At 37.9% G+C, this 144,179-nt stretch overlaps 1 protein-coding gene and 1 non-coding gene across 2 annotated transcripts; both read right to left on the bottom strand.

Moving 5' to 3' along the window:
- Window positions 1–16,335: 16,335 nt before the first annotated feature.
- LOC123646785 lies at window positions 16,336–16,465 on the bottom strand. The gene has a single exon (XR_006738035.1). It is a non-coding gene; the product is annotated as a small nucleolar RNA SNORA31 (small nucleolar RNA).
- Window positions 16,466–48,547: 32,082 nt separating this feature from the next.
- Window positions 48,548–107,792, bottom strand: CAAP1 (caspase activity and apoptosis inhibitor 1). The gene is made up of 6 exons (XM_045562775.1): window positions 107,422–107,792; window positions 101,807–102,007; window positions 100,928–101,012; window positions 99,626–99,701; window positions 72,768–72,841; window positions 48,548–49,968 (listed from the first exon to the last, which is right to left on the bottom strand). The coding sequence occupies exons 1-6, from the start codon at window positions 107,695–107,697 to the stop codon at window positions 49,622–49,624; spliced, it is 1,059 nt and encodes a 352-aa protein (XP_045418731.1). The 5' UTR covers window positions 107,698–107,792; the 3' UTR covers window positions 48,548–49,621.
- Window positions 107,793–144,179: the final 36,387 nt, after the last annotated feature.

The raw sequence follows: 144,179 nt of genomic DNA, 5'->3' as shown, positions 1-144,179 counted from the left end.
ATTAATTCATGCAGTCCCAGATACACTCAAATAATGGATTAGTCTGTATAGCACATTTGATTCATGTCTGATAGTAAAGTTTTTTTATTTCAACTTCATCCATATACACAGAAACTTACTCCTTGTTTGCTTAAAAGCCAGAGCAGCTGATGCCATAGAAGAAAGTAAATATGGACTAAGCACTGCCAGGTAGCACCCCCCAGTGACTCAGCTTACCAACTGTATACATTCACAGGGAAAGACTAGGATACAGCAAATTAACATGACAAGACAAAAAGAAAATGGTGTCCATGGGCTACACAAGTTTCTTTCCAAAGGTAGAACAACAGGACAAGGTAAGAGTTCCATAAGTGGAAGACACTGAAAGGAAAAGACAAAATCCAGATAAGCACACAGAAAAAGAGTGGAAGGGACACTTTCCCTTTTTTTTTCCCCTTTCCCTCAAGTCAAAAACTGAGTCTCGGCCGGGCGCGGTGGCTCATGCCTGTAATCCTAGCACTCTGGGAGGCCAAGGCAGGTGGATGGCTCAAGGTCAGGAGTTCGAGACCAGCCTGAGCAAGAGTGAGACTCCCGTCTCTACTAAAAATAGAAAGAAATTATCTGGACAACTAAAAATATATATAGAAAAAATTAGCCGGGCATGGTGGTGCATGCCTATAGTCCCAGCTACTCGGGAGGCTGAAGCAGTAGGATCGCTTAAGCCCAGGAGTTTGAGGTTGCTGTGAGCTAGGCTGACGCCACGGCACTCACTCTAGCCCAGGCAATAGAGCGAGACTCTGTCTCAAAAACAAACGAACAAACAAACAAAAAAACTGAGTCTCAATTTTAGGGGCCAACTTATTTGTATTCTGAGGGGCAAAATGTTTGTGGTTGATCTTGGAAATAATTTATCAACATTCTTCATTTACTATTTGAATCATTTTTGTCTTCCCTGCATTGGTGAATATATACACACATACACACACACACACACATATATATATTAGATACTTATGAAAACTCAGGTAAAACAACATAATGGAGCTAGTCACTTTTTGCTGCATATTTCACAATAGATAGCAAAAGGATTCATAGTCTGGCATTGTACTGTAGGGCCCTAATGTGTCAATTTTTTAGTATTTACCCAAATAATTGCATTAAGTGACAATGTTTAAGATCAAACTAAGACTTATTACATAATGAGAAATAATCCATGATACAAAGATTTAAAAAATGTAAAAGAAAATTAGTTTATTAATAGTTCCTAATGTAAATGTTTATCATTCCTACTCAATGTTGACTAAATGTAACAAAGTATAGAGACTGGGGGAAAAACTTTACTAGTCTCAGCAACCAAATAGCCATTTGATCTAGAAAAACTCAGGAGCTTCAGTTTAGTCATGTACAAGGTAAGAGTATTAAACAGTATGATTTCTTAGGTCCTTTTTTAGCCCTAAATTACTATCATTGACTCCAAGAGCCAAAATATTGTTGCCTTCCATTGAATATAGATCCTTATATTAGTTTCAGCCTTTTAAGTATGCTTACCTGACAAATTACTAGCTAGTCTAATAAAACAGTACATTTTCTAGCCTATGTCTTGCTACCCCTAAGTTCTGAACAAGAACTTTTAGAGGGATCTTTACAACTAGTCCTTTGTATAAACTCAAGCCTAAAACAACATTCTCCCTTAAATATCACTTTTTCCCCCCTTATATGACTTGTTCAAAACCAAGAGAAATAGTATGTGTTCTCTCCCCTCATTTGTGATAGTTCATCAATGCTCTATTGCACTCAGATCACCCATTGTACTCACATTACTCCTTGCACACACATACCTATACTCACTCCACACACTAGAGAACTATCAAAAACATAACAAGAATCATATGGCCAAAAATAAATGCTGCAAATAGAATAGTTTACAAGAGTTTCAATTGAAAAATCTATAAGTATTTTAAGGGTTTAATAGGAAAGAGAAAGACTTGCTCACTATGTCCAAAGAGGCATAGCTGGGGACAATTAGGAAAACACAGAAGAGTATCAAGAACTCTTAGTAATAGTTAATAAAAGGCAGACCCATTTCATAAGAGAAATAAAGAAGAAAAATAGTTAATAGTTAAGCTTAAACTTGGCAAAGATCAAGTTGCCAAAAATAATTTTAAACAAGAATTTATAGGATTAGATGACCTTTTTTCCATTTTCAGATTCTGTTTCTGTGGCTGACCTTCCAGTAGTGTTGCCTATACCATACAATAGTAATGAATAAAACAAGTAACCATAAGTTAAAAGAATGAGGAAAGTTTCTGTATTCTTACAGCTCAGAGTCAAAATTCAAAGTCTTCATTCCATAGCCTATCTCATAAGATAAAAGGGAAAAATTCAGATACATGAATTTAGTCTCAAAAAAAAAAAAAAAAGGCCACACTGTTAAATAAAGCACTTCCTATCCCTCTTCTCTCTGAAGCTATTGTTATGAGCCGTCTCTATGTTCCTATTAACACAATATCGTAACTGCCTCTGGCATACATTTGAAAAATGGAATAGCACCTTGACCTGCCCTTCTAGTTTCAGGGATGATAGAGAAGGCTGCAGTGGGACCTGTGTCTTCTTACCAGTAGGGTGTGAAGATGCAGTGTGTTGGAATGGTCAAACGAGAATGTGGAAGATCTAACTTTGTTCAATGACCTAAAGAGAAAAAGCCAGACGTGTTTTTTCAATTTCCTGGAGCCAGAGAGAAAAGAGATGAATTTCTCTGTCTCTCCTAATTCCTGGACAATTCTGAGAGTCTCACATCATACACATTTCTTTTCTCTGTTTGTTGGGACTCTTGGCATTATGTGGCCCTGAAGAGATGCCTCCAACACCACATCTAAAATACAAGGAGGAATGTATTATAGAGAGATAGGAAAGTCCTCTATTCTCTTGCTGCAGCCAGGGCTCCCTCATTGTGCCCAGAAAATCATTATGATGTACCAGACTCATTAATGCTTTACTGTTTTATGATGCCTTTCCACATTAACATTCCAAAAAGAGATACCTCACTTAAACTACCCTGAGATCAAAGAGTAAAGAGGCAGAAGACAAGTATTAAAATATAAGTCTCAGCCCTTCACTGACCTATAAAGGCAATACATGTTCATATCTGATCCACTTGAATTTCAGTGTCTGAGGTTGAGACATCCTTCCTCAATTCTCAATCATTCCTCTTTCAAATCCAGATTTTTCTTGGACCTCCAACAGCTTTCAAAAATAGTTCAGGCAATTCCTAGTTTTCCCCCAAGGTTAAAAGGACTAGAAGGAAATTGGTCAATGTTAACAGTGGGTCCAGTACCCAAGAGCAGAAGCAGCTGACATCAGCTGGGATCCAGTTACATGCATGTAACAAAAACGGGCTTTTAGTTCAAAGAAACTGCCTATGTGAGGCTTTCTAACAAAACAAGAAACAAAGGAAGCTTATGATCTGGTAAAATGTTCTGAGAAGAATGCTAAATTTGATCCCAAACTGAAAAGTATCCACTTACAAAGTATTCTTTCTTAAAAATTGAGCCACAGTCCTATTAAGCCTTTTATATCTGCTATAGTTTGAATATGGTTTGTTTGTCCCCACCAAATCTTATGCTGAAATTTGATCCCCCGTGTTGGAGGAGGGGTCTAATGGGAGGTGTCTGGGTTCGGGGATGGATCCCTCATGAACAGATTAATGCCCTTCCCGGGGTGGGGTGGCGAGTAAGGTCTCACTCTATCAGTTCTCACAAGAGCTCCTCATTAAAAAGAAGCTGGCACCTCCTCCCTCTTGCTCCCTTTCTTCCTCCTTCACCATGTGATCACTACACAGGCCTACTCTTTTTCACCTTCTGCCACCAATGGAAGCAACAGCCTGAGGCCCTCACCAGAAGCCCAGTCTTGAAACTCCCAGCCAGCAAAACTATGAGCTAAATAAATAATTTTTGTTATAAATTACCCAACCTCGGGTATTCCTTTAAAGCGACACAGAACAGACTAAGACAACATCTAGCTACCAATTAAAACAAATACAGTAGACAGAGAAACGAGTTTAAACAATACCTTGAGGAAACATATTTCTATAGGACTTATGATCTGGTTTCTCCAGGTCATATTGATGGCATTAAAAGTATGTGTGTGTACTCTTTAGAATGAATGAAGCTTTAATGACATTACAGCTAACTGCAATGTGTAGACCATATTTCAATCCTAATTTGTACAAACCAAATGTGAAAAGTCACTCTTGTGATAATCAGACAAATTTGAACATAGACCTTATAGGGAAGTCATAGAGTATTAGATGACCTCAGGCAAAAGTCCTTATCCATTACAAGTCTATCCTGAATATTTGTAAGTGCAATGGTAAGATACTTGAAATTTTCTCTAATATTCTCAAGAAAAAAGTAAGGAATTAGATGAAACAAGGTGGGCAAAATGTTGATTATTGTTGAAACTGAGCTATAGATATATGTGGAATCCTTCTAGTGTCTTGTGAATATTTCAATGTTTCCACAATTAAAATTTTTTAAAAGCACGTAAATATCATTATTATAACAATTTATCTCAGCACAAAATGGAAATAATCTAAATGTTCTATAGTGGCAAAATTTTCTTTAAACTCTGACAAATCAATCTGTTGAAAATTATGCAGCCATTAAAATGACAATAAAGAGTACAACAAAGAAAATGCTTATAGAATTATCATTTTAGAACAAGAACTAAATCCACATTAGGATCATGCTCTTTAAAATATATATGAATATAAACAAAGAGTAGAAGACTGTAAGAAAAAATAAAATAACAAGTTGATATGTCTTAAAGTGTAGTAGACTGTTTTTCTTATTGGTGATACAGTATTATTTTTGAAACAAAAAGCTGACATAGACAAAACAACAATAAAGAATTGAGCTGGATCTACACATGGAAAAATGTAGCATGAGACAGTGGAGATAGCATTGGCTTTGGAGTTGGACCCTTTGGGCAAGCCATTTAAACAATCTGAGAATCAGTTTCTTCATCTCTAAAATTAATACATCGGCAGAGGGAGAGAAAGATGGTGGAGTGGTGGTGACCTTCTGGATTCATGCTCCCGGAGAGGAAGGCATGGATCTCAGTCTGCCACAACGCTAGAAGATTGCTCCCCCACAAGAACAGTGGTGTGAATCCACGGAGAATCAGCGTGGGACACAGAGAGCAAGAAAAGACTGAGGTGAACGGGAAATCAGATCGTGAAAATCTGGAGAGTGCGGGAGGGACAACAGAAAGGGGAGCGTGGGACAGCTATACCCGCCTCACCAGCGAGGGAGAGGGGTTCAGCCCCACAGGAAAGCGGCCTGTTTCCCCACTGACCTCCACACCCACTCAATTAGGGATCTGCCTGAAGCCGGGGCAGAATCACCGTGGGAGACTTGGGGCTCTGTGGAGAGGAGACAATAGCAGGAGGCATTTTGAACCCCGGAGCTCTATGGGCGGACTGCAACCGGCGGGAGAGGGTTTGCGCTAGGCTGCAGCAAAAGATACCTGGGGGACACCGAACTGTCTCCTTTACGCAGGCGGCTGGGCTCCCTCAATCCCCGGCTCCTCCGGCCCCTGCGAGACCCTGAACATTCGCCCCCAGTGCCAGCGACTGGCGGACGGGCAGCCACCATTGTCGGGGTCCACAGCCTGGCCGCTGCAGAGCGATTGAGAACCAGGCGACTCCATCCCCTAGTCTGTGGACCCCCACTAGGACCTCTGCCTTTACGTGAACACTGAGTGCTTCCCCAGTCGCAAGGGAGTGGAGCGTGGACCTTGCGGACATTGGGGCGGCGGAACATCGCCCCCGGGAGCTGCAGCAGCCGGGGCGCTGGGCTAACAAGGGCACCGCCCCCTCCCCCTACCCACTGTCTTTCACGCAGAGAGAGGCAGAAACCACCTTGGGAGAGGAAGAGGCAAGGAAAAAGTCGCTTTCTGTCTGCAATTAGAACAGCCCAGTGATGGGACTCTCAAACCGGTTTTGGGTCAAATGAATTCTCTGGGGCTGGACCCAACAGGAGCTGCATGCCAGCTGAGGTAGCAAAATCCTGAACAACACATGAAGGGCTCCCCCTAGTGACAGAGGAGGCAGCTTACCTGGGCTGCTGTACAGCCCAAGATCACTGCACACGGCTTGCCTATATTCAGGCTAAAGCGAAAAGAAGGGACCTAAGGATTGATCCAGATGGGAAGGGCTCAGCGAAAGATCTCTGGGAGTATAAAGAATCAAGCTGAAACCTTGCCTTCAAAGAGGATTACTAGTTCTCCACCAATTGACACAAACCAGACTCAAAATGGCAATATGTCACAGGAAGAATTTCAAACATGGATCATAAATAAGCTGAATATTATGCAAGAAAAAGTGGATAACCAACACAAAGAAACCACAAAAAAGATCCAGAACATGGAAGAAAAATTCACTAAAGAAATTGAAATATTGAAGAAAAATCAAACTGAACTCCTGGAAATGAAGAATTTATTCAGGGAGCTACAAAACACAGTGGAAAGTCTCAAGAGCAGGGTAGATCAAACAGAAGAAAGAATTTCAGAGATCGAAGCTAATACTTTCCAATTAAATAAGTCAGTCCCAGAGATGGAGCAAAGAAATAAGAGAAAAGACTAGAGTCTACAAGAAATGTGGGATCATGTGAAGAAGCCTAATGTGAGAGTTATCGGCATTCCTGAGGGTGAAGAAGACAATAAGCAAGGGTTGGATAAGCTATTTGAAGACGTAATTGAGGAAAATTTCCCAGGTCTTGCCAAAACTCTAGATATACAGGTTCAAGAAGCTCAAAGAACCCCTGGGAGATTCATACCAAACAGGAAGACACCACGTCATGCAGTTATCAGACTGACCAAAATTTCCACTAAAGAGGCCCTCCTTCAAGCTGTAAGGAGAAAGAAACAAGTAACACACAAAGGAAAATCCATCCAAATTATGCCAGATTTCTCAACTGAAACCTTACAAGCAAGAAGAGACTGGGGCCCCATTCTCACTCTTCTGAAACAGAATAATGCCCAGCCTAGAATCTTATATCCAGCTAAGCTCAGCTTTATATATGAAGGTGAAATTAAGACAGTCTCAGATAAACAAAAACTCAGAGAATTCCCCAAGACAAGACCAGCTCTCCAGGAAGTACTCAAAACAGAGCTATACACAGACCAGCACAAGAAAGACCCACGAATATAAAACTACTCAAGAGAAGATAAAAACCCAGTTATCACAATGGCTCAAGTGAGAAAACAGAATAATGAAATTCAACCCAACATGAGGAACAGAAATCAGTCTCACTTATCAATTCTCTCATTAAATGTGAATGGATTGAATTCACTCTAGAGACATAGACTGGCCCAATGGTTAAAAAAATACAAGCCAAGTATCTGCTATCTTCAGGAAACTCATCTAACCTGCAAGGATGCATTTAGACTGAAAATAAAAGGGTGGAAATCGATATTTCAAGCAAATGGAAGCCAAAAGAAAGCTGGCATGGCAGTTTTAATCTCTGATAACTTAGTTTTTAAAACGATAAAAGTAATGAAAGACAAAGATGGTTACTATATACTGATGAAGGGTACAATTGAACAAGAACACATAACTATACTTAATATATATGCACACAACTTAGGTGCACCCAGATTCATAAAGCAAACCCTACTTGATTTGAACAAAATGATAGATAACAGCACGTTAATAGTTGGAGACTTTAACACGCCGCTGACAGTACAGGACAGATCCTCCAAACAAAAAATAAACAAAGAAATAATGGACTTAAATAGAATGCTAGAACAAATGGGCCTGACTGACATCTACAGGACATTCTACCCAAAATCCACTGAATATACTTTCTTCTCATCAGCTCATGGGATATTCTCCAAGATTGACCGTATCCTAGGACATAAAGCATGTCTTAAAAAATTTAAAAAATAGAAATTATACCATGCATCTTCTCAGATCACAGAAGAATAAAAGTAATAATGAACCCTAACAGAAATTCTCATTCCTACTCAAAGTCATGGAAGCTAAACAACCTTCTCCTGAACAATTATTTTATAAATGAAGAAATCAAGATGGAAATCAAAAGATTCTTTGAATTAAATGACAAACGAGACACAACTTATCAAAATCTTTGGGACACAGCTAAAGTAGTCCCGAGAGGAAAATTTATTTCCATAAATGCCTATATCAAAAAGACAGAAAACTTACAAATAGACAATATAATGAATAGACTCAAAGCGCTGGAGAAGGAAGAACAGACCAACCCCAAACCCAGCAGAAGGAGAGAAATTATTAAGATCAAATCAGAACTGAATGAAAAGGACAACAAACAAACCATAAGGGAAATTAATAAAACAAAAAGTTGGTTCTTTGAAAGAATAAACAAGATTGACACACCTCTGGCTAGGCTAACCAAGAGCAGAAAAGAAAAAACTCTAATAACCTCCATCAGGAACATGAAAGGAGAAATCACGACCGATGCCACAGAGATACATGACATCATCTATGAATTTTACAAAAATCTGTATGCACACAAATTGGAAAATGAGGAGGAAATGGACGAATTTTTAGAAACATACAGCCTTCCCAGACTCAACCAGAAAGAAATAGAATTCCTGAATAGACCAATATCCAGATCTGAAATCGAAACAGCAATAAAAAACCATCCCAAAAAGAAAAGCCCTGGACCACATGGGTTCACACCTGAATTTTACCATACCTACAAAGAAGAACTGGTGCCCATCCTACATAAACTATTCTCCAATATCGAGAAGGATCGAATTCTCCCCAACACCTTTTACCAAGCCAACATAATTTTAATACCAAAACCAGGAAAGGATGCAACAAAAAAAGAAAACTACAGACCAATATCCCTTATGAATATAGATGCAAAAATTCTCAATAAAATCCTAGCAAATCAAATCCAAGTGCTTATCAAAAAAATAATCCATCACGACCAAGTGGGCTTCATCCCAGAGATGCAGAGATGGTTTAACATATGCAAATCTATAAATGTAATTCACCACATAAATAGAAGCAAAAATAAAGATCATATGATCCTCTCAATAGATGCAGAAAAAGCATTTGACAAAATTCAACACCCTTTTATGATAAGAACACTTAACAAAATAGGCATAGATGGGGCCTATCTAAAAATGATACAAGCCATATATGACAAACCCACAGCCACCATCATACTGAATGGGGAAAAACTGAAAGCATTCCCACTTCAAACTGGAACCAGACAAGGCTGCCCACTGTCCCCATTACTTTTCAACATAGTATTGAAAGTCCTTGCGAGAGCTATCAGGCAAGAGAGCAGAATCAAGGGAGTCCAAATAGGGAAAGAAGAGATCAAACTGTCACTCTTTGCTGATGATATGATGTTATATCTAGAAAACCCCAAGGATTCAACCAAGAGACTCCTGGAATTGATCAATGAATTCAGTAAAGTCTCGGGATACAAAATCAATACACACAAATCAGAGGCATTCATATATGCCAATAACAGTCAAACGGAGAACCAAATTAAGGACTCAATACCCTTCAAAATAGCAACAAAGAAAATAAAATACCTAGGAATATATTTAACTAAGGAGGTAAAGACCTCTATAGGGAGAACTACGAAACACTGAGGAAGGAAATCGCAGAACATGTAAATAGGTGGAAAACCATACCATGCTCGTGGATCGGAAGAATCAACATTGTTAAAATGTCTATACTGCCCAAAGTTATCTACAGATTCAATGCAATCCCTATTAAATTACCAACATCATTTTTCACAGATATAGAAAGAATAATTTTACGCTTTGTACGGAACCAGAGAAGACCCTGTTTCGCAAAAGCAATTTGGGAGGTATTAATTTGCCAGACTTCAAACTACACTACAAAGCTGTGATTATTAAAACTGCTTGGTACTGGCACAAGTGCAGGGACACAGACCGGTGGAACAGAACAGAAAATCCAAATATAAAACTATCCTCACATAGCCATCTAATCTTTGACAAAGCAGACAAAAACATACTCTGGGGAAAAGATTCCTTATTTAACAAACGGTGCTGGGAAAACTGGATAGCCACATGTAGAAGACTAAAACAGGACCCACAGCTTTCACCTCTCACAAAAATCAAATCACAGTGGATAACAGACTTAAACATTAGGTGGGAAACTATTAGAATCCTAGAAGAAAATGTAGGAAAGAGTCTTACAGACATTGGCCTAGGCAAAGAATTTATGAAGAAGACCCCTAAGGCAATCACAGCAACAACAAAAATAAATAAATGGGACCTGATTAAATTAAAAAGCTTCTACACAGCCAAAGAAAGTCATGAGAGTAAACAGACAACCTACAGAATGGGAAAAAATTTTCGCATGCTACACATCAGACAAAGGACTGATAACAAGAATATATTTAGAACTCAGGAAAATCAGTAAGAAAAAATCAAACAACCCTATCAAAATGTGGGCAAAGGACATGAATAGAAATTTTTCAAAAGAAGATATAAAAATGGCTAACAAACATATGAAAAAATGTTCAACATCTCTAATCATCAGGGAAATGCAAATCAAAACCACAATGAGATACCACTTAACCCCAGTGAGAATGGCCTTTATCAAAAAGTCCCAAAACAATACATGTTGGCTTGGATGCGGAGAGACAGGAACACTCATACACTGCTGGTGAGACTGTAAACTAGTGCAACCCCTATGGAAAACAATATGGAGATACCTTAAACAGATTCAAGTAGACCTACCATTCGATCCAGCAATCCCATTATTGGGCATCTACCCAGAAGAACAAAAGTCATTCTATAAAAAAGACACCTGCACCTGAATGTTTATAGCAGCACAATTCACAATTGCAAAGATGTGGAAACAACCCAAATGCCCATCAATTCACGAATGGATTAGTAAATTGTGGTATATGTATACCATGGAGTATTACTCAGCTATAAGAAATAACAGTGATACGACATCTCTTTGGTTCTCCTGGAGTCCTGGAGAGAGTTGGAACCCATTATATTAAGTGAAGTATCCCAAGAATGGAAAAACAAGCATCACATGTACTCACCAGAAAATTGGTTTCCCTGATCGTCACCTAAATGCACATTGGGGAATGATAACAAATGGATATCAGAGGTGGGGGGTGGGGGGTGGGGATGGGTGTATGCCTACATGATGAGTGTGTTGCGCACCAACTGGGGAATGGCCACGTTTGAAGGTGCTGACTTGGGAAGGTGGGGGTGGGGGGAGGGGATGGAGGTATGACTACATGTTGAGTACCAGGCGCACTGTCTGGGGAATGGACACGCTTGAGGCTCTGACTCAGGGGGATGGGCGGGACATGGGCAATATATATAACCTGAGCTTTTGTACCCCCATAATAAGCTGAAATAAAAATAAAAAATAAAAAAAAATAAAATTAATACATCTACCCTTCAAGAATGATGCAAAGATTAGAAGTGTAAGTGATCAGAGATGTAATTTACTTGGTGATGGTATACTCATCTTGGCATCACAACACTTGCCACATAGTAAACATTCAATAAATAGTACTTAATACTATTATCATATTAAAGGAGTTCTGAGAAAATAGAAAAAAGGAAGATGGTGAAATTGCCACAGACTTATGGCAATATAGCTTTCACACAAAAAAATGAAGATAGTGTAAAATACAATGAGGCCTTCAAATCTTCTATGGTGCCTGCCTGAATATTTGGATTTGGACTCTGTTTAATCTTATTAAACTAATAGTCCTGAGATTAAAAGAATAGTACTGCATTGAATAAATGATACTTTGAAAGAAAAAAACAGTCTCATATGGTGGTTTGAGCCCAGGAGTTTGAGGCTGCAGTGAGCTATGATTTCACTATGGTACTCCAGCCTGGGTGACAGAGCAAGAATTTGTCTCTTAAAAAAAAAAATCTTATCAAGTTGAAGGGATGGGTTGGCTAGAGAGCAGCTGAAACTTGTATGAGAGGTGTGCAATGAACAAAGGCAGGCAGTGGAGAGATAAATAAGGCCACCTCATAAGAACTGGAGAGCCATATAATACCATGGTGTATTCAGACTACTCTTCAGCTTCAAGGCAAAACCTACAGGACTAGAGGAAAGGAGAGAAGACCATGAAAGGAGGAAACTTCTATAGAGTACAATGAATGTTCAAGTACCGTTATATGGTGCTAAACTGATGGGGCATTTTTGCAGTGACAGAAAATCCGTAACTAGGATTGTTATGGTAGATAATAGAGCTTCAGAGCTTGAATGACCTGAAATTCATGTAAGATTATCTCGTCCTGTTTCTCCATGCTAAAAGATGAGAAAATTAAGTCCAGAAAGGGTAAGGCCCTAGGTACCATGGCAAAGTTCTATGGCAAAGCAATGCCTGGAACTCTGGCTTACCCTGAGGCCAGTGTTCTTGCACCTCATTGGGCCACCTCCAAGATGAGTGTCCCATTACCAAGTATCACCAAGTCAATTATTTTTAACCACATTTATTAAACATAAGTAGCTTTCCATGTCTTAAAGCTTACAACAAAATATAAGTACTTATTCTTTTCACTAATATAGTTCACGTCAAAAGCTCCTTACTGATTTCAAATTATTTTATTGCATGTGACAAAAGGGAAAGAATGCATTGAACATTTGTCAGCAAATGTTTCATTGGTGCCTACTATGTGTCAAGCACATAAAAAAATGTCATCAAGGAGCCTACAACACAATGAAGAAGACAAGTATGCCTACAAATAAGCATAATCCTACAAATACACATTATAATGTTCGATGTGCCATGGAATTAATGAGAATTGAGCTCATCGGACTTGAGAAGGGAGAGAAGGGAAAACTTCATGGAGAGGGAATGTTGGAGCAGACCCTGAGGAAGAGTAGCTGACCAGCAGGCAGGGACAAGAATGTGACCAATTGCAATAATATGAGCCTAGTACAATAGCTTAGTGAACACTAGTGAGGATCAAAACTGTGAATTTTGACAGAAACTACAGGAAGCAGATTAGGGTGGGAGTTGGGTGGAGTTTTTGGAGTGAAAAATCCTAGACAGGCAAACTGTAAGCAGAGTCAAAAATAAAGTAAAAACTAACCTCTTTTAAGTTGTAAGGAAATATTTGTAAAAAGAAAGAGAAGAAATTTATTTCTTGTCTGCGAGTTCTACCTATAATCAAATGATTAAACATGAGTCATCACTGGCTGAAGTATAAGAAGCCTCCAAGAACAAAGCAAATTCTGGTCTTGTGTAAATTCTGGCAGCTGCTACACAACCTACATTCAAGGGTGTTAGTCCTGGGGTGACCACACAGATTCTGGCTTCTTGGCAAAAATTCCGTTTTCCCTTTTTTTCTGGAATCATGTCTCTTTTCCACTCGCTTTCCCTTTCCTATTGTTCTAGAGATCAGTTATAGTATTTAGATTGAAAATTCCAACTGAAAAATATTTGGTCTCTATGGTGTGATCTCTCTGGGCCTGTGTGGCCTCCAACAAATGATCCTTCAAAACCACCCAACAGATTAATAGCCCCCAAGAAGCAGATCCTCCTTCTCTAAAGAACAACCTCTACTGGCATTATATAGACATATTACTACAAGATAGAATTATCAATATACCTTCAACTCCAATGTCTGCTGTGAGGAAAATTTTATGAGAGCAGCAAAATACCTTGCCTGCCACACAGGAAGGTCAGGCCAAGTTCCCTGAGGAAATGGGCCTCTCAGAAGCAAAAAAGAGCAGGAAATTAACACCGTTGAGGGCCTACTTTTTGCTGGGCACCATCCTCAGTAATTCACATGTATAGTGAACGTTTTTCTTTCCTTCTCTCACTTCAATCAGTTTTATTCTTTCAAGTATCTCATAATAGTCTACACACATTAGATACATATTCTTTGTAAAATTTCCTATTTTCCAGACAGCAGAACATTTAAAGATACATGCTGATATGAACATTAGTATTTCTTAAAATATATAGTGGGCATAAAGAATCCTAAATACCCTGTGAGTTTTGCCTTGTACTAACATACTCTTTTGTTCCAAATTAGTAAACTTTCTGTACATGGGTGCTGGGGTGAAAATGAACCCAGGAAGAGGTTAAGAAAGCGTTAGGAAGACTTAGCTCTCCCACCTGGCAAACTCTCCTGACAGGGCCCCACAGCCCTGACCATGATTTACGTTCTTCTCTGCTGCATGCTTGCTTGTGTCTATTAGACTATTAAAATATTAATAGGGTCTTGGTATCTGTCATTATTAATTTTGGCAAGGAACAAGGACATGCCAAGCCACAGTATTGATAGATTTATAGAATATGTTAATCGTAGCTCTCATTATTCAGCCAAGTTAATATTTTTTCAGATTGTTTTTCTCTACTCATCATTTTTGATATTTAAGAATTTTTCATCTCCAACTAAACACACTTGTTCCTTAGAAATCTACTTCTACTTATGTATTTTATAATGTTTTTATAGCAATAATTTATTGAACAATTGTGCCCCATCACATAATGACAAAGTTTTCTGATAAATATCTAGAGAGTTTAGCTAAGAAATGAGTAGATTGTTAAAGCTGGTATAAACATTTTCCTGCTTTTACTTTTTAAATTATTTAAAATTTATCTTATTTTGTGTGTGTGTGTGTGTGTGTGTCCCAAGGCCAACTTCTCAGGCCACTAGCCTCTGGGTTGGTGATACCTGTCATTTCTAAGCAGCATTCTTTTAAGTTTTCTATGAGTTGCTTATTCTTTAGTCATAAAATAGGTAATATTTAGCAATTAATTTTTTATCAATTGATATATTCATAGGAATTATCTCCTGTAGTCTATGAATGAAGTAAAGTTGGTAGATTTTCTGATTCTACATTGTTGGAATGAAATCCACCTTATCATGATGCATTTTTAAAGAAAGCACACTATTGGATTCAGTTAGCTAATATTTTATTTAGGGTTTTAAGAAAATCTATTTATAACTGCAAGGGGCCTAAATTTTCTTTTCTTGTAATTATCCTTATCTGATTTTGGAAACAGTTGGGAATTTTCACTCTTTTTCTATTTTCTGAACAATGGGTAATACACACACACACAAACACACACACACATTTTTAGTTTGGCTGAAATGACCCTCAGGCCTTTTTTGTTTTTGTTTTTTGGCATCGAAGAAGTCTTTAAGTATCATTTCAATTTCTTTAAGACTTATTAGCCTATGTCTTCTTGACTTCAATATTGGCAGTTTATTTATATTTTCCCAACAAGAATGGCTACAAGGGCTGAGCACTGTAGCTCACAACTGTGATTCTAGCACTTTGAGAAGCTGAAGTGAGAGGATTGCTTGAGGCCAGGAGTTTGAGACCAGAATGGGCAATATAGCAAGACCTTGTCTCTACCAAAAAATAGAAAAATTAGCCAGGCATCGTGGTGCACGCCTGTAGTTCCAGCTACTCATGAGGCTGAGGCAGGAGCATTACTTGATCCCATAAGTTAGAGGTTGCAGTGAGCTACGATGATGCCACTGCACTCCAGCCTGGGCAATAGAGTGGGACCCCTATCTCAAAAAACAAACAAAAAGAATGGCTAATAGACTGACAATATCAAGTGTTCGTGAGGATGTAGAGCAACAGAACTTTCAAACATTGCTGGTAGGAATTAAATTATTATGACCACTCAGGAACATTGTTTGACACCATCTACTAAAGTTAAAATCCATATACCTGATGTCACAGCAATTCTACTTCTGGGTATATTCCCAGAAGTTAAGTGCTTATGTCTACCAAAATACATATGTAAAAATAGTCATAACAGTATAATTTATAACAGTCCCAACTGGAAACCATTCAAAAGTTTCTCAAAAGTATAAATAAATTGTGGTGTATTCATACAATAGAATATTACAAGCAATGAGAAAGAATAAACTCCTGCTACATGCAACAATATGAATGAATCTTGCTGACATAACATTGTATGAAAGAAGGCACAAATACATATTGTATGATATCATTTACATGGAGGTTAAAACAGGCAAAATTAATCTATCATGATAGAAGTCAGCACAGTGGGGGTGCTTCATGAGGGATGAGGTGTGAGGGAGCCTGTTAGAGTGCTGGGAATGTTCTACACCTCATGTGGGTGGTGGTATATGGCTACACACACACATATGTAAACCTTCATTGAGCTGGTACATTTAAGAATGTATACTTCATTGTATGAAAGTTATACCTGAATTTAAAAAGAAAGCAAGTATTAACCATATAGGAAATAATTGATGAACTTGACTACATAAAGGTGGATCACAACCCAAGAATTAACAAAAGTTAAATCTTAGGCTTTGGTGTTGTTTATTTGTCCCCCATGCTGTATTCCTCTGTTCAATCTTGGCTGCCACAATCAGACAGACAGAAAGCACTAGGACATTGTTTTCTTGCACCTGCAGTGGAAACCTTAACAGCAGACTGTATCGGCTCCAGGTCTGTCAAATGCATGCCTTGTTTCTCTCTCTCTTTTTTTTTTTACTGCAATTGACTTTTTCCTTTTGTTTTTAGTTGCCATGTAATAATTATACATATTTACAATACACAGAGTGATATTTTGATACATGTATACAATGTGTAATGATCAAATCGGGGTTATTAGCATATTCATCAACTCAAAGTCATCATTTCTTTGTGGTGAGAACATTGAAAATCCTCTCTTCTAGGCTTTTAAAAATATACAATAAATTATTGTTAATGATAGTCACCCTACAGTGCTACAGAGCACTAGAATTTATTCCTCCTATCTAGCTGAAATTTTGTTACCCAACATCCCTCTATCCATACTCCCGCCACCCTTCTCAGCTTCTAATAACTACAATTCTACTCTCTACTTCTATGAGCTCAACATTTGTTAGCTCCTACATATCAGAACATGCAGTATTTACCTTTCTGTGCCTGGCTTATTTCACTTAACATAATGTCCTCCCGGATCATCCAGTTTGCCGCAAATGACAGGGTTTCATTCATTTTTATGGCTGCAAACTTCAGAAGGGTTTCCCTCCTAGCCCCACGTGTGGGCTGTTGGTGCCAGCAGCCTCACTCCAAGGCTTTTGCAAGCCAGGAATAGAGCAACGTTGTGGTGTCAATGACCATTAGAAACCCTGATTTGGATATTATGGAGAGATCAGACAGAACTAAACTATTTTTAAATGCAAAAATCAAGAAACACACTCTGACACGGGATGGTCCTGCTTCTAAAATGAGAAAGCTGAAACAAAAAGTTAAATGACTTCTTAAGAAGCGGCAGTAAGAACTGACACACATGAAGATCTAATCTTTTCTAATTCCAGAAGCTTGAAGTTTAGATTTGGGGGTGTGCATTTAATAAAGGGAAACTCAGGTATTTCCCTTAATCAAAGTATTGGATTCAAATACAATTGAAAAGGTAACTAAGAAGTATCTTCTGGGCTGGGCGCGGTGGCTCAGGCCTATAATTCTAGCACTCTGGGAGGCCGAGGCTGGTGGATTGCTCGAGGTCAGGAGTTCGAGACCAGCCTCAGCAAGAGCGAGACCCCGTCTCTACTAAAAATAGAAAGAAATTATCTGGACAACTAAAAAATATATATAGAAAAAATTAGCCGGGCATAGTGGCACATGCCTGTAGTCCCAGCTACTCAGGAGGCTGAGGCAGTAGGATTGCTTAAGCCCAGGAGTTTGAGGTTGCTGTGAGCTAGGCTGATGCCACGGCACTCACTCTAGCCCGGGCAACAGAGCGAGACTCCGTCTCAAAAAAAAAAAAAAAAAAAAAGAAGTATCTTCTTTTTTTTTTTGTCACCTGAAATCTTCAACAAATCATATACGGAGGGACAGAACAATACAGAGTCATTAAGAAATAATCATAAACTCTCTCTTTAAGGGTGAGGGCCATCATACCCACGCACCTTCCCAATCTTTTTATTCTCCTCAATCTATTTCCCATTATCATTTCCTAAGACATCAGTACTTTATCTGCCTAAAATAGGATGGTGGTGGTAAAATGTATAAGCCACAGTCTTAAGTTAGAAAGGCTTATGCTTCACAACCAAGTACAAGTAGCACAATCTGTATCTAAATAGTCTGGATGAATCAATGCTAAGACTCTACTTCAGATGGCTGTAAGTACAGTAAGCAGTACTTGCTGTAGTAGCCTCGCTCTCCAAGAAGTGAGCTCTGATGAAGGGTGAGGAATGCAGATGGAACCAGAAAATAATTCGGCTGATTGCATTTTCACCATCACTATTTATGAAATACCTCTTAACATGGCTTCAAGCTAAAGCAGAAATGTTTTCAATTTGGAAATTGAAGTAGCCTCGATCGTGCTTTATCTAAGCTGCCTACCACAAATCAGATAGTGATATATCTCTCTTTTAGCATGGCCAGCATTGCTCCTTATGGCTCAAAATGACAAGCTAAAATAATAACAACAGGCTTCTTTGATTGTTCCTGTTAGGCTACAACTAAAATACAAAAACAAAATGAAACAAAAAGCTGTTTAGGGAGAAGTTTTCAATTTTCAATATTGTACAATTCATGTCTAAATTGATAATTCAGATCCTATCTCAAAACCTTGTAGAAGTTCACAGTTTTTCAGCTGTAAAATGTAAATCTCATCATCTCAGCCTATCCCCCTCCCAAAACCATTCAATGATGACTTATGTGAAAGAAAACATTATGTAAGATGGAATGCTCCAGAAATGGGGTGTTATAATTAACTCATGATTCTCCACAAATTCTTTCTTGCTTTCTACTCCTGCCATTAGAAACTTTCTGAAAATCAGTCCTTTTTCCAACCTTAGTATTTAGAATGTAACTGAAAATTTCTTGTGTGAATGAAGCTCCCTTATAGGTTAATTCATCATTCTGTAATCAGTCATCACTCCAGGTTACTTGTAAGGGTAGAAAGCATAACAGAAGCCGGGCGCAGTGGCTCACGCCTGTAATCCTAGCACTCTGGGAGGCCGAGGCGGGCGGATCATTTGAGCTCAGGAATTCAAGACCAGCCTGAGCAAGAGCGAGACTCCGTCTCTACTAAACATAGAAAGAAATTATACAGACAGCTAAAAATATATATAGAAAAATTAGCTGGGCATGGTGGCGCCATGTCTGTATTCCCACCTACTCGGGAGGCTAAGGCAGGAGGATTGCCTGAGCCCAGGAGTCTGAGGTTGCTGTGAGCAAGGCTGACGCCACGACACTCTAGCCCGGGCAACAGAGTAAGACTCTGTCTCAAAAAAAAAGAAAGAAAGCATAACAGAAAGTACAAGAAACTGTTGACTCCATAAACATCTTGAAGGTTGTCATTTTCCCACTTAATTCCTCACACAAACACTTTGTCTTGTAATTGACCTCTTTCTCTGAAAGCCGAAAGCAGGTGTGGCAGGGATGTGTGAGTGCAGGTGTGGATGTGTTTCAGGAGAAGGAATGAAGGTTATGGTTATCAAGACTTCCAGGCAATTGACATTTGCTCTACTATGGACTGAACTACTAATAGTCTTCATATCAACCTTTTTGAATAGACAGTTGCTCCCTTTGTCTCAGCCTTACTAACTTTGCCACAATAATACAATTGGGTGGTTCTATGAACTCAGTTGTGTCCCCCTGAAATACATTTGTTGAAGTCCCATCCCCCAATGTGATGGTATTTAGAGATGAGGACTTTGGGAAGTGATGAGATTTAGAGGAGGTCATGAGGGTGGGACCCTCATGGCAGAACTAGTGTCATTATAAAAAGAGCTTGCTTGCTTTCTCCGTCTGCCCCTGCACAGCTCACCGGAACCCAACTATGCTGGCACCCTGATCTCAAAACTACTAGCCTCTAGAACTGTGAGAAAATAAATTTCTGTTATTTAAGCCACCCAGTCTCCCAGTCTATGGTATTTTAACAACACAAGCTAAGACAGGTGGAAAGAGATATTTTGAGAAGAGTCATTTCCACAAAAACAGAGTTGTTCTAAATACAATGAATAGTTATTTCATCTCATTCATACTCATATTTACAAAAGTTTCATTTAACACTGCATGGCCAGTGCTGCCACTCTTAGAACAGCAAACAAAAGCATGCAATTTGAGGAACAAGAGAGTGAACATAGCCCTTCTCAGAAGATGGAGCTGCCCACCATCAAATTGGTACTAATTGATCAACATTTACGTGTACATAGGGAAGTAACATTCACCGGGTGTCGGGCAGGTGGGGGGAAGGGGAGGGGTATGGGTATATTCACACGTAATGGGTGCAATGCATATTTTCTGGGGGATAGGCACATTTGTAGCTCTGACTTGGACGGTGCAAACACAATATATGTAACTGTAACCTAAACCTTTGTACCCCTGTAATATTCTGAAATTTTTAAAACATGAAGAAAAAAATTAAAGGAGTCAAAAAAAAAATGGAGCTGTCAAGTCAATTTTCTGCACATGAAGTTCTACTCCAATTGCAGCAGATAAGAGCAAAGACACTTCCTGATCCCTTCATGAAGGAGCTGGAGCCCTGCTGCTGGAAAGGCCAACACTGGGGCAAACTGTGGGCTAGACATTCGTCTGCTACAGGCCTTCTGCACCTGGGCCCTCCTCAGCCCTTGCACCTTCCACTGCCTGTGCTTCTGCAGCATCTGGTAAGCTGAAGTGAGGTAATGAAGAGATCACTGGCCTCCAACAAAGAGCAACTTAAAAAGAAATCTGCTAAATTCCACTCTACAAAGCTGGTTTGTTCAGTACTAACTTTTGCAAATTTGAAGCTTTCTACTTGGCTCCATATGATTCTGTTACATTAGGGCCCATGCAAGGCTAAGATATCCAGCTAGGTTTACCAGCTGCCGATGGTCAGAAGTGAAGGAGCTCTCAGAGAGAAATCAGTTTTTAATAACCTAACAGTTTTCTCCAGATATTTAAAAAAAAATTTTTTTGAATAAAGTGTCAACGCCATGCAAGCAAGTGCAGAGATGGAAATGACATCTCTGCCTAGTACTGCAAGAGTTATTTGTTTTTTAACAAAATTGATTGGGATCAATTTGAGATACCTGCTAGGAGATGCAAGGTTTTGATTTAGATACGTCATTTGTTTTTGCTTCCCATCTGGGCTCAAAAGGAACATTGACTGTGTTTTTCCAGTGACACAATGCAGTTCTAGAAGAGTTAAAATAAGAAACCCTACCTGCTTAATCTGCCAGAAAACACATGAGAAAAGCAATCAGCTCTGGGAAGAGTTGCTCTGAATGAGGGATGCCTGGCTGCTTTAGGCCATGTTGTTGTCAGTCTTTCAAAATTCAAGTCATTACCAGATGCTGATCTACTATAATATTGTGATATTTTATCTGATTACACTTACCTGATTGTACCTTATCTGCTATTTGCCTTCCTATTCTTCCATGTATATTAAATGCAGGTGCTTTTATTATTCTGAGAGCTAGAAAGTGTTGACTGTTCTGAATATAAATGGGGATATTATATCATTAACTTGCTCCGAAACCAGGGCCATTCACTGTGTAAATCACATGCAAGGTACCTAGTGGAGACACAATAAACCATAATGTCTTGAGAAAGAAAGCAATGAGGAATGGATAAGTAGATAAAAATTTAAGGCATTGTTAAAGAAGGGTAATCTTTAAAATCCTATTTGGTTCTTTCAAACTAGCATTTGTTGATAATATAACCTTCATATTGGAAACTTTTTTAAGTTGATAAAAAAATCTTTTGAGGGAGGCATCACAACATGGAATAGGATTGCATGAAAACACTATCGCTAATACCCTATGGCTTGTCTAAGTTAGAAGGACATTTTGAATGTACTAGTCTAATCTTTTAGGAGCAGTATACCTTGCTTTGGTAAACACATTCTTACCCTCCCTGGGTGTACTGCTGAAATAAGGTGCACAAATGGCCAAATGCTTTATGCATTTTCCAGACATTAAAAGGTGAATAATTTAGAATCTGGTTACAAATTTCAAGGGAAGTAATATGCAGCAAATTAAGGCAGAACCGTGACAATGTGCGGCTGCCCAATAGTATGGGGTTACACGCTCTGCTTAGCTTCCACTATGTTGGCCTCACTAAAAGTTAATCCACAGTTACTTAAGTGGAAATTTCAGAAAATCCATTTCAGAGAAAATATTATGTGAGAGTTTAAATGAGCCATTGCCGTCTGTTGGATAGAATATCAGGTGGCCTGTGCATTTATCAGTGGGTCAGATTCCTCTCCGATGTACCAGCTGTGTAAAGGAACACAGGTTACAATCTTTGCTTGAGGACTGTGGCCAGAGTTATCTTCTGACTCTCAGATCTGAACGTGTGAGACCAAACAGAACAAGTATGAGGACAGCTGGGAACCTGAGTAGTAAAGAAACCAAGGAAAATGCGGTTTTTACTCTCACTTTCCTTCCAAATTCTCTGTTCAAGGAGACCGAAGCACAGGACTAGGTAATTCTCATCTCTCCCCACCACTCACTGTTACATATAAATGCATAGAACAGTCCATGTTCTTTCACCTGAACGAATGTATATTTAAAACACCTCTTTAAGTCAAGGTTGTTCTTCAGTCAGAGAATCCTTTATTATTCTTAAACTATAAGCTTGAAAACAAAACATGAGTATGGAAGATGGTGTGATCTTTTCAATAATTTCATATTTGAACATATTTTCACAAGAAAGACATAATAACAAAATTCTCATAACCTAATTAAACTTCTTTTTCTATATATATATATATATATATATATATATATACACATTAAGGAATTTTAACTGGGTATTGTTTTAAGCTACTTAGATCTATTCTCAAAAACTTATAAAAATTAGTGAAAAAGGAAAATAAGTATTTTAAACATAAAAGCTAAAATGATAGGACTTTTAGAGGAGAGAATAGGAGAATATGTTCATGACTTATGGGTAGCCAACATTTCCTAGGTCACAAAAAGCAGTAACCCAAAGAGGGGTATAAAGATAAACTATACTTCATCAAAATTAAAAACTTCTGGCTGGGTACAGTGGCTCACACCTGTAATCCTAGCACTCTACGAGGCCAGGGCAGGAGGACTGCTTGAGCGCAGAAGTTCAAGACCAGCCTGAGCAAGAGTGAGACCCGTCTCTACTAAAAATAGAAAAATTAGCCGGGTGTCTCTGTATGGGCCTATAGTGCCAGCTACTCAGGAGGCTGAGGCAGAAGGACCACTTGAACCCAGGAGTTTGAGGTTGCTGTGAGCTATGATGACACCACTGTACTCTACCCAGGGCAACAAAGAGAGACTTTGTCTCAAAGAAAAAAAAAAAATTAAAAACTTCTACTCAGGAAAAGACATCATCAGGAAAAATGAAGAGGCAAGCCATAGACTTGAAGGAAACATTATCAAAACATACATCTTACAAAGGACTGGTACCTAGGATATACAAAGAACTGTGATAACAACAAAAACACAGACAATCCAATTAAACATGAGTCAAAGATTTAAAGAATATGTATACACAAATGGTCAATAAGCACATGAAAAAGTCCTCAACATCATGACACATCACCAAGAAAATGCAAATTAAAACCACCAAGAGACAACAAACATAACAAACCACACCCCCCACCATGGCTATAAAGAGACTGACACCACCACATGTGGGGGGCACAGTGATGGGGGGAAATGGGGCACCTGAAGCCACACTGTTGGTGGAAAGGTAAAATGACACAACCACACTGGGAATAGGTCCGGCAGTTTCTTCTCAAAGGAAACATACCTACCCCACAACCAGCAGTTCCACATGTAGCTATTTACCCTATATAATGGAAAAATACATTTACAAATGGACTTGTGCAAGAATGTTTATAGCCATTCCCTCCCTTCATCTAGCCCCTCTCCCCACCCAGAGGCAATAAAAACATATATAAATTTTTTTTAAAAAAGAATGTTCATAGCTGCTTCTACCATGTAGCCAAAAACTAGAAACACTTTGTGTCCATCAATAAGAGAACAGATAAATTGTAGTAAGCAATGAAATGGACAACACCAAAGAACAAGTTACTGATATATAAGACAATATGGATAAATCTCACAAACATTATACAGAGTGAAAGAGGCTTACAAAAGTATATACCTGTATATTATTAGTTCATGTACATGAGTCAAAGACTCATGCAAAACTAATCTAGAGTGAAAAAAATTCAGAACAGGGGTTGCCTGTGGGGTTGTGGGGAGGGATTCACTGATATACAAAATATTCCATATCTTGATAGGTTATACATGGGTAGACATTCATCAAAACACAGTAAATATATTCAAGATGGTACATTCTAATGTAAATTTTACATCAAAAGAAAAATGTAAACAAATATTAAACTCTAATAATATGTATTTATTATTATATGTATCCAAAATATTTAGGGGAAGAGTGCTAGTATCTTCATTTTGACATATATCATAAATAATAAGAGAGAATAATGAATAGATAGATATATAGGGTGTCCCAAAAGTCTCCATACAAAGGAAAAATTTTGTAAAATTTTGTAATGAATATTTTGTAAATAAAGGTACATTTAGTGATAATTTCCAATTTTCCCTATATATGGTGACTTTTGGGACACTATGTATAATATATAATAAAATGTTAATCATAGAATTTAGGTGCCAGAATATAGGTACTGATTATAAAACTTACAACTTTGCTATATGATTGAAAATTTTCATGATAAAATATTAGAAGAAATAAATATTAAGTATAATACACAGGGTAGTAAACTTCCTGTTTGGTCATTTATTAAGTTTCAAATTATAATTGCAGCACGGACTTGTTCCATTCTTAGAAACATTCCAACAAGCTTAAATTTATTAAGTTCCACAAAAGTGGGGATTTTTATTGTTTTAACTGGTGAGAAGCACCTAGTACTGTATCTGGCATATAATAGGCAGCATATAGTAGGTGCTATTAACAAATAACTATTTGTGGAAGGAACTTTATCACCTATAATTCTTTTTTATTTTTTAAGAGATGGAGATCTTTCTATGTTGCCCAGGCTGTACTCAAACTCCTGGGCTCAAGTGATCCTCCCACCTCAGCAGCCAAGACTACAAGGTGCGCACCACAGCGCACCACAACACTCAGCCACGTACAATTTTTTTTTTTTTTTTTGAGACAGAGTCTCGCTCTGTCACCCTGGCCAGAGTGCCGTGGCGTCAGCCTAGCTCACAGCAACCTCAAACTCCTGGGCTCAAGCAATCCTTCTGCCTCAGCCTCCCGAGTAGCTGGGACTACAGGCATGTGCCACCATGCCCGGCTAATTTTTTTTTTCTATATATATTTTTAGATGTCCATATAACTTCTTTCTATTTTTTTTTTTAGTAGAGACGGGGTCTCGCTCTTGCTCAGTCTGGTCTTGAACTCCTGACCTCGAGCGATCCACCCGCCTCGGCCTCCCAGAGTGCTAGGATTACAGGCATGAGCCACCGCGCCTGGCCAATATACAATTCTTAATCAGGCTATTTCAATGTTTTTAGAAAATGAGATGTGATCAAGGCAATGCAAATAACTTCTATAACCCAGCCCATAACTAAAAAATGGCCCTAAAGTATAGATGATTCTAACATTGATTAATATTATCTAACAAAATTGATTTTAAAATGATGATGGCAGATAAAAAAATAGAATTCCAAGGACCCATGTAGCTTATTGATCTAAAACTTAGGCATCAGAATTATCTTGAGAGTTTTTTTTTTTTAAATACAGGTTTCTAGGCTATAATTTGGAGATTCTGACTGAGCAGTTTTATAATCTTCAAAAGGTCCTCACATAATTTCAGTGCATAACTAGGTTTGGCAATCGATGATTTCGTTCATTTCCTTTCAACTGCTTCCAATATATCTTCCAAAAAGATGTCAAGGGAAGTAACTGTTATTTAGCATCTACATACTAGGTACTGTTCATGTTATCCTATTTAGATCACACAACCATCTTTACAGGTAAGTATTATTAATCCTACTTTAGAGTTTGTAAAATTGACACTAGGTTATTCTAAGTAATTTTGTCTAAATTCATTTAGCTAGCAGTGGAGGAATCAAGACTGAAATCCCGATGGGTCTACAAATCTAACACACACAAACCTTTTCAAAAAAAGCGAAAAAGTTGCTGGCAAAGTTTCTCATCTGGCATTACAGACAGGAGTAACTTTGATACCATGCAGAAAGTTCTTAATTTCTTACTTAAATGCCTGCTGGTATAATCTCAGCCTTTATCTTGTTCCAGTAACAATGGAAAAGTGCAGCTGATCTGACATTTTAAACACAGCTTCAGGAAAAGTTTCAGAGTGCACAAGAGAAAGCAACAGAAGAGGAAAAGAGACCAACTTCTACTCTTCTATCCTCAACACTTTCTGCACCTGGATTGCTCTACTTCAGTTCCTCAGAGTTCTCCAAGTGAATGTCCCAAACTGAATATTGCTTTTTCTTCTCATAAAAAATAATAGTCTATAGCACATCTTAGGCAAACTGTCATTTGCCTAGTTGCTAGAATAAAGAATTTTTGGTCAAGATCAACATAAATTGCTACCTCCTTCCTGCATTGCTAAAGTGACCATATGGGCTTTAGTTCTTTCATGCCATTTTCAGGTTTGAAGACTATGCTCATTGTAGACAATACAGCTTGACATACACACCAAATTTTTTATTAAGATTTCCGTGTTCCATATTGTTGAACATAGGGTCTTCTGTTAGCGATATTTGATGTTAGAAACCAAGTGTTCAGAACAAAAAATCCCTATCTTTCCTTATGCGCTTTCACACGAGGGACTTGAAACACTTCGAGTATTCTGTATTTTCAATGCTCCCCTCTTTGCAGAGTCGCATATCTCTTTCAGAAGAGGTCCATGTCTCTTAGCCATGCATTCTATTTACTACCTAAAAGATCAAATCTTCCTGTCCCTAATCTCTTTTTAGTGCCCGACTTTCCTTTTTATTCTATATATCTCTGCCTCAAGAGGCATCACTGTGCACATGACTTAATATGACACATTAAAGAAGGATAAGCCCTAATCTGCTATAACAGCCTGTATGTTTTTTTCATTAGCAAATATGAGAAACGCTCAAGTAATAAAAATGAATGTTTTTTCAACCATCCTAAGCTTCAGATTCCTCAACTGTATAAAATAAGAATACACACTGGAGCCCAGGAGTTTGAGGTTGCTGTGAGCTAGGCTGATGCCACAGCACTCTAGCCCGGGCAACAGAGTGAGACTCTGTCTCAAAAAAAAAAAAAAAAGAATATAAATTCCATGACCTCTATGATCCCTTCCAGTTATAAAATTCTGAGACTAGACCAATATAGGATGGAGTGGTTTATGAAAGGGTTCTAACTCACTTAGTTCTTGGGAGAAAAGGTGATACCAGGTGAAAGTCAAGTACTTTAATAGCCAGGCACCATGGCTCATGACTGTAATTCCAGCACTTTGGGAGGCCAAAGCGGGAGGATCACTTGAAGCCAGGAGTTCAAGACCAGCCTGGGCAACATAGTGAGATCCTGTTTCTACAAAAAATTAGCCAAAACTGGTGGTGTGTGCCTGTAATCCTACCTACTTAGGAGGCTGAGGTGGGAGGTTTGCTTGAGCCCAGAAGATTGAGGTTACAACAAGCTATGATTGGGCGACTGTACTCCAGCCTGGGAAAAAGAGTAAGATCCCCCATCTCAAAAAAAAAACAAAAGAAGTACTTAAAGTACTTTCAGTAAATACTAACTTGAATCAGACAGAAGGTTAGGCCAAAGTGGTTACACAAAACCCAGAATGTGGCTATACATAAAAGGTACTGAAAGCTATTGTTATTTATCAAAACTAACATTTATCAAACACTTCCATAACGTGCTAGAGCACTATTCTAAGAACTTGACATGTATTAATTTATTTAAACAACCTTTGATGTAAATACTATTATTATTCCTCATTTTGTATATGAGGAAACTGAAGCAAAAAGAAACTTGAAGCCAAATGTCACCAAAGTGGCAGAGCCAGAATTAGAACCCAAGCAGTCTGACACCAGAGCAGAACCGGTATTTGGATATATTCTAAGAAAACTACTTGGTACCTGAGGATCTTTCTGGAATGTTTTTTAAAGACCTAACAGGATGTCACAAACTCTAGCCCTTCCTACACCTTGGGCAGGCATCATTAACAGATCATGGTGCTCTGGCTGAGGTGTCAGGATTCTTTTTAACATAGTGCTCAGAGCAGGCCTTACCATCATCTGGAGATGACATATGAGAAACCTCCTATCCCTCACATAAAATAGAGAACTGACAAAAAAGAGACTCATATACAGCCGCCCAGTCCCTGCCCTCCTTGCTTTACTTCCCAATTAAATGAGAATATCCACATAGAATATTCTCATGGGAAATATACAATTGGTGTCTACTCTGCTACTGGAACACAGCTGGAAAATGTAGTACCTCCATCAGTGATTTATCATGCATTTACCTCTCCTCACAAGTACTCAAGTGAGGAGATGCTGGTCCCGTGTCATTCACAGAAGGGCGTCACTAATGGCATTCAGGTACAAACAGAGGCAAAGTGGTCAAAGGTCCATGGCTCCTGCACTTTCCCAGGATGTTATTCCAATGACAAGAGGACTCTCCCATCACCTCAAGGTTTTTTTTTTTTTTTTTTTTTGGGTCTTCTATTATTGATTCATAGCTCTTTCACACATTTTAATGTATTCTTGGCTTCAGACTCAGGTACAGAATGAACTTTGCCTCTCCATGATTTGAAGAAGTTAAGAAGAGTCCCTACCTATTGTGTCCTATTGTGATGCTCAAAATTCTAGTATCAGCCATTCATAGCACAAAGGACTTTGGTAAGAGACAGATGAACGTTGGCTCTGCTATTTTCCTGTGTTATTGTGGGCCTTGCATCTATGAAATGGGAATAACAATCACTTCTCATAAGGCTGCTTTAATGAGTGAAGATACTGTATATACTAAAAGTACTCAGCACAGTGCCTGACACACAGTAGGTAGCTTATTATCATTATTACATTTATTGCTAAGCATTGCCATTTCCCTTGGTTCTTCTCTTAAAATGCCACTGTTCTTCATATGAGTAACACATTAAGTTCCTACCATGTCTGTGTAAATGAAGGTTTCTTTCCTCTCTGGGGCCAGGGAAGTATTGATAGCACAAGCCCCTTTGCAGGAAGGACACTTCAAAGGAGGTAGTGAATTGCCAGAGAGGCACTTGGCTTATTTCACAATTTTGTCTAAGGCTATGTATCCTAAAGTAGTTAACATTCCCCATACAGTATTGTCCCTGCTAACTGATATACTGAAACAAAAATCCTTTTTAAAACTACCTTAGTTTGTCCACATGTAAAAAAGCTATGAAAAGTACTGCAATGAGGCAAATGTTATATGAAGACTATTAAAAATGTGACATAATTTTTTTTAACTGTTTTCAAACTTCTAACCACACAGCCTCCCTATACCTGCCAAAAAGCTGATGGCACCTCATAAACCATCTCAGGGCATCTCCTGCCACCTTATTCCTTGTCTGCAGAGACAGATAGGGATTGTTTGGTTTCATATCTCACGTGAAAGTTCAAGTCATATTCACTTGCTTTTAGATCATCTCCTTGTTCATTTATAGAGTTGGGAATGTTGGAAGTTTCCAAAGATGGAACAGGAAGTATGAAGCAATATACCTATTAAACAGCTACATGTTTGTAGTCCCTGTGGCACATTTACTAGAGATATGTGGCAAGGGATGAAAATGTCTTTGGCTACCAAAGTTATGCTTTTATACAAGTTAATTGACAAATACATATAGCAAAGACACCACAGAACACAGCCTCATGAATATGCCACAAATAAAACAACTAGGCCACACAAATATTTTATTGGCAAGGTTTCACAGATCACTGATAAAACTTACACTCCTTTCTTTATCCCATGATATCAGGGTTAAATTCTACCCACTAAACAGTCATGGTAAATTTTCATGATATCCAGTTAAGGAGTAGAGTTTCTAAAAGTGGCATGGGGGGATCTCACCCTATTTCTCACTAAAAACACAATGTATATCAATGCTCAGGTGTTGACCTGTTAATCTTTGTTAGTCTGTAAAACATTCTTGATCTCTAGGGTCTGGATTAGAAAACACAGAGAGTATTCTTAAAAGTCAAAAGAAGTTGAGTAGCTATTTGCTTATAAACTAACTCATCCATCTAGAGATTGATCTCTGCCAAATTCTCTGTGATTCGGTTACTCTGTTATTTATGAGGAGCTGTGGCATCGTGTTTCAGAAATCACCAACCAGTCAGCACTGATGGGTATGTATTTTTCTTGTTCACTTGGTGGCAAGGAACATATATAATAAATTCTTAGGAACTTTATCTCTTTCAGTTAGAGTCAAAATAACTGCTGACTCAGTGATTTGCCACAAAATTTATTCCTAAGTAAAGGGAGGCCCACCCTCTACAGAAAAGAAGTATTTCTACACTTCAGCATTTCCAACAAGAACAGGGAGTTACCGATGAGAAGCAAAACAAGAAACTATGTTCCATGGCTTAGAAATTGTTTCTAAATATTTTTATACTATTTTAAATTTGTTCCCAATGGAAAGATAGCAAGAGATTAATTGCTTACATGTCCATTTTATTTTTAAAAAAATTTAAGTAAACTTAATTTTATGGTTGTAAACAGGAGTTATTAACCATCTGCTTTTGTATTATTTAAAAAACATTATACAAATAAATATTATTTTACAACCAGAGAACAGTTATTCATAGAATTATATATTTATTCCCCAATAATTCTTTGCTGTTTAATAAGGGCCTAAAGCTACCATCATTTCTATTCTTTTTAAAATTCACTACCTACAATTCTAAGAAAAACAGATGATAATACAGTATTTCATTCCAAATGAAGAAGGCTTTAAAGAGATTTTTTTGTTTTTGTTTTTTTAGTTTACTAGAAGCATCAATTATCTCCTTTTGAGGAAGTAGTTAAGAAGAAAAAGTGACAACCTAAATCATAACTCACACTGTTAAAAGAAATGAGGCTGGCACATACAACTACCAGTTGACAGCTCCACTAACTAATGCTCTTGCATAGGCAAGTACCCCCTTGCATAAGAACAGAATATGGATAAATGAAGTAATACTTTACTTCTCTACTTCTTTGAAACACAGAAATGAGTATACTTCTGGAATCAGACAATATGCCATATAAAATAAATGGAAAGACAGTTTTTTGCTATGTAGGGCAGGGAATAGAGTAAAAAATAAACAGGTAGAGAGACAAGACTTAAGATCTCCTGAAGAGAGTATGTTTTCACACTAATTTATTAAAATTAGAGAAGTACCCTGAATAACAGAATTCAGAATAAACCAGTGAAAGGAAAGTCTTCATTGAAAACAAATTCTGATCTGCACTCTAAACTGAAGTTGTACATATTATCATCTTGGCTTCTTACAGGAAAGACCAGTGAGATAGGAGCTTCTAAGATGGCTCCCAGTGACCTCCACCTCTCAATATTCACGTCCTCATGTAATCCCCTCCTTTGAGTATTGGCTGGACCTAGTAACTGACTTCTAACATACAGAATACAACAAAAATGACAGATGTCACAAAAATACTCTGGCTCCCATCTTGCTAACCCTTTCTTGCTCTCACTTGCTTGCTCTAATGGAAGGCACCATGTTGTAAACTGTGCTATGGAGAGGCCTATATTCGAGGACTGAGGAAGGTTTTCAACTATTGGCCTACAAGAAATTGAGGTCTTCTGCCTAATAACCCATAATGAACTGAATCCTGACAAAAATTAGGTGAGTGAGCTTGAAAGTGGATCCTCCCTCAAGTCTAGCCATCAGATGACACAGTAGCCCCAACTGACGCATCAATTGCATCTTTGTGAGAATCCTGAGTCAGAGAATCCAGTAAAGCTATACCCAAATACCTGATTCACAGAAATTGTGGATTAAGAAATGTTTGTTGTTTTATTTTTGGACAATTAGATACACAGAGAGAGATAATTAATAGAGCCTGTTTCTTGAAGTCATTGAATCAAAGTTTTTGCATGATGAGGGTCAAATGTCCCCCCAAATCTTGTATAGCAATTCCACTTCCAAATTCTCCACTGGCCTTAAAAAGCATTATTCCTTTTTAAAAAATGGATCATTAATACCATGACAATTCTCAACCTCCTTCTGCAAAGACTTGAAACTATCTGTATATAAAAGATTCTGGAATACTCTTTAGCAACACACAAATAATACCTTAAAATAATTTGGACATGGAAATTGAATTCAGCAGAGATATACAGTGTCTCTAAGACAGTTATAAAATGTACCCATGGCATCTAAATTTAGCATGCAAAGATTCTAATCATAAGAAATTTTATATCTCCCTAAACGTAAAGAGATAGGGAAAATAAATGTCCTTTGATTTGCTGAGAATGTAGCTAAATAGCTAGATGTTGCTAAAGGAGTAAGACAAACACCAGTAGGGAGGGCTTTTCTTGTTTTCCAGCAATAAGTTAACTAGTCATTAAAGCATAATACAGATAAATCCATAAATCATAATATCCAATGGATTTTTGTCAAGAAAATATAGCAGTGTAACCATCATGAAGATAAACAGAACATTATGAGCACCTAGAAGTCTTCCTCATGCCCCCTTCCATATCTGGCTTCTTTCACTCAACATTACATTTATGAGAGTCTTCCATATTGCATGTAGCAGTAGTTTGTTCATATTCATTGCTATATACCATTTCATTATATAAATACAATACAAATTAATCGTTCATTCTACTACTGATGGACATTTGGGTTGTTTCCAAATTTTGGCTTTAAAAATACTTTTACTATAAACATTTTTATGTCTCTTCTTGTGTAATGTAAACACATTTCTAACAGGTACATTATAGGAATGAAATTGTTAGGGCATGGGCCATTTGTTTGTTTAGCTTTAGAAGATACTGCTAAAGTTTCCCAAATAGTTGTACTCATTCCAGCAGTATATGAGAGCTTGAGTTGTTCATGTTTTAAATTTTAGCCATTCTGATGACAGTTCAGTAGCACTTCATTGTGATTTTAATTTACAAAGCCCTAATAGTCAACTAATAAGGTCAAACACCTTAGTATTTCTTCCTTCTTTCAAGAATGATTCATCAGTTATCTCCATTATCCCATAAACATAATCAAAGTTCTCCTATTCTTAGAAAACAAACCAAATAAAACAAAGAAACAAAAACCAAAAAACTCCCAGTTTCCAGAGCGCTGAAAATATTCTTTTTCTTAATTGAGATAACAGTTATATATGTTCCATTGACATCATTTCTTTAATCTGTTTATAATTTTATGTACTATTATTATGTATGTGTGTTAGTTATTTTTAGATTTTTTAAAAATTTTTTCATGGATATATAATAGTTGCACATATTCACAGGGTACATGTACTATTTTGATACAAGCATACAATGCGTAATGCTCAAAGCAGGGTAACTGAAATATTCATCACCTTAAACATATGTCATTTCTTTGTCCTAGGAACATTACAATTCCACTCTTCTAGTTATTTTGAAATATACAATAAATTATTGTTAACTATAGTTGCCCTATTGTGTTACCGAACACTAGAATTATTCCTTCTAACTAACTGTATTTTTGTACCCATGAATCAACCCCTTTTTATCCCTTCTTCCCACTGCCCTTCTTAACCTCTGGTAACCATCATTCTACTCTCTATCTCCATGAGATAAATTGTTTTTAGCTCCCACATATGAATGAAAATGTGAGATATTCATCTTTTAGTACCTGGCTTAATTTCATTTAACATAATTTCCTCCAGTTCCACCCATGTTGCTGCAAATGACAGAATGTCATTCTTTTTATGCCTGAATAATATTCCACTGTGTATATGTACCACCTTTTCATTATCCATCCATCCATTAATGAACACTTAGATTGATTCTATTCTTGGCAATTGAATAGTCCTGCAAAGATTTTTTTATTAAAGAAAACTTTTTAAAAAATTTGGCTGGTCTGCTGGTAGTGGGTCATCACAACTTATTGACATTAGTGTCACTAAAATTGGTGTACAACCCCCCACTGCTAAATTTGACTGGTTAAAAGAAAAAACAACAGCAAAAAAAATAGGGAGTTCTACCTCTGGTATGGTGGAGTAACCTAACAGACTGATCCTCTCCTGCATAAAACATATATATAAACTCTGGATAAAATACAAGAAACAAGTATCTGAAGGCTCTGGAGAGTAAGCCAAGGCAGGCATATTTTGGACCAGAGTTAAAAACTGGAAAGACATAGGTCATTGGGTTAAATACACAGAGAAGTGTTTTATCAGTAGTGGAGAATAATTAGCTCTAGAATGAGCATGAAGCAATCCTGCCTAACAAATCTTAAAAGCAAGAATGGAAAGAATCAGACTACTTACAAGCAACTTAACTGTGTCTCAGTAAAAAGGCACATGACTATTTATATGAATAAAACTATCCAGCATTCAACAAAGTAAAATTCACACTGTGTAGCACTTAATAAAAAATTACCAGACCTGTAAAGAAACTGGAAAATATGACCCATTATGAAGAGAAAGACTAAACAACAAACCAACCCAGAACTGACATAGCTGCTAGAATAAGAAGATAAAGCCTTTAAAAACCATTATTATAACTGTTTTCTACATGCTCAAAAAGTTAATACATGGAAGATGTTTAAAAATGTATCTTAAACTTTTTAAAACGAAAACTATAAGGTATGAGAAATGTCTTGGATGGGATTAATGTCAGGTTAGAAATTGCCGAATAAAAGATTGATGAATTTAAAAGAGAGAATAGGTAATTTTAAAAAATGAATAGAGCATCAGTGAGCTATGGCTAAAATTTTAAGTACATTTTAAATGTGTAATTGGAGTCCCCAAAAGAACAAGGTAATAAAAAATATTTGGAGAAATTATGGCCAAAAACATTCCAAATTTGTTAAAAATAATAACCTCACAAATCCAAGAATTCCAATGAACCTCAACCACAAGAAACATGAAGACAACTACACTAAGCCTCATTGCAGTTAAGTTGCTTGAAACTAGTGATAAAGAAAAATACTACAAGAAGTCATGTTATAAAGAGAGGAACAATGATGACACACAAGGTATCTTAATGGAAACATAGTGGAGCAACATCTTTAAAGCACTAAATGAAAAAAGGCAGACAATAACAAGTGTTGACAAAGAAACTGGAACACTGATACATTACTGGTGGAAATGCCAAATGATGCAGTCATTTAGACAGCAGTTTGCCAGTTCCTCAAAAAGTTAAACATAGAGTTCCACTCCTAAGTAAATACCAAAGAGAAATGAAAACATGCATCTGCATAAAAACTTATACATGAATAGTCATAGTAGCATTATTGATAATAGCCAAAAAGTGAAAACAAGTCAACAACTGATGAATGCATAAACAAAATGTAAGATATCTATACAATGGAACATTACTTGGCCACAAAAAGGAATGAAGTACTGATACATGTGACAATGTGAATGAAGCTTAAAATAAAGAAACCAGACACAAAAGGCCACCTATCATATGATTCCATTTATATGAAATGTCCAGAATAAGCAAACTCAACAGACAAAAAATATATTAGTGGTTGCCAGAGGCTGGGGAGAGGTGGGCATGGAAAGTGACTACTAATGGGTATGAAAATGTTCTGGAATTAGTGTCGATGGGTGCATAACTCTGTAAAAACCGCTGAACTGTACACTTTTAAAGGGTGAACTTTACGGTATGTGAATGATATATCAACAAAGCTGTCAAAATAAATGACAGAAATACATTGTGGAAGATATCTAAAAAGTGAGAGATAGTGCTACAAATGTTATACTATGTACAAATACTATGATTAAAAAACCCATAAATAAGTTTTTGAAAATGTAAATGGTCAAAATAACCTAACTAAGAGGCAGAGAGTATAATATTAGATAAAACAGGAAGACCCAAGGCCAGGCATGGTGGCTCACGCCTGTAATTCTAGCACTCTGGGAGGCCGAGGCGGGTGGATTGTTTGAGCTCAGAAGTTTGAGACCGGCCTGAGCAAGAGTGAGACCCCTGTCTCTACTAAAAATAGAAAGAAATTATATGGACAGCTAAAAATACATATATATATAAAATAGCCGGGCATGGTGGCGCATGCCTGTAGTCCCAGCTACTTGGGAGGCTGAGACAGGAGGATCGCTTAAGCCCAGGAGTTTGAGGTTGCTGTGAGCTAGGCTGACGCCACAGCACTCTAGCCAGGGCAACAGAGTGAGACTGTGTCGAAAAAAAAAAAAAAAAAGAAGAAGATCCAACCATATGCTGCCAACAAGAAATTTAATTTACATACAGATGATCTTTATTATGGGTTATGTCCTGATAAACCCATCCTAAATTGAAAATATCATAAGTCAAAAATGTATTTAATACACTTAACCCATTTAATGTCATAGCTTAGTTTAGACTACCTTAAATGTGCTCAAAACACATTAGCCTACAATTGGGAAAATAATCTAACACAAAGCCTATTTTATAATGAAGAGTTGAATATCTCATGTAATTTAGTCCATAGTGTACATTATGTCACAGTTGTGATGGTTTCACACCATAGCAAAGTCAAAGTATCATAAGTCGCATCATTGTAAATTGGGGACCATCTGTATAAATACACAAATAGAGTTAAAATAAAAGCTTGGAAAAGATACACCATGCTAACACTAATCAAAAGAAAGCAGAAATGGCTACATTAGTATCATAAAAAAATAGATTTCAGAGCAAAGTGCATTTTTAGAAATAAGAATGTTATTTTATAATGATAAAGGGATGAATTTTTCCAGAGGTTATAATAATCTTAAACATTTATGCAACTAATAACATAGCTTCAAAATACTTGAATCAAAAATTGATAGAATTGCAGGGAGAAAAAACCAAATCCATAATTATTGTTGGAGATTTTAATACCCCCTTGTGGTTGGTAGGATCCTAAGAGTATCCCCTAAATTCCCACTCCCATTATACAGGTCCTGTATAATCCCTGGTTGGGACTTGTGAATATCATGGGATTTCACTCTCATGACTGTTATATTATATGGCAAAAGTGAATTAAGGTCACTTATCAATTGACTTTAATTTAATTAAAAGAGATTATCCTAAGTGGGTCTGACCTAATCAGGTAGATCCTTTTAAAGTTTGGTCTATAAGTCAGGGATGGAAGTCAAGTCTCTCTGTTCTTCTGGGCCTTGAAAAAACCCAGCTAACATGAGTTTTATAGATAGAAAGAAGTAAATTTTGCCAACAGCCTCATGAGCTTAGAAGAGGCCCCCAAGCCTCAAATGAGACTACAGCCTAAGCTGACACCCTGATAGCAGTTTTCTGACACCCTGAGCAGAGGACCTAGCTAAGCCATCCTCAGATTCCTGACTGATGGAAACTATGATGACATAATAAATGTATGCTTAAAACAGCCCAATTTGTGGTCAATAATTACAGAAGGTATATACAGAAAACAAGAAAAGATTTGAACACCACCATCAACCAACTTGACATAACTGACATTTATGTAACACTCCACCTGAGAACAGTAGAATACATATTCTTTTTAAGTGTGCATGGAACACTTACCAATATAGACCATCATTTAGGCCATAATACAAAACTCAAATTTAAAAAGATTCAAGTCAAATAAAATATTTCCTACGACTACAATATAATTAAATTAAAAATTAGTAACTGAAAGCTCTTTAGAAAATCCCCAACTATTAGGAAACAAAGTAACATACTTCTAAATAACCCATGAGTCAAAGAAAAAATTAAGAGGAAAATGACTCTACCAAAATATTATAAAACACCACAAAGACTGAGCATGTATAACTTCACAAAGTTTTAAGTATATGAACAACCATACATGTAATTATTATATTTAAATAATTTTAAATGCAACTACTATAGAAGGTAATAGAACTTCTACTGTAAGAATAGAAACAAGATTGTTACACTATCAAATATTTTTCCTATAAGCTGACAAAAAGAAGCTGTCTCTTAGCCTGATGGCAATGAAAGAAGATGAATCATTGCTTGTGGAAACCAATTTATTTAGTCACTCTGAATAGCTGTTATTTATTACTTGTCAGCACACGCTGCTAGTTCAATTAAATAGAAAAATCTGAAATTCTCTTTTCCCCCCAACCCTATCCTTTAAAAAAAAGAGGAATGACTCAAATTCAAAACATTAGAAGAACAATTTTAAGTTTATTATGTTTCTATTATTTTACTGAGGTGTTGTTTATTAAACATTCTGCAATAAAAGAAAGATTCATTGCTTTGACTAGTTAAATTTAAATGTCTATAGGGATCATTGTAAAAATCTAATTCGGGACTTCTCTTTTCAGGATAACACAAACTGAAAATTTAAAAGAAGGCATTCAGAGAAAGTGTTCATTGCAATATTGCACTGAATTGTGAGGAAGCCTGAGACAGCAAACTCATGGCTAATAAAAAGTTTGATTTCTTAACTGTAGTGTAATTGAACTCTTTCAAATAAGTTACAGTACCCATACTTGTTATGCACATTGTATATGATATTTCACTTTGATAATACCACAGTTTTCATCATTCAACTGCAATCAACCAAAAAAAAATCTTGTTCATATTAAGTCACAGACATATTAGTAGTACATATTGCCATGAAAAAAAGTAGTATTTGGAGAATCTGTCAAGAGAGTAATATTAAACAATGTATGTTAACAAAATGTGACACCTACCTCTGCCAAGCATAAAAGCCTATTGTCACTAATTATGTTCCTCATTGAGTTTATGCCCTTAAAGTGTCAAATACAGCCCATTAATTCTTGGGCTAATTTCAGCTTTCAGTAATAAACATATCTTATGCTTCGAATGACATTAACTGGCCATCTACCACAGAGTACACAAGTCCATTTTCTTTATTCCATCATTTCAGTCAACAGAAATTACATCATGTCCAACATTTCCAGCAAACTTAGAGTTTGACTGAAATCAGAACTCAAAGCAAATGTAAGTGGATATAACAGTGTGTTTTCAAATAGTTGCCTAAAGATAATGCCTCATTAATCCAGTGAATCAAGAAAAGTATAATCTTCCATGTAATCTTCTTATACCAAAATATCTTTTTTACGTTTTTTACAGCAAAACTTATTTGCACACAATTGCACATGAACGCCCTTTCTTGCAGACTGATTGATCATCAGAAACATCAATTATCATATCGTTATGTGCAAACAAAAACTGTGTGTTACTATTTGTCCCTGCACTAAATAATCTCCAAGAACCACATAACCACAGCTCTGCCACTACTTTCATTGTCCAATGTCATTTCTCCCTGTTGAATGTGATTCTGCTGCATATCTCCCAGCACCCTCTCCCACACCTCCAACATTCTCTGAGCTTAAAGAAACAGAGCCCATACTCCTTTCACCTGCTATATGCTCCAAGCATACTTACTGCCTGTATACAGCTAGTCTTGCTATCAAATTGTTCAATTAAATCACCATAGTGTTCAGTCAGTCTAGGAATAGAAGGTTTATAGATGTCAGTAGGCATGGGGTAACAGAACACTATTTCAAAAGGAGTTAAACCATGTCACCTAATTGAAGCATTCTGGATTTTTATAAGGGACAATGGTAATACATCTGGTTATTTGAGTCCAGTGTCTTGACGGACTTTTCTCAAAGTCCTTTTTATTTCTAGATTTTTATGTCCCACTTGCTCTGAGGATTGGGGATGATATGCGGTATGAAATTTTAATAAGTATCACAAAGCCTTCGCAGCAAGTGGTTTAAACTGAGTCCCTTTATCTGACTCAATCCATAAAGGAATACCAAAACAAGGAATAATCTCAGTTACCAATTTGTTTACCACTGTTGTAGCATCAGCTGGCCTGTTTGGATAGCATTCAATCTATCTGCTAATCACATAAACAATAACCGAACAGTGAGAAAAGCTTAAAGCTGAAGGTAAATATATAAAATCAATTTGGAGTAACAAAAAGGGACAGTCCAGGCCTTTGGGGGCCAGTTTCCTCCAGAGATTTGGTGAGATTTACAAACAGTGCACTGGGAAATAATTTGGTAAAAGATGTGGAAGAATTTGAGAGAATATTGAAGGAGACTCACAGTATCTCTGAGGTATTCAGGTCCACTGTTAATTATCTCCCCCTGAACATCAATGTAAAGAGAAATTGTGAATCAGAGTGTAACAGAATAGAAAAGAAAGTTGAGTGGAGGTCAATTACTGTATTCTTAAAGTCACATGAATTAAAACCATTTGAGTTAATTTTTATCTTCTTGATAAAATATTTGACTTAGGCATTTATTATTTTAAGCTAATTAATTAGAGCTCTTTTTACATAATTTGGTAGTAAAATATCACATACAAATGACATATATGGACACATAGACATATAGACAGAAGCCAGTTCTAATAGCTCTTAAGAATTTATTTGCTGGCTCTTAAATATTTTTTATTCAGACTATCAATCTTATAATTACCTATTTTATTGTTTTAAGCAGTTACTCACTATGCAACAATTTGCCTTTAGTAAGATGTTGCCATTTCTGTGTTTGCCACTTTCAGGGCCCAATACTTATACATGTATAGGTAGGCATAGTCAGAAAGTGTACTCAGTTCTTCAGAAATTAAGGATCCTATTTTCACCTTGTGTCTTGGTTTTGGCTCTTAGATCTCCATGATCACCTTAGGCAATGATTTTCCTTACCCAAGAGCACAAGAAAAAGGAACAAAGGGATAGAATACAGAAATCTCCACGAATTCCTGAAAGCTGAAGTTTGCACCCACTGTCATATTGCCACTTACTGTTAGTTTTTGCCTGGCCCAGTCAGACATTTGAGGCCTCTAACTGGAATCTAAGCTAATTAATTAAGATCAAATCTGATCCTAGACCTAGTTCAGATTCCGTCTCAACTTCTGAACTCAGCTCAAACAAACTCAGAAAGCTAAAAACACAAATCTGTGGCACTTTGGAATCTGAGACAGAACTTACCCACAAGCCTCAGGTGCAATGAGAGAGCAAAGGACAACAGGTCCAGAGGGTACCACACTTGGACTCTCAATGCTCCTGGGGGTCTCTGGGAACTCTATCTCGAAACCCACTTTTGATAAAAATTAAATTTTACAAAGTTTAATTGAGCAAAGAGCAATTCACACATTGGGCAGCTGAACTAGAACAGGTTCAGAGACTAATGCTGTAGCGTTGTTGAAGAAGATTCATGGACAGAAAAGAGAAAGTGATGTACAGAAAATGGAAGTTAGGCATAGAAATAGCTGGATTGGTTACAGCTCAGCATTTGTCTTACTTAAATATAGTTTGAACAGTGGCCACCTTTGATTGACCAAAACTCCACGATTGGAAGAGAAGGAATAGAAATGAGTGAAGATGAATGGAGCAAACTTTAGCTGGGACAAACGGCTGACAATTTTGCTTTTCAACTTTTAAACTAAAGTATCCTTTTAAGTGAAACCAATAAGCCTTAACCAAGGTTACAACTTAATCAAGAAAGCAAGAGTTTCTAAAGAGATGGAGAACAGTTTGTACAGGATCCAGAAAAGCCACAAAACCAACTCAAAGAAAGAAAAGTCTCGCTAGTCATAAACAAGATGTAACCCCTATTTTTTGTCCAGACATATTTTCTAAGGTCCCAGCTTTTCAGCTGACCATTCATAAATATTTAAAAGCCCTGTACTCCTCTGGAGAATACAGGAAAGCAAAAGCTGTGCACCGAAGGGAAGAAAATCAATGAATGGAGCAAGTTACACAAATATCAGACTGGAACAGGTGCATTCCCTGTCCAGGAATCAAACCTAGGCTGCTGAGGTAAAAGCACAGAACTGTAACCATTAGGCTACAATGCAAATTGGCCCGTATTTTTATTCCCACAGGGGTAGTATTTAAAGGCTTTTTATCTTGTTTTAGATCAGCTATTTGCTCTTCAATTTTGTCAAGAGAATTTTTAAGTCTAGCCACATTGTGTCTTTCTTTTAAAATAATTTCTTCTATTAATACAAATAAGTAACTGTTTTGAATGTGAGAGCTCTAAAATTTACTTTAAAAATTTAGAAGTCTTTTAATTTAAAGGATCCATCTTTTGGCCATTGATCTCAATGGTATATTTATTCCAAAAGTGACTCAATCCAATGCCTCTTCCTAGAAAACTCAGGTGGTAATTTTCCAGGTTGAACCTGGCGAAGGCACAGAGAAGGCAATTCCAAGATTCCCAAAAATTCATTCTCAGAAATACAAAGTCCCTTTAAGACAAAGACTCACACTCCCAGAGCTTGACACACTTGTACGAAGAGGGTGCAGCTTAGAACCGTACGTGTCTCAGACTCGCAATCTTCTTCAGACTGGCCGCCCGACGTGTTCCCGAGAAAACACGCCTCTGCCCTAACACGGCGGGGATGAGGAGAGAATTCCCACTCAGTCACAAGACAAGCTCAGGGACATAAAACAGGATGAGAGGGAAACTTCATATGGTTTTTGTTCGGGGGGACCTGCAGCAAAGTTCGCCCTAACAGACGCCGGTCTAATCAGAACCGTCCGCAGGGCCGGCTCCAGCGCCAGGCTTACTGAGGCGCCGCCTGCGTCCTAACCGGTGGTAACCCTCTTTATGACAAAACCAACACAGAAAGACAACGACACAAGAAAGAACAACAAAAAAGGCTATTTCTGAGAGGAGAGGGAATCAAACAATATGTATATGCACACCACAAAGTACCAAAAAATATACCAATACCAGAGTGGCTCACAAGACTAGTCACTCACAAAAACTTTTCTCTCGTTAATCTTAAATTTGGAAAGAACAATAATCTTCTACTGTCTGTTCAACCGGAGCCCACACAAGAAAAACTGGGAATCTAACTGGTAAGATAATCTCACCATGTTGCCGGCTGGTCCGAGTTCCAATTTTTCTCACAGGCTTTCAGGAGCGCAGAGCAGCTTCGAGAACCTGCTGTTGTTAGGCGGGGGTCAAATCTGCCCCTGGTCAGTGTAGGCCAGGAGGGTGGCTCCTAGGGGTGGAGAAGGCGGGAACCAATCAGGGGGAGGGACTGCGGGAAGATGCAGAACACCTGATAATCATTGGCTATAGCCCACACCTCCTGTAAGCCCTCCCCCCTGACCAGGCCAATCAAAGAAAACCACCTGGGAGTCTTCGACATCTTTCTCCACTTGTGGAGACTGGCCTGTTCCTCTCTGGAACGCATTTTCACTTTGGGTAACTTTCTTTTTTTACTTTGACTTTGTATAGCTTCTTTTCCGTAATAAACTGTGTGGAATTGCTTTGTATTTGTGATCCCTCCGTCACTGGCCCAAGTCGGTACCAGTACTCACTGTTGACACTCACTGAGGACCAAAGAATATCGAGATAGACCTAACACCAGCTATGCCAGACTGTAGGGGTGAGAGGAAACTTACCCTTTTCCCGAAAGTTCACTGAAAGATCAACTCACAATTAAGGAAGATTAGTAAGAGGAAGGATTAGTTACCACACGCATGGGGAGAATCAGATAGTGATTACCCAATATCCCAATAAAGTTCAGACATTTTTATACGTGCCTTTTAGAGGGGAGACGGGAAAATGAGGAGTATAGGTATAAGGGGTTGGTTGCTAGAGAGGATGACTGGGTGGGGAAACAGATTGACTTCTAAATTAACCTGAGAGACAGGAATTATGTTTTAAATGATTTCGGCCCAGTCTGGTTGCATTCTTGATGTTCTTTCCTGCAAAATATTGATATTATAGGGAGAGGAAGGGAAGTCAATTGCCCCCTTTGATCTTTTTGATCAGGTTGGTCCAGTTTATGCAGATAGAGGGGAAGTCTCTTCCAAGGGCCTGCTAATCTCTAAGAGTCTTTAATTCAAAATAGTCTTTATAGCAAGGAGTCACATTTTAGGGTGAAAGCTCCAGAGTTCCTTCATGGTTAACAACCATTCATTTCATTCACCAACTCCACAGAAGACTCTGGCGAAGCTGAAGCTTGAGATTCTAAACTCAGGTGTACCAGGCAGAATTAAGGGTTAGCCTATTGAAAACAGTGGGATAAAGTAAAAGACTTCATTGTGAACTGTGGATATCTTAAGCCCGCCCAAGAGAAAAGAGAATTCCAGCAATTAATGAGCCTCATCCATAAACACAGAACTTCCAATCAGCTTTTTAGTGTCTTACTTTCATAAAAGTAGCCAAACATCACCAAAGATTTAAGGAAATTTGAGAAAACATCAGATGGAGAGCAAAATAAATAAGAAAACATTAACTTGAAGGAAACAGAAACACAAAACTTGAAAACAACCATTAAAATTAACATCCTCAGAAAAGTAAGCATCATACCCATGAAATCCTTAAGCACAAGGCCAAGGTAAGGGCCAAGCAAATCCTGACAGATTTAGCCAGAAAAGGAACAGTAAGTTCTTTTTAGATTTAGATAGCTTATTACTTACATAGACAGTGAAAAAAACAGTAGTCAAAGGTACCAAGTCCCCATGGTCCTTGTGCAGGGTAATACCAACACAAAAGGGATGATAGTACAAGAGTGATGGGACACCCTGTTGCTGTGGCGCTAACACTACGCTGCAGCTAAACAATTTTATAGCCCACAGCTGTGCCCCAAGGGGGAAAAGGTAGAAAGTCCCACCTTTCAAAGGAACCAGGGAGACAATGAGAAAACTGCCTCAAGACACCCTTGTGCAAGACAGGGAACCTCCATGAAGAAAGAAAAAGCAAATAAGAAAATGATTATGTAATGGCTCCTCACTAAACTGCCTATCTTGCTATGCTCCAGAGAGAATCACAAGGTCAGTGTGATGTTTGAGCTCTGCCTACATGATCTACCAGAGTATGTGCAAGGTCACCAGGATACCACGCCAGAGCCATTGCCCTACAGATACAAGATTGTAGAGCTATTTTAAAAAGAGACTATCCAGAGAATAAAAAATAAAAGGATCTTTTGGATATTAAAAATATGATAGAAGTTTTTAAAAATCACTGGAAGAACTACAAAACTGACAAACTATACACAGAATAGAAAAGATGGAAATTGGAAACAAAAAAATCAAGCCTAAATATCAATACTTTAACAGAATGAATTTTAGAAATAGAGATTAGAAAAAGAAGGAATTTATCCAAGAAGTAGTATTTTAAAACATCGCAGAATTGAATGACATGAAGTTTTCCACTGAAAGAGGCCACCAATGATTAACTCAATGGATGAAAAAAGATCCATACCCTGACACATCAAGAAATTTCACAACACTGGGGATACAGATAAGATCCTGACAGCTTTCAAAGAGAAAGAAATAGGACACATGTTAAGTATCAAGAAATCAGAATGACAAATGAATTCTCAACAGCTTTAATGGAAGTTAGAAAAAGGCAATACTGTAAAATTCAGAACAATGATTTCCAGCCTAGACATCAAGACTCACATGAAGTTTCGATCACTGTATGGGTAGAACTGAGCCACGCTGAGTCATACCAGTGAATCAGAACAATTTATTGTTCATGCAGCCTTTCACAGGAAGCTGTTGGAAGAGGTATGCCTCCAAAATAAGAGAATAAACCAAAAGAGGAGGAAGAGAATTCACGATTTGGGGGATCCAACATGACAGAGGTGAAGAGCAACCAATCCAGATTAGTATAGAAGAGAGAGCTCCAAGAGGAATGTCCTAAAAAAAAAAAAAAAAAAAAAGATTATATGATGTGTTTGAACCCACCAAGAAGAGATTCATACTTCTAGATGACAGCCTGAGTATAAATTAATGTCTGATACATAGAACACTGAGTAATTGAAGTAACAAGACAATTATATTAATCCTAAAAAACTTAAAAATTGGGCCAAAAAAGGAAATGTAATTAGACAGTAATATAACAGTAATATAATAACAGTAATATGATTACCACACAGTTGTGAACAGTATTTAGAGTCAAAACAGTATAAACAATGAATGGTAACTTAACCAGAAAGTGTGATTAACCTCACTGTTTTGAGATGAGGGAGGAAGGTATGTATTTAGAGGAGAGGTGGAGGCACTAGAGTTTAATCTTTGTATTCCAAACAGATCAATAAAATCTAAAACTCAAATATCAAGAAATGGCATAATAATCATGTTATTTTGAAATAGAGATAAATACTGCAAGAAACAGCTAAAAGATTTGAAAATGGTTATCTCAGTAGCAACAGCTGAGTGTAAAAAAGGGAAGGAAAGTGCTATTTTTCACTATAAGCTTTGGAAAAAAATCTTTTTTGATTTAAAATTATTTAAATATTATTGTGAAATGAGTGAAACAATAAGTTAAAGATAACATAAGTTTATGGACCAAAGTCAGTATTCTAGGCAGTATACTTACCAAGCAATCCTGACACTGAATAATGTAACAGGTAAAAAAAAAAAAAAAATTTTTTTAAACTAGATTGTTGTTCATATCCAGTAACAGTGTGGGACAAATAGAAACTAAATACATTGATTCATTTTGAATTGAGTAAGGAGGGGAAGGAAGGAGATTAATACTTGAATTTAAGAGAGTTCTGTAAGTTTTATAAATTTTACAGTATTTTGCATTGGAATCACAACCTAGTAACACTGAAGGAAATCTTATGTATTGGCTATTTATTTCCTTCATTTTCCAGTTACTTGTCCAAGGTTACACAGCTCGTTAGAGGAGAATCAGAACCCTCTACTCTTAACTCTCACAATTTTTCGCTGCATCACAATCATTTTAAAATAATTATTAAATATCAAAAGAATATATTTGACTTCCTTCTGATATACTCATTAGCCCTTCTTTGAAAAAGGAAGTATACTTGAATATAAAGAAAACATAAACATAAAAATGAAGTTTTAAGCTAAGATATATCGGCTTTACTTTTTAAGAATTAAATGCAATAAAGGAAAAATATCTATAACTGAACTCTTTTCCTATTTTTTATGATGGACTAGAATTGAGAATTTTTAAAACTTTAAGGCTGCCCAAATATTTGGCCCAAACTGCAGTTTCACCCCTGCTTTATCTACCTTGAAAATGGCATTGGAAAACACATATTTTATTGCAATTTATATTACTGTTCAAATGATTCACAACACTTTTACTCAGATTATGCCCTGGGATCTAACATTTTGCTGAAAATAGGTTTTGGCAAAAAGATTTACAAGGAAAGATATAATGCCTAATAGACTTAAGGAACTGATGATGTTCAACAGAAAGACTTGGGGGATTGGGGTGATTTTTCATCATTGGAATATTATAAATTGGTAACCTGGTGATAGGTTTTTAGGATATATCTGAGTGTGTGGATTAGTAGAAACATCTAAAAGTGAACCAAGGCTTGGTGCTTGGAGCAATGGCTTACTACAGAGGACCTATTACCAGTTGCTACCCAGCATTCAAGATTTGAATCAAGTCCCTAGTCAAATATCTGGATTGCTTGACATTAAATGGAAAATTCGGCTGCCAATTTTTTCACTGTTTTAATTTAATTACTAATTAAATATTGCCTAAACATTTTCCTTACCTTAGCCAAAGGAAGGAATTAGGCATCAAAATAAGCAGCACCCATGTCTTTATCAATCAGCCTATTCCATGCTAAAATCTATACTGCAACATCTCTAGGTTTAAGATTTGAACAAGACGGAGCACCTTCAATGCATTCTACAAATACATCTGAGCTGATGATTTAAATGGCAGCATCATATCAATACACAGTATTTTGCCATTACATAGACATTTCTAAAACAAACTTATTCCTATTCTTTAAAGCCATTTATTTTCTAAAAGCTCTCAAGCCTTTCAACATTAAAAAAATGAATAAATAAGAGAAAAAGCAAATTTTCCAAGGTAGGAATCTAAGTAGCCTCTAATTTGTTCAGCTCATTCTACCTCACACATATCCACTCCAGTCAAATGTCCTCTAAACCATTCTGCACACTGAATAGATCTGACACACAATGCTTCATGAAAGTAGTGACTTTAATCAGCTACAAAGCACTAAGACCTTTTCCTACTCTTACATGTTTAATAACACAAATGCCATCTACTGTATTTTATAATTAGTAAGCAGCAATACAATTTATTCTGTACTGGTTTATATTTTAACATGAAGTTTAAGTTGAAATAGAAAAAGCATTTTACCATAATCAGTGCTTCTTCATCTTGAAATAATGATAATGAGAACTCACAACTTAAATCATATTCACAGTTACCGGCCTAAGAGAAGTATTTCAAATGATATAGGGTTATGTGCATCATTAGAAAGACTCAGGGAATGGGGGGAAAATGGCATGTTCTGGAACAACAGAAAAATGAATCTGTAACTGCAACTCCAATGTTTCATAAATGTCCTCTATTTCCATTTAAAAACTCTAATATATAATTAAGCCTGCTAATAAAACACAATCCCTGAAAGTTGTGTATATAAGCAAAATCCTTATACAACAAGAGTAGAGCATGGCTTATAAATACACTATATTTGTTATCAAATATAAAAACAACAGTTCCAGATTTATGTTTTAGGAAAAAAAATTAGTTTATTTTAAGTTAAGGGTCTCTACTTAAATTTATTTTGATATCAAACAACTGCAATTAGTGATGGAGAAAAAATGCATCTGTAATTGTGGCAGGATGTTAATTTACAAAAACTATACAAAATTAGATTAATTATAACAACTTAGCAAAGGTTCCTAAAATTAATTTTGCTTTTGGAAAAATATCAAAAGTCTTTCAGATCCAGAATGATAGACTTTTATTATTTTTGATTCATGGAATTATAGCATATCAGATCTTCAAGCAACAACACCAGATGAAATCATGTATGATAAAATATTCTCCTTTTCCTGATAGCTTGGAATGTAAATGAAAACTTGTTCCTTTTTTTAGTGAGGAAAAAAAACTTAAATGAAGTGTCCAATAGTATCAAATACCTGTTAGAATGGCTCATCTGCTATAATTAAACATGGGCAATTAGCTCTACATTGTTAAAAATTGCCTTAAATCCTTTCTTTCTTTTATAAAAAAAGTTTTTCTAAGCCATTTCAAATCTCTAAGCCTGATAACAAAAATTATTATTCAGTTTTAATTAAGAAATCCACACCCATATAAGAAATCTTCAAAATAGTACATATTTTAAAAGTGTATATAAGCAAAACTAAATTTCTTAAATTGTTAACAAATCTAGGAGCAATAATTTAATAGTCTATTGCAAAATATAGGTAGCCTTAAGAGAAACATGCTTGGTCAATCTTTCTTAAGTTTTTAGGTTTGGTGCCCAAACATTTAAAAATAAACAAAAAAAGAATAACATGACTCTTTGCTAATGGCTTTTAAGATAATTTGCAGACATAGCTAAATACTCATCTAACAAAGTATCAAGTCTATCCAACTATATTTGTCATGAATTCGTAAGACAATAACACACATTTCTAATATAAAATAAAACAAAAAAATACAACCACATTTTATGCCTAAAATGAATTTACCTAATAAGGGTTACATGAGAAGTACCACGTAAGACCCCAAAATAAATTTCAGATACAAAATTACATGATGTGGCTTCATTCAAACACATCTAAAATTCAAACTCAAGTTAAACAATTAGGCTGGCTTTTTTATATCACCAGCTTTCATTAGGGCCTTAATCGCTCTTGCTCTCATCTCAAGTTCTAGCAGCTCTAGCTGCTGTGCAGAAGGTTGAACATCTTCTGGTGGAGGAACAGTCAGGGTGGCTGCTTTGGGTTCCTTTGGGCTAGACTCTGCCAGTCCCAGAATCTCATTCACACTTTTCTCAATGTCTTTCTCCAGGTCATCTATCTGACCAGCTTCACTTTGCACTGTACTTTCTGGGACCTCAGGAGCAGCAGCTTCCTCATTGCATGGGCCTTCTATGTCACTGTCATAAGCATCTGCATTTATACTGAGTACATCACTATCTTCCCCTTTGCCTGTAACAAACAAAAAAGGGAAAAGAATCATGTAACTTAAATGCCCTGGGTAAAAATTTCCTTACTACTTATGATTAAATGGTTGTTTTGACCCCACCTCCCACCATGGAGTCCCAAGCACATTTCATAATCATCATCCCAACCCTTTTTCTCCTGACTCTTCAACTTTCAAAACTGACCTAATTTAATGCAAATTTTAATATATATTTCATTCCAATTTAGTAGAACATGGAAGCATTAAAAAATTTATTCCATAATATAGAGTTTCCATGATCTATTTTCCTAATTAAAATGTCCTAACATTTTACATCATAGTGAAGTTTTTGCATTACAAAATGAACGCTGAAGTTGGAAACCCTGTGGATAGAATATTACTTATTATTGAAGAAGTAAAATTGCATTCTAGAAGGTGTTTAAAATGCTTTATAAACTACAAAAAAGAAAAAAAATGTCATCAGCAAGCTGGAGACCATGAGGATTGCAATTTTCCCAAATCTTTTCATATGCTTTTTCAAACACTTTGTTCTAAATCAATAAATTCAAGGAAAGTGCCTAAGGCCATTTTCTAGGATAAAACATGGTTTCATAAAGAGGATTTTAATTAATAAAGTTAGTACACCATAATTTTTTAAAAAATATTTTTCCCATCTAGTGAAGCCCGAAGCACACCATAATTTTTAAAACTGTATTTGTTATAAAACTTCTAAAACTAATGTTAAGAATTAGAATATAAATGCAGGTTATGGCTCTCAACCACCTTGGTCTTGGCATTGAATATTACTCAACTCCAGGCATCATTTACAACTTTGAGTACTTAGTTATACCTCCAATTTATTTATCTTTCAAATCCCTATGTTAGGAAAAAAAAAAAGTAATGCTCCTTAAAATGTTAGCTTTGATAGCTTTCTTATAGTAGGGAAAACTTATTTATAAAACATAGATTGACAGATGGAAAATTCTGATAATAGAATGTACTGGAAGGACATAAACAATTCTACTTCATTGGTTTTATAATAGACAACTTACTGACCTTGACCAATCTTCCTACATTCTTTTTTTTTTTTTTTTAAGCCTGGTCAAGTGGAGCAGTGGGAGTGGAGAATCTACATTCTTACAATTCAAAAATCGCTCCCTATTCTAAAACTAAAGTGGAAAATGACAGTAAATTATTTTTGTGTCTACAAATAGAATTTGTAAAAAAAAAAAAAATCGTTGTAGTTTTAATTATTTGATGCCAAAGAACATTTTATATATCACCCCAAAGCAACTAGTACTTTCAAACAGCAAAAGAAAAATTACAGAAAAATGAATTATAGCCTTTTGTCTTAAGAAATAATGTTTTATGTAAGTAAAGGTGGTCCCTGGATTATGGACAAGATACATTCCTGAGAACGTCTTTAGGTCAAACTTGTTGATTCAGGAATATGGAGGGGTGGAGGAGGGAAATAAAATAAAAAAGACAAAAAAATAAAAAAGTGCATATAGGTAATAATAATACTATGATGACTCATATGTGATAATACAGTGTAATACTGTAATAACAATACCCTTGTACTGTAGTAAGTTACAGAAACTATTGTGTTCTTTCATTCAAACAAACAGAACATAAAAACATATATAGTTTATACAAAAGTTTAGATAGGAGAAATTTTTAAAAAGAATATTAAAGATTAACACTCACTTGATGCTGCATCAATGCTAGGCTACTAGGAATGTTATACTTATTTTGCTCTTCTAACCAAATCAATAATAACCTTTCTATTTCAATAATTAATCCACTACACTGTTTAGTAATAACTGATGCTTTCATGGGAGAACTGCCTTTCACACATTCCATTATTCTCACTTTATCCTTTACAATTGTTGCAATAGTCAAGTGACTGAAGCCTCAAGGTTTCCCAATGAATATGGCATCCGGCCTTTCTCCAAACGCTTAATTATTTTACTTTCACTCCCATTATAATCACCTTTGTCTTTGCTGCAGATTCACCTGGACTTGAAGGGGACTTTCATTTTGGAGGAATGGTCAAAAGGGTAAACAAGACTCACAAAATTGAATTAAATTGGATGAAAGTGATGTTGTGCATAAGTTATTATATAAACAATGAGACTAACCACTAGCAAAAAGATGCCCCCCCCCCCCAGGAAGTGCGTATGCCATGTTGGTTTGTTTACACTCGTGGAAGAAACTAGTTCTTGTATTATGAATTTAATTAAAAATTATCCTTATGGGGAGCTTTGGAGCCTGTTCAAAAGTATGGAATGGCATAAGATGGGTCATCCATAACCTGGGGACTGCCTGTATTTTAATTTGAGACAAAACAAATTTAAGAAAAGAAGTTCTAAGTTGTTTATAGCCTCAAAAAGTTAATGTTTTTTCTTTTTCTTTTTTTTAAAGAGATAGCACCTCGCTCTGTTGCCCACACTGCAGTGCAGTGGCATAATCATAGTTACTGTGACCTCAAACTCCTGGGCTCAAGCAATACTCCTGCCCTAGCTTCCCAAGTAGTGAGGACTGTAAGCATACACCACCATACCTGGCTAATTTTTAAATTTTTTGTAGAGACAGAGTCTCACCATGTTGCCCAGGCTGGTCTTGAAGTCCCAGCTTCAAGCAATCCTCCCCTATCAGCCTCCCAAAGTGCTGGGATTACAGAAGTGAATGACCACCCTGCCTGGCCTAAAAATTAATTTTCATATTTTAGGCATTAAATCTATAGGCTATTTAAAAGACTTAACAAATCAATTTTTGAAAAATGTGATTTGTTTTTTAGACTAGAGGCTATTGCTAGATAATGATCAAAGAGCAGAAGTGGGTGGGGGCAGGAGGAGAGTCTGAAAGTGGGGATACCTGAATCCTAATCCTTAACTCTGCAGTGAAGTGTGTGATTTGGGGCAAATCCCTTACCCTTGAAGAATTTCTCTCCTATAAAAATGAAGGGAAATTGTCCTAGAAAATCTCTAAAGTTCAAGGTCTAACATTACAGTAAGTGAAGTCTACATAAAAAATATATAAAGTGGCAATACTTTAAGTTATTCTCTTCCACCTTCCCAAGATAAGGTTACCACTCATCTTTTTACCACTCATCTTTTACTTAATTCATCACCTCGATAATAATTTCAAAAGCATTTCCTATTGGCAGCAGTAGCCAATGAAAGATAAATCACAAGTGAGCAAATCAAGTTCTACTAAATGTTTTTCACCAATCTTTTTGGCAACAGAATTTTTTAGAAAAAGAATTATATTTAAAACATCCATACATTACAACTGAAGTTCATTTATTACCTTGGGTCCAGGGATCAGTGTCTAATGACACAACTATGTAATCCCCCTTGCAAGCTAAATCACAAAATTCAAAGCAGCATATTTCCATGAAATTGATTTGTTTTGGATCTGTACGCAAGTAAATTTTATGACAGCAAAACTTCGAGGTATGTGCATTAATTGAGAAATCTACACTAGTAGATCCTATAGACATAGGTGGCAAATATTCTAGCTGAATGTCACTGTCATGCACCACCAGCCTGCATTTCCCACCAAAAGACTTTAGGGATATATATGAATGTGTGTAGATATTTTAAAAAATGAGAACGTAAGTTATGTTTATTTTATTTTTTCTGGGGGGGGGTCCTACAGTTTTCAAACACTTCAAATGTCTAAGAAACATCAAGCTATATTTTTTCACTTAATTCGGATCATTTTTAAAGCCTATTTACATAAGCGTATTTAAGAAGTAACCATAGTTAAAGAGCCACTCTACTCTGAGTTTAACATAATAAAATCTCTATCTTATAAAGTTATCAGCACCAGAGATTTGGGATCAAAATGTTTATACACACAGTCCCAATATTTCAAAGGGGAAAAATCTGGACATTTTTTTCACTTATATTTTTGTGTTTCCGACTTTAGGTGGCAGAAGGTGGGCTTTGTTTTATTTCTTTGTTTTTATATCAGAAACAGTATACATATTCTATCACTGAAGAAACAGTGCTGTCCAAAATTGGTATTCTCTGTTTATGCTGAAAATCACCCAAAATCCAAATGACCAAGTTCTCAATAACACAGTACTGCTGAATGTATTCATAGGTTCCATCTGTCCATTATAACTACACCATAGATGCCAAAGCTTTTTATACATCTGAAATAATTTAGCATAAGCATTTTATCTCACACATGCAAAAACAAGTTAAATGACTTGGACAATAGGATACAACAAATTATCTGAAGATCTTAGAATCACACTTCAAGTCTTTTCACTATTTCTAAATTTTCGTCATTCCAATGAAATCAGAGTACATAATTTGCTTTATAAAGCATCATTTGCAAATATAAGAATACATTTCCAAAGATAATTTACTCTCATTGTTGGTATTAAAATAATGTAGGTTTTTTCCTAACAATTACGATCTTCAAAGTAGAAGAGGTAAAATTTATATATTCTTTTTAAAAAAGTAATTTCATCCCCAAATGCCTCATTCGAAGCCCTTAAAATTTCAGTGTGGTCATGTTTTGTCCCTCCAAACTCCCACTGTGCACCCTGTGTATGTGTTTTCAGGTAGAAGTGAGTGTTATATAAGCATTCCACAAACAAAGAAGCATCTTCAAGTTTTCACACAGGCTTAAGGGTCTTGTTTTCTCAAGAAAGACAAATCAATATAAAATGTAAATCATTTCTACCCCTTTAAATAAAATCTAATCAGTAGTAAGAGATATAACAAGTAATAGGATATCTATTTTAATAAAGTTTAGAATCACTTTTCACAAAGTTATGTTCAAAAACTGTTTTAAGTAACAATTAGGAGTAATCATATACTATGATTAATGGTAAAAAAATTATCAAAAACCAGTTTGTGAACTAATGTGTTTGGGCTTTACAAAGGCACTAATACTTAAGCCCACTTAAATTTTTAATCTTTTTTAAAGATCTAAAGGAAAAGATATAAAAACAGTTTTGATGTATGCATCATGTTAAACTAAGGTTATCAAAATCCAACAAGAAAAATAAAAGACAGTTGGGTCGGGGGTGAAATGTTAAAAATGCTACTAAAAATAATAAGAATAAAAATTTATACTATTAACTACAAAAGATATAATAATCAAAAGTGGCACAGAGAAAACAGCAAGGAAAATCTTAGACCCAAGTTACTGATGTCATAGAGCAGCAAAAGAACTCAAGTATCTTTAAGCAATACACAAAGAAACAAGAGGATATGATATATTCCTTACATTAATTCTACTCCTCAAATAAGATGGATACCCCCTAAAACACTACATACCATTTAAAGTACTTCAGAAAAAAGCAATGCAAATGAAGAAATGGAGCAAATAACTTACAGGAAAGGATTAAGGGAGTTTAAGGGCTTAGTTAGCTAGGCAACAGTTATAAGAAAACAATGTAAGAGTTAAAAGATTTTTCAAGGAAAAAGTAATAAAGAGTTCACAGATTTAGTAAGCATTCATCTATGTTTGATCCTCTGGTCAACTACTCAGCAATGTATATTCATTCTATTACATTGTCCTCTGGTCTATATACTTTGACTATTTCTCTTTTCTTTCATTTTCCTGCTATCTTCTGTCTTACCAACTTGATTCATATCCCAGTCAAACTCTGTACCCAAGTACTAAATATTTTTTAAATAACAAACTAATCCATCTAGACTCAGTACCTAGACAGCAAAATGAATCAATCACTACTCATATTTATCACTGACATAGATGAATAAATGGAATAATTTATCAGAGGAATATTTGTTTGTATGATTCAATGAGCATAGTTATGAACATGGAATAAAACCATAAACACAAAACTAAAACACCCAACACTCTTTGAACATTTTATTGGCAAGGAGAAAAAATAAACTACATAAGACCCATCATTTTAATAGTAATGTACTTCCAGTATAAATAAAATGGAATGTACTGCAAAACAGGAAAAACTAAAATGCAATACCTGTATTTTTATTATCATCTATAACAAATCTCAATGCTTGCGAGCTGCAGGAAATCCCTAAGCTATAATATAAAGGAAAAATATTCTATGGCACAGGTTTGCTTTTTGTTAAAATAAATGTTTTAAATAGAATAGCCAGTGAAAGTAAACAAACATACAAGAATTATTAATCACATCACAAACACTTTTAATTATGAAAATAAAAAGGACTTTTAAGTCATGCTAGCATCTTTAAACCTTCATAGAACTTATAAATATGCTAGTTGATAATTCAACTTATCAGAAACAGTTCTTATGCATAAAATGAAAGCATAGCTAATGTTATGAGTGACTGCATACTTGTGAAACCTCTTGATAGTGAATTATTAAATTAAGCCAAGGGACAAACCCTAGAACATGGAGTATTTAAATACCTGTTTGAATTCCTGCTAAAGATGGCAAATTGAGCATACATATCTATTTCCCTCCCCTACGAAGAACCCATTGCAGTGACAGAAGAGTGATACTTAAAAATTGTAAATTAACTGATGACAAAACTAATTAATAAACATCAATCCTTCCTAAGGCACAAAATAGAGAATCCACAAAGGAAATAAAATTCAATAGATTTAGCTATACAAAAATGGTAAGACTTCTGAGAAAGAAAATACACCATAAATAAAATTATAAGACAAGGGCAGACTACAAGGAATATTAGTAAAATACCTTTTTTAAAAAGGACCATTATAACCATATACAAAATGTCCAGGTATCACTAAGAAACAACCAAAAACATGGATAAACAGTAGAAACAAGTCAGACATTTCATAAAACAGGAAACACAAAGAGCCAATAAATACATGGAAAAAAAAAGCTTGACCTAATTTCTAATTAGGGAAATGCAAATTAAAACAAGAAATTACTTTTTACTCATTAGTAAAAATCAGAATTTTTTCTGTGGGAATAATGCTAGTACACTGGTAAAAGGAAAAAAGACCAAGAAATATTGCTAAGTCAGAAAAGTACGCTAATGAGTGATAATTTTTGCTAAAAATAACCAGTACACTAAATTATTAATAGTGATTACTTCTGGGGAGGGAAATAAAAGTAGAGGGGGAAAAAAGAAAAATAAATTTTCCAATTTTGCTCTATGAACACATGTATTTCAACTTTTTACAAGAATATAACCTTGCAAAAATTTAAAAAGAAAAAGTGAATTCAAAGTATTACATAACAAGATATCTAAAGATAATTATGCAGGATTTTTAAAAAATGAAAGTAGACAGGTTCACATTGACAGAAAAATAAAAGCAAAGCCAAGCCACAGCCAAAGACACCAGTAATTCTTTCTTAGAGAGTCTTAGAAGCAAAGAAGAGTTGGCTGTGGAACAAACAATATGATAATTAAAATTAAATTCATTTGGAATAGTTGAGCCAATTGAACTCCTCCTTCTTTCCCTCCCTTTCCCTGCCTCATGTCCAAGCACTCAGCACTCTGTGGAGAGGCCTACCCCATCATCCATTTTACATCCAAGAGATCTGTTAGAGAAACATATCTAAACAGCTGCTGAAAAAACCCAAACCAGCTACTAGAAAAACCCAGCTGAAACAAATGAAGGACCAAGACAAACTAAGGAAGAAATCAAGAAAATTCAAGAATCAGAAGATAATTTGTTGGGGGAAGGGGAGGAAGGAAGTCTACTTAGTATCTTTATTAGAGAGACTGAAGTGGACACTGCAGCCATAAAACAAGTACCGGGCGCAATGACAAAAAGCCAGAGAACAAGAATTGTTAAAATTTAATACACTTATCAAAAGCAAACATGCAATGGTTGCTAAGAGAAAATGTTAAAGAAATCTCTCAAAATGTAGAAAAAAATATTTTAAAAATATGCAATAAAAGTGAAAAGATGAGGACGAACTCATAAAATCCAACATCAACCTAATATAATTAATTCAACAAATATTACTGAGCACCTACTATGTACAAGACACTGTTTTAAGCGCTGAGGAAACAGCAGTGAACAGAAGTCCCTGCCTTACATTTAAGTCACAGGAGAGAGACTAAAAATACGTAAAAATGTCAAATGCAATGAAGAAAAATAAAGCAGAATAAGAAAATAGTAGCAGGAATATGCTTTCACTGAGAGTTATCGCTGTGATCTGATAAGGTGACATTTGAGCAGGGACTTTATGAATAAAGTGACAGAATAAGCTAGAAAGCAAGAAGAGAAGCAGAGAAGAAGGAAAATAAAGATATAAGAAAATTGATCTAGATGAAAACTGATACGAGGTGAAGAAGGTCTTCAGCCCGAAAGAGCTTGTCAAGTGCAAGAGCATCACACCTGAGACACATCCTGTGAAACAGAATTCAAGGGTAAAAAAAAAAAAATTTTTTTTCTGAAAGTCTCCACAGAAAAGAACTAGATTACCACCAGCAAAGACATTACAATAACTAGTTTCAGGGCATCTAGAGTATTCTCATCAGCCACTGTGGACAATACACAATCCCAATGGCTACTAACTTAATCACAAAAAGAGAAGCAATGATATGTTATGTGCTTCGTCATGGAAGTACATAACATTGTTTCTAAAGATTCTTGCCAAAAACTTGAACCCAAATCTGATCAAGCCTCTAAATCTACTACCAATTCATGGAAAATACAGGAGACAAAAAATGTTAAATTAAACACTGGCATGAAATCAGCAAAATTGAAACTGAAAACTTTTACAGGACAAACAACCTAGTTTCTTCAAGAAATAAACTGCAAAGAGAAGGAGGGAGGGAATAAGAAGAAGAACATATAGATTAAAGAGATAATTAGTACAAACCAACTGCAATGTAGAGACCTTATCTGGATCCTGATTCATACAAACATAGTTTAAAAAATATAAGACAATATATAAGATAATTTATAAGACAATCAGGAAAAACTGAACACTAGTTATCTGAGGATTAAAAAAATGTAACACTATTCTGCAACCCCTAATGACATAACGGATCTAGATAATAATCAATAGCTACCAAAACCATCATGTGTAAGGCTGACAACACCTGAACCGGTAAATCTTAATATCAAAATACCATCTCTGACTACAACTAGATTAAATCTGAACACGTTCTAAGTACCTCATATTTAGAAACTATTGTTACTTTTAAAGGTATTATATTTTAAAAGAGATCTCTTGGCCAGGTGAGGTGGCTCACACCTATAATCCCCAAACTTTGGGAAGCTACAGTAGGAGGATAGCTTGAGGCCAAGAATTCAAGACCAGCCTGGGCAACAAGTGAGACTCATCACTACAAAAAATTTAAATACTGACTGGGTGTGGTAGCATGCACCTGTAGTCCCAGCTACTCAAGAGGCTGAAGCACGAGGATCGCTCGAGCCTGGGAGTATTTGAGGCTGCAGTGAGCTATGATGATGCCACTGCACTTTAGCCTGGGCAACAGAGTGAGATCTTGTCTCTAAAACAGACCAAAAAAAAAGAATAAAAAGAGATCCCTTATATTTAATAGATACATACTACTGAAATATTTATGGATGAAGATGTTTAGGAATTACTTTGATGTAGTGGTGTAGAGAAGGCAGAAGTATAGATGAAAAAAGATTAGCTATATGTAGATGATTGTGGAAAATGGAAATGACTACATGAGAGTTAATGTTCCTACTTTCTTTCTATATACACACACACATCCTGTAGAACAGGCAAAAACCAAAATCAAACATTCCTATCAGGCAATCATAAAGCTGGTTATTAAAAGGGTTAAACTACTTTACTTTTTTTAAATTAGTTTTTCCTACCTGATTTTAAGTTATTCACAATCAGTGCTTATGCCATCTAGAATGACACATTTCACCATCCTTCCCTCTCAATTCTGAGTCTAAACTCTCCAAGGCCGCCAGTGTTAGTGATCTGCTAGAATCTCTCATTAGTAACAAAGTCCATGATATACTGAACAACAATGCTATGCCTCCACAGATTTCTTTTTGTAAACACCAGATAATTTTGGTTTTACTAAATTTTAAGTTATAAAGAGTATACTTCTAATGTATTCTAACTGTAGAAAGTCGACTTTATAACTTTTAATGGTTTCAGTGAGTTCCCACCTTTCCAAGGAACCAATACTTTATTTTCTGAAAAGGAAACAATTAAGGTGTAAAAATAATCTTTTCTGCAGAGGCCTTCAATCTTCCTCTCAGCAAAACTAACAGAACTTGGCTTTTTTCCCCCATGTAGCATATTAAACTATGGATTTAGATTTAAGTGCATCAGGTTGACCATTTTAAAAATTTAATCATGGCAAAACCGATTGCCACTGGTAAAGAAGGATATGCAAATGATTCAGTAGAGAAAACGTGTCTAGTATTCTACTCAACCACCACCAAAAATTTCCAAATAACATAAATACAAGCTTGTAATCCTAACTTTTAAAAACCACTAATCTATTAGCTATCCCTTTCAGAGATTACTCCAAGAATCAATAAATATTCACTCTGTATCTATTACATATGCCACAATGGTACTTACACAAAGGCCACAGTTTACAAACTGCCGTAAGTAGGGCGATAAAATATTTGTGGCATGATTAAGACACAGGTTTTGCCTTCATGGTCTTATGGTATTTTTTTTTTTGAAACAGAGTCTTGCTCTTTTGCCCTGGCTAGAGTGCCGTGGCATCAGCTTAGCTCACAGCAACCTCACACTCCTGGGCTCAAGCGATCCTACTGCCTCAGCCTCCCGAGTAGCTGGGACTACAGGCATGCGCCACCATGCACGGCTAATTTTTTTCTATACACTTGTAGTTGTCCAGATAATTTCTTTCTATTTTTTAGTAGAGACAGGGTCTCGCTCTTGCTCAGGCTGGTCTCGAACTCCTGACCTCGAGCAATCCTCCCGCCTCGGCCTCCCAGAGTGCTAGGATTACAGGCGTGAGCCACCGCGCCCGGCTCTTATGGTATTCTTAAAGTATGGACATAATACTTTAAAGTGACAAATCATGCAATATTAAGTATAATAGAATTTCAGAGTGTGCAAGGCAACAAGGAAAAGTCAAAGAGATCTTCATAGATATGTGATATGAGATAGGTCTTTAAGAATGGGTAAAATCTAATAGGTGATATTAACAGAGGAGGAAACTTTAAGTGTGAGGGACAGAATGAACAAAGGCAAAGTGCCAGACCTAAGCTCAATACACAAGTAAGTGAGCCTAACAATAAAATGCAAAGGTGAGAATACATAAAATAAAAGAGCAGTATCCAAAACTGTCTGTAAAGATATCACCATTCTAAGATAAAAAGCACAATAGGAGCCAGGAGCTGTGGCTCATGGCTGTAACCTGTAATCCCAGCACTTTGGGAGGCTGAAGCAAGAGGATCACTGAAGCCACTTCAAGGCTACAAGGAGCTATGACTGCACCACTGCACTCCAAGCCTGGGTGACAAAGCAAGACCCAGACCCAGTCTCTTAAAAAAAAAAAGCAAATAAGGACCCCCTGCCAATTTTTTACCAAGGAATCAGATAAATCAGTATTTTTAGCCTCATATCGGGGCACACAAGAACAGCCTGACATACGAGATTCCTAACTATAATCATTCCTCTAGTAAACTGAAAGTAAACAGAAAATCTTTCATTTTTTTTTCCACCCCTTCCCCAGCCCCAAGAAAATCTTTCAAAATATCATTTATCATTTTTCCTACCATTTGATTAAACAGGCTTCTAATACAAAGTTTGATAGCAAAATCTAGGAAGAAATATGAAGACACCAAAAGCAGGGGAAAATGAAGGCAGAATAGCTGTCTCAGTACTTCTATTTCCAAGCACTGGAGTTTAGAATCAAGCAATGTTTTACCCCAAAGATCTTCTGGAACTTACTAATTCAAAACAGCAGGACACTCAAATTTTCTGCTAATAACATCTCAGTGCTCCACAGTCTACCCATTCAAGGAAGGTGTGCTCAAACTTATTGTCTACTTCACAAACTGTCATGTTTCCTGTGGCATTTCTTTTGCTTATTTAAAGATAAATATAAGCTGAGAAAGAGATACTAAAAACTTGATTCTGGCTGGGCGTGGTGGCTCACGCCTGTAATCCTAGCACTCTGGGAGGCCGAGGCGGGCGGATCGCTCGAGGTCAGGAGTTCGAGACCAGCCTGAGCAAGAGCGAGACCCCGTCTCTACTAAAAATAGAAAGAAATTATCTGGCCAACTAAAATATATATAGAAAAAATTAGCCGGGCATGGTGGTGCATGCCTGTAGTCCTAGCTACTCGGGAGGCTGAGGCAGTAGGATCGCTTAAGCCCAGGAGTTTGAGGTTGCTGTGAGCTAGGCTGACGCCATGGCACTCACTCTAGCCAGGGCAACAAAGCGACACACTGTCTCAAAAAAAAAAAAAAAAAAACAACTTGATTCTAATTTTAGATAATGTAAATGTAACTTTTATATACTCATGTAGTAAGCAACCAGTCATCATCAGAATGCAAAAAAAGTGGCAGTATATTTCTTTAAACATATAGAAATCCTGCCCTAAAACTAGAAATATTTTGATTGAAGAAGTAGAACATATGTGAAAAGGAAGCAATGGGACCTTTAGGACAAAATAACTATATCAACTTAGAGTTTATGACAGTAAAAAGTAGAAATCACAGCAAAAAGTACTCTGTACGTTTTCAGAATGATCAGAGAAAAGGTGTAATATTTCATAGGGAAGGATAATTCAAGAGTATAGAAAGAAGCTCAAATATAAAACTCTATCCAAACATTTATTAACCAAATGAGGAAATAACAAAAGAAATATAAGCCAAAGAAGAATCGCTATTTAAAAAGAGCAAATAATCATTAACATAAAACCTTTGTATGAATCGACACAGTAATAAAAACAAAGCTAAAGACTAAGGGAAACAAAAAACAAATGAAATGACTCAGTTTTATTAAGACCAGATCACTAGAAAGAAAAACAAACTTGGGAGCAATATGTTCTTTGGGGTAGGCATTAGAATAATATTAATAATAGGTGAAAGAAACTAATACTCTCTTTTGCTTCCACTTTCTCTATTAAAAATAATGTACATACTGGACAGGGTCAACAAGAGGAAAGAATTCTTTCATTCATTCATCCATCTCCTTATTCATTCAAAATAATTTACTGATTACTATGGACTAGCACCGAAGACTGAAAGGAACCTAAGACATAATTCTTTGCGCTAAAGAAGCTCTCACATGTAAACAAATAGAAATATCACAGAATGGGATGATATATAGGGGTAGGGGCCATATCAAATTAATATTTAGGCACTCCTGAATGTTTGCTAATTGAAAACAATTATTAATAAACACAAGTAAATAAACAAGCAACAGTGGTATGTCCTAGGCGATAATCAACTCCATAGAAAGAGTACTGAGAGACGAGGAGAGGTGAGCAGAAGTAGGTTAGGGCAGGCTTCATAGATTTGGAGATGTTTGCTCTCAAAATAAAAAGCAATTTGACCTAAGTAAGAGTACACTACTGGTATAAACAAGTTTAAATCTCAGATTTGAACATATTGGATCACAGGTATTAAAACTTGCAGTCACAACTGACAAACTTCAATTTATATTCTGAGATAGGCTGTGAACTAGACACATGATAGAGCGACATAGTTCTAGTTTTCAAACAGTGACTTTTATAAGACTACAGTACAGTAAACTTGACATCAATTCCCAATAAAATTCTAGGTTTATTAGGAGATTTATGAGCTCTGGGGAGAAAAACAAAGTAGTGCTAACTAGTTTAGACAAATCAGGTAACATATGATCAGGGATCTAAATGATGTGTGGAAGACCCATATGGTTACCTGGGGAAGGAGCAGGCAGGAAGAAGAAACAGCAAAAGCAAAGCCCAACACAAGAGTGCTTGCTTGGAGTGTTAGAGGAAAGCAAGGAGGCATGAGCAGAGTGAGCAAGGAGAGTGACAGGTCACATCAGATTAAGAATACAGAGGAAGGAAGGACTTCAGATTTTGTTTGGAGATGGGAAGCTATTAGAAAGCTTTGATAAAAACAATGACATGACCATTCTTACAACTTAAAATAATCATTCGGACTGCTGTGTGGAAACGATATGGCTAGGAAGAGGTGTGAAGTAATTGGACTCTAAATATTTTGAAGGCAGAGCTAATAGGATTTGCTGATGGAAATGAAGAAAAGGACTCCAAAATGATTCCAAGGTTCTTGGCCTGGACACTCAGAAGAATGTAACTGCTATTTATTAAGATGGGGAAGACCGTAGGAGCAAGGTTTTGTTTTGCTTTTGTTGTTGTTTATTGCTTCTTTTTGAAGGGGAGTCAGGGAAGGATCTAGACTTTATTCTGGGACATGTTAGCTTTAAGATGCTTACTGGACATGTATTAAGTAAACTGAATATACAAATGTTAGAAAGAAGTCTGAACTGTAGAAATAAATTAGTAGTTGCCAATCTTTGAATGACATAGGATCACCATCTAGGTAGTGTAGAAAAAAGTCCAAAGAATAATTCCTGGGGCACTTGCCCTTTAGAAGTCAGGAAGAGCCAGGGAAGACAATGTCAAGAAAGGGGGAATAATCAATGCTGTAAAATGCGGCTGGCAGGGGAACATTGATTAGGTAGAGATGAAACAGGTGCAGGTACCAAAAGATCAGTATACAGAGGGGCTGGTCTTCGCAGCATGGAAAGTTCATCCCTTTTAACAGGGATAAGGGGAATATATAGGTTCAGATACAAGTGGATATGAAAAATTTATTTATACATCTATTTTCCTTTATTATACAAGTTCTTTATCTTCCTATCCCTAGTGCCTAGTACTAAACAATAAGTTTGCTGGATGAAGAGATCAACTTCAAGATTTGAAGAGACATCATTTAGAAGAGGTATTAAACTCATTTTCCATAATCCAAAGGGCACAGAAGGACCAATGAGTACAAGTTACATAAAGGCAGACTATGATTCAATACAGAGACCCTTTTACCAATTAGAAACAGCCAGGATGATATTGAGGTGATGAGGCAGAAAACAATAATGACAACAATAATGATGATAACAGAAATAATTATAACAAGAGCTAATAGTTATTATGCTTCTTTAAAGCAATTTGCATGTATTGACTCATTCAATCCTTATACCAACATAATGAACCAGGCGTTCATATTTATTATCCCCATTTTATAAGCGTGGAAGCTGAGGAATAGAAAGTAACTTGCCCTAGTTCACACAGCTAAAGTGGCAGAACCAGAATTCAAACCCAAGGAAATTTCTAAAATCTATATGCTTACACATTCTGTATAATTTCCCAGAACTTAAAAGATCCAGAATGACCACAGAAGCTTCACAGATTAGGATGCTGGTTCAAGCTGAATATATCTTCTTCTTGTAGGTCACTTAAATAATTTATTGAGACCTTACAGGTCTCACCTGAATAAATGTAATATGTAGGAAGCATAGTCCTAGAAGTATATATTAAATATGAGTAAATCTTAAGAGAATAAAAAGACAAGCCACAAATTGGGAGAAAATACTTGCAAAACATATCTGATAAAGGACTGGTATCCAAAATACATAAAGAACTCTTAAAACTTAACAATACAAAAACCTAATTAAAAAATGGACAAAAGATCTGAAAAGATAACTCACCAAAGACATACAAATGGCAAATAAGTATATGAAAAGATGTTCAACATTATATGTAATTGGGGAATTGCAAAGGAAGCCAAAAAGAGACCAATTACACACCTATTAAAATGGCCAAAATCCAAAATACTGATGCCACCAAATGCTGGTAAGGATGTGGAACAAAAGGAACTCTCATTCATTGATGGTGGGAACACAAAATGGTACAGATTCTTTGGAATACAGTTCAGCAGTTTCTTACAAAACTAAACTTGGTATTTACCCAAAAGAGTTGTAAACTTATGTCCACACAAAGAACTGCACACTAAGCTTTTATTCATAATTGCCCAAACGTGGAAGCAACCAAAACGTCCTTCAATAGGTAAATGAATAATAAACAAACTGCTATATACCCATACAATATTCAGCAATAAAAAGAAATGAGCTATCAAGCCACAAAAAGACACGGAGGAACTTCCAGTGCAAGTGAAAGATAATCTGAAAAAGCTAATATTGTATGATTCTAGCTATATGAGATTCCAGGAAAGCCAAAACTAGAGACAGTAAAAAGATTAGTGTTTGCTAGAGGTTTCGGGGAGTGGGGGGGGGTGGTGAACAGGTTTGGGATACAGAGTATTTTTTAAGGCAGTGAAACTATATCTGTATATCTTTATGATATCATAATACTTGATATATATTATACAGTTATCAAAACCCATAGGATGTATAACACAAAGGGTAACCCCTAATGTAAACTGTGGAGTTTAGTTAAGAACATTACATTAATTGATTCACTAGAAGAGAGGTGGTGAGCAAGTGTATGAGAACTCTGTGTACTTCTTTCTCAATTTTTCTGTAAACCTCAAGATGCTCCCTAAAAATGCTTTTCATTAAAAAAATAATGTTTTAGTTATATGTAAACTCAATATGTATCAACTATATGATGTAGCAGCAAAACTGCTAATTAAGTCATATACTATGATGTGGTGTGTAGCAGGAGTTCAGAAATTGATAGCAAAATCTGAATTTAAGTGTACTATTACCATGCTATTTTTCCTTTGGTAGGAGCACTTTGGTAGAGAGGTCCTTTCCCTAAGGAACTGGACAACAATGTAAGCACCGAAAAGGACCCAGTGTCCCAAAGGAGATTCAAACATCTGTTGAAGGTTTAGACTATGTAATCTCCGAAGTAGCTGCCCTAAGAGTATGTCTAGGAGCCTATGAAATACATTACAGGATACAATGTTTAAAATGGGTATTATTTAAAGGAACATAGAAATAAATATTTCTCTCAAAATAGTGAATCAAATCCTCCATAATTTCAATCAAAAAGACACAGCACTATGCATCCAAAAAACCTTGCCAATTTACTTTTTATTTTTTTAATCCAGAAAAATCTTACATTTAAAAGTAACAGAAAGGCCTTCAAAAGGTACAGAAACAGTATGGGCTAATTTGCCATACAAAGTTTAATTTTCACCCTTTCATTCAACTACCACCCATAGAAAGAGACAAATTAAAAAGTGAAGAGGATCCTGTTTGGTGTCATTGCTGGTAATAACTTGTGAAAATGCTCAAAGGAATGAAAAAAGAAATGTAAATTCTTAAATCTCACTGACAGCTACACCACAATCTCTCTTCTCCAACTGTTGAACTGGACATCAGTTACCCAGAACAAGTTTTTTAAAATCCTTTAAAGAAGTTAAGCTTGTGTTCAGAAGCTGCATTCTGTGAATACTTATTTGTTAAAGCCAGTCAAGGAGATAATCAAGGGTTAGGAAGAAAGGAATTAGACATAAACTTTTTTTTTTGAGACAGAGTCTCACTCTGTTGCCCGGGCTAGAGTGCCGTGGCATTGGCCTAGCTCACAGCAAACTCAAACTCCTGGGCTCAACCCATCCTTCTGCCTCAGCCTCCCGAGTAGCTGGGACTAGAGGCATGCGCATGCCCGGCTAACTTTTTCTATATTTTTAGTTGCCCAGATAATTTCTTTCTATTTTTTTAGTAGAGATGGGGTCTCGCTCTTGCTCAGGCTAGTCTCGAACTCCTGAGCTCAAATGATCTGCCCGCCTTGGCCTCCCGGAGTGCTAGGATTACAGGCATGAGCCACCGCGCCCGACCTAGACATAAACTTTTAAAACAAATCAGTGGTACCTATGCTTCTCTGCTTCCAATTCCAGACAGCGCTGTAAATACTTTCTTTTCAGGCTCCCCACAGCTCTCCAACATTCACATCTACAATTTAGGTCTTCAAAGGAAGAGGCAACACAGAGTTCATTCGCCAATCCAGAGATTTCTACAGCAATACATACGTGGTAGACACGTAAAATTATTGGCTTACAAATCCTGCTTAATTAGCTGAAGATCATTCTCTTCCCTCACAAAGCAATAAGATTCTGATGGCATTGTTCTCAATATCTCTGTAATTTTTCATAACTGTATTTATTCCTTCAGTTACGGTTGTGGAATTCTGTTCAGCAAAACTCAACTCCTTTTTAACTGCAAATTCATTTCTTTATTTTTTTGATTCTAGTATCTATTTACCAATATTTGCTTTTCCCAGGGCAATAATAACAGCAACAATAGCAAAAAGAACAAAACTTAGTTGGATTTTTCTATTTATTCCACACTCAAATAGTCTCATATAGTTTTATACTTAATACCTTTGCTAAAGGATGGCAAAATCTCTTATGTGATATTGAAGATTTTAGAAATAATAAATCCTATGGCCATCATCAATTCTTTATTTTTCTCTAGCTTTATTGAGCTATAATTGACAAAACTGTATGTATTTGTGATATACAACAGTGATATTTTGATTTGTCTAAGGCAAGATGATTCAAGCAAGCTAATTAACATATCCCTTCACCTCGCATACTTGTTTTTTGTGGTGAGAACAATAAAGATCTACACTCTTAGCAATTTTCAAGTATACAACACATGATTATTATTGTAAAGTCACCATGCTATACAATAGATCTACAGAATTTATTCTAAGACTCTAACTGAAACTGTCTAACTGAACCTTTGTCCCCTTTGTCCAACATGTCACATTCTCTACCCCTTACAATTCTGATAGTCTTCATCATCTATGTAAACCTATCAGTGAAAACATTTTAAGAACTTGCTCTAGTATTTTTAATTTACTTATAAATAAATATGTACTTTTACAATATATATATAATCACAAATTTTAAGAGGGAGAGACAAATATATGTTAATATACATTAGAAATTATAGTGTTTCCTTCCTACGTCACCTAGGAGTGTGATAATCACATTTTGATGACCGCTGGTCATCTCAAAGAAGCCCATAGAAAATATCCGTTCTAAGCTTTTATCCCATAGTTTAACTAAGACAATTAAACATTTTTCCCCTATTTAGAGTCTGCCTTTCAACTTCTTGAAGCTCTTGTTAACAAAATAATTCTTAAAGCTGTCCAATATTCACTAACTCATTAACTAGAAGCCCAAAATATAATCGCAGGAAGCAACTAATTTTTTTTTGAGTACGCTTAAGATTTGAGCCTAACCAAAGCAAAAGTTTGTGTGTATATTTTGTGTGTGTTTGCATGTCTTTAATGAAAAGGAAGAATAATTTTCACATGAAAAAGCTCACGTATAAGAATCAAAGTTAAGATGTATAAATATCTTATTGATTTTGATCATTTTATATACTATATGGTTACATTATTTATTTTAATGACTGTATTCAAATGAACATATTTTAAGCAATGATTAAACAGCCTAAAGACTCAACCAAGCATCTTTTCTTTTCTTCCAACAGAATAAAAAATGTAGAGATAACAGAAGTAACTGTGTATATTTCACTCTGCTTCCATTAAATAATTTAAGAAAACAGTTATTAAGCACACTTCCCAACTACAAACAATGCACTAGGCAATGGTCTAGTGCAAAATCTGACAACTAGAAAAATCTGACAGCTAGAAAGGACCTTCAAAGCCAAACATCCAACCATTGCTTAAATCTGCTCTACAATAGCACCACCAAGTGGCAGGTTATGCAGCCTATGTTTGAACACCTTCAGCAATAGGAATATATCTTAGAAGACAGTCTACTGCATTTTTCTGACAATTCTGATTATCTGAAATAAATAAGATTTTGTCTAGTGATAACTTTACTGGCCCTATTTTCTTTCTTGGATGCCATATAGAACAAACTTAATCACTCTGCCATTTGATAATCCGCCAAATATTCTAAAATTACAATAAACCTCAACTTTTAACCTAACGTAACTCAGCTGTTTCTCACGTGCAGTTTTAAATTTTTTCTCATGACAACTTCCAAGTTAAGCACTTAATTCTTGAAGTTACAAAGAAAAATAATTTGCAAAACTACATATATTCCCAACTGTAAACTTTAAAGCAACAATTTAAATATAGACCAATATTTTATTATTGTTGAGTGTCTTGAGCAAACTTATTTATAAACAAATCTATAGGGAGATAACTCATTAACATTAGCAGGGATTTGTTTGATATTTTTAAAATATTTTCTATGTATTAAATACCTTCAACAAATAATTTTCATTTTTTAAATTATAGCACAAATGACCAACTTAGAAAATGTATATGAACCATTATTATTTGAAAAGCAGCAATCCCTGAAATGCTCCAGGAAATTAACATAAGATCTGAAGCTTGCACATGTGAGATTGCAGTGATACATGAGCATGGACATGTGTAACTACATACACACTGCTGTTCTAAAGAGTAAAACTGTAAATGATGTTTCTTATACAACTGCCCTTTGACTGAAATGACTGACTTAAGAAACTATTTCTAACTGAAGAGTTTCTATTTTACTACAGTACCAATCATTCAACTGATTATATTTACATATAAATAACATTTTCACAGCAAAGGTAGTACCTTTTATTAGTTCATTATTAAAGTATGGTGGAAGTTAGTATACAATCTGATACTTATCTTAGCACTCCCAGTTTCATAAATGATATTTCTCCCATCCAAATATTAACCAGGCCCAATCTTGCTTGGCTTCCAAGATCAGACGAGACTGGGCTTGTTCAGGGTGGTATGGCCATAGACCATAAATGATATGTCTTGTCAACAAGGTGAATGTTAATACTAGACAATGAAATGTCAATTTCAATTTAATTCGGTTAATACTTGAGTATTATTCAAGTAATACTTGAGTATTTTAGAAGCTGAGAAAAAACTGAAAATCTAATTTAAATAACTTGTATCATATACCAATAATAGGTCATAGGATAAGATTTATTTTATACTGAAAGAGCAAAAAGAAAATTCAGTGCTGCTTTATATTTTGGTCTACTTAATAAAGGGTTCCTTTAGTACTTAATAAGCTTCAATGAATTTTCTTAGATGGTCAAGCCATAAAAATGACAATGCATTCACAAGGAGTATTATATTCTGTTTTTATTGAGCTCACTATGAGCAAGAATAGCTAGCTAGCTATGCAAGATAAGTTAGAGGTATTAGATCTTGAAAGTTATGCATGTTTCAAAGAGACACTATTAGTTCATTTAGAAAAAAGGGAAAAATCTTTATTGAGCCTACCAGGATTTCTATTTCTTGATATACCTCAGCTTCTTCTTCAGTAACTCCAAGCAAGCTCCTTACTATCTGGTTCAGACTTCAGCTATACTCATACTTAGCCAGAAGATGTTCTACATAAATGAATCTTCTAGATAACTCATCTTTATCCCATTATGCAACAAAACATTTTATAGATATTTTCTAAAAGACTTTACTTATTTCCCTGCTTTAAAAAAACGTTAACCATTTCCTACAGATTTAGTCAAAACATGAGCATGAATTTTATTGTACAGTGGTACTGCTACAGTTTGATCTTATGTTTTCTCGCCTCTGCTTGATGCCACTAGTGCGTTCTTGATGTTTCTGATGCCTAGATAAGAATCTGAGAATAATATATACGCTCCTAAGCATAAAAGGCCTGGAGACGTTTGACATTTGACTAATCTGAGGTCTTTTTCTCTTCTTCTTTGCACCTCTCCAAGGCTGCTTTTCAAATGATTGAAGTGAGTATAAGAAAATCACAGAAAATAGGCTGCTGACACTAACAAGGGAGTTCTAAAGAACTCTGGGAGGTGTAAAAGGGTTATGTGACTATGATTACACTATACGAAAGCAATGTGTGTTTTGCCTGTATTTGTATATGATAAATGAATGTCAGTCAAACTATGAATCTGAGTTTACATCTATAGGGGTGCTCAGAAGTAGTCAGAGTACAAAGATACAACTTTTGCTATTTATGTGGCTAACACAACAGGACTTCTGAAAAGCAGAGAATTCTCAAAACCATCAGAAATATTCATAAATCCCACAGTACATATTTTAGAATTACAGAAAATCCAGATTCTGCTCTCTCCACATATAAGTTGAACACATCACAAAATTACCCAACTTTTTTTCACTTTGTTGATTGAGCATTAGTAACAGACTACTTTTTAAAAAATTCTGCCTAAATAAACTAATGACTTGCTTTTCTCTACCAAATAAGTTCGTATCACTCAAGTTTTAGAGAAATTATTCTAAGCCATCAAAGATTAGGTGCTTACATAATAGAGAACTCAGTCTTCTTGGCTGCAACAGATTCTTACTGCTCTGAATTAATTTTATCAGGGAAAAAATGTGAGGTGGCATCTGAGTAACTAATAAAAAGCTATTTTACTTTTAACTTTTCCTACTACAGATGAGAATAAAAAAGACATTTAAAAGATTACCCCTATTAATCTACTTGGCTTGAATAAATTAAAATTACCAGTTCATTTCTGCTAGCTGGTAATGTCAAGAACTATTGATTTAAATAAAGCAATAAATAAGAAAATAAACAAGGACAAAATATCTCAGGAAAAAAACTTATCCTGTGAAACTTATCTTTTTTCCCCCACACACAAATCAAAGCTACCCAGTTAACATATCTACAGTATCTTGCAGCTGAGGATATATAACAGAAATTACTGAAATAAAACTATTCAAGATAACAAAAATTATCTGGTGGCATCTGTAACTAACTATACATCATAAGGTATATATATAACCACTCTAATAAAGGAGTCATGAAACAAAATCTTCTTCACTCTTTTGATCTTAGACAAAATAAATCACTCTGTTCCCCTATCTGTAAAATGAGGTGAGTTGGAACACTGTGAAAATTTATTATTGGTAAAATGATTCTATTCTTCAGGTAAATTTGATATAAAAATTAAGTACTTGATTCATACCTTGTTTTAATTCCAAACCTTCAGGTTGCTTGTTCTCTCTCAAGGATGAAGTAGAATCTACACAGGTATCTTGCCTGAAGAAGAAAATACATAAAATCAATTTTTAAAACTATATTCAATTATATAACATTTACTGCCCAGGTTCCTAGAATTAAGTTAGGCATATGGGAAGACACACTAAATTCTTCTACACCCCCAAGGTACCATTTTTGCACACTCTGGAAACTCAGAAACATATATAAAAGTGGCAGAAACAGCATATACAAACGATTATAAATTTAAGCAGTATACTTCTTTGTAAAACGAAGGGGCAAATCTGAAAGGAACACGGAAATAACTTTTTCTCCCTTCCAATACTCAGCAGGGTAGCTGATGGGAGAAATCACAACTCACAGCAGTATCCAATACTTTTTCAAATTCAACTGTTAAATTTAATGGGCATTTTTGCATTCAAATTACTTTATATTCATATAATTTCATACCTCAAATGCTTTGATGCCTACAGTATGTAGAAAATACATATTTTTATGTAATATACATATGTAATCAAAGTAAATGGATTAAATGTAAGATCATGCAAAAAAGTTTCAATTCACTATGTTCTGCAATAGAGCTGAAAACTAGTAGTCTTTCTTAAACAGCATTATACCATCTTAATATTGGTATTACAAACACTTTTTAGAAGGAAAAAGTCAAGCAATTAATTATACCCACAACCAGCATCACACTGAATGGGAAAAAGTTGAAAGCATTCCCACTAAGAACTGGAACAAGACAAGGATGCCCACTGTTGGCACTTTTATTCAACATAGTTCTGGAAGTCCTAGCTAGAACAATCAGGCAAGAGAATGAAATTAAGAGTATCCAAATTGGGAAAGAGGAAGTCAAACTATCGATTTTTGCTGACAATACGATCTTATACCTAGAAAATCCCAAAGATTCCACCAAGAGACTCCTGAAATTAATAAATAAATTCAGCAAAGTCTCAGGTTACAAAATCAATGCACACAAATCAGTAGCATTCCTATACACATTCCTATAACAGTCAAGCTGAGAGTCAAATCAAAGACTCAATACCATTCACAATAGCTACAAAAAAAAAAATACTAGGAATATACTTAACCAAGGAGGTGAAAGATCTCTACAAGGAGAAGTACGAAACACTGAGGAAATAAAATTGCTGATGATACAAACAAATGGAAAAACATATCATACTCATGGATAGGTAGAATCAACATTGTTAAAATGTCCATACTTCCCAAAGTGATTTATAGATTCAATGAAATCCCCATCAAAATACCAAAGTTGTATTTCACAGATCTAAAAAAAATAAACCTATGCTTCATTTGGAACCAACATAGAGCCCAAGTAGCCAAAGCAATCTTAAGCAAAAGGAACAAATCTGGAGGTATCACATTACCAAACTTCAAACTATATTACAAGGCCATAGTAACCAAAACAGCATGGTACTGGCACAAAAATAAAGACATAGACCAATGGAAAAGAACAGAAAACCCAGACATAAAACCATCCACATTCAGCCAACTGATCTTTGACAAAGCAGATAACAACACACACTGAGAAAAGAAGCTCTATTCAATAAATGGTGCTGGGACAACTGGATGGACACATGTAGAAGAATGAAACAGGTTCCATCTCTCTCACCACTCACAAAAATTAATTCAAGATGGATAAAAGAGTTAAATGTAAGGCATGAAACCATAAGAATTCTAGAAGAAAATGCTGGGAAAACTCTTCTAGATAACAGCCTAGCAAAGAATTTATGAAGAAGACCCCAGTGGCAATCACAGCAACGACAAAAACAAATATATGGGAATTGATTAAATTATAAGGTTTCTTCCGCACAGCCAAGGAAATAATCAACAGAGCAAATAGACAACCTACAGAATGGGAGAAAATATTCACAAGCTATACATCCTATAAAGGACTAATAACCAAAATCTACAAAGTACTCAAGCAAATCAGCAACAAAAAAAATCAAACAACCCCATTAAAAAGTGGGCAGAAGATACGAACAGAAGGTTTTCAAAAGAAGATAGATAAATGGGCAATAAACAGATGAAAAAATGCTCAACATTAATGATGATCAGAGAAATGTAAATTAAAACCACAATGAGACATCACCTTACCCCATTTAGAATGGCTTTTATTAAAAAGTTCAAAAACAATAGATGCTACTGTGGATGCAGAGAGAAAGGAACGTTCATACACTGTTGGTGGGACTGCAAATTAGTACAACCTCTATGGAAAACAGTATGGAGATTCCTCAAAGAACTAAAAGACCTACCATTCGATCCAGCAACCCCACTACCGGGTATTTACCCAAAGGAAAGGAAGTCATTTCATTAAGAAGACACAGGCACTCAAATGTTTATTGCAGCTCAATTCACAATTGCAAAGATGTGAAATCAACCTAAGTGCCCTTCAATTCATGAATGCATTAACAAAATGTGTTATGTATACACCATGGAGTACTACTTAGCCATGAAGAAGGATGACTTAATGCCTTTTGCAACAATCTGGTTGTAATTGGAGATCATTCTCCTAAGTGAAGTATCTAAAGAATGGAAAAACAAACACCACGTGTACTCGCTATTAAATTGGATGTAACTGATGAACACACATGTGCATAGAGAGAACCATAACTCAACTGAAATCAATCAGGAGGTAGAAGGATGGTGGGGATAGGCAAAAACCTACCTAACAGGTACAATGAACACTATTCTTGGTGATGAGCACACTTATAACCCTGACTCAAGCATTACAAAGGAAATCCTTATAACCTGAAACACTTGTACCCCCATAATGCTTTGAAATAAAATTAACTAATTAATTAAATTTAAATAATGCTTCTCACTCCCTGTTAGTCAAGCCCACTGTCCCCTACTGCTACCCACATCTGAAAGAGAAGTTCCAGCTTAATAAACTCAAGTTTTCCTTGGAAGAGAACTTCCTATGAAAATACATTACAGAAAACACATGTTATTTTTCAGGTTCATGATTAGTCTATTTTAAGGCATGTGGGTAGGTGTTCATCTGATTTGTCAGAGTATCTTGAAAAATAAAGGATAAAGCTTCAGTAAATTAAATAAATCAGCTGGAAATAACAGTACTATTTTAACTGTGATTAATTAAAATTATTGTTAATCATTTAATAACCTAAATTACATTGATGTTGGCAGAACAGGTAACCCTGATTCAGGCTAAGAAATCTAGAATGCACCCAGGTTGGGGTTTTATTTTTATTTTGTGTTTTAATTCTTTTGTGAAATGGGGATTGATTGCTAGTTAATTACTATTTTAGTAGGGAAAAAGAGACATAAAAATAAAGAAAACAAAGAAACACACACACAGAAAACAAATTAATTGTAAATATTCAAATGAGATATGTGACCATTTACTTCAAAATAGGTTATCTATTACCTTTTGAGAATTTTTTTTTTTTTCTTTTTTTGGGAGACAGGGTCTCACTCTACTGCCCAGGCTGGAGTGCAGTGGCGCAATCATAGCTGACTGCAATCTCCAACTCCTGGGCTCAAGCAATCCTCCTGCCTCAACCTCCAAAGTAGCCAGGACTACAGGCACACTCAGTTAATTTTTAAAAAATATTTTTTAGAGATTAGGTCTCACTATGATGCCCAGGATGGTCTTGAACTCTTGGCCTCAAGTGATCTTCCTGCCTCAGCCTCCCAAAGTGCTGGAAATGCAGGCATGAGCCACCATGCCTGGGCTTCTGAGAATTTTTACATACATCTTAAGGCTAACACACTAGAAATATTTAGGAAATTTTTCTGCTCACAAAATGACGCCTATCCAGTGAACAGCAACACGTCCCTCAAGTAACGAAAGGATTTTAAAAAAAAGACTTGTGGTCATTTCTTTGAGAAGTTTACAATATTCTTTCCAGTCAGCATATTCGGCAGTTATGTTTGTTTTGTATTAAAACTTCACTAATACAAGCACAAAGTCAGAGATTACAAAATTGTTTAACTTTGGTATTAATTATGACATCTGCGAGATTATAATTAAAATAGATAACAGCGTTTTATACTTCTAATGTCACCTACTCAGATTTTATTCTTTCACCAGAATGACTGGCAGATCCCAAGGAGGATATCAACAATTCTCCTTGGCAATCCAGGGACAGATTAAATGCCAATCTACCAAATTAAGAGCCATGTAAGGAATAAAGTTAAAATGTGCTACCTCAAGCCTTCCAGTCAAATTAGACTTTTCCTGCTGGGAGCATTAGTCTATTTCCAAGTATTTCCTTGAGAGAAAATGTTTGCTTTTATACATCCTTCAATGGCATTTAGTTCTTCTTCTAAACACATATATCTAAGTTTACAAAAAAATGACTTCAAAACAATATAACATCACCAATAAAAGGAAGATGGACATACGTAATACTCTAAGGAAGACACAACTTCATATATAATGTTCTAGCTGAGAATGTATAACCTATATTATGAGGAATCACCAGACAAACCCAAAATGGAAATGAGTAATGTTCTATTAAGGGGGGTTCAATGTCAATGTTATAAAAGACAAAGGCCATGGAAATATTCCAGGTTAAAGGAGGTTAAAAAGCCAAGATAATTAAATGTTATAACTGACCTGAGACTGCCAAACTGGCAGGGAAAATTTTATCAAGGATATTATTGAGTCAAAAGACAAACTGAAATACTGATGGGGTATAGGATAAAAGTATTGTGTCAATGTTAAATTTATTGATGTTGATACTACGTTATGGTTATATAATAGAACATCACTATCAATTGGAAAAACACAATGTAGCATTTAGGGGAAATATGTCATGATATATGCAACTTAGCCTCAAAAGTTTCATAAAAAAATTACACCCACATGTCTAAAGAAAAGGTATGCAAATGGAACAGAATGTTAATAACAGGTAAATTTAAATAAAGAATATATGGATGTTGCTTGTAGTATTCTTATTTTTGCAACATTATAAGTCTGAAAGTATTTACAAATAAATTTTTAAATTAATAATGCAACAAAAACTGCCTTCCCTGTTAAAGCCCCTTTAAGTAAAACCAGACCCCTCTAGAAAGACTATCTGCTGTTATAAATAATTTATTTTAGTGCCCAAAGTGAACTTTTATAACGTTCTATTTTTTCTTAAGTTGGGTTTGATCAGGCTGTTGAAGAAAGTTGCCAAACAAAACTTCAGACAGTAGGTACACTACACCACCCTGTGGCAGAAAAGTGAAAAGCTAGATGCTTTTACATCCGTTATTATCTGAAGTTTAAAAAAAAAAAATCTCAGAAGTTTTCAATAGTTTGAAATTTTGAAATCTATACTAATTTTTCCAAGATGTACTTTACAACTAAAATTATCATATAGATTTGGAGTTCTCTAATACAACTTAAAGATCTCCATTAAATAGCATGAAAGGCAAGATATTTACAAAAAAGAAAATGTGTTAAACTGTAAGAAAACTGCAATGTGTACATGTCTTTTTATTTTTAGTTTTATGAAAATAAAAATTTTGTCTACTCTCAGATGATAAGACATACTAGGTGTAAGAATTTACTAAAGCAACTCCAATTAATATTTAAATAATATTTAAGTATTCTATCAAATACTTTAAAATTATATAAGAACTTTAAAACTGCAGAGAGAGGAGTGAGAAAAGGGAGGGAATACACTGCCAAAGCCAGTTTGGGTTAAGAATTTTGCAATGATCTTTGTGTCCCTCTCTATTTAAACAAAAGAAAAAGGCTGTTTTTATTTTTCTAATTCCCTCTATCTGCAATGCTCCTTCTATAAAGCAGCTTAATTTACAAGTTTGGCCTTGAATCATAAGAGCCCTATACCCATCACTGGGGTTTAAGTTCTCAAACCAACATCAGTCCAACCATCTTTTACCCCCAAAAGTTATCTACTCTCAATCCTTTCTTACAACTCAATGATTTTTTTTTTAATTAGAGTAATATACTGGGAGAAATCTGTGGAACTTAATAACCACACATGTGAATTCCTAAAAGCTTAAAATATATTTCTAAATGGAGAGGGGAAAGGCAATTTCTTGTCCTAATGAAAAATACTGGGAAGGTACCTCAACAGAAGGATAAACAAGACCAAACCAGTCTGATTCTTTTCATTTTGGCAAAAGTCACTTGACAGAGAATCAGGCAGAACAAAAGTTATAACCCTGGATTATCTCCATACTCTTGGGAGTAAAAACAGAAGCTGAATGAATCTAGCCTATCTTCTCGTGCCATTCTACTATTACAAGAGACAGAAAAAAAAAAAACCAAAAAACAGAATAACCAAAACAACTTTGAAAAAGAACAAAGTTAGAGAATCTGTATTATCAGATTACAATAATTATTTCAATAATCAAGACACTGTAGTATTGAGGAAAGGATAAACATATTAAAGGAACAGATTAAGAATTCAGAAATAGACCCACACATATACAATCAATTCAATTTCAACAAAGGTACAAAGGCAATTTAATGGAGAAAAAATAATTTTTGAAAAAATTGTGTTAATACAATTAAATATCTAAATGGATAAGATTTTCAATTCATACCTTGTACCATATACAAATATTAACTTAAAATGGATCAGAGATCTAAATATGTAAACCTATAAAACTTTCAGAAGACACAAGAAAAAAACTTTGTGATCTGGTTAAACAAAGAACCATGAACTATAAAGAAAAATCATCGGTAAGATGAATTTCACCAAAATTAAAAACATATGTTCCAATAAGATACCATTTTTTACCTAACAGATGAACAAAGATCAAAATGTTAGATAGCACCATACTGGCGAAAATATATGAAAACAGTCCACATGCCTGGGGGAGTACAAATTGATTTAAATTCTGTATAAGTCAATTATGACAATATCCATTAAAATTACAAATGCTGAAATTGCTGATCCAACAATTAACTTCTAGGTATTTATCCTACATATATCTCACAGAAGAATAAGATTACTTATATATAAATATATTCATATCATTTGTAGTAACAAAAAATAGTAAATAAATGAAGTATTCATTGATAGACCACTTATGTTCTGCTATGTCAAACAATGGAAGCCTTACAGGTATTGGATAGGACAAAGTCCAAGAGAAATACATTATTATATGGAAAAAATAAATGGAAAAAGGTATGGAATGGTTTGCACATTATGCTACCATTTGTGTGAAAAGAAAATATATATACTTATACATTTGTAAATGTATGGCATATCTTTGGGAAGATGCACAAGAACTGGTTTACTGTGGTTGTCTATAGTAAGAAAGAACAGGGTATAGCAAAAGGAGAGACTTGTTCTCATTACATCCTTTTAAAACTTTTTGTACTATGTGTATATATTTACCATTCACATAAATAAGCTATTAAACAACAGACACTAAATACATGAAGACAAACACTCACTCTGGTATAGGTATAACATTTCTGAATAAAAGATACACAAGAAAATGTTAACAGTGGTTACCTTTGAAGCAGGGGACCTTGACTTGGGTCCATGGACCATCTCCACCCCCACCTCCATCCCATCACTACCAGGTCTGTAGACCAAATTCAGGTGGTCTGTGAACTTGCATGTATTTCCTACGGCTGCTTTTACAAATTACCACAAACATGATGGCTTAAAACAAATTTATTCTCTCCCAATTCTGGAGGCCAGAAGTCTGAAATCATTAGCACTAAGCCAAAAATCAATATATTGGCAGGGTCACACTCCCTCCAGATGGTCTAGGGAAGACTACATTTCCCAGGCTCATGGTCACTTCCTCCATTTCCAAAGCCAACATGTTTCTTTGACTCTGCTTCTCTACACTATTAGCATATAGTCTTCTCAAAGACTATGCCAAATCTCCTTACACCTCCCTCATATAAGGAAGGATACATGCAAGTGATTGCATTTAGGGCGCACTCAGATAATCCAGGAAAATCTTCCTTCTCAACATCCTACTTATATCTGCATAGTCCCTTTTGCCATATAAACTAACATTCGCAGATTTAAGGGATCAGGATGTGGATACCTTTTGGGGACTTTATTTAGCCTACTACAGATTGGGAAAAATTACATCTGTACTTTCACTAAAATCTAACTAAAATTAAGCATTTCTCTTTTTTTCTAGGAATACACAGTGCACAGCAGAAATTAAGCATTTCTTTAGGTATTAACAGTATTTGTGAGTCTGTCACCAATAAAAATCAGATATTTTCACAAAATATAGTTGTTACAGACATCCAAACTATTGTTTATGTAATACTTATTTCTATTTTAAAATTATAGAAGTTATGGCCGGGCGTGGTAGCTCATGCCTGTAATCCTAGCACTTTGGGAGGCCGAGGCGGGTGGATTGCTCAAGGTCAGGAGTTCGAGACCAGCCTCAGCAAGAGCGAGACCCCGTCTCTACTAAAAATAGAAAGAAATTATCTGGCCAACTAAAATATATATATATAGAAAAAAAAATTAGCTGGGCATGGTGGTGCATGCCTGTAGTCCCAGCTACTGGGGAGGCTGAGGCAGTAGGATCGCTTAAGCCCAGGAGTTTGAGGTTGCTGTGAGCTAGGCTGACGCCACGGCACTCACTCTAGCCCAGACAACACAGTGAGACTCTGTCTCAAAAAAAAAAAAAAAAAAAAAAATTATAGAAGTTATTAGAACCAGTGCTAGAACTTGTTACCATGTTCATAAGAAGCATATATATTACTATATAGCAAATTTTTAAGTATTATTAACCATTTCAATATGATTGATTTCCTTTGTGATTCAAAAAGTATTATTTTGGCCAAGTACAATGGCTCATGCCTGTAATCCCAGCACTTTGGGAGGCTGAGGCGGGAGGATCACTTGAGGCAAGGAGTTCAAGACCAGCCCAGGCAACAATCGCAAGGCCCCTTCTCAGCCGGGAGCAGTGGCTCACGCCTGTAATCCTGGCATTCAGGGAGGCCGAGGTGGGAGGATCGCTTGACATCAAGAGTCAGAGAACAACCTAAACAAGAGTGAGACCCTGTGTGTACCAAAGATAGAAAAAATTAGCCAGGTGTGGTGGCCTGTGCCTGCAATCCCAGCTACTCAGGAGGCTAAGGCAGGAGGATCACTTGAGCCCAGGAGTTTGAGATTGCAGTGAGCTATGATCACACCACTGCACTCTATTCGGGGTGACAGAGCAAGACTCTGTCTCAAAAAAAAAAAAAAAGACCCCTTCTCTACAAAAAATTTTTTAAAAAATCAGCCAATATGGTGGTGCACACCTATAGTCCCAGGTACTAGGGAGGCTGAAGCACAAGGATCAGTTGAGCCTTGGAGTTCAAGGCTGCAGTGAGCTATGGTGATGCCACTGCACTTTAGCCTGGGTAACACAGTGGCAAGACCCTCTCTTCAAAAAAAAAAAAAAACAAAAAACAAGGCATTATTTGTGAAAAAGGATCCATACGCTTTTACTAGACTTCCAAAAAAGGGTCCTTGGCACAAAAAAGGTTTAGAAATACAGACCACTTTAGAGAAAGAACAAGTGTAGGAGGAGGATGGCATGAGATGAGCAGGTGAAGCAGAAAGGTTTTTACTTTTATTTTAAACCTTTGTATAATGTTTGAATTTATATGTATATAAACATATATATATATATATATAAAATACACACACCCTTTTGCCTTTTTTTTTTTTAAATCAACAGGATTATCTTCAGCTTCATATTTTTCCTTATTGTGCTAGGCTAAGTAATAGTCCCCCAAATTTCAATCCCCAGAACCTGTGAATGTTAACTTATACAGATGGCAAAAGGGACTTTGTGGGTATGATTAAGTTAAGGATTTGGGGGTGGGGAGATTATCTTGTATTATCCTTGTGAGCCCCATGTAATCACAGCAGTCATTATAAGGATATAAGAGGAGTCAGAGCCAGAGGAAAAGACAGTGTCACCAGAACCAGACACCACAGTGATATGCTTTGAAGATAAAAAAAAAAAAAGGGGGCCACAAGCCAAAGAATAATGGCAGCAACTAGAAGCTGAAAAGGGCAAGGAAATGGATTCTTCCTCAAAGCTTCCTGAAGTAACCAGCCCCGCTGACACCTTGACTTTAGCCCAATAATACTGATTTTAACTACTGACATCCACAATTATAAGAGAATAAATTTGTATTGTTTTAAGCCACTAAACATGTGGTATTTTGTTATAACAGCAATAGAAAACTAATAAAATAAAAAAATTAAATAATTTCCAGCTTACATGAAAATTCACAGGATATAGGAACAAGTCAAACAACAACATAAAGAAGCAATAGGATAAAGCCAGAAGGTGAGATATTCCATAGGACAACTTACCTGGCTTCTTTAAGAAGTTAAATTATTAATAAAAAGAAAACAATAGAAAAGTTAGTTGCTAGTTATATTAAGTATTATAAAGATATTATGATCATGTAGGAAAATGTCCTTATTTTCCAGAAATTCAAAACAATATTTAGAATTAAGATATCTGTAATTTACTGATAAGAGAAGAAAACAGATGAAGCAAATATGGAAAATTATAATAATTAATATTATATTATTATTTAATATTATTTATTATATTGTAATATGTATTTATAATTATAAAATTATAATAATTATAATAAAAATTATAATTGTTAGATCTAGATGATAGGTATATGGTAATTCATTATATTATACTATTCTTTCTACTTTTCTATATGCTTGATATTTTTCGTAATAAAAAGTAAAAAAAAAAAAAAAAAAAAAAAAAAGGCCGGGCGTGGTGGCTCACGCCTGTAATCCTAGCACTCTGGGAGGCCGAGGCCGGCGGATTGTCTGAGCTCAGGAGTTCGAGACCAGCCTGAGCAAGAGCGAGACCCCGTCTCTACTAAAAATAGAAAAGAAATTATACAGACAGCTAAAAACATATATAGATAGATAGATAGAAAAAATTAGCCGGGCATGGTGGTACATGCCTGTAGTCCCAGCTACTCGGGAGGCTGAGGCAGGAGGATTGCTCGAGCCCAGGAGTTTGAGGTTGCTGTGAGCTAGGCTTGATGCCATGGCACTCTAGCCCGGGCAACAGAGTGAGACTCTGTCTCAAAAAAAAAAAAAAAAAAGGTAAAAAAAAAAACCTTCATACAGTGAAATTCCTTTTATCTCAGAGAGGAACTATTATTTTCCTAAAAATTTTTTTTAACACAGGGAAATACTTTTAAAAGTTACATATATAATTTTAAGCATTTTAGTTTAATCTAAAACATAGAAATGCATATTTAATCACCAATATTTGGATATGGGGCCATGGCCCTACCTGTAATACAAATCATGGAATAGAGTTCCATATCATACTCACACAAACCACTGTCCACATTTCTAGTTTTGCCTTAGTTAAAACGAAAAAAATCTGAGTGCAAAAAAACCATTTATATTTATACAATGTCCCCTAGATCTTTTATTGTTTCCCTACAGCTAATGGACCATAGACAGCTCTTAGCCACTCAACTTAAGAGTTTGCCCAAAGCATTCAACTTAATCAACTACTCTTTTCTATTAATGTTTCACCTGTTTATATATTTAACTAAATTACACAATTATGATAACTGCACTGGAAACAAACATGAATGACTCTTGGTAAGCAGACAGTTCAAATGGTAGGAGAAGTGCACATGTGTATTAGTGAACAGTCCTTAACAAGCAATTCACATCAGTGAATTTATTTTTCAAATGAAATGGAAAGGATAATTAATACGATGAATCAGTTAAATGATGAAGGGAAACTTCAATTTTTTAAAAAAAGGAATGGAGAAAGAGTATAAAAATGGAAAAATACCTGCTAATCATCTAACTCAGTGTTTGAGCAGCAGGATGAGGCAGTAAATTGACTGATGGAAAAATGACAATTAAATGACAGTTAAAAAATTGACAGTTAAAAAATTAAGTTTCTGTAATACAAAGAATAAATTTTTTTGTGTAGAGACAGCTACAAAACCAGAAAACAATGCTTCCCAAGTCCCTGAAAATTCTCCACAAGGAAACAGTTGCAAATCATACTGCTTGATTGAAATGAAGATCCCATCTGTGGCCTTTAAGCAGCTCACTCTCTCCCATTCTAAAAAATGTTATAGAGATTCTGAAAAGGTGCCTATCTGCTTCCCATTTAAAAGTAACTAGGTCAAGATTTGCTTCAAAGTAATCAGATTTGGAAAAGTTGGGAGGAGGGGATTTAAAATAATATGGAAGAGGTGCTAAGTATGCAAGGGTTCATTGTACTACTTTTTTTTTGTATGTTAAAATTTTTCCATAATAGAGTTAAACAAATAAGTAACTTAGGTATATAACAACCACATACATTCCAGACTGGTTATGAGTTGACTAAATCACAGGTCAATTTCTCAAGTGTATAATTCCCAATAAGCTTAGATCTCAGGTCTACCTGAGGCCATTTTTTTCATCCAATGATAAAAATACTTCTTAGTAGATTTATGCTGACCACTAATACAGTTCTCTGGAGCACTATAAATTTTACTCAAACACTTTGCATTAAAATTTAATAACAGCAGTTTATGAAGGACTCTTTTTTTCCCAAAAAGTTCAGTTTGTTGACACTTACTAAGAGAGTTTAGCATTTGACTGAATACCACTGCCCCTCTGAAAGTTATTAAGCATACATATTCAAGGAATATATGTTCGTTGAACTGAAACAAATCAAACTCTTAACATTCTAATGACAGATGAGCTGAACCCACTGGACAGCTCCAACTCATCAAAAAGTACATGGACTTTTTCCCTTATTAAAAACGAAAGGTGGTGAGTAATTGTGTTATAGCTCAATAGAAAAACTAACAGCAGCTGCTAATCTCTGGATTTCAATTGGGCTATATAATTGGATGGGCTGTGTAACTCTATATACACATGAAAGTTTATTAAACTAATAAACAACAAGAGTTCTACCACATACCACTGCTAGGGTTCAGCAAGAGTGGTCATACAACCCTAGTTGCTTCTCTCAATAATAAAACTGATCAAGCTTGAGGAATAGCCCAGTAGTTTTCAAGAATAAAACATCTTACTGCAAAGCCATCATTATACCCCCTACATTTATGCACTATGTTCTTCTTTCAGTTAATCTTCTCTAAAGTGCCTACCCTGACTATGAACAGTAGTATACAAGAAACTATGCCAGTTTTGAAGGGTGGAACAACTTGTGGGCTATTTAAGAAACAAACCTATTACAATGTACTAAAATCCAGTAACAAGTAACCAGTACACTTTAAGTAGTAACTAATAACTAGATGACAAAAACTAGCTCTTTTTAACCATTTTATATTTTAAGAATACTCACTTATTCTATTTTAAACAAAAGCATTCACATTTCAGATTTTCAAAACAGACAACAGAGATTTAAAAATAATTCCTATCAAAGGACTATTCACTTTACAAAACAATTCTCTGTAGATTTTATTAGATATTTCCATATTTTAGTGAAAAACGAAATGGTTCAATTTATACGTATTGCCTAAATCTAAGGCCTCTGTAGGAGTATCTTATTTTTTTTAAAGTTAATCATTCAAAATTAGAATTTGATAACTAATTTAGAACACACCCACCCTATGCTTAAGAAAGTAGCAGTGCTGGGAACAACAGCTTCAGAACACTCATACAGAACCTACTTCATAGTATAACTTGTTTTGAGAACCTAGATTCTTTTACAACTGTGATATCGCAACACCACCTCTCAGCTATAGGAAAATGCAGCTTCATTTACACTTAAATCTCCATCAATATCACTCAATAAAAGCGTATTCATTTAAAATTCATAAAAAGATATTTAGAGAGCAATTCTAAAACATTGCTAAGATTTCCCTGAAGTATTTATTACTTTATTCTTTATATATAAAACCTCAACCCTGATTATTTTATTGTACTATTCAAGACTTAAATTTCATTATAAACACATTCTTTAGAGCATAATCATCTAACATATATAGGCCAAACTAATACCTGTTCTCATTTTTAGTGCTATTTTAACTACAATAAAGACTTTCTATCCAGCCCAAATGGAAACAGCACTCGTAATTTTCAGGTCTCCATATTACTTTACTTAAAATTGTTGTTGCTATTAAGCAATTTATCTTAATCTGTAACTTTTACAAATCTTATTACAATTCTAAACAGTTTTAAAACAGTAGAAAATTATACATGATAAAGTTTTTAGACTATCTGCAATGCAAATTTGCTCATTTGCTTTCCTAAGGTGACATTCTTCACCTTTTTTAATTTTTTAAATTTTTATGGATATATAATATTAACAGCTGTACATATTTATGGAGTACATATGATATTTTGATATAAGCATACAATGTGTAATGATCAAATCTAGGTAACCGGGATATCCATTACCACAAACATTAATCATTTCTTTGTGCTAGGAACATCACAAATCTTCTCTTCTAGCTATTTTGAAATAAAAAATAAATTAATGTTAACTATAGTCACCCTATTGTGCCATCGAACACTAGAACTTATTCCTTCTATCTGTTTTTGTACCCACTAACCAACCCCTCATTCCTCCCCATTACCCCTCCCTTCCTGACAACCACCATTCTGTTCACTACCTCCATGAGATCAATTTTCTCACCTTTTTAAAAAATGAAGATATTTAGACACTATGGATGTTGCATCTTCAAAGTTCCTAAATCTTATGCCCATGAAAACTATTATAAGTTAACACTCATTAAGTTTCAAAGTAGCATGCTGTCAAAAATTTCTTTTAACTACTGTTTTCTTGTTATTTTTAGTAGTAAAAAAGAGTTATTTCAATGTAAGATCAGAGTAAACATACGATCTTTTAAACAGCAGTAGACATCAGAGAGGTTTGGAAAGAAAAACATATATTTGAAAGCTAATCTTAGAGGAGAAATATAATTTGAATATACTGTACCTTAAAATCTTTAATGGGTTATAAGAAAATTAACATACATATGGTATATTAAATAACCTACCATACACATACACGATAAAAGAGCATAGGTTGCCCATTAAAACATATAATTTTTCACATATTTTTAATAACAGATTGCCCTAAATAGACACATTTGAAATTATTTTTTCATTAAAAAAATAAAGGTGTATATCTCAGTTGATAGCAAGGATAAACTCTAACCAATTACCACAAATTTGGTGCCTTAAAACAACGTATTTATTCTCATACAGTTCTGGAGGTCCTAAGTCCAAAAAAGGTCTTAGGGAACTAGAATCAAGGTGTAGGTAGTACTGTATTCCTTGAAAATCTATTCCTTGTCTTTTCCAGCTTTTAAAAGGCTACCTACATTCCTTGGCTTGGGATTCCTTCCTCCACTTTCAAAGTATGTTATTTCACCCTCTGTTTCAATCATCCCATCTATTTCTGTTTGACCTTCTTACTCCCTTATATAAGGATCCTTATTATACTGGTCCCACCTTGATAATCTAGGATAATCTTTCAATCTTAAAATCCTTAAAATACCAGTAAAGTCCCTTCTGTTTTTTACATGTATATACTTAAGTAAATTAACATAAATTAACATATTCACAAATATTGGGAATTAGGATTGGATATCTCTAGAGGAGGTCATTAGTCTACCACATGCATTCTAGGTGGTCTTTTTTGTAAATTCCTTGAAATTTCCTACATAGATGGTCATGTCAGCTGCAAATAGGGACAGTTTCATTTTTTCCTTTCTAAACTATATGTCTCTATATTTCTTTTTCTTGCCTTATTGCACCTGTGCATATAATAATTCCAGTCTATTTTCTAACATAAGTAGTGAGAGTAGATATTCTTGTCTTGTTCCTATCTTAGGAAGAAAATATTCAGGCCTTCACAACTAAGTATATTATCCCTATGCTTTTGTTTTTTAAAGTTTACTTTATTGTTCTTTTTTCCTACCTTCTTGAATTACATAGAGTCATGAACCATATAACAACATTTTTAGTTAATGATGGACCACTATATGACAGTGATTCATGGAGCTGAAAAATTCCTATCACTGAGTAACATCTTGATGATCCTGACCCTGTGTAGGCCAAGGCTAATGTGCATGTCTGTGTGTTAGTATTTAACAAAAAAGTTCAAAAAGTGAAAAAAAAAAAAAATTCTAAGAACAAAAAAGCTTATGGAATAAGGATACAAAGAAAAAATATTTTTGTACAGCTGAACAATGTGTCTGTATTTTAAACTAAGAGATATTATAAAAGAGTCAAAAAGTTAAAAAATTAAAAAGTTTATTAAAAAAGTTATAGTAAGGTAAGGCTAATTTATTATTAAAGAAAAAATTTTTGTATAAATGTACTGTAGCCTAAGTGTACAGTGTTTATAGAGTAGTAGTGTATAGTAATATCTTGGGCCTTCTCATTCACTCACCACTCATTCACTGATTCACCCAGAGCAACTTCCAGTCCTGCAAGCTCCATTCATAGTAAACACCCTATACAGATGTACCATTTTTCAATTGTTTTTACTGTACCTTTTGTATGTTTAGATATGTTTAGATACACAAATACTACCATTGTGTTACAACTGCTTATGGTATTCAGTATAACATTCTGTACAGGTTTGTAGCCCAGAAGCAACAGGCTATACCATACAGGCTAGGTATTTAGTAGGCTATATAGGTTAAGCATCCCTAATCCAAAAATCTGAAATTCCAAATGTTCCAAAATCCAAAACTTTTTGAGCAGCATTGACATGAGGCCACTAGTGGAAAATTCTACACCTGACCTCATGTGAGAAGTGCACAAAATTACTAAAAATATGGTATAAAATTACCTCAAGGCTATGTGTATAAGGAGTATATGAAACATAAATGAGTTTCATGTTTAGACTTGAGTCCCATCCCCAAGGTATCATTAGGCATATGCAAATATTCCAAAATCAGAAAACACTTCTGGTCCCAGGCATTTCGGATAAGGGATACTCAATCTGTACTGTCTAGGTTTATGTAAGCACAGTGTATTATGTTTGCACAATGATGAAATCATGTAACCACACATTTCTCATAACGTACCCCCATCATTAAGCTACACATGACCGTATTTTCCTCAGATAGGTACATGGGTATATAATCTCTGGATTCCTGCCTATCTGGACCTTTCTTTCTTCCAAGAGATGAATGGTTTCTTGACCAAATATAGAAGCTTGGGTTGCAATTTCATTTGTATACAGATGGTAGTCAACTGTTTTTATAGTTTCTGGTATTGCAGACTAAAAAATATGATCCTTTTCCTTCTTAGATGAGGTGTTTGTTCCATCTGGAAGGCTGTTAGGTTTTTCTTTTTATAAAAAAAGATTTGCTTCAATATACATTTTTCTCTACAATCCTGCCTGGAACTTAATGAGCACTTTCAATTTGAAGACTTAAATCTTTTGTTCACGTCAGGAAAATTTTCTTATATTTATTGAATCATTACCTCTCTCCTTATGTTTCATTTTCTCTTTCTAGGATTCCTATTTATCATATACAAGAATGCTTTCTAGCTTATTTTATTTTTTTCTCTTATAATTTCCATCTTTTGGCCGGGCGCAGTGGCTCACACCTGTAATCCTAGCACTCTGGGAGGCCGAGGCGGGTGGATCGCTCAAGGTCAGGAGTTCGAGACCAGCCTGAGCAAGAGCGAGACCCCGTCTCTACTAAAAAAAAATAGAAATAATCTGGCCAACTAAAATATACATATAGAAAAAATTAGCCGGGCATGGTGGCACATGTCTGTAGTCCCAGCTACTCAGGAGGCTGAGGCAGTAGGATTGCTTAAGCCCAGGAGTTTGAGGTTGCTGTGAGCTAGGCTGCCACCACGGCACTCACTCTAGCCCAGGCAACAGAGCGAGATTCTGTCTCAAAAAAAAAAAAAAAAAAAAAAAAATTTCCATGTTTTAATATTTTTGCTTTGGGTACTTATTCCTCAGGCAATTAATTTGGGTCTCAATGGTTACAATCCCCTGCTCTGATTACCTTACAGAATTTTGTTAGAAAATCAAGTTTTTTAGCCCAAGAATGTTTCTTTATGCTGCACTTGATTTTCCACAAGAGCTCATTTTTTTCCTGCAAGTGTTCATCTTATTTCTCTAAGAGCTTGATTTAGCTTGGCATGTGCTTTGTTTCTTTCAAGTAACCTTTTCTCTAGATATTAGGGTCCTTTAAAGATGTTATATAAGTATGCATGCACATGTGTATGCACTTATTTATAGTGAATTCCTTGGAGCTCAGGTTTGGTAGCTACCCCAAAAGTGGCAAAAAGAAAAGCAGTCTCTGCCTCCATAGGTCTGGAATGTAAAAGTAGATTGCTTTTTTTTTTGAGACATCTGCTTGCCAATTTTCTCAGGCTCTCTCAGTTTCAGAGACAGGTAATGCCTGGCCCATTTAACTCTATCTTCAACTCATAAAGGTGAAAGAGTCTAGGCATATTCACACAAGATACATGTTGACTTCTCCCTTTCCATTCCCCAGCTTCTTCCACTCCCCCAGCAGAGCTTCCAGATCTCAGCAGACCAAGTTTTCCTCAAGATCCACTACTTTATGATCACCTCCTTAGGCTCTCCAATATAAGTCAAGAGGTACCTATCCAGCCCCAGAGGAAACACCCTTTACTGGTTATCTTTGCCAGGATGCTCAAAGAGCACAAATCTTACTTGCACCTAAAATACCAAAATCCACTTGATTTGCTATAAACAGATATACTGTGGTTAGTAGTGAAGGAAAAAACGAGAAACCTTTAAGTTTCCATCTTCCCTAAATCCCTTCCTCTGACTTTGGAGAGATGTATACTGCATCTTTGCTTTAAATCTGTATACAAGGAAGTCTTTCACAGGTGTCTTTCCACAACATTATTTGAAAATCCCCGCATTTAGCAATATCTCCTCAAATACTGTAATTTGAGGCTGAGAATGTCTCCTAATTTCATCCAAGATAATTTGTTTCTGTTTCTTGTCCTCCTTGTTGCTTTTCAATGAATTCTAAGAATACAATTGCTGTTTATCCTGTCATTTTTAAACTATAAGTCCTATTCCATTATTTTAGAAACAAATCTCAACATTAAATGCAACTCCTTTATAACCTGGTCTTTTAGTCAAATGACTTGTCACTTTTCTCTTTATCCTTAAGAATCCAAAATTTTAGCAGGATATCTTCACCAAGTAATCAAACTTTGCATATAAATAGTGAGAAATTTGACATCATGTGTCTCCTAATATGACTCAATGAACAGAGTGATCACATAGTTTATGTCTATTATCCTGGCTCTTGATTTGTATAAACAAATTATATGGTCACCCAGTCTTTAAGTATTCTTGCCAAGAAATGTTTAAATTGAACCTATTCTAGCTCTAGACCAAACTTCCAATTTATAGGAAATGTAAGGATTATGAACCAATTACACAATGCCCAGAGGAATCAATAAGCCATATCCCAAGTGTGAAACTTTCCAGATCCCCAAGTGTAGCCCCTCGACCAAATCCAAACTTCACAGAACAAATTCCTTTATTAAAAGGATTAGTTCTGTAAAATTTGGATTCAGTCAAAAGACTGCAGTCAAGGATCCAGAAGGCCACATTTGGCCTTAAGGCCGAAGGTTCCCTACGCCCAGTAGGAAACAGAACAATCAAACGAAACATATGAACTCTGACTGGATCCTGGATCAGAATCAGTCTGCTAACTAATTAAAATAAATATGCCATAAAAGATATTTCTTGAATATCTGGTATTAAAAAAATTATAGGAGGCTGTAAAAATTGTCAGAATCAAATGGAGTCACTAATGTTAAGAAAACACAGACAACTAGAGATGGAGAAGGCCATGAAGAGAGGATTCTCATGTTTGTATGCCTGACAATGAAAAAGACTGCACAAAAACTACAACCTTGCACAAAGTTCATCACAACCTTACACAAAACATACTTCTGCAAGGACATCTACCTAGCAACTGTCTGTCTAACCTTGGACTGGTGTCGCCGTCATTATTGATATTTGATATTTGTAGCCAAAGATAATTATTTGAACATAATTATGTAATCCTCCTCATTTTTCCTTTTCAAACCTTTGTCTTCCTTTACCTCCCTGAATATAGACATAGTTTACTATGGCATGTGTATTCCCACTGCAAGGTTCTATTCTCAAATAAACATCTTTTCTTATAGAGAGTATTCCCTCTGTAGGCTGACAAGCCACTGTTTTGGACTAAGTTCCTGAACTAGGCCTCAATAGAACAGACTAAAAATCAAAATAGAGTCACTCATGATAGAGTTCCCTGTCATCAAACCCAAACTAAGGTTTATCTGACCTTTTAAGAAATCAGGAGAGAGATATAACAGCCAATTTTACAAAGAGGCCAATTTCAGTCTTCAATTGGCATGATAATGAAGTTCCCTCTGCTTTAGTCCTTATATAAAAGTAGCAGCTTGAAGTAACCTGATGTTAACTAAACAATTATTATTTTTCTATCATTCTCCCTGTCTCCACCTTACAAAAAAAAAGTAACTTTGAAAACCCAATATGCTCCTTGTTCTTTGCTTCTGCTTTCTTCAACTCTGTCTATAAAGCCAGCCTCTTCTGTTCAGCTCAGGGGAACACTTACTCTGTTTTATTTAGGCAATTAAATTAGGCCATTTATTTAGGCAATTAGTGTTGCCTAACTCTAGAATAAAGCCAACTGAGATCTTTAAACTAAATTTGTCCTAGGCTGGGCACAGTGGCTCACACCTGTAATCCTAGCACTTTGGGAGGCCAAGGTGAGAGGATAGCTTGAGGCCAGGAGTTCAAGACCAGCCTGGGAAACAAAGCAAGACCCTGTCTCTACAAAAGATAATAAAGAAATAAAGAAATAAATTTCTTCTACTTTTGTCCTTTCACACTGGGGAAATTTGCTAAGAGCAATATATTAGATGACACTATTTGAATTACCGTTTATTTTCTTAAAAATAAGGAGGCACATACTGAATTGTTTAGGCATGAAATTTTGTGACATCTACAACTTATTTTTCAATGTTGTTATGGATTGAATTGTGTCCCCTCTCCGCCACTAAAATTTGTATGTTGAAGCTCTAACCTCCAGTACCTCAGTGTGTGACTGTATTTGGAGATAGGGCCTTTAAAAAGGTAATTAAGTTAAAATGAGGTCATTAGGGTAGGCCCTAGTCCACTAGTGTCCTTACAAGAGATTAGGACACAGGTGTACAGAGGGAAGACTGTGAAAAGGCAGCAAGAGGTGGCCATCTGCAAGCCAAGGAGAGAGGCCTCAGAGGAAACCAACCCTGCTGACACCTTGATGTTGGACTTCTAGCTTACAGAATTGTGATAGAATAAATTTCTGTTGTTTAAACCACCTAATCTATGATATTTTGTTATGACAGTCATAGCAAATTCATACAAATGGTTCTGGGGAAGAAAAGAAATAAGAAAGAAAGTAAATATGGCAACACATTAACATTGCTGAATCTAGCTGGAGGGTTCATTATATCACTGTCAACTTTTATGTAAGTTTAAAGATTTTCAAAATTAAGTTTGGGGAAAAATTTCAGACAGATGGATGGATGAATGGATAGACAGACAGATTAGTTCCTAGAGTCTCAATGTGTTCAAATTTCCTTTCATTATAAGGATACCAGTCAGATTGTATAGGACTCCCCCCCCATCAAAGACCTCATTTTAATTTCATTACCTCTTCAAAGAACTTATCTCCAAATAAGGTTACATTTTGAGATATTAGGGGTTAGGACTTTACATATGAATCTCCAGAGGACATAATTCAGCCCAAAACAAGATCTTTTCTCATTATTCCTACCCTTATAGTCTTAATTTGTTAACTCAAAAAATTTAATTCTATAATTTCTTGATTACTTTTCTAATTGTTTCTTTTTCTAGAATTCCCAGTATATGTGTGATAGGTCTTCTAAAATTGTCTTCCAGGCTCCCATGAGTTAAAAATAAAAATTTCCTTTTTTTTTTTTTTTGGAAGTTTTTCTCTATCTTGTTCTGTATTTATTTATTCAACTTGATTTTTCATGACAATGATTCAGTTCTGAGCCACAACTATCCCATTGAATTTAGAAATTGAGAATTTTTTTAGTTCCTAAAATTATTTTTGTGCTCTATTTATATTTCCTTGAGAGTTTTCATTACTTTGTTAAAGTTTTCTTTCCTATATTCTTTTAATTCCATGCTCAACAGAAGTGGCCACTTACAGTTATTCAGCTTAGTTTTCTGCTCTCAAGTAATTGAATTCCTCTAAATCTTCTTTGCTTATTCATGACTGACTGTTCCCGTAGCATCCCAACAGGTCAGACTACGGGTATCTTTTAGAGAGTGAAAAACCAGCTGGTTATGGAAGACATGGGAATTTTCAGCACCAAGCACCAAACATGTTAACAAACTTAATCCTCTGTTGAAGCACTGGAAGGAGTTTTCTATGAATCTCCCGCCAGTTCAATTTCCCTCTGTATGGATTAAAAGGACTGAATTCTCCCTCTAAGCACAAAGCAAATAGGAAGGTGTCACATATTCCAATAGGATTCAAGCATTCTGCCAGTTAAGACCTCTTATGCAGTCTCCTAAGGCTCTGAGAAAAAGCAAATCACTGCCTTTAACCCTGTGCCTTAGATTTTGCTCAATATCAAAGAGAATGACATTTCCCACCTGCAATTTCTCCTAGATGTCTAAAGAAAACCTCAGAACCCTTTTCTTGGCTATACCAGTTTGCTCGTTGAGGTTATTTTATTGCCCCAAGAAGTAGGGGGAAAGAAGAGTAAGAAACATGGGTTAAAGCCACTATCTTCCCATACCATCTCCCTTTTCCATCTTCATTGCTTCACAAAACAGTGTTATCTCCCCCATTCATAAGTAATATTGTTATTATTAATATTAATAACAACTAGTCACATTAGCTCATTTAATTCCTACAATTCTAGGAAGGAAGAATTATTTCCATTTTACAAATGAATAAAATGATGTTAAGGAAGTTTAAGTGTTTTAAAGGTTTCAAAGCCAGCTACAATTGCATAAAAGTCTATATAGTCTCTTCATAACAAACACTGCCTCCAACTTCCATAAGCATTTGTGTGACCTCAGGCACACAAATCTTTCCAAGCCTCATTTTTCCATCTCTAAAATGATAATGTTAATATCTACCTCATAAGGTTGTTGTACAAACCCTGGGAATCAATGACGACATAAAGTGATTAGAACAGTGTCTGGCACAAATGCTCAGTAAGTGCTAGCTATTAGTATTATTACTTGATGTCTTATAGCTTAGAAATTTGATTTTTTTTTCAAAAAAAGGCTTATATTCTCAAATGATTCAAAAGAATCCCAATGATTAGGCATTATCAGCTCCCACCAGTGACTATTATGACAGTTTTTGATATTTGTTATTGTTCAACCTGCTTGCTGCAGCATTAAAAAGTTAATATGACTTATAACTACGTTGTAAAAGTGGCTTCTTCACAACAGTCACTTTAAATCTATTAACTACTTTTTTCATTAGAATACTTCAGAAGTCAAAGGCTGTATTTTGTTGTAATCTTTAAAAAGAATTAAATTCCTAGTTTAATTTGCTATCTATTAAATAGCTCCTAACAATAGAAAAGGTAGTACTACTGTTCAGGTATGAAAAAATAAAGCACTTAATCCTCATGGTACCTCAAAAACCAGAAAAAAATAGATTTGAACAAAGAAATAATAAATGCAATCAAGCAAAAGTTCAATTCACGATTCTCTATAAGTAGAATTAAAAAATAATGATTTAGATAATTTTAGTAACTTTAAAGCATTGAAAGTTAACAGGCCTTGTAAATGCTTAAACTAGCTGAACTAGATTAGTATGCTACATAAAACAATTAAAGCTAAGTATATATATATATATATATTTTTTTTTTTTTTGAGATAGAGTCTCACTCTGTTGCCCGGGCTAGGGTGCTGTGCTATCAGCCTATCTCACAGCAACTTCAAACTCCTGGGCTAGAGCAATCCTCCTGCCTCAAGTGAGCCTCCCGAGAGTAGCTGGGACTACAGGCGTGCACCACCACATCCAGCTAATTTTTCCTTTTTCAGTAGAGATGGGGTCTCACTCTTGCTCAGGTTGGTCTTGAACTCCTGAGCTCAAACGATCCTCCCGCCTTGGCCTCCCAGAGTGCTAGGATTACAGGCATGAGCCACCGTGCCCGGCCCCTAAAGCTAAGTATTTTGAAGGAAAGCCAATATTAAGACATTAAAAATGTACACATTTTCTATTCCATTTTTAGGTATAAATCACTCTATGGCACTCCTAAGTAAGGTGTATGTGATGACCAAAATCTGATTATGATGAGGCAGCCAAGCAATAGAGTGCTAGTTTTTCAATGCTTCAGTAGAGGTAGATAACTTGAAGCTCTCTACAACTGTAACATAAAATTGTCCTTGTATGGCTGGTCACAGTGGCTTATGCCTGTAATCCCAGCACTTTGGGAGGCTAAGGTGGAATGATCACTTGAGGCCAGTAGTTCGAGATCAGCCTAGGCAACATCATGAGACCCCTGTCTCTACAAAAAATAAAAAAATTAGCTGGGTAGTACATGCCTGTAGTCCCAACTACTCTAGAGGCTGAGACGGGAGGATTATTTGAACCCAGGAGTTCCAGGCTGCAGTGAGCTATGATCATGCCACTGCATTCCAGCCTGGGTAACAAAGGGAGAGCCTATCTCTATTTAAAAAAAAAAAAAAAAATTTATCCGTTTTTAGTGATACCCAATAGCATTCTTTTTTTTTTTTTTTCTTTTTTTTGAGACAAGTTCTCCAAAAGCTGTCCAGGCTAGTGTGCAGTAGCATCATCATAGCTCACTGCAACCTCAAATTCCTGGGCTCAAATGATCCTCCTGCCTCAGCTTCCCAAATAGCTGGGACTATAAGCCTACGCCACCACATCCAGCTAATTTTTTTATTTTTTGTAGAGACGGAGGCCTCACTAAGTTGCTTAAGCTGGTCTTGAACTCTGGGCATCAATGATCCTCCCACCTTGGCCTCCCAAAGTGCTAGGATTACAGGTATGAGTCACTGCACTCAGCCTACCCAACAGTATTCTATCAGAAATGAAAGAATTCTAGATTTCAGCTAAAACATGTACTACTTGGGCCGGGCGCAGTGGCTCACACCTGTAATCCTAGCACTCTGGGAGGCCGAGGCAGGCAGATTGTCTGAGCTCAGGAGTTTGAGACCAGCCTGAGCAAGAGCGAGACCCCGTCTCTACTAAAAATAGAAAGAAATTATATGGACAGCTAAAAATATATACAGAAAAAATTAGCCGGGCACGGTGGCACATGCCTGTAGTCCCAGCCTGGGAGGCTGACGCAGGAGGATTGCTTGAGTCCAGGAGCTTGAGGTTGCTGTGAGCTAGGATGATGCCACGGCACTCACTATAGCCCAGGCAATAGAGTGAGATTCTGTCTCAAAAAAAAAAAAAAAAAATGTACTACTTATTTATGCTACTGCCTCTGGTAATCTCTTCTTATTTGTGCTACTATCTGTAGCACAAATCTTTTTTTTATTCTTCAGGAAAAATGCCAAGCTTTGCAAAGAGAGACTGGAAACTACCAAAACAATTGTTTTAGGCAAAAATCATCAACGGATGCTAAAATTAGTGGATTAAACTTTGATATGCACTGACGGATAGAGGATTGGCATGTTGCTTCTTGATTAGTCAGTATCCCAAAACCACAGGCATGTTTATCACAATGATCAAATTATATATACTTATAGGTAAAATATGTATGCCTATATAAAATGAACCTTGCTATCTCATCTGTGAAATGAGGTTATTATTACCTAACATAAATAAATATGTAGAAGAATTCAATGAGATGAAAGGTTCTAAGCTATTAACATAATGCCTGGTAGAGTAAGCAATTAATAAACAGTACGGATGGGTACAGTGGCTCACACCTATAATCCCAGCACTTTGGGAGGCCATGGTAGGAGAATAGCTTGAGGCCAGGCGTTCAAGACCAGCCTGGGCAAAATACCGAGACTCCATCTCCATAAAAAATTTTAAAAATTAGCTTGGAATGGTGGTGCACAGCTGTAGTCCTAGCTACTTGGGAGGCTAACGCAGAAGGATTGCTTGAGTCCAGGAGTTCAAGGCTGCAGTGAGCTGTCATGGCGCCACCACATTGCAGCCTGGGCAACAGAGCAAGACCCTGTCATAAAATAAAATTAAAACAAAACACAACAAAATAAAAATAAATAAATAGTGGTATTATGAATAGCATATTTAAAATCCAAACAAGAGCTATAATTCTGGTTCAGGTTGACATTGCTATTGTTCTACATCTATGTATAGTAGTTTAAGAAAATCTTTTTTTTTTTTTTTTGAGACAGAGTCTCGCTCTGTTGCCTAGGCTAGAGTGCAGTGGTGTCATTACAGCTCACAGCAACCTCTAACTCCTGTGATTCAATCAATTGAGGCTCAAGCGATTCTCCTGCCTCAGCCTCCCAAGTAGTTGGGACTACAAGCATGCACCACTATGCCTGGCTAATTTTTCTTTTTTGGGAAACAGGGTCATGTTCTTGCTCAGGCTGGTCCTGAACTCCTGAGCTCAACCAATCCTCCCACCTCAGCCTCCCAAAGTACTGCGATTACAGGCATGAGCCACCACGCCCGGCCAAGAAAATCATCTTAATCCTAAAAGTAATTAAGTCCATCCTCATATATACCAAAAGGATCAATCATAATAAGTAAACAAATCAATCCTTCCACAATGAATTATTTTATAAATAAGACACAGAAAAACAATCACATCCTTGACATAAGAAATCACCAAATGAGTAACAAAGAAATTTTGTAATAAAAATGAAAGTTTTTTAACTTACTGACTAACTAAATCAGATCCCATCTTAGAGCCATCATCTGCCTCCTCTTCCACATCAGAATCCAGTCCATTGTCGCCTTATAAATGAAATAAACTATTAAAAGCAAGCTTACGGAAAACAAAAAGTCAAAATGATTTAATCATTGCATAAAAAACACTCATCTTTAAAAGTGATGCACATTAAAGAACTTTATACTTGTTAAAAGATTACCTTTTTCATTGCTAATATTTTAAAAATGAGTTTTTTCAATGCCTTATTAGGTATTTCTCATTGCCTTCCCGTTATCTATATAAATACACAAGAATATCTATCTTTATCTATATATATACATAAACACACGAGAATGTGCATATACTTACAGACTACACACATACGTATACATCTGTTTCCAAAGTTATAAAATTCCATAAATCCATTTTATATTTAAAAATGAAGTTATCTCTGGAAATTGAAAGCCTACATTTTTTATTTCTTCTTCCGTGATGCTAACGCTAAAATCCTTGCAAAGTTCCAAAAGAAAAAAAAATGGCTGAAAATTCAAAATTCTAAAGGCATCAGTATCACAAAGAGTAGTCATGCTTCAGGCAGACATATAAATGTTGGCAAATTGCAAGGAATTATTCTAACTTCCGTGACGCTAATGCTAAAATCCTTGCAAAGTTCCAAAAGAAAAAAAAATGGCTGAAAATTCAAAATTCTAAAGGCATCAGTATCACAAAGAGTAGTCATGCTTCAGGCAGACATATAAATGTTGGCAAATTGCAAGGAATTATTCTAACTCTGCATCTGGGTCTTATTAGAGCAGAAATAGTGTGTCACTGGTAACTAAAAGCTATTATATAAAGACTAGAAAGCAGAAAATTTAAATTTTTTTTTTTTTTTTAAGCTCATAGTTCATTGCAACCTCAAACTCCTAAGCTCAAGCAATCCTCCTGCCTTGGCCTCCCTAAGTGCAAGGATTACAGGCGTGAGCCACTGTGCCCAGCCCTAAAAAATTATTTTAAGGGAAATCTTTGCCTTCTCAACAGCTAATTTTTGGTAAATTTTGTTATTTCATTTTATTACTTATGCTCTTACGTATACAGTTGTTTTGGAAAAACTATACATCAAGTCTACTCTTGAAATGCCATTCTGATATATAAACTGTATTTCTCAGTACAAATGGAATAAAAATACTCTTCAATGATTATTCAATAATGAAATTAAAGTAATATCTAAGAGAAAGAATACTGCAGGATTTATGCTGAATATGTTAATAGTATTAACTAATAAATTACCAGAATGTAGAAATATGCATCTTACCCTCAAGAATCTTCAAGATTTTTTTTTCAGACAGAAGCTCTAACTGTTCCTGGCACAGTTTTTTAATTTCTTCTATTGAACAGTTCTAAAGCAAATGACATTAAAAAAAAAAAAAAAAAAGCATTTGTGTAATATGGCTCCAATGTAAACTGGAAAATTGCAAACACAAAAAAAATTCCAGTTAGGAAAATCTTAATAAAACAAATTAAAGCCTCAAGTAGATTCACATAAATCTTTTCATGGGACAAAATCTGAAAAACCGTCAGTTAGTATGTGAACATTTTAGAGATTTAATGGGAATACATAAAGTCATGTTTATTATGAAAGAACAAAGCAGTACATTTATGTTAGATAATTATTCTAAAGGTTTAAATATTCAAGTCTTGGCTTTATACACATTAGATCTATGATCTTGGGCTTAACTTGTCCAAGGCCTACTTTCACAACTATAAAATTAGAATAACATATATTTCCCTAAGTAATTTTTAGAAATAAATATATAAAAACACTTGTAAATTTAAAGAAATATAAGCTATTGTCAACCTTTGTTGTGTTTTGTTACAGAGCAGCATATCATTATATTATTTCTTAAAGCACCAGAAAGCTTCATTACACGTTCTATTTAGTTACTACCATTGCCTGCATTTAATAAAGTTATTTCCATGGCATCAATAAATTTCTTGCCTAAGCATTTTTCTTGGCAAATTTTTAAATATACAGATCTGTTTATGGTTTTCCAAAATCCCTTTTTTATATCTTTCAAGCTGCTTGTTTTAGATGAAAACATCCAATTATAAACAGCTGTGAGTAAAATGATTGCTATAGAAGGTTGTATTTCTATATATGCGTATATATCTGATAATATATGTAATGAAGCACCTTTAACACATCAGGAAGCATCTTCTGTAATTTCTTCTCTCCTATAATACAGAAGCACTGTTGAAGCATTTCTTTTTTGTCTGATATATAGAAACTAACTGGTTTCAATGACACAGTCAGGTCCAGTCCGCCTTCTTCAAGGTCACTGTGTTCTGCCAAGAATAATTCTTTTTCCAAAGTTGGCAAAAGATACTTGGTTTCCTAAAGTTAAAAGAATAAAGAACCATTTAATAATACTATTTAAAATATATAGAATATATTCATTTCATAAAGTCTTCATTAAAAATTCCCAAATTCTTTGTTTACAGTTATTTGTCTAAAACCAGAGAAAGAATATTTGATTATTCAGTATTTACTCTCCACACTGCAATTAACTCAAGGAGTAGCTATCAAGGGAAGAGATAATATCTTAGGACGTACAAATGAAAATATATCCAATACTGAATAATTTCCTACAATTTTAGACTTTTGAAGAATTAGGATATGCCTTCAGGTAGCCATTCACCCAAAAGCTTTGCGTATGCAATGTCATTATACTTAAACTTATAGAAAGAAATGGAATGACAGTAAAAATGTTACAAATATTATGCAGTAAAGTTAATATGCTTTCCAGGAGCTATTACCATTTTTTTAAAAAAAAAATCTTTGTATAATTTAATCATGTTGGGAGTTACCAAGTAATATAATATCAGCAACTTAAGATATTTTTGTCAAATTTCTTTGCTTTTCCAAATCTATCCTGTCCTTCCCAATCTACTGCCATAATCCTGGTCCAAACTACCATGATCTTTGCCTGGATTACATCAATAGCCACTTAACTGGACTCACTGCATCTAATCTGAGGTCTCTGTTTTGTATACTACTAGCAGAATGCATTTTATAAAATGCATATTTACTCCTTCCTTCTTGTTTAAAATGCTTCAATGACTTCCTATTGCTCTTAGGATAATATGGCCTACCTGGCCCTTCATGCTCATTCTTTGTGTTCTGAACATAACAATCTTCTTTGAATTACTCAAATATAACCTTCTCCTCCCTTCAGCTCATACAGCCAATAATGTTCTGCCTAAGACAGTCTTTCCTCCCCCTTCCTCTACCACACTATACTCACAAGATTAACAAATTCAGATACTTCAGATAGCAAATCAAAAGTCATTTCCTCAGGAAAATCATCCTTGACCATATAGGTCAGGTGGGTTTATTATATCTTTTAATGGAATTGTTTAAAAAGCAGTTTAAAAATGGGCCTGTTTTGAAGAATACTATGATACTTAGACTGAAAAAGTAAAGAAGGTGAAGTCTTGTTCTGATGGCTGACAAAGTAATAATGTAGAGAAACTGGAATCCTTATACATTGCTAGTGGGAACATAAAATGGTACAGCTACTTTGGAAGTAAAACAGCTTGTCAGTTCCTCAAAAAGTTATCAGATGACCCAGCAACTCCATTCCCAGATATATACCCAAGAGAAATGTAACAACATATCCACACAAAAACTTATATGCAAATGTTCATAGAAGCATCAGTCATAATAGCCAAAAAGTAGATGCAACCCAAATGTTTATTAAGTGATAAATGGAAACGAAATGTGGTATAGCCATACAATGAAACATTACATGGCCATAAAAAGGCACGAATCTTTGTACTACTAAAGAATGAACCTATGTGCTATAACATGGATGAACCATTAAAACATTATGCTAAGGAAAATAAGCCAGACACAAAATACCATACATTATATGATTCCATTCATATAAAATATTCACAACAGGGAAATCTATAAATCTGTAAAGACAAAAAATAAATCAGTGATTACCTGGGGGTTGGAGTGAATATTAAGGATGATAGCTAAAAGGTAAACATAAGGTTTCTTTTTTGAGTGATGAAAATATTTTTAAATTGACTGTAGTGATGGTTGTACAACACCAAACCACATAACTGTACATGTGAAATGGGTGAATTGTGCGGTATGAAAACCATATTTCAATGAAGTTCTTACAAAAAATAGGGAACTCAATAAACAACAGATATCATGGCACTCTCAGAAGTTTGAGATGTTATTGACATGCCTAATATGCAACAACTTTTTCTTCTTCATAAATACACTTCTTTTCATTAGAAGTTAGGTTTAGTTCTGTATGCAAATGTTTTTAATACTTAACGTTGTTTGTGTCCCCACCATGATAAAGCATTAGAGATATGGAAACCATTTAAGATAAGAAAGGTGATATCCAAAACTGAATCTAGAACGAGTGCAAGAAGTGAATATATCTACAACTATTACAGGATTTTTTTAAAGAGAGTTTAACAAAAAAAAACAAAAAACAAAAAAACAAACAACAAAAACCACCCCTAAAAAACCCCACCAGATCCAGACAGCTGAATGATCCAATGGTCAAGTTCTGACAAATATTTGAAAAGAAGATATATACCATTCTAGAACACACCAAAAAATACAAAGCCTCCCAACTCAATCCATAACAAAAATAAAAACTATAAGATAATCTAACTTAGAAACATCTACACAAAAGTAAAACTATCAAATTCCAGCCAAGTACAACAAACCAGCCCAACAAACCAAATAGAACTTATCCCAAGACTGCAAGGACAATTCAACATCAACTAATTTATCAGTCATTTATCAATAAAATTACATTATCTAATTAAAGGACAAAACCTACCTGATCATCTCAACAGAATGCCAGAAAACCATCTGATAAAACTCTACAACCCCCAGTGACCTAGGAATTACCTGATCAAAGGTATTTTTCAAAACCTATGACAAATATACTCATTGCTGGAACATTAGAAATGTTCCCACTAAGAAAAGATTGAAAAGAATGCCCACTTCCACTGCTACTGTTCAATACTACACTAGAAGTCCTTGGTAACCCAAAAAACAAAAAAATAGTAGTTCCAAAAATGAGACAGAATTCATTATTAGCAGAAATTTTTTTGAAAATCAATTTTAAACTAATAAATAGTATAACAAGAAAACACATAAAAATAAATGGACTTCTATGCTTCCACAACTCCCAATTTTAAAATATAATGTTAAAAAGCATTAAAAGAGGCCAGGCATAGTGGCTCACATCTGTAATCCCAGCACTTTGGGAGGCCGTGGCAGGAGGATTGCTTGAGACCAGGAGTTCGGGACCAGCCTGAGCTACATAGAGAGATCCCGTCTTTACAAAAATTTAAAAATTAGGGCCGGGCGTGGTGGCTCACGCCTGTAATCCTAGCATTCTGAGAGGCCAAGGCGGGTGGATTGCTTGAGGGTCAGGAGTTCAAGACCAGCCTGAGGAAGAGTGAGACCCCATCTCTACTAAAAATAGAAAGAAATTATCTGGCCAACTAAAAATCTATATAGAAAAAATTAGGCGGGCATAGTGGCGTATACCTGTAGTCCCAGCTACTCGGGAGGCTGAGGCAGTAGGATTGCTTAAGCCGAGGAGTCTGAGGTTGCTGTGAGCTAGGCTGATGCCACGGCACTCATTCTAGCCTGGGCAACAAAGCGAGACTTTGTCTCAAAAAAAAAAAAAAAAAAATTTAAAAATTAGGCTGGGAGCTCACGCCTGTAATCCTAGCACTCTGGGAGGCCAAGGCAGGTGGATCACTCAAGGTCAGGAGTTTGAGGCCAGCCTGAGCAAGAGCGAGACCGCATCTCTACTAAAAAAAAAAAAAACAGAAAGAAATTATCTAGCCAGCTAAAAAATATATATAGAGAAAAAAATTAGTCAGGCATGGTGGCGCATGCCTGTTGTCCCAGCTACTCGGAAGGCTGAGGCAGGAGGATCACTTAAGCCCAGGAGTTTGAGGTTGCTGTGAGCGAGGCTGATGCCACGGCACTCACTCTAGCCCAGGCAACAGAGCGAGACTTTGTCTCAAAAAAAAAAAAAGGAAAAAAAAAAAAGAAAAAATTAGCTGGACATGGTGGTGCAGGCCTGTGGTCTCAGCTACTAGAGAGGGTGAGTTGGGAAGACTGCTTAAGCCTGGGAGGTTGAGGTTGCAGTGAGCTATGATGATGCCATTTGACTCCAGCCCAAGCAATAGAGCAAGACCCTGTCTCCAAAAAAAAAAAAAAAAAAAAAAAAAGACGTTAGAAGGTACAGAATACTTTTATAATCCTGTTTGATCCTGGAATAGGAAAGAACTTTCTAAACAACACACAAAATCTAGATGGCCAAGAAAAATATTAGCTTTGACTACAAAGAAATGAAAGGCTTCAATTCAGTACATGCTGGACAAGGTATAACAACATTTGCAATATACTCCACACAAAGAATTAGAATGAAGATTTTATGAAAAGATATTAGAAACTTACCAGTGAAAAGTTGAAAACCACCAAAGAGAAAAATGGGCATAGGATATGTACAGAAAATTACATAGGAAGGAATTAAATAGCATATAAAAATATAACAATGATCAATCTCACTATTAATCAGGAAAATATAAATTAAAACAATATTAATTTGACGCATTAGCCTGGCAAACTTTTAAAAAATGTATTATCTTTTCCTAGATAAAGGCTTAAAGAAAAAAAAATTAATAAAACGTATTATCAAATGTTAGTGAAGATTTGCAGAAATGGGCATTCTCTCATTTAGGTACTATTCAGACTATAAATCAGCAAGGTCTTATTTGGAAAGTATTTGGTGACACCTACCAAGTTTTTTTTTTAAGCGCATAAACTTTGACCCAGCAACTTCACTTCTAAGACTCTATCCTAACATGACTCTTGCACAAGATATATGTACAAAAATGTTTGTTTTCATATGGTAATAACAAAAATTGGAAACCTAAATATTCATTAATAAAGATATAATGGAATACCAGGCAGTCACTAAAAAATAACATAGCACATATAAAAAGAAACCTATCACACAACAATGCAGTGGTATTCGATAGAGGGAATATGACAATTAAGTCTAGATGGAGGAAGTTAAATACACAGATCAGGCAAAGGCTAATAAAAAGGGCTGCAAATCAAAGTATTAATGCAGAAACACGAAAAGGGACTCCACACTTTTCCCTTGATTTCTGTACTGAATGAATTTAAAGTATAATACATTCGTTTTATAATAAATTGTAAACTATTTTTTAAGGCAGCGGTATCTTGGCAGTTTGATGGAGCATAATGAACATGGCTTTTGTAAAGTCAGATATCGAATTTAAGTCTAGGAGCTACTAACAAACTGTGACCCTGGGTAAAGTTCCTTAACCTCTTTGGGTTTCAATTTTCTCATCTGCAATGTGGAGTTAACCATAATCTACTAAAAGGTGAAGGCCAAGAGAGAAGTAAAGCGTATGGCTCCCCAGGGCAATGAAAGCTAGCTTCCAACCCATACTCTTCAAGGAGAGTGAGATCACAGGAGTGGAAGGGGCCATAAGTTTAAAAAAAAAAAAAAAAGTTAGCTGATCAGTAAATCCAGAAAGCAGAAGTTCAAGACATGAGAGTGAAAGGTTCGCCAGAATTTAGGACTATGAACCTCAAGCACCAGTGAACACTTGGGATTGCCACACTTAATTAGCTCCAGCCGGCATCCCATCCCGCCGGTAGTCAGCCTTCTTCCAAAAAAGCAGTCCCGGGAAGCGGCGAGAGGAGCGCGCACGCACCTGCTGCAAAGAGCCCGAGACGCTGGAGGATGAGTCGGTGCTCCTCCGCTTCCGGCGCTCACTGCTCCCGCCCCAGCAGCTGCCCCCGCTCCCACCCCCGGTGACGCTTCCACTGAAGCTGGCGTTCCCACAGCAACTGACGGTCCCGCAGCCGCTGGTACTTCCACTGCCGCCACTGGCAAGGGCAGGCACGAGGTCTGGGGCCGCGAGCCCCGCCGCTGCCTCCTGGCCGCTACGTTTGCGCCGCTTCTCCCGGGAAGACTTCTTCCCCGTCATGATCCCTCTGCTGTAACCATGCGAACAAAGTCCGCCGTCTCCGCACCGACTGAAGCCGGGATCAGGCTGCAACTGGAGGCAGGCGCTAGCGTCGCAGGTTTTGCGTCACTTCCGGCCTCGTCGCAGACCGCGGTGAGGCGTTTCCAGAGGGTATGCCGGCGCCAATCGTGCTGCCTCTCCAGTGGCGGAGGTAGACTTGAGTTTGTGAGTCAGTCCTAGCCCTAGTTTGCTTCTGTTTTTATACCTCTGTAGAGGGCGGAAGGTGGGGCTTGACGAGAGTTCTTTGACTTATTGGTACTGCTTTTTCATGTTTGTCAGTTTAAAAAGTACTGAATAAGGTAAAAGTGTAGTTTCTGATTTTTCCATTTTCTTTTGCCTCCAAATTTTATTTATGGTATTAACAACGTTGTAACAATAAAGAGGACTTAGGGGAAAGTAGTTTCATCTCATTATCGTCATCACCTGGGGAAATTATGTATTTCCTGCATAAAGTCCAAGATGGACAAGTAAAGGACTTGAGTTTTTGAAAATTGACTATGGGTCATAGCTTTATGATTGTTAGATTTTGTGGGCGACAGTAATCTATACAGAAGGCAAGTTTTAAAATCAGGGATCAAGGGCACATTTAAAAAAGTGTCACCGTTTGCCTTCGGTGGTCTCAGCAGGGGGCTTTAGCGAACGAAGGCAAAAGGTAGAGTTTGGGGCAAAACTAGCTGAGTGGTAGTAAACCTGTGCCTTTCCTTGGAGTAAGAAGCAATGTAAAAAACAATCTAACTTTGACTACATTCCCAACTTATCTCATCATTCAACAACTAATAAGTACCTAAAACAAACAAGGCCAGGGTTTATAACTAGGGGTGCTTCCAGTCCTAGGAAAACTATCTTTTTCCCCCCAGGCTCCATTCTTACCTTTGCCTTCCAAGGTACATGCTGAGCCTGAGCCTGCTATGTTCCCTATGTTCCCACGAGTTCCATATCAGCCTCATTATGTATCATACCTGAAAACAATGAAAGAATTACTGTCACAGACAGGATATATACATAAAATTAATAACACTTAATGTTTATGACCCTGTTATGGAGTGAATTGTGTATGAACAAAATCACTATGTTGAAGCCCTAACCTCAAAGTGACTGTATGTGGAGATAGGGCCATTCAGAAGCTAATTAAGGTTAAATGAGGTCTTAAGGGTAGGGCCCTAATCTAAAATGACTGGTATCCTTATTTTAAAAGAAAAAGAAAAAGAACAAGAAGAGACACCAGAGGTTGTCCTCTCTCCTCAACATGCACACAGAGGAAAGGCCATGTGAGGACACAGCAAAAAGGCAGTCTTCCACAAGTTAGGAAGAAAAGCCTCACCAGAAACCAACCCAGCTGACACCTTGATCTGTGACTTTTAGCCTCCAGAACTGTGAAAAAATAAATTTCTTTATTTTTTTGAGACAGAGTCTCACTCTGTTGCCCTGGGTAGAGTGAGTGCCGTGGCGTCAGCCTAGCTCACACCAACCTCAAACTCCTGGGCTTAAGCAATCCTTCTGCCTCAGCCTCCCAGTAGCTGGGACTACAGGCATGTGCCACCATGCCTGGCTGATCTTTTTCTCTCTATATATAATTTTAGCTGTCCAGATAATTTCTTTCTCTATTTTTTTTAGTAGAGACGGGGTCTCACTCTTGCTCAGGCAGGTCTTGAACTCCTGAGCTCAAACAATCCAGCCACCTCGGCCTCTAGGATTACAGGCGTGAGCCACCGCACCGGTCAATAAATTTCTATTGTTTAAGTCATCTAGTTTGTGGTCTATTGTTATGGCAGCCTGAGCTAACTAATTCAATCCCAAATAGTATGTATTAGCCTGGACAAAACTAGTTGTTTATTAATTCCTGGTTGCCAATTATTCTCTTATAAAATCAATTGAGAAGCTTCTGGATTTCCACTTTGTTCTACAGCTATCTGTCAAATAGTTTTCTTATTTCTTCAGCTGGACCAAGACGGCAAAGCACTTCTTCCTAGATTGCTATAGAATATTTGTGAATTTGGCAGATGAATCCCAGTGTTTGTCGACCCTCCAATACACTTGTTCTAGGACACAAAGGCATTGTCCTACCACTGGTGATAGAGAAGGAACAAAATATACAAAATCCATGGCTTCATAGGTTTATAGTCCAGTGGGGAAAAACAATACGAAAGTACATAATAGGAAGTGCTTCTATTCTCATTCGGTATGCCATTCTGCATTCTTCTTACTGTTTTATTTTTCTTCAGTGTTCTTAACACCACCATACACATCCACACCCACACATACGTGTATGTGTGTCTATATATATGTTTTTTTTTCTTTTCTTTTTTTTTTTTGGAGTCAGTGTCTCGCTCTGTCACCCTGGCTAGAGTGCAGTGGCATCATCATAGCTCACTGCAACCTCTTTACCATTAAGCTGATCTCTCTGTTACAACATAAAGTCCTAATTAATAATACAATATACAACATGTAAGACATTCCATGATCTAAACAGCATTTTTCTCTTCAGGTACATCTCTCTCCTAGGAATATACCCACCAGGCCTATTCAACAACCCTACTTCTACTTATCTTACTTTATATAAGGTTCAAGTATGACCTATTTAAAACCATTCCAAGTCACTTCCATCATAAATCCTGCTGAATTAACCACTTCTTTCGTTAACCCACTGTCCTCCCTACAGAGTATCCAAAACTCTTTACTGCAGGCACTTGCTCAATATCCTCTCCAATACACTACTAGTTCTCATGAACAGAGGCCATGTATTACACACCTTTGTTTTCTCAACACCTAATACATTGCTTGGAACAAGCAAGGGATTCAAATATTTGTTAAAATTCTGTTTACAGAAAAATACAACTTCTGTAACATAATTTAAAGAGATTTATTCTGAGCCAAGATGAGTAACTATGGCCCAGGGATCCACAAATCCAACACTGAGTAAGAGGTCCTGAGGGAGCAGGGTTACAGTTTGTTTTCATGCACTTTAGGGAGACAGGAATTGTAGGTAAATTACTTACTCAGGGGACTAAAGACTGAAACAGGACCCGCACTTTTCACTGTTCTTTTCAGAATCATTTGATTCATCAGACAGGAGTGGCGATTTCTTCTCCAGACCAATCGAAGGCTAGGCCAAAGGAATTGGATCTTTCCAAGAGGTTTGTGGCACAACTTTTGAAATAACCGCTACGTTGAGAACTATTTGGTATTTTTTCATAGCACTTTTCACCATAATTGTCATAAGGTTGGTCTCTGCATCCTTAAGCATAGGATAGTTTTCACAGACAAAAGTATGCTGAGGCCCAGGAAACTTGGCATTTCCAATAGTTGGTACTACAGACCATAAAGAAAGTGTTCTTTTAAGTATTATTCCACTGTGGTTTCACGATTATTTTCAGAACCAGAGCAGGTTTCACGCATTAGAATAAGAATCCTTCCTCCTAGTTCAGATTTCTATGTGGGGTGTGAGTGTGGGGCTTCTGTCACCCTTGTGTTTGATTTGTTTACCTCCAGAGTTGGTAAGTGCATATTTGCAAGAGATGGGAAAAGTGTGGATTGTGATTCAGATTTCATCCTGACACTGTTGAAATAATCAGTATGTTGGTAATTATTTGCGATTTCCATAGCGTTTTTCACCATAATAGTGGTTGGTCTCTACATCCTTAAGCCTATGATGCTTTTCGCACAGAAAACTCTACTGAGGCCCAGGTAAGTTGGTATTTCCCATCCCTGGCACCACAGCCTTTCAAGAGACGACTGTTTTCAGTATTATTTCACCATCCTTTCACCACTGTTTGAAGAACAGGAGCATTTTTCAACCCTTAGCATAAGAATCCTTCTTCAGAGATGAGATATTTTTCTGGGGTGGCAAGTACAAGGCCTCTGTCAGTCCTGGGTTTGTTGGACTAGCACCAGACATGAGAAGTGTGCCTCTGTGTGAGAGGTGAATAGTGCGGATCCTATTTCAGTCTAAAGACTGAAACACGATCCGCACTTTTCACTGTTCCTTTCAGAATCATTTGATTCATCAGCTAGGAATGGCGATTCCTTCTCCAGACCAATCGAAGGTTAGGCCAAAGTAACTGGATCTTTCCAAGAGGTGTGTGGCACAACTTTTCAAATAACCGCTAGGTGGAGAACTATGTGGTATTTTTCCATAGCACTTTTAACCATAATTGTCATAAGGTTGGTCTCTGCATCCTTAAGCATAGGATAATTTTCACAGACAGAAGCATGCTGAGGCCCAGTTAACTTGGCATTTCCAATAGTTGCTACTAGAGACTATAAAGAAAGTGTTCTTTTAAGTATTGTTCCACTGTGGTTTCACCATGATTTTGAGAACCAGAGCAGGTTTAAGGCATTAGCATAAGAATCCTTCCTGGTAGTTGAGATTTCTGTGTGGGGTGTGAGTGCCCGGCTTCTGTAAGCCCTGGGTTTGATTTGTTTACCTCCAGAGTTGGTAAGTGCATATTTGCCAGAGATGGCAAAAATGTAGATCGTGCTACACATTTCATCCTGACACTTTGCAAATAACCAGTATGTTGGAAATTATGTGCCATTTCCATAGCGTTTTGCACCGTAATAGTGATGAGGTTGGTCTCTGCATCCTTAAGCCTATGATGCTTTTCGCAGAGAAAACTCTACTGAGGCCCATGTAACTTGGTATTTCCCATCCCTGGCACCAGAGCCTTTGAAGATACGATAGTTTTCTGTATTATTTGACCATCCTTTCACCACTGTTCCGAGAATGGGAGCTCTCTTCAACCATTAGTGCAAGAATCCTTCTTTAGAGATGAGATATTTTTCAGGGGTGGCAAGTGCAGGGCCTCTGTCAGTCTTGGGTTTGTTGGACTAGCGCCAGACATGAGAAGTGCGACTTTGTGTGAGAGGTGAATAGTGCGGATCCTGTTTCAGTCTAAAGACTGAAACAGGATCCGCACTTTTCACCGTTCCTTTCAGAATCATTTGATTCATCACCTAGGAATGGCGATTCCTTCTACAGAGCAATGGAAGACTAGGCCAAAGTAACTGGATCCTTCCAAGAAGTGTGTGGCACAACTTTTCAAATAACTGCTAGGTGGAGAACTATGTGGTATTTTTCTGTAGCACTTTTCACCCTAATTGTCATAATGTTGGTCTCTGCATCCTTAAGCATAGGATAGTTTTCACAGACAAAAGCATGTTGAGGCCCAGTAAACTTGGCATTTCCAATAGTTGGTACTAGAGACTATAAAGAAAGTGTTCTTTTAAGTATTTTTCCACTGTGGTTGCACTGTAATTTTCAGAACCAGAGCGGGTCTCAGGCATTAGCGTAAGAATCCTTCCTGGTAGTTGAGATTTCTGTGTTGGGTGTAAGTGCGGTGCTTCTGTCAGCCCTGGGTTTGATTTCTTTACCTCCAGAGTTTGTAAGTGCATATTTGCCTGAGGTGGGAAAAGTGTGTATCGTGCTTCAGATTTCATCCTGACACTGTGGAAATAACCAGTATGTTGGAAATTATGTGCCATTTCCATAGCGTTTTGCACCATAACAGTGATGAGGTTGGTCTCTTCCTCCTTAAGCCTATGATGCTTTTCGCAGAGAAAACTCTACTGAGGCCCAGGTAACTTGGTATTTCCCATCCCTGGCACCAGAGCCTTTCAAGATACGATTGTTTTCAGTATTATTTCACCATCCTTTCACCACTCTTTCGAGAACAGTAGCACTTTTCAACCGTTAGCGTAAGTATCCTTCTTTGGAGTTGAGATATTTTTATGGGGTGGCAAGTGCAGGACCTCTGTCAGTCCTGGGTTTGCTGGACTAGCGCCAGACATGAGAAGTGCGACTTTGTGTGAGAGGTAAATAGTGCGGATCCTGTTTCAGTCTAAAGACTGAAACAGGATCCGCACTTTTCACTGTTCCTTTCAGAATCATTTGATTCATCAGCTAGGAATGGCGATTCCTTCTCCAGAGCAATGGAAGTCTAGGCCAAAGTAACTCGATCTTTCCAAGAAGTGTGTGGCACAACTTTTCAAATAACTGCTAGGTGGAGAACTATGTGGTATTTTTCTGTAGCACTTTTCACCATAATTGTCATAAGGTTGGTCTCTGCGTCCTTATGCATAGGATAGTTTTCACAGACAGAAGGATGCTGAGGCCCAGTAAACTTGGCATTTCCAATAGTAGGTACTAGAGACTATAAAGAAAGTGTTCTTTTAAGTATTATTCTACTGTGGTTGCACCATCATTTTCAGAACCAGAGGGGGATTAACGCATTAGCATAAGAATCCTTCCTGGTAGCTGAAATTTCTGTGTGGGGTGTGAGTGCTGGGCTCCTGTCAGCCCTGGGTTTGATTTGTTTACCTTCAGAGTTGCTAAGTTCATATGTGGAAGAGATGGGAAAAGTGCGGATCGTGCTACAGATTTCATCCTGACACTTTGGAAATAACCAGTATGTTGGAAATTCTGTGCCATTTCCATAGCGTTTTGCACCTTAACAGTGATAAGGATGGTCTCTGCATCCTTAAGCCTATGATGCCTTTCGCAGAGAAAACTCTACTGAGGCCCAGGTAAGTTGGTATTTCCCATCCCTGGCACCACAGACTTTGAAGATACGATTGTTTTCCGTATTATTTCACCATCCTTTCACCACTGTTTCAGGAACGGGAGCACTTTTCAAAGGATAGCGTAAGGATCCTTCTTTGGAGATGAGATATTTTTCTGGGGTGGCAAGTGCAGGACCTCTCTCAGTCCTGGGTTTGTTGGACTGGCGCCAGACATGAGAAGTGCGCCTTTGTGTGAGAGGTGAATAGTGCGGATCCTGTTTCAGTCTAAAGACTGAAACAGGATCCGCACTTTTCACCGTTCCTTTCAGAATCATTTGATTCATCAGCTAGGAATGGCGATTCCTTCTCCAGACCAGTCCAAGGCTAGGCCACAGTAACTCGATCTTTCCAAGACGTGTGTGGCACAACTTTTGAAATAATCCCTAGGTGGAGAACTATGTGGTATCTTTCCGTAGCACTTTTCACCCTAATTGTCATAAGGTTGGTCTCTGCATCCTTAAGCATAGGATAGTTTTCACAGACAAAAGCATGCTGACGCCCAGTAAACTTGGCATTTCCTATAGTTGGTACTAGAGACTATAAAGAAAGTGTTCTTTTAAGTATTTTTCCACTGTGGTTGCACTGTAATTTTCAGAACCATAGCGGGTTTCAGGCATTAGCATAAGAATCCTTCCTGGTAGTTGAGATTTCTTTGTGGGGTGTGAGTGCGGGGCTTTTGTCAGCCCTGGGTTTGATTTGTTTACCTCCAGAGTTGGTAAGTGCATATTTCCCAGAGAGGGGAAAAGTGCGGATCGTGCTACAGATTTCATCCTGAGGCTTTAGAAATAACCAGTATGTTGGATATTATGTGCCATTTCCATAGCGTTTTGCACCGTAACAATGATAAGGTTGGTCTCTGAATCCTTAAGCCTATGATGCTTCTCGCAGAGAAAACTCTACTGAGGCCCAGGTAAGTTGGGATTTCCCATCCCTGGCACCACAGCCTTTGAAGATACAATTGTTTTCCGTATTATTTCACCATCCTTTCACCACTGTTTCAGGAACGGGAGCACTTTTCAACCGTTAGCATAAGAATCCTTCTTTGGAGATGAGATATTTTTCTGGGGTGGCAAGTGCAGGACCTCTGTCAGTCCTGGGTTTGTTGGACTAGCGCCAGACATGAGAAGTGCGCCTTTGTGTGAGAGGTGAATAGTGCGGATCCTGTTTCAGTCTAAAGACTGAAACAGGATCCGCACTTTTCACCGTTCCTTTCAGAATCATTTGATTCATCAGCTAGGAATGGCGATTCCTTCTCCAGACCAGTCGAAGGCTAGGCCACAGTAACTCGATCTTTCCAAGACGTGTGTGGCACAACTTTTGAAATAACCACTAGGTGGAGTACTATGTGGTACTTTTCTGTAGCAATTTTCACTGTAATTGTCATAAGGTTGGTCTCTGCATCCTTAAGCATACGATAGTTTTCACAGACAAAAGCAAGCTGAGGCCCAGTTAACTTGGCATTTCCAATATTAGGTACTAGAGACTATAAAGAAAGTGTTCTATTAAGTATTTTTCCACTCTCTTTGCACTGAAATTTTTAGAACCAGAGCGGGTTTCAGGCATTACAATAAGAATCCTTCCTGGTAGTTCAGATTTCTGTGTGGGGTGTAGGTGCGGAGCTTCTGTCAGCCCTGGGTTTGATTTGTTTACCTCCAGAGTTGGTAAGTGCATATTTGTGTCAGATGGGAAAAGTGTGGATGGTGCTTCAGATTTCATCCTGACACTTTTGAAATAACCAATATGTTGGAAATTCTGTGCCATTTCCATAGCGTTTTGCACCGTAACAGTGATAAGGTTGGTCTCTGCATCCTTAAGCCTAGGATGCTTTTCGCAGAGAAAACTCTACTGAGGCCCAGGTAAGTTGGTATTTCCCATCCCTGGCACCACAGCCTTTGAAGATACGATTGTTTTCCGTATTATTTCACCATCCTTTCACCACTGTTCCAGGAACGGGAGCACTTTTCAACCGTTAGCGTAAGAATCCTTCTTTGGAGATGAGATATTTTTCTGGGGTGGCAAGTGCAGGACCTCTGTCAGTCCTGGGTTTGTTGGACTAGCGCCAGACATGAGAAGTGCGCCTTTGTGTGAGAGGTGAATAGTGCGGATCCTGTTTCAGTCTAAAGACTGAAACAGGATCCGCACTTTTCACCGTTCCTTTCAGAATCATTTGATTCATCAGCTAGGAATGGCGATTCCTTCTCCAGACCAGTCGAAGGCTAGGCCACAGTAACTCGATCTTTCCAAGACGTGTGTGGCACAACTTTTGAAATAATCCCTAGGTGGAGAACTATGTGGTATCTTTCCGTAGCACTTTTCACCCTAATTGTCATAAGGTTGGTCTCTGCATCCTTAAGCATAGGATAGTTTTCACAGACAAAAGCATGCTGAGGCCCAGTAAACTTGGCATTTCGAATAGCTGGTACTAGACACTATAAAGAAAGTGTTCTTTTAAGTATTTTTCCACTCTCTATGCACTGTAATTTTCAAAACCAGAGCGGCTTTCAGGCATTAGCATAGGAATCCTTCTTGGTAGTTGAGATTTCTGTGTGGGGTGTGAGTGCGGTGCTTCTGTCAGCCCTGGGTTTGATTTGTTTACCTCCAGCTTGGTAAGTGCATATTTGCCTGAGGTGGGAAAAGTGTGGATGGTGCTTCAGATTTCATCCTGACACTTTGGGAATAACCAGTATGTTGGAAATTCTGTGGCATTTCCATAGCGTTTTGCACTGTAACAGTGATAAGGTTGGTCTCTGCATCCTTAAGCCTAGGATGCTTTTCGCAGAGAAAACTCTACTGAGGCCCAGGTAACTTGGTATTTCCCATCCCTGGCACCACAGCCTTTGAAGATACGATTGTTTTCCGTATTATTTCACCATCCTTTCACGACTGTTTCAGGAACGGGAGCACTTTTCAACCGTTAGCGTAAGAATCCTTCTTTGGAGATGAGATATTTTTCTGGGGTGGCAAGTGCAGGACCTCTGTCAGTCCTGGGTTTGTTGGTCTAGCGCCAGACATGAGAAGTGCGCCTTTGTGTGAGAGGTGAATAGTGCGGATCCTGTTTCAGTCTAAAGACTGAAACAGGATCCGCACTTTTCACCATTCCTTTCAGAATCATTTGATTTATCAGCTAGGAATGGCGATTCCTTCTCCAGACCAATCGAAGGCAATGCCAAAGTAACTCGATCTTTCCAATAGGTGTGTGGCACAACTTTTGAAATAACCGCTAGCTGGAGAACTATGTGGTATCTTTCCATAGCACTTTTCACCCTAATTGTCATAAGGTTGGTCTCTGCATCCTTAAGCATAGGATAGTTTTCACAGACAAAAGCATGCTGAGGCCCAGTAAACTTGGCATTTCCAATAGTTGGTACTAGAGACTATAAAGAAAGTGTTCTTTTAAGTATTGTTCCACTGTGGTTGCACTGTAATTTTCAGAACCACAGCAGGTTTCAGGCATTAGCATAAGAATCCTTCGTGGTAGTTGAGATTCTGTTTGGGGTGTGAGTGCTGGGGTTCTGTCAGACCTGGGTTTGATTTGTTTACCTCCAGAGTTGGAAACTGGATATTTGGAAGAGATGGGAAAAGTGCGGATCGTGCTACAGATTTCTTCCTGACCCTTTGGAAATAACCAGTATGTTGGAAATTCTGTGCCATTTCCATAGCGTTTTGCACCGTAACAGTGATAAGGTTGGTCTCTGCATCCTTAAGCCTATGATGCTTTTCGCAGAGAAAACTCTACTGAGGCCCAGGTAGGTTGGTATTTCCCATCCCTGGCACCACAGCCTTTGAAGATACGATTGTTTTCCGTATTATTTCACCATCCTTTCACCACTGTTTCAGGAACGGGAGGACTTTTCAACCGTTAGCGTAAGGATCCTCCTTTGGAGATGAGATATTTTTACGGGGTGGCAAGTGCAGGACCTCTGTCAGTCCTGGGTTTGTTGGACTCGCGCCAGACATGAGAAGTGCGCCTTTGTGTGAGAGGTGAATAGTGCGGAGCCTGTTTCAGTCTAAAGACTGAAACAGGATCCGCACTTTTCACCGTTCCTTTCAGAATCATTTGATTCATCAGCTAGGAATGGCGATTCCTTCTCCAGACCAATGGAAGGCTAGGCCAAAGTAACTCGATCATTCCAAGAGGTGTGTGGCACAACTTTTGAAATGACCGCTAGGTGGAGAAATATGTGGTATCTTTCCGTAGTACTTTTCACCCTAATTGTCATAAGGTTGGTCTCTGCATCCTTAAGCATAGGATAGCTTTCACAGACAAAAACATGCTTAGGCCCAGTAAACTTGGCATTTCCAATAGTTGGTACTAGAGACTATGAAGAAAGTGTTCTTTTAAGTATTTTTCCACTGTGCTTGCACTGTAATTTTCAGAACCAGAGCGGGTTTCAGGCATTAGCATAAGAATCCTTCCTGGTAGTTGCGATTTCTGTGTGGGGTGTGAGTGCGGGGCTTCTGTCAGCCCTGGGTTTGATTTGTTTACCTCCAGAGTTGGTAAGTGCATATTTCCCAGAGAGGGGAAAAGTGCGGATCGTGCCACAGATTTCATCCTGACCCTTTGGAAATAACCAGTATGTTGGAAATGCTGTGCCATTTCCATAGCGTTTTGCACCGTAACAGTGATAAGGTTGGTCTCTGCATCCTTAAGCCTAGGATGCTTTTCGCAGAGAAAACTCTACTGAGGCCCAGGTAAGTTGGTATTTCCCATCCCTGGCACCACAGCCTTTGAAGATACGATTGTTTTCCGTATTATTTCACCATCCTTTCACCACTGTTTCAGGAACGGGAGCACTTTTCAACCGTTAGCGTAAGGATCCTTCTTTGGAGATGAGATATTTTTCTGGGGTGGCAAGTGCAGGACCTCTGTCAGTCCTGGGTTTGTTGGACTCGCGCCAGACATGAGAAGTGCGCCTTTGTGTGAGAGGTGAATAGTGCGGAGCCTGTTTAAGTCTAAAGACTGAAACAGGATCCGCACTTTTCACCATTCCTTTCAGAATTATTTGATTCATCAGCTAGGAATGGCGATTCCTTCTCCAGACCAATGGAAGGCTAGGCCAAAGTAACTCGATCTTTCCAAGAGGTGTGTGGCACAACTTTTGAAATGACCGCTAGGTGGAGAACTATGTGGTATCTTTCCGTAGCACTTTTCACCCTAATTGTCATAAGGTTGGTCTCTGCATCCTTAAGCATAGGATAGTTTTCACAGACAAAAACATGCTTAGGCCCAGTAAACTTGGCATTTCTAATAGTTGGTACTAGAGACTATAATGAAAGTGTTCTTTTAAGTATTTTTCCAGTCTCTTTGCACTGTAATTTTCAGAACCCGAGCGGCTTTCAGGCATTAGCATAAGTATCCTTCCTGGTAGTTGATATTTCTGTGTGGGGTGTGAGTGCGGGGCTTCTGTCACCCCTGGGTATGATTTGTTTACCTCCAGAGTTGGTAAGTGCATATTTGGAAGAGATGGGAAAAGTGCGGATCGTGCTACAGATTTCATCCTGACCCTTTGGAAATATCCAGTATGTTGGAAATTCTGTGCCATTTCCATAGCGTTTTGCACCGTAACAGTGATAAGTTTGGTCTCTGCATCCTTAAGCCTATGATGCTTTTCGCAGAGAAAACTCTACTGAGGCCCAGGTAGGTTGGTATTTCCCATCCCTGGCACCACAGCCTTTGAAGATACGACTGTTTTCCGTATTATTTCACCATCCTTTCACCACTGTTTCCGGAACGGGAGCACTTTTCAACCGTTAGCGTAAGGATCCTTCTTTGGAGATAGATATTTTTCTGGGGTGGCAAGTGCAGGACCTCTGTCAGTCCTGGGTTTGTTGGACTAGCGCCAGACATGAGAAGTGCGCCTTTGTGTGAGAGGTGAATAGTGCGGAGCCTGTTTAAGTCTAAAGACTGAAACAGGATCCGCACTTTTCACCGTTCCTTTCAGAATTATTTGATTCATCAGCTAGGAATGGCGATTCCTTCTCCAGACCAATGGAAGGCTAGGCCAAACTAACTGGATCATTCCAAGAGGTGTGTGGCACAACTTTTGAAATGACCGCTCGGTGGAGAACTATATGGTATCTTTCCGAAGTACTTTTCACCCTAATTGTCATAAGGTTGGTCTCTGCATCCTTAAGCATAGGATAGCTTTCACAGACAAAAACATGCTTAGGCCCAGTAAACTTGGCATTTCTAATAGTTGGTACTGGAGACTATAATGAAAGTGTTCTTTTAAGTATTTTTCCATTCTCTTTGCACTGTAATTTTCAGAACCAGAGCGGCTTTCAGGCATTAGCATAAGTATCCTTCCTGGTAGTTGAGATTTCTGTGTGGGGTGTGAGTGCGGGGCTTCTGTCACCCCTGGGTATGATTTGTTTACCTCCAGAGTTGGTAAGTGCATATTTGGAAGAGATGGGAAAAGTGCGGATCGTGCTACAGATTTCATCCTGACACTTTGGAAATATCCAGTATGTTGGAAATTCTGTGCCATTTCCATAGCGTTTTGCACCGTAACAGTGATAAGGTTGGTCTCTGCATCCTTAAGCCTATGATGCTTTTCGCAGAGAAAACTCTACTGAGGCCCAGGTAACTTGGTATTTCCCATCCCTGGCACCACAGCCTTTGAAGATACGATTGTTTTCCGTATTATTTCACCATCCTTTCACCACTGTTTCAGGAACGGGAGCACTTTTCAACCGTTAGCGTAAGGATCCTTCTTTGGAGATGAGATGTTTTTCTGGGGTGGCAAGTGCAGGACCTCTGTCAGTCCTGGGTTTGTTGGACTAGCGCCAGACATGAGAAGTGCGCCTTTGTGTGAGAGGTGAATAGTGCGGATCCTGTTTCAGTCTAAAGACTGAAACAGGATCCGCACTTTTCACCGTTCCTTTCAGAATCATTTCATTGATCAGCTAGGAATGGCGATTCCTTCTCCAGACCAATGGAAGGCTAGGCCAAAGTAACTCGATCATTCCAAGAGGTGTGTGGCACAACTTTTGAAATGACCGCTAGGTGGAGAACTATGTGGTATCTTTCCGTAGTACTTTTCACCCTAATTGTCATAAGGTTGGTCTCTGCATCCTTAAGCATAGGATAGCTTTCACAGACAAAAACATGCTTAGGCCCAGTAAACTTGGCATTTCCAATAGTTGGTACTAGAGACTATGAAGAAAGTGTTCTTTTAAGTATTTTTCCACTGTGCTTGCACTGTAATTTTCAGAACCAGAGCGGGTTTCAGGCATTAGCATAAGAATCCTTCCTGGTAGTTGCGATTTCTGTGTGGGGTGTGAGTGCGGGGCTTCTGTCAGCCCTGGGTTTGATTTGTTTACCTCCAGAGTTGGTAAGTGCATATTTCCCAGAGAGGGGAAAAGTGCGGATCGTGCCACAGATTTCATCCTGACCCTTTGGAAATAACCAGTATGTTGGAAATGCTGTGCCATTTCCATAGCGTTTTGCACCGTAACAGTGATAAGGTTGGTCTCTGCATCCTTAAGCCTATGATGCTTTTCGCAGAGAAAACTCTACTGAGGCCCAGGTAACTTGGTATTTCCCATCCCTGGCACCACAGCCTTTGAAGATACGATTGTTTTCCGTATTATTTCACCATCCTTTCACCACTGTTTCAGGAACGGGAGCACTTTTCAACCGTTAGCGTAAGGATCCTTCTTTGGAGATGAGATATTTTTCTGGGGTGGCAAGTGCAGGACCTCTGTCAGTCCTGGGTTTGTTGGACTCGCGCCAGACATGAGAAGTGCGCCTTTGTGTGAGAGGTGAATAGTGCGGAGCCTGTTTAAGTCTAAAGACTGAAACAGGATCCGCACTTTTCACCGTTCCTTTCAGAATTATTTGATTCATCAGCTAGGAATGGCGATTCCTTCTCCAGACCAATGGAAGGCTAGGCCAAAGTAACTCGATCTTTCCAAGAGGTGTGTGGCACAACTTTTGAAATGACCGCTAGGTGGAGAACTATGTGGTATCTTTCCGTAGCACTTTTCACCCTAATTGTCATAAGGTTGGTCTCTGCATCCTTAAGCATAGGATAGTTTTCACAGACAAAAACATGCTTAGGCCCAGTAAACTTGGCATTTCTAATAGTTGGTACTAGAGACTATAATGAAAGTGTTCTTTTAAGTATTTTTCCAGTCTCTTTGCACTGTAATTTTCAGAACCCGAGCGGCTTTCAGGCATTAGCATAAGTATCCTTCCTGGTAGTTGAGATTTCTGTGTGGGGTGTGAGTGCGGGGCTTCTGTCACCCCTGGGTATGATTTGTTTACCTCCAGAGTTGGTAAGTGCATATTTGGAAGAGATGGGAAAAGTGCGGATCGTGCTACAGATTTCATCCTGACCCTTTGGAAATAACCAGTATGTTGGAAATTCTGTGCCATTTCCATAGCGTTTTGCACCGTAACAGTGATAAGTTTGGTCTCTGCATCCTTAAGCCTATGATGCTTTTCGCAGAGAAAACTCTACTGAGGCCCAGGTAGGTTGGTATTTCCCATCCCTGGCACCACAGCCTTTGAAGATACGACTGTTTTCCGTATTATTTCACCATCCTTTCTCCACTGTTTCCGGAACGGGAGCACTTTTCAACCGTTAGCGTAAGGATCCTTCTTTGGAGATAGATATTTTTCTGGGGTGGCAAGTGCAGGACCTCTGTCAGTCCTGGGTTTGTTGGACTAGCGCCAGACATGAGAAGTGCGCCTTTGTGTGAGAGGTGAATAGTGCGGAGCCTGTTTAAGTCTAAAGACTGAAACAGGATCCGCACTTTTCACCGTTCCTTTCAGAATTATTTGATTCATCAGCTAGGAATGGCGATTCCTTCTCCAGACCAATGGAAGGCTAGGCCAAACTAACTGGATCATTGCAAGAGGTGTGTGGCACAACTTTTGAAATGACCGCTCGGTGGAGAACTATATGGTATCTTTCCGAAGTACTTTTCACCCTAATTGTCATAAGGTTGGTCTCTGCATCCTTAAGCATAGGATAGCTTTCACAGACAAAAACATGCTTAGGCCCAGTAAACTTGGCATTTCTAATAGATGGTACTGGAGACTATAATGAAAGTGTTCTTTTAAGTATTTTTCCATTCTCTTTGCACTGTAATTTTCAGAACCAGAGCGGCTTTCAGGCATTAGCATAAGTATCCTTCCTGGTAGTTGAGATTTCTGTGTGGGGTGTGAGTGCGGGGCTTCTGTCACCCCTGGGTATGATTTGTTTACCTCCAGAGTTGGTAAGTGCATATTTGGAAGAGATGGGAAAAGTGCGGATCGTGCTACAGATTTCATCCTGACACTTTGGAAATATCCAGTATGTTGGAAATTCTGTGCCATTTCCATAGCGTTTTGCACCGTAACAGTGATAAGGTTGGTCTCTGCATCCTTAAGCCTATGATGCTTTTCGCAGAGAAAACTCTACTGAGGCCCAGGTAACTTGGTATTTCCCATCCCTGGCACCACAGCCTTTGAAGATACGATTGTTTTCCGTATTATTTCACCATCCTTTCACCACTGTTTCAGGAACGGGAGCACTTTTCAACCGTTAGCGTAAGGATCCTTCTTTGGAGATGAGATGTTTTTCTGGGGTGGCAAGTGCAGGACCTCTGTCAGTCCTGGGTTTGTTGGACTAGCGCCAGACATGAGAAGTGCGCCTTTGTGTGAGAGGTGAATAGTGCGGATCCTGTTTCAGTCTAAAGACTGAAACAGGATCCGCACTTTTCACCGTTCCTTTCAGAATCATTTCATTGATCAGCTAGGAATGGCGATTCCTTCTCCAGACCAATGGAAGGCTAGGCCAAAGTAACTCGATCATTCCAAGAGGTGTGTGGCACAACTTTTGAAATGACCGCTAGGTGGAGAACTATGTGGTATCTTTCCGTAGTACTTTTCACCCTAATTGTCATAAGGTTGGTCTCTGCATCCTTAAGCATAGGATAGCTTTCACAGACAAAAACATGCTTAGGCCCAGTAAACTTGGCATTTCCAATAGTTGGTACTAGAGACTATGAAGAAAGTGTTCTTTTAAGTATTTTTCCACTGTGCTTGCACTGTAATTTTCAGAACCAGAGCGGGTTTCAGGCATTAGCATAAGAATCCTTCCTGGTAGTTGCGATTTCTGTGTGGGGTGTGAGTGCGGGGCTTCTGTCAGCCCTGGGTTTGATTTGTTTACCTCCAGAGTTGGTAAGTGCATATTTCCCAGAGAGGGGAAAAGTGCGGATCGTGCCACAGATTTCATCCTGACCCTTTGGAAATAACCAGTATGTTGGAAATGCTGTGCCATTTCCATAGCGTTTTGCACCGTAACAGTGATAAGGTTGGTCTCTGCATCCTTAAGCCTATGATGCTTTTCGCAGAGAAAACTCTACTGAGGCCCAGGTAAGTTGGTATTTCCCATCCCTGGCACCACAGCCTTTGAAGATACGATTGTTTTCCGTATTATTTCACCATCCTTTCACCACTGTTTCAGGAACGGGAGCACTTTTCAACCGTTAGCGTAAGGATCCTTCTTTGGAGATGAGATATTTTTCTGGGGTGGCAAGTGCAGGACCTCTGTCAGTCCTGGGTTTGTTGGACTCGCGCCAGACATGAGAAGTGCGCCTTTGTGTGAGAGGTGAATAGTGCGGAGCCTGTTTAAGTCTAAAGACTGAAACAGGATCCGCACTTTTCACCGTTCCTTTCAGAATTATTTGATTCATCAGCTAGGAATGGCGATTCCTTCTCCAGACCAATGGAAGGCTAGGCCAAAGTAACTCGATCTTTCCAAGAGGTGTGTGGCACAAGTTTTGAAATGACCGCTAGGTGGAGAACTATGTGGTATCTTTCCGTAGCACTTTTCACCCTAATTGTCATAAGGTTGGTCTCTGCATCCTTAAGCATAGGATAGTTTTCACAGACAAAAACATGCTTAGGCCCAGTAAACTTGGCATTTCTAATAGTTGGTACTAGAGACTATAATGAAAGTGTTCTTTTAAGTATTTTTCCAGTCTCTTTGCACTGTAATTTTCAGAACCCGAGCGGCTTTCAGGCATTAGCATAAGTATCCTTCCTGGTAGTTGATATTTCTGTGTGGGGTGTGAGTGCGGGGCTTCTGTCACCCCTGGGTATGATTTGTTTACCTCCAGAGTTGGTAAGTGCATATTTGGAAGAGATGGGAAAAGTGCGGATCGTGCTACAGATTTCATCCTGACCCTTTGGAAATAACCAGTATGTTGGAAATTCTGTGCCATTTCCATAGCGTTTTGCACCGTAACAGTGATAAGTTTGGTCTCTGCATCCTTAAGCCTATGATGCTTTTCGCAGAGAAAACTCTACTGAGGCCCAGGTAGGTTGGTATTTCCCATCCCTGGCACCACAGCCTTTGAAGATACGACTGTTTTCCGTATTATTTCACCATCCTTTCACCACTGTTTCCGGAACGGGAGCACTTTTCAACCGTTAGCGTAAGGATCCTTCTTTGGAGATAGATATTTTTCTGGGGTGGCAAGTGCAGGACCTCTGTCAGTCCTGGGTTTGTTGGACTAGCGCCAGACATGAGAAGTGCGCCTTTGTGTGAGAGGTGAATAGTGCGGAGCCTGTTTAAGTCTAAAGACTGAAACAGGATCCGCACTTTTCACCGTTCCTTTCAGAATTATTTGATTCATCAGCTAGGAATGGCGATTCCTTCTCCAGACCAATGGAAGGCTAGGCCAAACTAACTGGATCATTCCAAGAGGTGTGTGGCACAACTTTTGAAATGACCGCTCGGTGGAGAACTATATGGTATCTTTCCGAAGTACTTTTCACCCTAATTGTCATAAGGTTGGTCTCTGCATCCTTAAGCATAGGATAGCTTTCACAGACAAAAACATGCTTAGGCCCAGTAAACTTGGCATTTCTAATAGTTGGTACTGGAGACTATAATGAAAGTGTTCTTTTAAGTATTTTTCCATTCTCTTTGCACTGTAATTTTCAGAACCAGAGCGGCTTTCAGGCATTAGCATAAGTATCCTTCCTGGTAGTTGAGATTTCTGTGTGGGGTGTGAGTGCGGGGCTTCTGTCACCCCTGGGTATGATTTGTTTACCTCCAGAGTTGGTAAGTGCATATTTGGAAGAGATGGGAAAAGTGCGGATCGTGCTACAGATTTCATCCTGACACTTTGGAAATATCCAGTATGTTGGAAATTCTGTGCCATTTCCATAGCGTTTTGCACCGTAACAGTGATAAGGTTGGTCTCTGCATCCTTAAGCCTATGATGCTTTTCGCAGAGAAAACTCTACTGAGGCCCAGGTAACTTGGTATTTCCCATCCCTGGCACCACAGCCTTTGAAGATACGATTGTTTTCCGTATTATTTCACCATCCTTTCACCACTGTTTCAGGAACGGGAGCACTTTTCAACCGTTAGCGTAAGGATCCTTCTTTGGAGATGAGATGTTTTTCTGGGGTGGCAAGTGCAGGACCTCTGTCAGTCCTGGGTTTGTTGGACTAGCGCCAGACATGAGAAGTGCGCCTTTGTGTGAGAGGTGAATAGTGCGGATCCTGTTTCAGTCTAAAGACTGAAACAGGATCCGCACTTTTCACCGTTCCTTTCAGAATCATTTCATTGATCAGCTAGGAATGGCGATTCCTTCTCCAGACCAATGGAAGGCTAGGCCAAAGTAACTCGATCATTCCAAGAGGTGTGTGGCACAACTTTTGAAATGACCGCTAGGTGGAGAAATATGTGGTATCTTTCCGTAGTACTTTTCACCCTAATTGTCATAAGGTTGGTCTCTGCATCCTTAAGCATAGGATAGCTTTCACAGACAAAAACATGCTTAGGCCCAGTAAACTTGGCATTTCCAATAGTTGGTACTAGAGACTATGAAGAAAGTGTTCTTTTAAGTATTTTTCCACTGTGCTTGCACTGTAATTTTCAGAACCAGAGCGGGTTTCAGGCATTAGCATAAGAATCCTTCCTGGTAGTTGCGATTTCTGTGTGGGGTGTGAGTGCGGGGCTTCTGTCAGCCCTGGGTTTGATTTGTTTACCTCCAGAGTTGGTAAGTGCATATTTCCCAGAGAGGGGAAAAGTGCGGATCGTGCCACAGATTTCATCCTGACCCTTTGGAAATAACCAGTATGTTGGAAATGCTGTGCCATTTCCATAGCGTTTTGCACCGTAACAGTGATAAGGTTGGTCTCTGCATCCTTAAGCCTATGATGCTTTTCGCAGAGAAAACTCTACTGAGGCCCAGGTAAGTTGGTATTTCCCATCCCTGGCACCACAGCCTTTGAAGATACGATTGTTTTCCGTATTATTTCACCATCCTTTCACCACTGTTTCAGGAACGGGAGCACTTTTCAACCGTTAGCGTAAGGATCCTTCTTTGGAGATGAGATATTTTTCTGGGGTGGCAAGTGCAGGACCTCTGTCAGTCCTGGGTTTGTTGGACTCGCGCCAGACATGAGAAGTGCGCCTTTGTGTGAGAGGTGAATAGTGCGGAGCCTGTTTAAGTCTAAAGACTGAAACAGGATCCGCACTTTTCACCGTTCCTTTCAGAATTATTTGATTCATCAGCTAGGAATGGCGATTCCTTCTCCAGACCAATGGAAGGCTAGGCCAAAGTAACTCGATCTTTCCAAGAGGTGTGTGGCACAACTTTTGAAATGACCGCTAGGTGGAGAACTATGTGGTATCTTTCCGTAGCACTTTTCACCCTAATTGTCATAAGGTTGGTCTCTGCATCCTTAAGCATAGGATAGTTTTCACAGACAAAAACATGCTTAGGCCCAGTAAACTTGGCATTTCTAATAGTTGGTACTAGAGACTATAATGAAAGTGTTCTTTTAAGTATTTTTCCAGTCTCTTTGCACTGTAATTTTCAGAACCCGAGCGGCTTTCAGGCATTAGCATAAGTATCCTTCCTGGTAGTTGAGATTTCTGTGTGGGGTGTGAGTGCGGGGCTTCTGTCACCCCTGGGTATGATTTGTTTACCTCCAGAGTTGGTAAGTGCATATTTGGAAGAGATGGGAAAAGTGCGGATCGTGCTACAGATTTCATCCTGACCCTTTGGAAATATCCAGTATGTTGGAAATTCTGTGCCATTTCCATAGCGTTTTGCACCGTAACAGTGATAAGTTTGGTCTCTGCATCCTTAAGCCTATGATGCTTTTCGCAGAGAAAACTCTACTGAGGCCCAGGTAGGTTGGTATTTCCCATCCCTGGCACCACAGCCTTTGAAGATACGACTGTTTTCCGTATTATTTCACCATCCTTTCACCACTGTTTCCGGAACGGGAGCACTTTTCAACCGTTAGCGTAAGGATCCTTCTTTGGAGATAGATATTTTTCTGGGGTGGCAAGTGCAGGACCTCTGTCAGTCCTGGGTTTGTTGGACTAGCGCCAGACATGAGAAGTGCGCCTTTGTGTGAGAGGTGAATAGTGCGGAGCCTGTTTAAGTCTAAAGACTGAAACAGGATCCGCACTTTTCACCGTTCCTTTCAGAATTATTTGATTCATCAGCTAGGAATGGCGATTCCTTCTCCAGACCAATGGAAGGCTAGGCCAAACTAACTGGATCATTCCAAGAGGTGTGTGGCACAACTTTTGAAATGACCGCTCGGTGGAGAACTATATGGTATCTTTCCGAAGTACTTTTCACCCTAATTGTCATAAGGTTGGTCTCTGCATCCTTAAGCATAGGATAGCTTTCACAGACAAAAACATGCTTAGGCCCAGTAAACTTGGCATTTCTAATAGTTGGTACTGGAGACTATAATGAAAGTGTTCTTTTAAGTATTTTTCCATTCTCTTTGCACTGTAATTTTCAGAACCAGAGCGGCTTTCAGGCATTAGCATAAGTATCCTTCCTGGTAGTTGAGATTTCTGTGTGGGGTGTGAGTGCGGGGCTTCTGTCACCCCTGGGTATGATTTGTTTACCTCCAGAGTTGGTAAGTGCATATTTGGAAGAGATGGGAAAAGTGCGGATCGTGCTACAGATTTCATCCTGACACTTTGGAAATATCCAGTATGTTGGAAATTCTGTGCCATTTCCATAGCGTTTTGCACCGTAACAGTGATAAGGTTGGTCTCTGCATCCTTAAGCCTATGATGCTTTTCGCAGAGAAAACTCTACTGAGGCCCAGGTAACTTGGTATTTCCCATCCCTGGCACCACAGCCTTTGAAGATACGATTGTTTTCCGTATTATTTCACCATCCTTTCACCACTGTTTCAGGAACGGGAGCACTTTTCAACCGTTAGCGTAAGGATCCTTCTTTGGAGATGAGATGTTTTTCTGGGGTGGCAAGTGCAGGACCTCTGTCAGTCCTGGGTTTGTTGGACTAGCGCCAGACATGAGAAGTGCGCCTTTGTGTGAGAGGTGAATAGTGCGGATCCTGTTTCAGTCTAAAGACTGAAACAGGATCCGCACTTTTCACCGTTCCTTTCAGAATCATTTCATTGATCAGCTAGGAATGGCGATTCCTTCTCCAGACCAATGGAAGGCTAGGCCAAAGTAACTCGATCATTCCAAGAGGTGTGTGGCACAACTTTTGAAATGACCGCTAGGTGGAGAACTATGTGGTATCTTTCCGTAGTACTTTTCACCCTAATTGTCATAAGGTTGGTCTCTGCATCCTTAAGCATAGGATAGCTTTCACAGACAAAAACATGCTTAGGCCCAGTAAACTTGGCATTTCCAATAGTTGGTACTAGAGACTATGAAGAAAGTGTTCTTTTAAGTATTTTTCCACTGTGCTTGCACTGTAATTTTCAGAACCAGAGCGGGTTTCAGGCATTAGCATAAGAATCCTTCCTGGTAGTTGCGATTTCTGTGTGGGGTGTGAGTGCGGGGCTTCTGTCAGCCCTGGGTTTGATTTGTTTACCTCCAGAGTTGGTAAGTGCATATTTCCCAGAGAGGGGAAAAGTGCGGATCGTGCCACAGATTTCATCCTGACCCTTTGGAAATAACCAGTATGTTGGAAATGCTGTGCCATTTCCATAGCGTTTTGCACCGTAACAGTGATAAGGTTGGTCTCTGCATCCTTAAGCCTATGATGCTTTTCGCAGAGAAAACTCTACTGAGGCCCAGGTAAGTTGGTATTTCCCATCCCTGGCACCACAGCCTTTGAAGATACGATTGTTTTCCGTATTATTTCACCATCCTTTCACCACTGTTTCAGGAACGGGAGCACTTTTCAACCGTTAGCGTAAGGATCCTTCTTTGGAGATGAGATATTTTTCTGGGGTGGCAAGTGCAGGACCTCTGTCAGTCCTGGGTTTGTTGGACTCGCGCCAGACATGAGAAGTGCGCCTTTGTGTGAGAGGTGAATAGTGCGGAGCCTGTTTAAGTCTAAAGACTGAAACAGGATCCGCACTTTTCACCGTTCCTTTCAGAATTATTTGATTCATCAGCTAGGAATGGCGATTCCTTCTCCAGACCAATGGAAGGCTAGGCCAAAGTAACTCGATCTTTCCAAGAGGTGTGTGGCACAACTTTTGAAATGACCGCTAGGTGGAGAACTATGTGGTATCTTTCCGTAGCACTTTTCACCCTAATTGTCATAAGGTTGGTCTCTGCATCCTTAAGCATAGGATAGTTTTCACAGACAAAAACATGCTTAGGCCCAGTAAACTTGGCATTTCTAATAGTTGGTACTAGAGACTATAATGAAAGTGTTCTTTTAAGTATTTTTCCAGTCTCTTTGCACTGTAATTTTCAGAACCCGAGCGGCTTTCAGGCATTAGCATAAGTATCCTTCCTGGTAGTTGATATTTCTGTGTGGGGTGTGAGTGCGGGGCTTCTGTCACCCCTGGGTATGATTTGTTTACCTCCAGAGTTGGTAAGTGCATATTTGGAAGAGATGGGAAAAGTGCGGATCGTGCTACAGATTTCATCCTGACCCTTTGGAAATATCCAGTATGTTGGAAATTCTGTGCCATTTCCATAGCGTTTTGCACCGTAACAGTGATAAGTTTGGTCTCTGCATCCTTAAGCCTATGATGCTTTTCGCAGAGAAAACTCTACTGAGGCCCAGGTAGGTTGGTATTTCCCATCCCTGGCACCACAGCCTTTGAAGATACGACTGTTTTCCGTATTATTTCACCATCCTTTCACCACTGTTTCCGGAACGGGAGCACTTTTCAACCGTTAGCGTAAGGATCCTTCTTTGGAGATAGATATTTTTCTGGGGTGGCAAGTGCAGGACCTCTGTCAGTCCTGGGTTTGTTGGACTAGCGCCAGACATGAGAAGTGCGCCTTTGTGTGAGAGGTGAATAGTGCGGAGCCTGTTTAAGTCTAAAGACTGAAACAGGATCCGCACTTTTCACCGTTCCTTTCAGAATTATTTGATTCATCAGCTAGGAATGGCGATTCCTTCTCCAGACCAATGGAAGGCTAGGCCAAACTAACTGGATCATTCCAAGAGGTGTGTGGCACAACTTTTGAAATGACCGCTCGGTGGAGAACTATATGGTATCTTTCCGAAGTACTTTTCACCCTAATTGTCATAAGGTTGGTCTCTGCATCCTTAAGCATAGGATAGCTTTCACAGACAAAAACATGCTTAGGCCCAGTAAACTTGGCATTTCTAATAGTTGGTACTGGAGACTATAATGAAAGTGTTCTTTTAAGTATTTTTCCATTCTCTTTGCACTGTAATTTTCAGAACCAGAGCGGCTTTCAGGCATTAGCATAAGTATCCTTCCTGGTAGTTGAGATTTCTGTGTGGGGTGTGAGTGCGGGGCTTCTGTCACCCCTGGGTATGATTTGTTTACCTCCAGAGTTGGTAAGTGCATATTTGGAAGAGATGGGAAAAGTGCGGATCGTGCTACAGATTTCATCCTGACACTTTGGAAATATCCAGTATGTTGGAAATTCTGTGCCATTTCCATAGCGTTTTGCACCGTAACAGTGATAAGGTTGGTCTCTGCATCCTTAAGCCTATGATGCTTTTCGCAGAGAAAACTCTACTGAGGCCCAGGTAACTTGGTATTTCCCATCCCTGGCACCACAGCCTTTGAAGATACGATTGTTTTCCGTATTATTTCACCATCCTTTCACCACTGTTTCAGGAACGGGAGCACTTTTCAACCGTTAGCGTAAGGATCCTTCTTTGGAGATGAGATGTTTTTCTGGGGTGGCAAGTGCAGGACCTCTGTCAGTCCTGGGTTTGTTGGACTAGCGCCAGACATGAGAAGTGCGCCTTTGTGTGAGAGGTGAATAGTGCGGATCCTGTTTCAGTCTAAAGACTGAAACAGGATCCGCACTTTTCACCGTTCCTTTCAGAATCATTTCATTGATCAGCTAGGAATGGCGATTCCTTCTCCAGACCAATGGAAGGCTAGGCCAAAGTAACTCGATCATTCCAAGAGGTGTGTGGCACAACTTTTGAAATGACCGCTAGGTGGAGAAATATGTGGTATCTTTCCGTAGTACTTTTCACCCTAATTGTCATAAGGTTGGTCTCTGCATCCTTAAGCATAGGATAGCTTTCACAGACAAAAACATGCTTAGGCCCAGTAAACTTGGCATTTCCAATAGTTGGTACTAGAGACTATGAAGAAAGTGTTCTTTTAAGTATTTTTCCACTGTGCTTGCACTGTAATTTTCAGAACCAGAGCGGGTTTCAGGCATTAGCATAAGAATCCTTCCTGGTAGTTGCGATTTCTGTGTGGGGTGTGAGTGCGGGGCTTCTGTCAGCCCTGGGTTTGATTTGTTTACCTCCAGAGTTGGTAAGTGCATATTTCCCAGAGAGGGGAAAAGTGCGGATCGTGCCACAGATTTCATCCTGACCCTTTGGAAATAACCAGTATGTTGGAAATGCTGTGCCATTTCCATAGCGTTTTGCACCGTAACAGTGATAAGGTTGGTCTCTGCATCCTTAAGCCTATGATGCTTTTCGCAGAGAAAACTCTACTGAGGCCCAGGTAAGTTGGTATTTCCCATCCCTGGCACCACAGCCTTTGAAGATACGATTGTTTTCCGTATTATTTCACCATCCTTTCACCACTGTTTCAGGAACGGGAGCACTTTTCAACCGTTAGCGTAAGGATCCTTCTTTGGAGATGAGATATTTTTCTGGGGTGGCAAGTGCAGGACCTCTGTCAGTCCTGGGTTTGTTGGACTCGCGCCAGACATGAGAAGTGCGCCTTTGTGTGAGAGGTGAATAGTGCGGAGCCTGTTTAAGTCTAAAGACTGAAACAGGATCCGCACTTTTCACCGTTCCTTTCAGAATTATTTGATTCATCAGCTAGGAATGGCGATTCCTTCTCCAGACCAATGGAAGGCTAGGCCAAAGTAACTCGATCTTTCCAAGAGGTGTGTGGCACAACTTTTGAAATGACCGCTCGGTGGAGAACTATATGGTATCTTTCCGAAGTACTTTTCACCCTAATTGTCATAAGGTTGGTCTCTGCATCCTTAAGCATAGGATAGTTTTCACAGACAAAAACATGCTTAGGCCCAGTAAACTTGGCATTTCTAATAGTTGGTACTAGAGACTATAATGAAAGTGTTCTTTTAAGTATTTTTCCAGTCTCTTTGCACTGTAATTTTCAGAACCCGAGCGGCTTTCAGGCATTAGCATAAGTATCCTTCCTGGTAGTTGAGATTTCTGTGTGGGGTGTGAGTGCGGGGCTTCTGTCACCCCTGGGTATGATTTGTTTACCTCCAGAGTTGGTAAGTGCATATTTGGAAGAGATGGGAAAAGTGCGGATCGTGCTACAGATTTCATCCTGACCCTTTGGAAATAACCAGTATGTTGGAAATTCTGTGCCATTTCCATAGCGTTTTGCACCGTAACAGTGATAAGTTTGGTCTCTGCATCCTTAAGCCTATGATGCTTTTCGCAGAGAAAACTCTACTGAGGCCCAGGTAGGTTGGTATTTCCCATCCCTGGCACCACAGCCTTTGAAGATACGACTGTTTTCCGTATTATTTCACCATCCTTTCTCCACTGTTTCCGGAACGGGAGCACTTTTCAACCGTTAGCGTAAGGATCCTTCTTTGGAGATAGATATTTTTCTGGGGTGGCAAGTGCAGGACCTCTGTCAGTCCTGGGTTTGTTGGACTAGCGCCAGACATGAGAAGTGCGCCTTTGTGTGAGAGGTGAATAGTGCGGAGCCTGTTTAAGTCTAAAGACTGAAACAGGATCCGCACTTTTCACCGTTCCTTTCAGAATTATTTGATTCATCAGCTAGGAATGGCGATTCCTTCTCCAGACCAATGGAAGGCTAGGCCAAACTAACTGGATCATTGCAAGAGGTGTGTGGCACAACTTTTGAAATGACCGCTCGGTGGAGAACTATATGGTATCTTTCCGAAGTACTTTTCACCCTAATTGTCATAAGGTTGGTCTCTGCATCCTTAAGCATAGGATAGCTTTCACAGACAAAAACATGCTTAGGCCCAGTAAACTTGGCATTTCTAATAGTTGGTACTGGAGACTATAATGAAAGTGTTCTTTTAAGTATTTTTCCATTCTCTTTGCACTGTAATTTTCAGAACCAGAGCGGCTTTCAGGCATTAGCATAAGTATCCTTCCTGGTAGTTGAGATTTCTGTGTGGGGTGTGAGTGCGGGGCTTCTGTCACCCCTGGGTATGATTTGTTTACCTCCAGAGTTGGTAAGTGCATATTTGGAAGAGATGGGAAAAGTGCGGATCGTGCTACAGATTTCATCCTGACACTTTGGAAATATCCAGTATGTTGGAAATTCTGTGCCATTTCCATAGCGTTTTGCACCGTAACAGTGATAAGGTTGGTCTCTGCATCCTTAAGCCTATGATGCTTTTCGCAGAGAAAACTCTACTGAGGCCCAGGTAACTTGGTATTTCCCATCCCTGGCACCACAGCCTTTGAAGATACGATTGTTTTCCGTATTATTTCACCATCCTTTCACCACTGTTTCAGGAACGGGAGCACTTTTCAACCGTTAGCGTAAGGATCCTTCTTTGGAGATGAGATGTTTTTCTGGGGTGGCAAGTGCAGGACCTCTGTCAGTCCTGGGTTTGTTGGACTAGCGCCAGACATGAGAAGTGCGCCTTTGTGTGAGAGGTGAATAGTGCGGATCCTGTTTCAGTCTAAAGACTGAAACAGGATCCGCACTTTTCACCGTTCCTTTCAGAATCATTTCATTGATCAGCTAGGAATGGCGATTCCTTCTCCAGACCAATGGAAGGCTAGGCCAAAGTAACTCGATCATTCCAAGAGGTGTGTGGCACAACTTTTGAAATGACCGCTAGGTGGAGAACTATGTGGTATCTTTCCGTAGTACTTTTCACCCTAATTGTCATAAGGTTGGTCTCTGCATCCTTAAGCATAGGATAGCTTTCACAGACAAAAACATGCTTAGGCCCAGTAAACTTGGCATTTCCAATAGTTGGTACTAGAGACTATGAAGAAAGTGTTCTTTTAAGTATTTTTCCACTGTGCTTGCACTGTAATTTTCAGAACCAGAGCGGGTTTCAGGCATTAGCATAAGAATCCTTCCTGGTAGTTGCGATTTCTGTGTGGGGTGTGAGTGCGGGGCTTCTGTCAGCCCTGGGTTTGATTTGTTTACCTCCAGAGTTGGTAAGTGCATATTTCCCAGAGAGGGGAAAAGTGCGGATCGTGCCACAGATTTCATCCTGACCCTTTGGAAATAACCAGTATGTTGGAAATGCTGTGCCATTTCCATAGCGTTTTGCACCGTAACAGTGATAAGGTTGGTCTCTGCATCCTTAAGCCTATGATGCTTTTCGCAGAGAAAACTCTACTGAGGCCCAGGTAAGTTGGTATTTCCCATCCCTGGCACCACAGCCTTTGAAGATACGATTGTTTTCCGTATTATTTCACCATCCTTTCACCACTGTTTCAGGAACGGGAGCACTTTTCAACCGTTAGCGTAAGGATCCTTCTTTGGAGATGAGATATTTTTCTGGGGTGGCAAGTGCAGGACCTCTGTCAGTCCTGGGTTTGTTGGACTTGCGCCAGACATGAGAAGTGCGCCTTTGTGTGAGAGGTGAATAGTGCGGAGCCTGTTTAAGTCTAAAGACTGAAACAGGATCCGCACTTTTCACCGTTCCTTTCAGAATTATTTGATTCATCAGCTAGGAATGGCGATTCCTTCTCCAGACCAATGGAAGGCTAGGCCAAAGTAACTCGATCTTTCCAAGAGGTGTGTGGCACAACTTTTGAAATGACCGCTAGGTGGAGAACTATGTGGTATCTTTCCGTAGCACTTTTCACCCTAATTGTCATAAGGTTGGTCTCTGCATCCTTAAGCATAGGATAGTTTTCACAGACAAAAACATGCTTAGGCCCAGTAAACTTGGCATTTCTAATAGTTGGTACTAGAGACTATAATGAAAGTGTTCTTTTAAGTATTTTTCCAGTCTCTTTGCACTGTAATTTTCAGAACCCGAGCGGCTTTCAGGCATTAGCATAAGTATCCTTCCTGGTAGTTGATATTTCTGTGTGGGGTGTGAGTGCGGGGCTTCTGTCACCCCTGGGTATGATTTGTTTACCTCCAGAGTTGGTAAGTGCATATTTGGAAGAGATGGGAAAAGTGCGGATCGTGCTACAGATTTCATCCTGACCCTTTGGAAATAACCAGTATGTTGGAAATTCTGTGCCATTTCCATAGCGTTTTGCACCGTAACAGTGATAAGTTTGGTCTCTGCATCCTTAAGCCTATGATGCTTTTCGCAGAGAAAACTCTACTGAGGCCCAGGTAGGTTGGTATTTCCCATCCATGGCACCACAGCCTTTGAAGATACGACTGTTTTCCGTATTATTTCACCATCCTTTCACCACTGTTTCCGGAACGGGAGCACTTTTCAACCGTTAGCGTAAGGATCCTTCTTTGGAGATAGATATTTTTCTGGGGTGGCAAGTGCAGGACCTCTGTCAGTCCTGGGTTTGTTGGACTAGCGCCAGACATGAGAAGTGCGCCTTTGTGTGAGAGGTGAATAGTGCGGAGCCTGTTTAAGTCTAAAGACTGAAACAGGATCCGCACTTTTCACCGTTCCTTTCAGAATTATTTGATTCATCAGCTAGGAATGGCGATTCCTTCTCCAGACCAATGGAAGGCTAGGCCAAACTAACTGGATCATTCCAAGAGGTGTGTGGCACAACTTTTGAAATGACCGCTCGGTGGAGAACTATATGGTATCTTTCCGAAGTACTTTTCACCCTAATTGTCATAAGGTTGGTCTCTGCATCCTTAAGCATAGGATAGCTTTCACAGACAAAAACATGCTTAGGCCCAGTAAACTTGGCATTTCTAATAGTTGGTACTGGAGACTATAATGAAAGTGTTCTTTTAAGTATTTTTCCATTCTCTTTGCACTGTAATTTTCAGAACCAGAGCGGCTTTCAGGCATTAGCATAAGTATCCTTCCTGGTAGTTGAGATTTCTGTGTGGGGTGTGAGTGCGGGGCTTCTGTCACCCCTGGGTATGATTTGTTTACCTCCAGAGTTGGTAAGTGCATATTTGGAAGAGATGGGAAAAGTGCGGATCGTGCTACAGATTTCATCCTGACACTTTGGAAATATCCAGTATGTTGGAAATTCTGTGCCATTTCCATAGCGTTTTGCACCGTAACAGTGATAAGGTTGGTCTCTGCATCCTTAAGCCTATGATGCTTTTCGCAGAGAAAACTCTACTGAGGCCCAGGTAACTTGGTATTTCCCATCCCTGGCACCACAGCCTTTGAAGATACGATTGTTTTCCGTATTATTTCACCATCCTTTCACCACTGTTTCAGGAACGGGAGCACTTTTCAACCGTTAGCGTAAGGATCCTTCTTTGGAGATGAGATGTTTTTCTGGGGTGGCAAGTGCAGGACCTCTGTCAGTCCTGGGTTTGTTGGACTAGCGCCAGACATGAGAAGTGCGCCTTTGTGTGAGAGGTGAATAGTGCGGATCCTGTTTCAGTCTAAAGACTGAAACAGAATCCGCACTTTTTACCGTTCCTTTCAGAATCATTTCATTGATCAGCTAGGAATGGCGATTCCTTCTCCAGACCAATGGAAGGCTAGGCCAAAGTAACTCGATCATTCCAAGAGGTGTGTGGCACAACTTTTGAAATGACCGCTAGGTGGAGAACTATGTGGTATCTTTCCGTAGTACTTTTCACCCTAATTGTCATAAGGTTGGTCTCTGCATCCTTAAGCATAGGATAGCTTTCACAGACAAAAACATGCTTAGGCCCAGTAAACTTGGCATTTCCAATAGTTGGTACTAGAGACTATGAAGAAAGTGTTCTTTTAAGTATTTTTCCACTGTGCTTGCACTGTAATTTTCAGAACCAGAGCGGGTTTCAGGCATTAGCATAAGAATCCTTCCTGGTAGTTGCGATTACTGTGTGGGGTGTGAGTGCGGGGCTTCTGTCAGCCCTGGGTTTGATTTGTTTACCTCCAGAGTTGGTAAGTGCATATTTCCCAGAGAGGGGAAAAGTGCGGATCGTGCCACAGATTTCATCCTGACCCTTTGGAAATAACCAGTATGTTGGAAATGCTGTGCCATTTCCATAGCGTTTTGCACCGTAACAGTGATAAGGTTGGTCTCTGCATCCTTAAGCCTATGATGCTTTTCGCAGAGAAAACTCTACTGAGGCCCAGGTAAGTTGGTATTTCCCATCCCTGGCACCACAGCCTTTGAAGATACGATTGTTTTCCGTATTATTTCACCATCCTTTCACCACTGTTTCAGGAACGGGAGCACTTTTCAACCGTTAGCGTAAGGATCCTTCTTTGGAGATGAGATATTTTTCTGGGGTGGCAAGTGCAGGACCTCTGTCAGTCCTGGGTTTGTTGGACTCGCGCCAGACATGAGAAGTGCGCCTTTGTGTGAGAGGTGAATAGTGCGGAGCCTGTTTAAGTCTAAAGACTGAAACAGGATCCGCACTTTTCACCGTTCCTTTCAGAATTATTTGATTCATCAGCTAGGAATGGCGATTCCTTCTCCAGACCAATGGAAGGCTAGGCCAAAGTAACTCGATCTTTCCAAGAGGTGTGTGGCACAACTTTTGAAATGACCGCTAGGTGGAGAACTATGTGGTATCTTTCCGTAGCACTTTTCACCCTAATTGTCATAAGGTTGGTCTCTGCATCCTTAAGCATAGGATAGTTTTCACAGACAAAAACATGCTTAGGCCCAGTAAACTTGGCATTTCTAATAGTTGGTACTAGAGACTATAATGAAAGTGTTCTTTTAAGTATTTTTCCAGTCTCTTTGCACTGTAATTTTCAGAACCCGAGCGGCTTTCAGGCATTAGCATAAGTATCCTTCCTGGTAGTTGATATTTCTGTGTGGGGTGTGAGTGCGGGGCTTCTGTCACCCCTGGGTATGATTTGTTTACCTCCAGAGTTGGTAAGTGCATATTTGGAAGAGATGGGAAAAGTGCGGATCGTGCTACAGATTTCATCCTGACCCTTTGGAAATATCCAGTATGTTGGAAATTCTGTGCCATTTCCATAGCGTTTTGCACCGTAACAGTGATAAGTTTGGTCTCTGCATCCTTAAGCCTATGATGCTTTTCGCAGAGAAAACTCTACTGAGGCCCAGGTAGGTTGGTATTTCCCATCCCTGGCACCACAGCCTTTGAAGATACGACTGTTTTCCGTATTATTTCACCATCCTTTCACCACTGTTTCCGGAACGGGAGCACTTTTCAACCGTTAGCGTAAGGATCCTTCTTTGGAGATAGATATTTTTCTGGGGTGGCAAGTGCAGGACCTCTGTCAGTCCTGGGTTTGTTGGACTAGCGCCAGACATGAGAAGTGCGCCTTTGTGTGAGAGGTGAATAGTGCGGAGCCTGTTTAAGTCTAAAGACTGAAACAGGATCCGCACTTTTCACCGTTCCTTTCAGAATTATTTGATTCATCAGCTAGGAATGGCGATTCCTTCTCCAGACCAATGGAAGGCTAGGCCAAACTAACTGGATCATTCCAAGAGGTGTGTGGCACAACTTTTGAAATGACCGCTCGGTGGAGAACTATATGGTATCTTTCCGAAGTACTTTTCACCCTAATTGTCATAAGGTTGGTCTCTGCATCCTTAAGCATAGGATAGCTTTCACAGACAAAAACATGCTTAGGCCCAGTAAACTTGGCATTTCTAATAGTTGGTACTGGAGACTATAATGAAAGTGTTCTTTTAAGTATTTTTCCATTCTCTTTGCACTGTAATTTTCAGAACCAGAGCGGCTTTCAGGCATTAGCATAAGTATCCTTCCTGGTAGTTGAGATTTCTGTGTGGGGTGTGAGTGCGGGGCTTCTGTCACCCCTGGGTATGATTTGTTTACCTCCAGAGTTGGTAAGTGCATATTTGGAAGAGATGGGAAAAGTGCGGATCGTGCTACAGATTTCATCCTGACACTTTGGAAATATCCAGTATGTTGGAAATTCTGTGCCATTTCCATAGCGTTTTGCACCGTAACAGTGATAAGGTTGGTCTCTGCATCCTTAAGCCTATGATGCTTTTCGCAGAGAAAACTCTACTGAGGCCCAGGTAACTTGGTATTTCCCATCCCTGGCACCACAGCCTTTGAAGATACGATTGTTTTCCGTATTATTTCACCATCCTTTCACCACTGTTTCAGGAACGGGAGCACTTTTCAACCGTTAGCGTAAGGATCCTTCTTTGGAGATGAGATGTTTTTCTGGGGTGGCAAGTGCAGGACCTCTGTCAGTCCTGGGTTTGTTGGACTAGCGCCAGACATGAGAAGTGCGCCTTTGTGTGAGAGGTGAATAGTGCGGATCCTGTTTCAGTCTAAAGACTGAAACAGGATCCGCACTTTTCACCGTTCCTTTCAGAATCATTTCATTGATCAGCTAGGAATGGCGATTCCTTCTCCAGACCAATGGAAGGCTAGGCCAAAGTAACTCGATCATTCCAAGAGGTGTGTGGCACAACTTTTGAAATGACCGCTAGGTGGAGAAATATGTGGTATCTTTCCGTAGTACTTTTCACCCTAATTGTCATAAGGTTGGTCTCTGCATCCTTAAGCATAGGATAGCTTTCACAGACAAAAACATGCTTAGGCCCAGTAAACTTGGCATTTCCAATAGTTGGTACTAGAGACTATGAAGAAAGTGTTCTTTTAAGTATTTTTCCACTGTGCTTGCACTGTAATTTTCAGAACCAGAGCGGGTTTCAGGCATTAGCATAAGAATCCTTCCTGGTAGTTGCGATTTCTGTGTGGGGTGTGAGTGCGGGGCTTCTGTCAGCCCTGGGTTTGATTTGTTTACCTCCAGAGTTGGTAAGTGCATATTTCCCAGAGAGGGGAAAAGTGCGGATCGTGCCACAGATTTCATCCTGACCCTTTGGAAATAACCAGTATGTTGGAAATGCTGTGCCATTTCCATAGCGTTTTGCACCGTAACAGTGATAAGGTTGGTCTCTGCATCCTTAAGCCTAGGATGCTTTTCGCAGAGAAAACTCTACTGAGGCCCAGGTAAGTTGGTATTTCCCATCCCTGGCACCACAGCCTTTGAAGATACGATTGTTTTCCGTATTATTTCACCATCCTTTCACCACTGTTTCAGGAACGGGAGCACTTTTCAACCGTTAGCGTAAGGATCCTTCTTTGGAGATGAGATATTTTTCTGGGGTGGCAAGTGCAGGACCTCTGTCAGTCCTGGGTTTGTTGGACTCGCGCCAGACATGAGAAGTGCGCCTTTGTGTGAGAGGTGAATAGTGCGGAGCCTGTTTAAGTCTAAAGACTGAAACAGGATCCGCACTTTTCACCGTTCCTTTCAGAATTATTTGATTCATCAGCTAGGAATGGCGATTCCTTCTCCAGACCAATGGAAGGCTAGGCCAAAGTAACTCGATCTTTCCAAGAGGTGTGTGGCACAACTTTTGAAATGACCGCTAGGTGGAGAACTATGTGGTATCTTTCCGTAGCACTTTTCACCCTAATTGTCATAAGGTTGGTCTCTGCATCCTTAAGCATAGGATAGTTTTCACAGACAAAAACATGCTTAGGCCCAGTAAACTTGGCATTTCTAATAGTTGGTACTAGAGACTATAATGAAAGTGTTCTTTTAAGTATTTTTCCAGTCTCTTTGCACTGTAATTTTCAGAACCCGAGCGGCTTTCAGGCATTAGCATAAGTATCCTTCCTGGTAGTTGATATTTCTGTGTGGGGTGTGAGTGCGGGGCTTCTGTCACCCCTGGGTATGATTTGTTTACCTCCAGAGTTGGTAAGTGCATATTTGGAAGAGATGGGAAAAGTGCGGATCGTGCTACAGATTTCATCCTGACCCTTTGGAAATATCCAGTATGTTGGAAATTCTGTGCCATTTCCATAGCGTTTTGCACCGTAACAGTGATAAGTTTGGTCTCTGCATCCTTAAGCCTATGATGCTTTTCGCAGAGAAAACTCTACTGAGGCCCAGGTAGGTTGGTATTTCCCATCCCTGGCACCACAGCCTTTGAAGATACGACTGTTTTCCGTATTATTTCACCATCCTTTCACCACTGTTTCCGGAACGGGAGCACTTTTCAACCGTTAGCGTAAGGATCCTTCTTTGGAGATAGATATTTTTCTGGGGTGGCAAGTGCAGGACCTCTGTCAGTCCTGGGTTTGTTGGACTAGCGCCAGACATGAGAAGTGCGCCTTTGTGTGAGAGGTGAATAGTGCGGAGCCTGTTTAAGTCTAAAGACTGAAACAGGATCCGCACTTTTCACCGTTCCTTTCAGAATTATTTGATTCATCAGCTAGGAATGGCGATTCCTTCTCCAGACCAATGGAAGGCTAGGCCAAACTAACTGGATCATTCCAAGAGGTGTGTGGCACAACTTTTGAAATGACCGCTCGGTGGAGAACTATATGGTATCTTTCCGAAGTACTTTTCACCCTAATTGTCATAAGGTTGGTCTCTGCATCCTTAAGCATAGGATAGCTTTCACAGACAAAAACATGCTTAGGCCCAGTAAACTTGGCATTTCTAATAGTTGGTACTGGAGACTATAATGAAAGTGTTCTTTTAAGTATTTTTCCATTCTCTTTGCACTGTAATTTTCAGAACCAGAGCGGCTTTCAGGCATTAGCATAAGTATCCTTCCTGGTAGTTGAGATTTCTGTGTGGGGTGTGAGTGCGGGGCTTCTGTCACCCCTGGGTATGATTTGTTTACCTCCAGAGTTGGTAAGTGCATATTTGGAAGAGATGGGAAAAGTGCGGATCGTGCTACAGATTTCATCCTGACACTTTGGAAATATCCAGTATGTTGGAAATTCTGTGCCATTTCCATAGCGTTTTGCACCGTAACAGTGATAAGGTTGGTCTCTGCATCCTTAAGCCTATGATGCTTTTCGCAGAGAAAACTCTACTGAGGCCCAGGTAACTTGGTATTTCCCATCCCTGGCACCACAGCCTTTGAAGATACGATTGTTTTCCGTATTATTTCACCATCCTTTCACCACTGTTTCAGGAACGGGAGCACTTTTCAACCGTTAGCGTAAGGATCCTTCTTTGGAGATGAGATGTTTTTCTGGGGTGGCAAGTGCAGGACCTCTGTCAGTCCTGGGTTTGTTGGACTAGCGCCAGACATGAGAAGTGCGCCTTTGTGTGAGAGGTGAATAGTGCGGATCCTGTTTCAGTCTAAAGACTGAAACAGGATCCGCACTTTTCACCGTTCCTTTCAGAATCATTTCATTGATCAGCTAGGAATGGCGATTCCTTCTCCAGACCAATGGAAGGCTAGGCCAAAGTAACTCGATCATTCCAAGAGGTGTGTGGCACAACTTTTGAAATGACCGCTAGGTGGAGAAATATGTGGTATCTTTCCGTAGTACTTTTCACCCTAATTGTCATAAGGTTGGTCTCTGCATCCTTAAGCATAGGATAGCTTTCACAGACAAAAACATGCTTAGGCCCAGTAAACTTGGCATTTCCAATAGTTGGTACTAGAGACTATGAAGAAAGTGTTCTTTTAAGTATTTTTCC

Source organism: Lemur catta, chromosome 10 (assembly GCF_020740605.2).
Source record: "Lemur catta isolate mLemCat1 chromosome 10, mLemCat1.pri, whole genome shotgun sequence".
Taxonomy (NCBI): Eukaryota; Metazoa; Chordata; class Mammalia; order Primates; family Lemuridae; genus Lemur; species Lemur catta.
This window is presented reverse-complemented; position numbering and strand designations above follow the sequence as displayed.

Excerpts from the sequence above, each read along its gene's own strand:
- CAAP1 (XM_045562775.1), bottom strand. The coding sequence starts at position 107,697 with ATGACGGGGAAGAAGTCTTCCCGGGAGAAGCGGCGCAAACGTAGCGGC. Across the intron at positions 102,008-107,421 it reads TCTCGGGCTCTTTGCAGCAG|GAAACCAAGTATCTTTTGCC; the intron begins GTGCGTGCGCGC and ends TTTTAACTTTAG. Across the intron at positions 101,013-101,806 it reads TGCTTCCTGATGTGTTAAAG|AACTGTTCAATAGAAGAAAT; the intron begins GTGCTTCATTAC and ends CATTTGCTTTAG.